The 125,809-nt window shown below is 31.5% G+C and overlaps 6 protein-coding genes and 2 pseudogenes across 13 annotated transcripts; 6 read left to right on the top strand and 2 right to left on the bottom strand.

Moving 5' to 3' along the window:
* The first annotated feature begins 4,900 nt into the window (after positions 1-4,900).
* LOC114380188 (probable glucuronoxylan glucuronosyltransferase IRX7) lies at positions 4,901-8,400 on the top strand. 5 transcript variants are annotated; one of them, XR_003659679.1, is made up of 5 exons: positions 4,901-5,389; positions 5,604-5,965; positions 6,206-6,456; positions 6,950-7,536; positions 8,058-8,400. XR_003659679.1 is itself a non-coding variant. In XM_028339146.1 (4 exons), exons 1-4 carry the CDS (start codon positions 5,098-5,100, stop codon positions 7,428-7,430), a joined length of 1,386 nt encoding a protein of 461 aa, XP_028194947.1. In that variant the 5' UTR covers positions 4,901-5,097; the 3' UTR covers positions 7,431-8,008. The 5 variants fall into 5 exon arrangements, 1 of the variants encoding a protein (XP_028194947.1); XR_003659676.1 differs by having other exon boundaries at positions 6,950-7,861; XR_003659678.1 differs by lacking the exon at positions 8,058-8,400 and adding an exon at positions 7,706-8,008.
* A 13,507-nt stretch (positions 8,401-21,907) lies between these two features.
* On the bottom strand, positions 21,908-24,645 carry LOC114378352 (xyloglucan endotransglucosylase/hydrolase protein 31-like). Its single transcript, XM_028336931.1, has 4 exons — positions 24,339-24,645; positions 24,012-24,112; positions 23,691-23,908; positions 21,908-22,722 (listed from the first exon to the last, which is right to left on the bottom strand). The coding sequence occupies exons 1-4, from the start codon at positions 24,565-24,567 to the stop codon at positions 22,362-22,364; spliced, it is 909 nt and encodes a 302-aa protein (XP_028192732.1). The 5' UTR covers positions 24,568-24,645; the 3' UTR covers positions 21,908-22,361.
* Positions 24,646-33,932: 9,287 nt separating this feature from the next.
* Positions 33,933-36,360, top strand: LOC114378441 (vacuolar protein sorting-associated protein 24 homolog 1-like). The gene is made up of 6 exons (XM_028337033.1): positions 33,933-34,258; positions 34,349-34,425; positions 34,928-35,030; positions 35,506-35,627; positions 35,747-35,938; positions 36,028-36,360. The coding sequence occupies exons 1-6, from the start codon at positions 34,147-34,149 to the stop codon at positions 36,106-36,108; spliced, it is 687 nt and encodes a 228-aa protein (XP_028192834.1). The 5' UTR covers positions 33,933-34,146; the 3' UTR covers positions 36,109-36,360.
* Positions 36,361-37,892: 1,532 nt separating this feature from the next.
* LOC114380313 lies at positions 37,893-74,480 on the top strand (annotated as a pseudogene).
* Positions 74,481-75,346: 866 nt separating this feature from the next.
* On the top strand, positions 75,347-80,071 carry LOC114378244 (protein N-lysine methyltransferase METTL21A-like). Of its 3 annotated transcripts, none has more exons than XM_028336802.1 (10): positions 75,347-75,476; positions 75,814-75,918; positions 76,780-76,846; positions 77,377-77,442; positions 77,927-78,020; positions 78,171-78,281; positions 78,459-78,559; positions 78,948-79,022; positions 79,126-79,218; positions 79,359-80,071. In XM_028336802.1, the coding sequence occupies exons 2-10, from the start codon at positions 75,905-75,907 to the stop codon at positions 79,650-79,652; spliced, it is 915 nt and encodes a 304-aa protein (XP_028192603.1). In that variant the 5' UTR covers positions 75,347-75,476; positions 75,814-75,904; the 3' UTR covers positions 79,653-80,071. The 3 variants fall into 3 exon arrangements, with proteins under 3 accessions (XP_028192603.1, XP_028192605.1, XP_028192604.1); XM_028336804.1 differs by having other exon boundaries at positions 78,958-79,022; positions 79,359-79,663; XM_028336803.1 differs by lacking the exon at positions 75,347-75,476 and adding an exon at positions 75,547-75,719.
* A 12,079-nt stretch (positions 80,072-92,150) lies between these two features.
* Positions 92,151-94,426, top strand: LOC114379140 (transcription factor RAX2-like). Its single transcript, XM_028337733.1, has 3 exons — positions 92,151-92,388; positions 92,523-92,652; positions 93,375-94,426. Exons 1-3 carry the CDS (start codon positions 92,253-92,255, stop codon positions 94,054-94,056), a joined length of 948 nt encoding a protein of 315 aa, XP_028193534.1. The 5' UTR covers positions 92,151-92,252; the 3' UTR covers positions 94,057-94,426.
* Positions 94,427-102,211: 7,785 nt separating this feature from the next.
* On the bottom strand, positions 102,212-107,193 carry LOC114380534 (lactoylglutathione lyase-like). Of its 2 annotated transcripts, none has more exons than XM_028339637.1 (9): positions 107,126-107,193; positions 106,753-106,884; positions 106,601-106,662; positions 106,095-106,155; positions 105,804-105,883; positions 105,666-105,736; positions 104,843-104,932; positions 103,637-103,757; positions 102,212-102,432 (listed from the first exon to the last, which is right to left on the bottom strand). In XM_028339637.1, exons 2-8 carry the CDS (start codon positions 106,843-106,845, stop codon positions 103,657-103,659), a joined length of 558 nt encoding a protein of 185 aa, XP_028195438.1. In that variant the 5' UTR covers positions 106,846-106,884; positions 107,126-107,193; the 3' UTR covers positions 102,212-102,432; positions 103,637-103,656. The 2 variants fall into 2 exon arrangements, with proteins under 2 accessions (XP_028195438.1, XP_028195437.1); XM_028339636.1 differs by having other exon boundaries at positions 106,960-107,142.
* Positions 107,194-110,739: 3,546 nt separating this feature from the next.
* LOC114380312 lies at positions 110,740-114,341 on the top strand (annotated as a pseudogene).
* The last annotated feature ends 11,468 nt before the right edge of the window (positions 114,342-125,809 follow it).

Raw genomic sequence — 125,809 nt, 5'->3', positions numbered from 1 at the left:
GTATATATAACAAAATTATTAAGAGAAATTAACACCTTAAATAAATTTTAATATCTGATAGTCCTTGAGTTTTGATTGAGAAATACCCTAAATTATAAAGAGAAAAAAAATATATTATGAAAGTGGAAAACGTTATCTCATAGCACAGCTTTGAGGCTTTTAATTTGAGATTCGCACCCACCCTCACCTAGCAAAGGGAATACAACAATCAGTAGTGTATTATAAGAGGAGTCATTTAGGTGTGTGCAGCCAAAGTGCATATGTAGGGAGACCCCATATCGATCCCTTCAATCATTACTAACACTTCTGTTTTATTTATCCACTTCGCCGCTTCATATATATATATATTGTGAGAAAAATATATTTATATAATTTCAATTTTGACATTTTGTAGATTCTTTTTTATATAAGAGAAAATGTACAAAAGTAAAATGAATGTTATGACGGAAAGATTAAAACAAAAAATATTATAACAATGTTGTATACATAATATAATTCATTTTACAATTTTAATGCCACCAAATAAAGAGAGGAGTAATTTAGATACGTACGTTTTCAAAATAATCTTTGATAGTTGAAACAAAATCGCCCGAAGACAAGGACATTTCGTCTTTGGTATTTATCTTTTATAATCATGTCATAGAATAATTGACAATTGTTCAGTGAGTCAATAAAACCTTGAGTGGTTCTATAGATATCCCTTGCCGATGAAAAATACTTTAATTTGGCTTAGCTTTTATGTGTGTTTTTTACGTGTAATATTGATCGTTGTTAGTTTCCTTAATCAGAGAGGGAAAAGGACTTGACTTGAAAAGCAGACAAGACAAAGAAAGGAAAGTAAAAAAAACTCGTACGAGTCAAGATCCTAAACAATAAAAAGGATTAAGAAGAGAAAGAAAGAAAGCCAACCACATTTATTTGAAGTTTAATTATAGGTTTAAGAATATCCTTAAATTTGGGTCAAGTTTATTTTTAATCCCTCCAATTTAAAAGTGTTTTTTTTTAAATAGGTCGGTTTTGATCATTATTATTTAAGGACTAAAATGATCACAAATTAAGAACCAAAAGTGGCAAATTACATACACTAAATATTTTTAAAAAAAATTTAAAGGACCAAAAATAAACAATCAAAATTTGAAGAAAAAAATATTGAAGCTTTAATTATATTTATATTTTCACGGATGGCTGCAACGCTTTTGTATTACTGTTGCATATATACCATCAATATAGAGCCATTAATATTTGGCAAGTGACAGTTGAAGCCAAAATCTTTGATGTCATCGATTGATTAAGAAATAATTATGGCAACGTAGGCTAGACGCATTTTTAGTTTTTTACTCTATGTTTGTGTCTGGCTGCTCAAACAAGTAATCCAAATGTATTTTGAATGCATATCTGACCAAAACTCTTAACAGAAAAATCCTCCAATGGTGTCATATTCCACACAGAATGTCTCTCTTTGGATTTCATTTTAGGTGACGCGTACCAATCCTATTGCCTTTGAGCCCAAGATACAAGAGCAAATAGCTTATTCTTTAATACTACCTTTAAATTACATTGACATACACCATCTTGGCCGGTGAATAAATTTGTGTTCCCATACGTCAACCAATGCTGCTTCTTTGATCAGTCAAGTCTAAACCATTTAATTTTAATTTTTTTAATGCTTTCACTATTTATGAGTTTCTTTTCCTGGCTTATGTGTGTTGCCATAACCATAATTATTAAAATCGGACCGGTCAATTGGTTGAACCCGGATCCGGATTAGTGTTTAGAACGATCTAATTAAGGTATAAGATTGAAAATGGAAGAAATCCAATTTGATCTGTTTGGATTTGATTTGGACTGAATTAGTATGATCAAAAATGTTTTTTTAATTCATATCACATGTTAAATTGTTGATAATTAATTATTAAATTATATATAATATGTTCTGATAATATTTATTTATTTTGATAACAATATATAATAATTAATTATTATCATATTAATCATGATCCGATATGATATTTATGTATTTTATATATTTTTTTAGATTTATTTATAATCTTTCAATAACTTTTATATTTCATCTTAAAAAATAAAAAAATTTCTTAATTATTTAATAATAATACTCATAAAACGATTTATAATTATATAATATTTATAATTTAATCATATTAAAAAATTTAATTTTAAAATACATTTTTTTAGACATATTATATATATATATATATATATATATTAATTTTTTAACATATATCAGATAAACCAAATCAATAAACAACCCATAAGTAATTAAATATCTGATCTAGTGATTCATATCTCGACTGCATGAGAATACCATATAGGTTTTCATAAAAACGGCTATAAGAGACTTATTCATTATGGAAATATCGTGTGCCATACTTGCCCTTTTCCTCTTTCCTCGATCAAGTATATCATCCTAGCTATCATATCATCAATTCATCACCTATGTATGTGTGGCCAGCTTCTGGCTAGGGCTAGGGAAAGTATAATTCTTAATAAGAAAAAATAAATAATGTTAAATAATTCTTTTTCAGCCACGTGATAGCATAAAATGTTTACATCTACTAAATACTAAATAATCTGCACATATTATGATATTAACACATTATGAAAATACTTAAACTTTGTCAATAATAGATAATAAAAAAATAAATGACATATAGATCTTCTCTAATAATAAAAAAAATTAAACGACGGAATTTTAAAATAAGTAACTAATGACAGAAATATTCTTACTAGATAGGCTACTTTCTCATATGATTATACCATTAAAATTTATTTTTCTTATTCTCATTGAAAGAACTTTCAAGATATAGACATTTTTTTTTAAAGAATAGGCATTCTTAATATAATGAACAAAATAATTGTTTAAGTTTAGTCTCTGTTAACAATAGTTCTTTTTTCATAATTGAAGTTATTGGAAAAATAATTCCTCTTATTTCAAAAGTATTAATTATCGACGAGTGAACTTTTTTTGTTAGGCTTAATTAATTTTTTAATTCCTATTATTTAGGGACCTTTTATTTTTGGTCATTTTTTATATTTGAAGGGTTTGATTACTTGAAGAGACTTTTTCAAAAATAAAAAACAGACAGACAGAAATAGGTAATCAAACATATCAGGCAACGAAAATGTGTTATTAATGGTTCAATTTTTATAAATACTTTTCACTTAAATAACTTTGTAATTCTTATATAAAATAATATTTTTTTCTTTAGTTCTCTTAAATTTTTTTTCTTATTTTAGTATATAAATTTATTTTCCTAGTTTAGTTCTTATAATTGTTTTTATTTAACGTCAGTATCAATTTCTGTTTGTAAACCAGGAAAAAGTTTATACCTAATTAGTGAGGGGGGAATTTAGGTACATAGATTTAATTTTATGAGTGGAGCAACCATTTTAGTAGGTGAATTTCGATTGGGATGGAGCTTGACACGGTGGTCATTCAATTCGCTTTGTATTTGTTAGGAATTTTCAATAACATATCAATATTTTTTTTCACCCTATTTTCAGTTTGAGCTTTGCATCATCCACATGATTGCTTTTTTTTTTTCTTTTTCTTTTTCTTCTAATTTCTAGCTTTGCATGGAACGCACATGGTTACAACCAATCTTAGATGTGTTGGCAACCTTTAAACTCATTATCCAAATTTCAATCCCAAATCTAATAATATTAAGGATCTTTTTTTTTTTACAAAATATTAACCAACATTAAGGATCTAATAATTATTTTAACTACTTAAAAATAAATATTTTTTTATAATATCTATACTATTTTATTTATTTCTTTTATAATATCTGTCTTCAATAATTGCATAGCATTGCATTTGCATCAAATATGATTCACTGTTCAATCGCTTGGACATTACCTCATTGGCTGTATGCACTTTCAAGAATGATCGCCAGACAGAGATTGTCACGTTGATCTTGATGTTATTACTTAATATGATATTTATATTGATTGTAAAACATGTTTAAGACAACCTTATCTTCTTTGTAAAGCCTCAAAAATTGGTTGTACCTACAATCACTCACACCAGCTCAATCCAAACAGTGCGCACATCAAATGGGAGTATATTATCGCGGTAGAATTTGCCATTATCGGAGATTGTATTAAACCAGCTTTAACGAGAAAAAGTTAATTAATTTAAATTTAAATTTAAAAACGTAAGTCTTAACTTGTTTAATCGAAGCTTATTTGAATTTGATTTATTTTTACCTTTCAATATTTTTAATATATAAATTTATCAAAATGTAAAAAAATGTATTATAATAAGACATAAATTAAATGTAAATTAATAAATTTAATGATAATTTTTAATTGATTGCTGGTATAAAAATTTTATTGTGCACAGTCATTAAATTTAAATATCATTTTAAAAATGTGTGTGAAAATTTAATTCAATTTGAATCCGATTAAGTTCAAAATTTGAATACACATATTCAATTTTGTTATTATTTTATATTATAATTTTTTGAATGTTTTCAATTTTAATTGGATTCTTTTAATCTTAATTTCCGATATGTTTAATAGGTAATTTCAAACAACAAAATTTAAAAGTACTGAGAAAGAGCCAAAGAATATCAAAAAGTTGCCTAATAACCGAGTTCGTAGCCAACCTCATTTCTGATCCATTTCTACCTTTGAGTCTTTTACCATGTGACCTTACAAGCAATCTCTGTCTCACACACATTTTTTTATTTTTCTTTATTAATTTGTTCCACCTTTCCTTCTTTTCGCTAATAATAATAAAAATAACCCTTCAATAATTAGGGAATAATCAAAATTTGGAACACACCACGACTCTCCAAGAAAATAACAAAGCCCATAATGTTTTTTTTTTCCCTTGATGAACGCAATAATTTGATCAAAGTATCAAACCCCCACTTTTTCCAAATAAAAAAAAAAATCGACAAACCCCGTTGTTTGTTTACTCTTGAGGCAAAAACGAAGTGCTAACAAAACTCCACCCTTTCTCCTCCTGTCACTGTTTCTTCGTCTCTACTTCTTCTCAAACCAGAACAGACAGCACCCTCCCAACCACCTTTGATCTAGGTTGTTATTTTTTTCTCTCTGAATTTAAATGAAATGGCTCAGAAAAGACCCCCAAATAGCAGGGGGTACTACGTTAAGATGAAACTCCTTCACAAACATGGCAGACCTCATCATCATCATCAGCAGCAGCAAGAAAAAAACTGCCTCTACAGATACTACAAATGGGTTCTCTGGCTTTCTCTTTCCCTCTATTTCTTCACCTCCTACCTCATCAGCAACAACAACAACAACAACAACCACTCCAAACAACCATCTCACGTCTCGAGAGCCCTCATGGAATCAAACCACACCACACCTCCTCAACAACAAGCTCTTAACTCTCTAGGTAGCCACAATCAATCTCATTTTATTTCATCCTTATTTAAATTTCTCATTTTTCTTTACTAAAAAAAGACAAGTATTTTTAACGTCATTAAAAAAACACCTGTAGTATTTATGATGGCTGCATAACCAAAAAAAACTTGAACTCGAGACGAATGTCAGTTGATTCATACTACCGGTGATGATATTTTATATTTTATTTTATTTATTGTTATTAGGGTCTTTGAAGAACTTGAAGGTGTTTGTATATGATCTTCCTCAGAAGTACAACACGGATTGGTTATCGAACGAGAGGTGCAGCAAACATTTGTTCGCGTCGGAGGTTGCAATTCACAGGGCTTTGTTGACCAGCGAGGTTCGCACGTTTGACCCATACGACGCTGACTTTTTCTTCGTCCCCGTTTATGTGTCTTGCAATTTCAGCACCGTCAACGGCTTCCCGGCGATTGGCCACGCGCGCTCCCTTATCGCGTCCGCTGTCAGCCTCGTCTCCTCGGAGTACCCCTTCTGGAACCGGAGCAGAGGCTCCGACCACGTCTTCGTCGCCTCGCACGATTTTGGCTCGTGTTTCCACACCCTGGTACGTGCGTTGAACGTGTTTTGTCGTTAGTAGATTCGATTATTATTCGCTGAAGGTCGGTTTGGTTGAGTGAAAAAAAATGAAAAGAAGGTGAAATTGAGATGTATGTTTTGAATTAAAGTTCAACGTAAAAATGTTGTATTACATCATTTTATTGTTGATTTCCACTCTTTTTGCAGTCTCTTTCTCTCCGAATGAACACATCTGAATGATTTTTTGTTTGTTTGTTTTTGGGTGAAGGAGGACGTGGCGATGGCTGATGGCGTGCCAGAGATTATGAGGAACTCGATCGTGTTGCAGACGTTTGGCGTAGTGTATGATCACCCGTGCCAGAGTGTCGAGCACGTGGTGATTCCGCCGTACGTTTCGCCGGAAAGTGTACGGGACACCATGGAGAATTTTCCGGTGAACGGACGGCGAGATATTTGGGCTTTCTTCCGAGGGAAAATGGAACTTCATCCTAAGAACGTTAGTGGACGATTTTACAGCAAGTAATACTTAGTTACCTTCATTTCATCTCTCTTACTTAAATGAGGAATTAACTAAGGATTTAATTTAACTTTGTACAAAATAGTCAAAACTTACATTTACATATAGCTTGATAATTGTCTCCTTTTCATCTGTCTAGTTAAATGAATAATTAACTAAGAATTTAATTTTGTACAAAATAGTCAAAACTTAGTTATTTATTTGATGGGTAATTTTGATATTAATTTTTAATTAAAAATAGTTTTATTTCAACGATGTTTATATAGATTAACTAGATGAAATTCTAATTAATGTAATTCAATCTAAGTTTTCTTCTTTAATTTTAATATATTGTAACTATAATTTTTTTACACTATAAAAAAAATCATTATTTCAATTCATAAAAATATGATTTATAGCAAATTTGTCGTATTTATGAAGAAAAAGATATTCTTTAATTACTTGTATTTTATTATTTATTTATTTTTACTGAATTTACTGTTTTAAACTTTGAAGGAAAGTGCGGACGGTGATATGGAGGAAGTTCAACGGTGATCGGCGGTTTTACCTGCAGAGGCAAAGGTTTGCCGGTTACCAGTCAGAGATTGCACGTTCGGTGTTTTGTTTATGTCCTCTGGGGTGGGCCCCATGGAGTCCGAGGCTGGTCGAGTCCGTTGCCTTGGGTTGCGTGCCAGTAATCATAGCGGACGGTATCCGGTTGCCGTTTATCTCCGCCGTGAAGTGGCCGGAGATATCAATCACGGTGGCGGAGAAAGACGTGGGGAGGCTGGCGGAGATACTCGAGCGCGTGGCGGCGACAAACCTCAGCACCATTCAGAGGAACCTGTGGGACCCAGTGACGAGGAGTGCCCTACTTTTCAACAGCCAGGTCCAGAAAGGGGATGCCACGTGGCAGGTCCTAAGGGCTTTAAGTGAAAAGCTTGATAGATCCTTCAGAAGCTCGAGGGTTTCTCGCCAATTGGATTTTGACACGTAAGCGGGTTTAAAGTTAAACTCGGCGCCCACTTGTGTTTACTTCTTCACTCACCGGTGGTAATGAAGATGACATTTCAAAAACACGCTGCATGGACGATAATAAATAGGTGCGTGGCTAATGGATAAAGAATTAAAATTAAAAAAATTTCATAAAAATTTATAATTTTATTATCTTAGTAAAAAAAAAAAATTAATTATCCAAGAGCACTTAATAACATTTACTTGATAAATAAAGAAATATTAACATCGAGTGGATGACAGCTGGAATTTCTTCAGACCTGGAATTTAATGACTCATGTTGGGGCCCAAGTAGCAGCAGATTAGGTTCAAGACTTTCTTCGAGTATTTAATGGTGACGTGGTTTATGGGGGTGATGACATGGCAAGAATTGATTCGTTGTTTTGCGGCTTGGACTGAGAAATATCTTTGGAGGTAAAGAAAAAAAAAATACAAGTACAAGTGTGACGGGAGCTAAATCATTTTTTGTAATATCATTTTTTCTTGTAAATAAAAATATAAAATTGTTATAAGAAGAATACACAATTTTCATTTTTTCAAATGTACATAGTGTTAGTAGTATTTTATTGTTGTGTTAACTGGGATTTGAGTAAGGGTTGTGTTGTGTCAGGTTGGTCATTGGTGACAAAAGGGTTCGGAAAACGAAGCTGGAAATGGGTGGTAAAGGTTGAAGAGATTTTTGGTATTTGTCAGTGAAATGATTAATGAGAATGGAGATGGACGGAGGAAGTGGAAGAAGAGGGTGTGGGGTGCGAGTGTGTCAGAAATGTCATAACTTTTATACTGGTAGTTTAATTTTTTACCAATTTTAAATTTTTGCAAGTTAATGGGGGTTGTGACTTGTCAGTGGTCACGGATGTGTTAAAGGGTTGTCAAAATCAACGCAAGCATGGAGAAAAACCAGAGAATCGATTGAGATGAAAGGGGCATCATTGGTGTCTTTGGTTTTTTCAGTGTCTTCTGTGAGATTGAAAAAAAAATGCAGATCATAGTAGTTTTTTAATTAAGCTAAAGAGTAAAATAAGAATAAAAAAATCAACTGTGTTTTTTTATAAGAAAAGAAACAGAGAGGGTAGGAAATTTTAAAATTTAACTTAAAAAGTCAAAAGAAAGGGATTTTTAAAATTGTTTTACTTTTTTATTATTAAAAAATACATTGTTTTTCATGAGTTTTCTTTTGTTGTTTTATCAATTCAAATAGGGTATCTGGAGACTGGCCATGGAGTGTATCACTGCAGATCAGTGACACTGATGGAGCGTCGACTATGTTTAATTAAAGGATACAGGCGCATAAAATAAAATAAAATAAAAAGTAATATCCACATATAGTCGTAATTTGTTAATTGTACTGGCCATATTATTTAGGTTAGGCCTGCTTAATATAGAGAAATGTGATGATGGCTATAAAATCGATGTCACGAGTAGTACCATCAGTTGACTCAGCAAGTCATTTACTTTTTTTTATATATATATAACAAAAATTAATGTTAACATATTACAGAATACAGATTAACTACAAATATCTCCAAAATAGTTTTTTCCAAGACTCTGGACAATAATTTCCCGGGTTTTAGTGGTTAAGTTAAATCTAGTTTATATTAACATGATATCAAGGAACTATTCAATCTTATTGCTGGAGCATATAGATACCCAGTCTTGCAAATTTTACGTTATAAATTTCGATTCACATGTGGGTTGTACTAGGTAGTCTCGTCAATTAGAAATATAAGTTGTTTCAAGTATATATCATTAAGTCTAATCTAATAGAATATAGTCAAGAGCAGACTTTAATGTCTATTTTTTTTTATTATTAGGCTGATCAATTAAGGAACAATCTTAAACTTTACTAACAGTTCATCAAGGATGTGTTCGGAAAACAGTTCAGTTAAATGTAACCTACGTTTTTTAATCTGACAATGTTGATGTTTTTTCCTTTTTTATTGGTGCAAAGGAATTCTAAAACAACAATTCAAACACACATTAAGTTATTTAACTTGCACTACATAGTTCTCTTCACGTTCAACATAGTGATCTCCATCACTTGCTCACGCTATACGTATTAGAAACTCTGAAATATTTAACAAATCTTTCTCTTAAGTTTTTTTAAAGATTGAGTTAGACGTGAATTATTTTTAATATATAGAGTGAGTCTATTCTATTTATTTAATGACATTTAAGGATTTTATTTGACGGTTTTATAAGGACATAATATAAATTTAATTAAAAAGACTGCATCATGATGATGATGATGATAATAATAATTTTCAAGTAAAATAAATGTCTCATGGTTTGAAATCTTGTCTTTAATTATAGGGTAAATAGCCACTTTTATTTCTGAAAGTGTAATTCGTTGATAAATGTGTTCTTAAAAGATCTAAATGCAAAATTTAGTCATCGAAAGTGTTAAAAGTACAACAAAAATATTCTATTGTCAACTTTCGTCCATCACCGTTAAAAAATGTTGCTTACCTTCTTGATTACACAATCCAAAATTGATTCTTCATTCCCAAAAGCTACGTTCTTGATTTTTTTACATCTCCCACACTTTTAGAAACTTCTACAAGACAAGTTCTTCATCTCCCACACTTCCACAGTCTCATTATGCTGGCAAATCTTCCAACCACAGTGACGCACGACGACACACGGCGACGCACACCCATACAATTGTTCCTGTCGACGATGACCACAACGACGCACACCCAGGTTTGGACTTTATCACATGCTGTGTCGTTTTTGTATGCTTTTTTATTTTTTTCTACGCATATGGCTTTTATTGGTTGGCCGTAATGGCACCGTCGTTGGCTAGTGTCTTCGTCGTCAACAGACAGTTGTTTTGGGGTTTCGACGATGACCATTATGACACCATCGCCATCGTGTTTTTCGTGGTGATCATCGTCCATCTAGCCTCTGTCGTCAAACCTCTTCTCTTGTGTTCTCTTCTTTATTCTCAAATTTCTTCTCTTCTCTTCTCTATTATGAAACTTTTTATGTTCTCTTTTTGTGAATATACAATTAATGTTTGTTATGTTTCTCTGTAGGATGTCTAATAAAATCAGACTTATTTTCCACCACAATGGTAAATTCATACAAAATGGAAATGGGGCACTAGAGTATGTCGATGGTGAATTTTGTGTTTGGGAAAAAGTTGAAACATATTTGGTTAATGTCTGGACACCCTAAGAATTGTGCAAAGCTTGCCGCAACTATATGAAGTTTGTTTCAGTATGTTATTTGGTGCATGGTATTGGTTTACAAAAGTTGGAGAATGATCATGATGTGTTGTCTATGTGCCAAATTGGGCTTGCTGATCCAAAAAAAAGAAGTGCATGTATACTTATAAAATGTCGATCCAGAGGGGGGACCTGTTAGTGACATTGGGCTAGTGATTGAAGTACATGCAATGCTTATAAATTGTAGTGCAGAAAATATGGTTGAGGCTGTTACTGAAGAGTCTACTTAGAATGTTATTGAAGATAAGGATGTTAATGGTGCTAAAGGTGGTTCACATGATGAAAATGAAGTACTTGGAACTGGTGTACAAGATACAAAAATTGAAGTTGTGGAAACAAAAGTTGAAACAAAACCTGAAGTTGTTGGAATTGAAACTGAATTGAACAATGATGCAGATGATGACGAAGTTAAAGAACATGATGGGGGTATTGAGTTTTCTGATCATTCTGAAAGTGACCCAGACTATGTATATGTGTCTCCAAAAGATGATGGGCAATCAAGTGACACATTGGCAGATAGTTACCAGTCTAAAGAATTTCAATCCCTTCCTAACAGTGATGATGAAGGTGACTCCAATTCTAAAATCATGTATCCTCAATACAATCCTACAAGTAGTTTTGGACAAGTGCATTTGAAGGCTGGGATGGAGTTTGATACTATCAAAATGTTTATTGAAGCAATAAGAGACTTTACTATTTTCCATGGCAGAGATCTGAAATGGGTAAAAGTTAACAACATTCGAGCTAGAGCACGCTGTAAAAAGTTGGATGTTCATGGGAAATTTATTGTTCATGGTTTGGAGTTACAAGAAGCTTTCAAATCAAGACTTTTTTGGAGGAGCACATATGTGTAAGGGTCTTCAAAAATAAACAAGCTACAATGAAATGGGTGGCAAAAAAGGTGGCTGATAAACTTAGGTTTCATCCAAACCTAAATCATGTGGAGACACATGAACATCACAGAGAACACTATGGTGTGCACATTGATGAAAGAAAGATGTTTAGGACTATCAAAGAGGCTCGATCACTGGTTGAGGTAAACATCCAATTGCAATATGCTAAACTTTGGGACTATTCACATGAGTTAACAAGAAGCAATGAAGGATCAACTGTGAAAATGAATTGCATTCCCATACCTAGATCTTCTCCACAATTCCACTGAATTTATATATGTTTAGATGCATGCAAGAAAGGATTCAAGGTTTGCTACAGACCTTTTATTGGTCTTGATGGTTGTTTCTTGAAAGGGTACTATGGCGGTCATTTGCTTGCAGCAGTGGGACAAGATGCAAACAATGTTTTTTCTTTTTGTGATTGCATATACAGTAGTAAACGCTAAAGATAAAGATAATTGGAAGCGGTTCCTCACTTTGTTACATGAAGACATAGGAGACTACAAGCAATATGGTTGGAATTTCATGTCATACATCCAAAAGGTGCAATTCAATATACAAAGTTGATTTCATGCATGCATATGTGATAGCAATATGATATACTGTATCGTGACATTTTTGTCAGTAAGTACAATAATTGAAGGATATAAATGTCAATAAGTTATAAACATCAGGGTTATTTTTGACTATGTAGTAATTTAGTCTGTGATTTCATTCAAATCATACTAGTGTGTCATGCTGGCAATATAATTTATTTTGTCTGTGTTTAATTTTCCCTGCATTTACCTGTTTTGATATTTAACTTGTAATGTTTATTTATATGTTATGTGTAGGGCTTACTTCCTGCAATGCAGGAAGTTATGCCAGGTGTAAAACATAGGTATTGTGTTATGCACTTATGGAGGAATTTCTCAAAGCAGTGGAAAGACAAAGAGTTAAGAGTTCTAGTCTGGAAGTATGCATGATCTACTGCTGAAGCAGAATTTAAGGTTAATATGAAAGTTGTAAAAAGGAAGAACAAAAATGGATGGGTATATTTAGACAAGTGGCCCCGTGAATCATGGACCAAAGCTTACTTTAGTGAAAATTGCAAAGTTGATAGCATAACCAAAAATGAGTCTTTTAATGCAAAGATTTTAAAGTTCAGAAATAAGCCAATTTTGAGTCTCTATGAGGATATAAAGACGTATATAATGCGCAAGATGACAAGTGCAAAACTAAAAATGGCTGCAAGATTAGGCCCATTGGTACCTATGCAACACTCAAGGCTAGAAAAAGAGAAACTTGAATCCAACAAGTGGACTGCAAACTAGGTGATCCTGATGGAACTAGATTTGAGGTCTGCCATCATGAAACAAGAATTGATGTCGATCTACAAAACCAGTCATGCACATGTAGGATGTGGCAACTTACAGGTATACTACTGCATGAATTAAATTTGTCAATTATGGATTTTATGTATTGCATCTCTATGAAAATTGTGTTTATGTACACAGGTCTACCTTGTAGGCATGCGATTGTTGCCATCAGATACAATAACCACAGACCGGAGGACTACAATGATGGCATGCTGACGATTGGATCTTACAATGCAACCTATGAAAATTACATACGCCATACCAGGAGTCAACAATATTGGGAAACTACAGTGTTTGATAGGCCAACACCACCCCATATTAAAAAGAGACATGGTCAACCCAAAAAATGTAGAAGAAAATATCAGAATGAGGGCCAAGTCAGTAACAGTAGACTAAAATTATCCTACAAAGAGGTTACATGTACTAGATGCGGTCTCAATAGTCATAATAGTAGAGGATGGATTAATGGTGGTGTTCCACCAAGACCAAAAAAGTGGAAACCTACTTTTGAAGAATGCAATAACTCAAATGCAACCACAACAACACCAGTAAGATATTTCTAAACATCTGATTAAGTTTTTTATTGTTCATGGGGCATGGTTGCAAGAGATTAAGCATTGGTTACTTGTTGTAAATCCACTTTTTTTGTGTATGTTGTGAATTGATCTATTGCTATTAATCCACTAACTATGCAAGTCTGCTATTGTTAAATGTTGTTTGTGTTGCATACTGCTTTAAAATTTTGTTAGCAAACATTTGTTCTTAAATGTAGTTTGTGTTGTATAAGAAGGGACTAATCATATATATATTGTTAGCAACCATTTGGCTACTCTGCTTTGTTTCAAAAGTTTACCTTTAAAGACTAAATTTTGATGATTACTCCTTTCGGAGGATATCATTGCATACACCATTTGTCTATTATAGTTACATTAAATTTGTGTTATCCACGTGAAATGTTAGTTGCTAATGATTACTTACTAATGTTAGTTCTCAATAATCTATTTATCTATAGTTATATTAAATTTGTGCAGAGACTAATGACTATTTTATATATATGTAGGAAAAGATTAACTGCTCTCAATCTACTCCACAAGTTTAACAACCTTCAACTAATTTGGAAATTACTTCAATTCCTAATGCTGAAAATGCTTCAACTCAAAATGTTCCAACTTCAAGTTATGTGAGTGATTTTTACATTTTATTGATTAATTATTGTTAAATAATGTCATGCATAACTAATAGGCCTCCAGCACCAATTCGAATTATAATGCGAGATGGAGTATCTCATAACAAGAACCAACCAGATTACATGAGTTTCATACCTACACCGGGAATGCCCAGCCGCCAAGATTCGAAGAACTAAAATATGGGTTAGATTAATCTTTTATTTATAGTAGATAGTGATTAATTATTATAATTTGGATAAATTTGTAATGATTGATACACTAATACAATGTTTATTTTGATATTTTAGTACAATATTTATTTTGGATAATTTATGTTGTGACAGAAAAATTATTATTCATAATCAATATTATTGATATTAGATTTGTTATAAATTATTTTTGCAAATTATTTTTTAAGTGATTATTGTGACGTTATGCTTGTAACGATAAAAAATATCGAAAATCTATTATAAAATTATATTTTACCCATAAAAAAATGAAATTACTGACATTGTCGAAAAATTGGTGACTATTTTCATCCAAATGACCAAAATATATCACAAAATTGACATTTTGTTCCAAAAAAAGACATTGACATTTAAGTCCAAATAAAATTACTAACAAATTCCTCCAACAAAAAATTATTGACAATTTGATCCATAAAATTTTTACTGACGTTTATGTCTAAAAATGATTTCTTACTGACATTTCCATCCAATCTAGTCAGCATGGTCACGTTGACAATTAATTTTGTGACAAATTTTTTCCTCTGCGCCACGTAGGCTACTTTTTTAACGGTAACGGAAGAAAGTTGATGATAGGATATTTTTGTCACACTTTTAATACTTTCGAGGACTAAATGTTGCATTTAAATCTTTCAAGGACACATTTGTCAACGAATTACACTTTTAGGAATAAAAATGACTATTTACCCTTAATTATAATCTTTTTTAAGAAATTCCCACCTATCTTATTTAATAAGCCATTTAAGTTTTATACGGGTTGTGCTATATGCCTTTAACGGTTTTTCTTACCTACATGGCTACTCCCATTCATACCCGAATGCATTGTGTAAACAGCAAACTAGCAAATCATGTTACGTGAAATTGGAAATATAGATCAGACACATTTGGTAATTTGAAGATGGAAACAATGTATTATGCACTACATAAACAGGATACAGCCTATGACTAAAAAAACAAAATTTAAAGATAATTGCTATTTCCACTTTGTTAATGCACTCCCTTTTTAAATTTGTTTACCCAAAATACCCTCTCACCAGGAAATGGATTCTGAAATTTTTTTACACTCCCCTCTTTCTGGAATCTAATTTCGGGAAGGCAATTTATGTTCAGATGTTTTAATTACTCCATCAAAAGCAAAGGGAGATGTTAGTGGCGGTGCATTGGGACTCAATATGATTGGACTAAATGAGTAAAATAGAGATGGGTTGTTAAAAAAAAAAATACATTAGAATTGTGATTTGCGGTGCATTGGGACTCAATATGGGTGTGAAATGAAGATTATATGGAATCTTGGAGTCAGATGCATTAATTTGTAAGAATGAAGGACAAATGGATTAATGTGGCAATAAAAATGTTATTGCATTATATAGGAGGAAAATGATTAAAAATGAGGCATAGAATTATGCTTTCAGGTTGTGTGTTTTCTAATTTGTATGTTGGGGATTTAAAGGCAGGTGGTCTGATGCGTTGGATTTTATATCGGAGGTGCAATTTCTAATCTGTATGATGGGGAATATAAAGCTAGGTGGTCTGATGAGTTGGGTTTTATGAATCACACTAGATGAGTATCAGGAACATGTATATATAGATTGTTGTTGGGGGTTGGTGCTATAAATTGGTATAGTATTTATAATTTCGGCTCTTGCACACCTTGTGCTTGAGTTTTTTCATCAATGAATTCTTTGCTTATAAAAAAAAATAAAAAAATAAGCATAAGATATTGCTACCACGGGTGTGTGAATGAGAAATGGAAAACAGATTGAGTGAGGTCCAATTCAAGCAAGCAGAACCTATCATTCTTTAGAGCATGTGGGGACTCCAACATGCTGCTAGCGTCTTCCTTTTCATGCTCTGTAACATAAGCCATTTGTGTTTGCTTTTGATGGGAGTAATTAGAACATAGAATTACCTTTCGGAAATTAGATTCTAGAAAAAGGAAAGTGTAAATAGATTTCATAATCTATTTTCTGATGTGAGGGTATTTTGGGTAAACAGATTTGAAAGGGGAGTGCATTAGAATAAAGGAAGGGTGGAAATAGCAATTGTTAATCTAAATTACGATAAATTCCCAATATAATGCGTTCAGAGTTTTGCATGGTTTGCACACTTTTTTTCTCCAGAGTCTTTCATACCCACTTCTCTTAGTACAAAGTCATAAAATATAATTTGAATATTTAAAATATTTATTTTTTATAAGATTTAATTATAATATATTTAAAATAGTTATAATATACATTTTAACTATATAAAATAAATATTTATCCTATATTATACACAAGTTAAAATACCATTTTTTAAATAAATTTAAATTAAACTGCAAGTTTTATTTTGATTATTTGAATTTTTTTATTTAAAAAAAACTTATTCAAACCAAACTTCAAACATCCTCTAATTAACGTATTTAGTTTTAGAGATAATATGTTTTTTTATGAAAAATTATTTTGTTTGGAGAGTAAAATTATTATGAACTGTAGAACTTTTCTATCGGTGCTTGGCACGGATTTCAAGTATGATTGTTTCATAAAAATATTATTTATGTCTAATGAATATATAATTTGGTTTAATATATTTTTCAAATTTTCAATTTAAATAAATTTTTGAATTTTATTGATAAATATTGAATTATGTTTGTGTTTGATGAAATTCTAAAATGCAAACAATTTTTAAACGAAAAATGTTTCAACATTTGGTTGATGAGATAATATGAATAAATATATATTTATTGTCATTGTTTGAAATGAAAAGATAAAATGAAGATATTATTGTTTTTGAAACAACAAATAGTAATAGCAGGAATAAAAGTGTAATAAACATTTTTTCATATTATCATGTAAAGTATTTCATCTTCTAATAATATTAAGATACAAAACCTCAGGATCGTCTATCCAAGTTAATCTTAGAATGTCTCCTTCGTTATGCAATTTTTTTCCTTCTTTTAGTTCCCATCAACATGCAATGAAACCTTGGTCCTTGTTCTAGTTGAACATATACATGTGCTTGGTCTAAACTGACAATATTCTAAATAAACCTTGCAAGAGTCATTTAAAACATAATTAATTTGTTAAAATAAAGCAAACGATGCTGATCTCAAAAATTTAAATAATGAAACTCATCGTTGGTTGGTGACCTGTAACCATTGATTTTGTAATGTGTCGTGTCCAAGGGCCATGGAGTTTGCAGCAAGTCGTCATTTATGGACAGAACTGAACTCTCAGTAATTTGGGTTACAAATTGTGATAGTTGAAGCTGACTTTCATCCTTACTAAAATTGTTTAAAATGTTTAACGATTAAAAATTACAAGATAATTAAATTATTACTATTTTTAAATACATGAAAAAAATTGTTTTACTTGTTCTTATATTCTTTCACAACTTCAAAGTCAAAGTCGAATTACCAATTTTGTCCCAAAAAAATAGAAATACCAATAACACATGCATACAAAATAATCCATTAAAAAGTAAAATAAGTTTAATGAGAAGTTCAATTAATCATCAATTTGAATTTAAAAAGAAATATGTACCACGCTATTTATTCAACTTGCAAAGCTGAATGATTAGTTAAATCATGCTTTTCAATTTCTTCTTTTATTTGGTCAGCAAATTCCCCCACAAAGTGTAGCGGATATTGTTATTCCTATTATTATTCAATGAGCATAATATGTATGGTATCAAATTAAATAGATACATTTTAATAAGTTAAATGAATTAAGACTGAAAATTGTTTAATAAATAATATTAGTCTAAATTTTGGAGAACAATGTCAATGAGTTTATGGTTGCTATCATTCTTGTCAATTTCCTTAATGTCATCCTTCTATGCTACATAACCAATAACATGTTCCAAACATAATAAAGTAAAAAAAAACAATTATTATATGGAAAATATCATGATTACATAATATAAATTATAAAATTAAATAAAGAATTTTAAGGCTGGAGTAAAAATAATTAACCAAGCAGTAAATGACAAGGACATAAAATCGAAATCTAACATATGGACATCTGTCTAGGGTGCAATTGGTGGTATCCATAAATATCATGTTGAAATTATGCTTTTGGATAATTTCCTTGTCACCAATAGGATTTCAAACAAATAAGTACATTGTTTTTGAAGTATAACTTGAAAGTCTTAAAATAAGAATTTTTAATAGTTGCGTGAATTTCCCCACCCTAAAAAATCATAGATGCAATTAGATGATCGTTAAAAAAATTATAATTTAATTAATTGTCGTCAAATTACCTTTTCATCAATTAGATAATCGTTAAAAAAATCTTAATTTTGAAAGCTCTATTTGATAGCAAAGCAAGAGAGTTTCTATGATGCCTCTAATATTTTGAGGGTTTTTGTTACTGATAATTTTTTAACCAATCAAATTACATGTTATCTTCTCATTAATTTTTTTTCTTCAAATTAGTCCTTGATTATTATATTTTAAAATTGTAACTTTTTTAAATTAGAAAATATAATTAAAGATAAGTTTAGAAATCTGAATCTTAAAATCTTGTTACTTAATTACTTTCAACACCTTTTTTTTTATAAAACTTATGCTTAAGAATCAATAATAAGAAATTTTTAAACCCTAAACCCGAAATATTTTTTTTATAAAAAGTATTGAAAGTAACTAAAAAGATTTTAGAATTCAAACTTCTAAAGTTATCTTTAATCATATTCTAATTTAAGAAATTTGTAATTTAAAATTTTTAAATATAATAATCAAGGACTAATTTGAAATAAAAAAATAATTAATGAAAAAATAATATATAATTTGATTGATTAAAACAATGTCAAAATCCCCCAAATTGTTGAGTGCACCATAAAAACTGTCAGCAAAAATTCAAATCATTAAAGCATATATTAATTTAATTTTATTTAGTATTTTAATTCAAATCATCAAAGCAACAATTCAAATCATTAAAGCATATATTAATTAAATTTTATTTAGTATTTTAATTCAAATCATCAAAGCAACAATCAATTTAATTTTATCCTGTTAAAAAAGCTTCATAATAATATATTAGCGTTCCAAGTTTAAATAAAATAAAATAAAATCAGCAAAACAATATTTTACTTGATTTAATGTGGGGAGATTTTTTTTGGAGAATTTCGTATTTTACACATCATTTAATTGGATTTAACGTGGAGAGATTTTCTCAGAAAAATTCCTAGTATTAGGATTTATTTTCGATCAACAAACATCTTAGTAAAGCAAGCAATTACATAAGCATGTAATTTTTGTTTGCTGAATGATAAGCATGTAATGTTTAGGAACACCTTTTCTCAATTTGCGATTTTCATCGTGACCAACAATTAACTTTATATATTTTTATTGATAATATTGAGATTTCCAAAGATAAAATGACGTTCTAAAGTAATATAAGAAAACAAATATTAGTGACACTAAAGTTAAAAAGAGAAAAACTACACCTCATAATCTTATTCACATAAAAGTGAATTAAAATAATGATAACATTAATCTATCATAAAAAGTATAAATTTTAAAAATAAAAAGAGATAATTATAATTTGAACATATATTTTTTAGAAGAATTCTATTTACGTCGTATTTTGAATTAATGATGATAAATTAGTTAAAGGAAATTTAAGGTACCTATTTAAAAAAAGGAGGTAACATTTTGAATTTTTTTTTCTCATAATAACATTTTTTTCTTTTAATCATTAATTAACAAAAAGGATGAAATGAACAAAATTTAAGGAGGAGGGGATGATGGGTGCCCCATTCCAAGGCAAAGAAATTACATAGGTTAAATGAATATTTTTAAAGGTTCTTACATTTATCTTGTTCTAAAAAGATGAGTGAGAATTCAAACTTATTACTTGTCTGATATGAAATTTTGTCTTATTTTATTTTGTAATATCATTTATTATTGACTTTTTGGTAGTTCTCACACTACGACATTTTATATTTACGCTTTATTTATTATCCTTGTTAGTCAGAATGGTAGTCATTTTTTAAATCTCGACAACAAACTCTAACATCGCTCCATTGCTCTCAAGATCATTAATTGTTCTTATCAACCAACACTAAATTTTTCACATTTTTTTAGGAAATTTCCCAAAAGGTTAATCATCTTATAACTACTCAAAGTAAAAAAACATTTAATTATGAAATTCTTATGTGATAAACTACTGTAAAATATACATCTTAATAAGATAATACAAATTAATTTCTTTAAGTTATCTTCAGCTATACAGCTTTATACCTATACATTATTTAGATCTCTTTTATTTTGATGTAATGTGATTTACACATAGTGTTACGAACTTTACCAAACCCCTTCTCTACCTTAAAAAAAATACGAAGTGGTTTGGTTATCATATCCTTAGCCGTTGGCACAAAATTCATCGATCAACACAAGTGTTCGGATATTGAATAATAGCATGGCCCATTTTGTTATCTTCATTGATGTTATACAAATTTATGATGAGCCCTTGGCATGGTTTAGAATTTGAACTTGTTTGCAAAAAATTCTGTATAAATTACTTATAGAAAAAATAAAAAATAAAAACTAAAAACTAAAATGTATGAGTTAGTTTGTAAAAACTCTTATATTTAAATTAAAAAAGAGTTAAATATACTTTTAGTCATTCAAATTTAAATAATTATTTTTTAGTTCTTCAAAAAAATTATCTTTATTAGTTCCTCAAAATTTTAAAAATTTATTTTTAATTCCTTTTACTTCTTTGTGCTAATGATGTCATAAATTGTGGTAGTTTCTCACGGTCAATTTTTTTAAAATAATTTGTGGTAGTTTAAATTTGTCTAAATATGTAAAATCGTCATAATTCAACATTTTATTTTTATTTTCCTTCTTTAAAATGGTCAAAACATATAAAAGGGCCACCAACCCATTGAGTCAAATATTTTGACGATTTAAAATCACCTGAAATTATTTTTAAAAAAATTGAATTAAAAATATTTTTTGACAATTAAAAACAGTCATAGTCATAAACTGTGAAACCATAAACATAATAAACAAAGAGAGACTAAAAATAGTTTTTCAAAAATTTGAGGGATTAATAAGGATATTTTATTTTTGAAGGACCAAAAAATAATTACCCAAAATTAAAGGATTAAAATATATTTAAGCCTTAAAAAAATATAAACGAGTAAAAAAAAATCTTATATTAAATTATTTAAAAACAAAATTTATGGGCAGATTAATTTTAACTTGTGAAAAAATGAATTTATTTTTCCTTTTTATTTGTTTTTTTTTATAAAGTTTAATTACTTATTTAATTCTTATAATTTTTAAACTTATCTCTTTTAATCCTTATAGTTAATAAGTATATTTTTTAGTCACTGAAGAACCTTTTAAAAATTAAAATATAAATTTTAAGAATTTAAAAATTTATTTATTAACTATAAGGATTAAAATGAATAAATTTAAAAATTATAAAAATTAAACTAGTAATTAAAATTTTTATAGATACCTCTAGAGAAATTTATCTAAACATATCCTACATCTAATCCAATGATATTGCAAAGACAAAATAATTATGATAAATATTATCAAGGTCCAATGTGAGTCACCAAAGTCCAGCATGAAGTTCTTTCAAAAGGTTTGCTTTTAAGGGAGCATGTCCTTTCTCTCAATGTCACTTTTCACACCCATACACGTATGAGGAAAGCATCCGAATCAATTTATTTGAACAGTAAGACAGGACCCAAACAATACTACAACACAATTACATAAACAACAAAAACATTCCAATCATTGGAGTGGCTTGGACGTTCAACTACTCTTGCAATTACCCTTAGCAAGTGGGACCATCACAAAAACCACCTCCACCTGAATAATCAAAACCATTTTACAATTCAAATATGCAAAGTGTATAGGGCAACTTAGAATTGAGGCACACCAACATCATAGCTTAATTGATTTCACGTTTCGGACGTGATTTTTGCACATCTGGAATGTGATCTTCAGAAGTTAATAATTATAGCTTTGATATCTTAGAGGCGATTTCTTTCTTCTGAAGGAGTTTTGAAACGAACTAGAGCTTAGCACTCTGGGATAAGAGTGTGGTCTCTCCTAGGGTCATGGCAATAATTGTAGACCATGTAGTTGTTTTGGACCCATTGCATGGCCCTAAACTGCTGAGGACTGAGGCTACCAAAGCCAGATGGGGAGAAAGAAGGTGGCTTGCACGAGGCAGAGCTTTCACTAGTGCAACCTTGTAGTTTGAAGTTTTTGTACCTACCAACGAAGGGTTGGTAATTATAATTAGCTTTGTATTTTCCATCCTCTGTTGCCCAAGAAGATGCATCCCATATTGACCCGTACACATACATTGACCTTGAGGGGTATGTTGCTTCACTTTTCCTAGGATACCTCCTTATGGGGACATCATCCACAAAAAATCTGCACGTATTGTTTCCATTATAAGACAACGTATTTAGCAACATACAATAACCAAATTCCAAAAGCAAGTTTATAATCATGCGAGTAGCCAGCGAGCGTGAAAATGCCTTGTCACCATTTCATTATGCCCTTATGAATGAAAAGTGTTATATCTATGATTTATCTCTATTGATATAATTTCACAAAAAAGTTAAAGGGCCTATTTGACAGGGGATCATATTGTAAAATAAAATAATATTTTCAGCTTAATAATTGGGAGGAAACGTAAGCAATTCTGACTAGATAGTAGTTGAGCCACATACATAAAATCATAATTCACACAAATCTTGAAATAAGGCTTTAGAGTATAGTTTTTTTTTTTTTTTACCCTATTGGCGAATTAAAATTTATCCTACTTTTAAAGTGGCTATCAAGAAAGTCAACCTTTTTGCTCTAGGAGACAATTCATAGTTAGACACTTTTTTATGTTAGATTGTTAAGGATCTCTAATCAGAATTTTTTAAATGAATTTTTTAATTTTTTTTTTGGTTTCCATATTATTTTTGTGGTCCCCCAAAATATTATGTTATGGTAAGCAATCCATACATAATTTCGTTCTAATGATAATAACTTCTAAAAAATCTCAATAAATTTATATTTTTATATTTTTTTTACTTAATTATGATATTGTTATGTGTAATATAAATATTATTTTATTATTAAGAAATAATTTTTTTACAAAAGATACATTTCTTATTTTTAAGAAACTTTCCTTGCCAAGTAGATTTGTTCCAATAAGAAAGAAATTGTATTAAACAGTTTTTTTATTTAAGAAATTCTTCAATAAATCCCATTGGAGATACTCTCTTGAGTTCAAATTTCATGTGTGTCACAGTATAGGCATGGTTATGCACGTGTGGACAAATAAAATTCACAAGGAAGTTGAAAATTGGTCAAGTTATGAGCATGAGAGTGCATGAAAACATTACATTATCTCACTGGGTTTCCATAGAATGCCATAGTTGTGAAAATCCTGTGTTGGGTCAAACCAAAGATGAAATTTCATCTCTCTTCCAATAATATTCCCATCTCCACTTCCTCTGATGTATACATTTGTTTGCAAGACATATGGCTTATCAGGTGTGGTGCCAAGGAACTCAATGTCAATTTCATCATGGTTTCCGGGGTGGTCTTGGTTGTTTGAAAGCTGCAATTCACAAAAAAAATTCAGAAAAAAGGTGATCAAAATTTGAACTTGAAAGAAGAGATTCAATTTTTAACATTATCTGAAGTTGTAGACTAATTCTCACATATAATGATGTAATGACTCCTGCAGTGTAACCAGGTTGAAGCTTAATGGCAGCACCGAAGTAACCAGATCGATAAGAGTGAAGTGACTTGAATCCACTTCCTGTGTTACAAAAAAAATGTCTTAGCAAGAGTATGGTCTAAGGAAGTAACAGTGAAGAATGGAGTGTTAACAAATGACTAAGTGCATGTTTGGATGCCAATTGAGAGAGCTCAGAAGTACTTTAACTTCTAAAGCGGTAAATTTTTCTTTCTGAAAAAGTATTTTCCCAACTTTTATCCAAACATAGCCTAAGAATCTTAAGTGAATTTAAGGAAAATTGGAATACCTGAGTTAGAGTCAAGCCAGATTGTCAATGAGCCTTGGTCTAGCCTCTGATGCTGAGGTCCCCATAGGTTTCTAAACCCTTGATAAAAACTAACAGGACTAATTTTGGAACTGGGGTAGTAGCCAGGTGAAGGTGGTCCCTGAGCACTACTAGAACAAATCACACATGAGAGTACAAGAAGGGAGAGAATAGGAACCATATGGAGGAAAGAGGATAGTGATGATGGCATTGTAGTGAAAAGAATCACTCTGCTGAAATGCAGGGTGGGGCAGAAGATTTTACGTTAGTTGATGCTTATGAAAGAGTATGGCTAAAGAGTTTGATATATATAAAGGGGTTTCAAGGCCCTACTGTACCAAAAAGGTGATAAGTTAGTTGATAGGGGAGTTGCACATGAGGACAAAAAATTGTCACTTTTGTGGTAAACAATAGGGGGAAAAATGTTCTAGTTGTGGTCTGGGCTTTTTTCCTTGTAATTTCTTCAAGGGAGGGAACTTCCTTTTCAAGTGAATAACCTTTTTGATATAAACTTGTAAATTGTGATGCATCACTTAGGATAGGACATGGTAACATGGAGGAGGAATGATTTTGCTATAATTTTCCTTAATGACATTGACATTGATTTAGTTACCTCCGAGGAGGTCACATAGAGGGCAGGGATAACTTTAGATATGTATGGTTCACCTTACTACCAAATCACAAAACATCACCATTGAACACTAGGACAAGGTATATATTGAATTGAAAAACATGGGCAACTAGTCTTTCACCATGTTCTCTTTGGGAAATGTGATGGGAAAGGATAACTTAGTAATGAATGATAACTCTATTATGGTACTTCCTCATTATTTCAGTCAATTTCTTCTTGCTACTATGCAATCAAGGTTGTTAACTTGTTATTATAATGATATTATACGTAATTTAGAAAATGAGATTCAGTTTTGAATGTCGGTTGTAGAAGTATTTTTACATGCTCCTTATGCATTATGCAACTTAGTGCCACAATTAGCGGTCAGCGATAGTAATTTAAGATTACAAGACTTCCAAAGTACCCAAAAAGCAAGTAAAACATTTAGATTTTAGAAACTAATTCTCCTCGCATGACTTGAATTTGTCATAATTCTATAGAGGGTTTATAATCTAAATGGGTCAACATAGTCTGTGATATGCTATAGAGTGCCACAATTAGCGGTCAGTGATAGTAATTTAGTAGCATTATAAGACTTTCAAGATAACCCAATCAGCAAAGTAAAGCATTTAGATTTTAGAAACTAATTCTCCTTGCATGACTTGAATTTGTCACATACTACAAAGTATAGAGGGGTTTATAATTAATGGGTCAACATTGTGCAACTTAAAGTGGAACTTATAACCACCAAAACCGATTTTCCAATTTGCATGTTTTGACTATTTTTGAGCCAGAGAATATCAAGCTGAAGCACGTTCACTTCATGATCACATTTTAATACAGCAACTTCATTGTTGTGTCTGCAATATCAGTGACCTAAGAAGTTTCTATCTAATTCTAACCAACCATGCTATATTATATATATATATATATATATATATATATATATATATTTAACTGCCCTAGGTCTTCTGCTGATCTAAAAAAGAAACCATGAAATCTCAACAACTAGATATAGAATTTGTATAACTTGTGGTTACGGTCGTTACTTCAAAGAAAACCTGCCTCAAAGTAGTTATCAAAGTATGAAGTTTATGTGAATACATAATTGATAACGACCAGTGTTATAGCTAAAGTGCGTTGACAAACTGCCATATAGTGCCATTTTTTTAATCCTAGTCTGTCTTCTCAAGGCTGAAATTTTTCACCAAATTTCAGCTCATAAATTGAGGAAGACTGCTTTATCGCAGAAGCACATCCTTATTTTAAAGTACATAATTTTTAGGTACAATTTCAAGTACATAAGTTGAATGAACAAATAGATTGTTCACATTTTTCAAGAATAGCACATAGGCAGATGGCTATACAATTGTGTCTAAACTCTCAAGCCTTTTAGGACTGAGCAACATCTGAAAAATTAGGGGTAAATGACTATTTTTTGTATTTTGGATCCTCAATAGGTAAATAAATGATAATTTAGTTTTTTTTAAAATAAAAATGAAAATTTTAATTTAATATCTAAATCTGTAAAAAATTAGACAATTACATCTTACCGTATAATTTATTGATAAATCGACCTCTCTGAATTTTATATAATAATATTAAATTATTCTTAAATATTATAACTTAATAAAAAAATGATGAACGAAAATTTAATGATAATTGTCACAGTTTTTACTAAATAAAAAAATTTATTTATTAAATTTTCATTGATTTATACATTCAAAATCAAAATAATTATTTAACAAAAAAAAATTATTAAACCATAGAGTATAACATCCAAGTTGTTAGCTTTTATATTAGCCTAATGAATGCAAATTAACTTATAGCTATGAGTTTACGGATGCATGTAGTTCTTTTTATTTTGAAGAAAAGAGAACAATTCAGCCACCCAAGTTCTTGTCCATATTATCATCTACAAGTAAATGCGTCTGCCATATGTTTCGCTGCACTGTTTCCATGATTTATGATTATGGTGCAAATAATTGTCAATCCTTCCCCTGCATGGAAACATATTCCAATTATGAAAAAACTCATCGCTCTAATATGATTATATGAAGATGCTATATCTAATTTAAAAGAAAGCTAATTACATTGGTTCAACTAACTCTGATATTAATTTTTTATTTTGTTACATAATTTAGATATTAATTTTGCCGGCAGTGACTTCTAGAAATAATTTTTTTGCTTAGGTAGCCCCTTTTGTAGACTCTGCAAAAGAGATGAGACAAACGTGTTTATTGGATCATTGTTAGGAGCCCGTGGCGTGCACACTACGAATTTAGAGCAAAATTCTTATGGTCATAAAACTAGCAGCCCTCTGCAAATTTTCCTTCCACGTTCTTTTGTCTCATAAAAAAAATAAAAAAGCAAATAGTCTACTACTGCTAAACATGTGGGAGCATTTATAATTATAGAACATGTGTAAATAATTTTAAGGACCACGGCTTGTGTCAGAAATCTCAATTACAATAGAGTTTGATATAGTCACTCCCATGTTAAAATCTTGTGCAAATTATGAGTTGGAAAAGTTTTTTCTTCTTAAATAGGGTTACATTTTCACTCTATTGGATTGGTTAGTCAAAATCAAAACTCTCAAACTGAAAAAAAAATACCTAGTACAAATTGTTGAAATTATGTAGAATCTAGAATGAACTCCTTCCTGGGCTTTCTAGGTATAGTTTAGTTAATTATCATAAAAGAGTAGTACTTTCTGTTAATTTATGTCTTAATCTTCCGTAACTGAAATATAATAGCTGCTAAAATTCAAGGACATAGGGACCCAAATAATTAAATTTGATCTACATCTGCCACCGTCCTTCCATTGTGAATAAAGTACTCATTCTGAAAGCTTTCAACACCACAACTCTTTGGACTTTGGTGGAGTCTTGTCTTACAAATACTTTATTTTCAATTCAGGGTATCTCGTGATAATCATTAACCAATGTGTGCTTCAACTGGGGATTATAATATTAGGATGAACAATTAAATATTCTACTAACCCATGTGAGGTTTTCTTGCAACTAAAATGTATAAAAAAAATTGTTACGTTTTTCTGCAAACATTTTTGTATTTAAAATGTAAGAAAGTTAGACAAAAAGTAAACTCATTTATTAATTGTTTACTATTTTGAAATTGTAATACTATGATAACAATGTAATATTTATTTTTCATAGGCTTTTGTTTTTCTTTCTTTGATGACTATATATGATATCAAAGAGGCGACACGATAAGGAGTGTTGTATCTGCAAAAATCTTTATTTTGTCTGTCATCATATTTATACAGGACAGAAACAAAGAAGGGGAAACATGATTAGGTTCATAGGCAGGCGAATTGCGATTGAGTTTTCATTCTCAATTTGCCCTGGAATTAAAGGGGGAGTAAAAAAGAAAGAAAAGATTCTTTTGACTTTGAGTTAAACTTTTGGTGAAGCAATTGCATTTTTGACCTTTTAATATTCTTTTTCTTAGAAGAACTTTTTATATATGACATTAAATTATTAACATAAATCTCGGATACAGAAAAGATTCTTTTGACTTTGAGTTAAACTTTTGGTGAAGCAATTGTATTTCTGACCTTTTAATATTCTTTTTCTTAGAAGAACTTTTTATACATGACATTAAATTATTAACATAAGTCTCCGATACATGTTAAATGCTTGAAAGAAAAATTTATTGTTTATAATGATTTTATCTTCAAACATAATTATCTCTAATAAAAAATATAAATTAATATTAAATTCTAATATATAACTCTTTTTGTGCAACCTCATAATTGACAAATTGCTAATATAGAAATGGTTATATATATACATATATAATGAATTAATATTAAATGTCAAATTCACTAAATGGCTTAATAACTTTCTTGTTTAGAAATATTAAAATTTTGCTAACCTAGTCGTTCTAATTATATATATATATATATATATATAATGTTTAAATAATGTTAAATATCACATATAGACTTATATTTACATCTCATGGAAGGAGGTAGAAATTTAGCTTTTCCAAGTTAAAATGTTTTTACTACACTAAAACTACCACATTACTTTTTTATTAAATTATTTAATATGATAAATAATTAAAATTTTGGTAAAAATATCATTTACTATTTGATTCTTATAACATTTATATAAGTATTTCTTTTATGCGCAAACAAATATATTTTAGCCATTTTCAGATATGAAAAAACTTTTTTATATATACCAAACACCCCCAAAGATTTTTTAATGACAATCATTTTTTGAGGTATAGAGATTCATTTAATAGATTAACATTTATATATATATATATATATATATATATATATATATGAAAACCAAACCGTTAATAATATATTTAAAGGGCATGCCAACCATATCAAACCTACTAAAGTCGACGGATGGCTGAGGTATGAAATAGATGTATGATCACTTATGATTGATTTTCATTCCCCTCATTATGCATAAAAAAAATGCGTCAATATGTTAATTATTTCTTTCAATTTTATATAAAAAAAATTATATTATTATATATAATATTTTTTACAAATTATCATTTTTTTTCATATTTCTATGTAATATTAATTATTTTATCAAAATTTTTTTGAACATGTTACGTACATATGTCTGACGTGGATTTTGACTAAGCTTCGTGATGAGAACTTCATGTTTTTCACTTTTCATTTCAACTACAGTGGAAATCAATGGAGAGTAAACTAGGATATTTGCAAAGACATTCTTCTTCTTTTTTTTTTACAGAGTTTGTAAAGACATTGTAATGTTTAAATCGGTGTGGATTTGAGGTAAATGTCATAAATATATATGGTACTTCGAATGACCTAGGCCGGTTAGAATATTTTAATGTGAGTTAAGGTAGATTACATAGCCCAAGACTCTTCTTGGTAAGTCTTTACTTGTTTGAGAGTTTATGCTATTAATTTACTCCTCACTAAAGTATGATTTTTTTATTCCAAAGTATGTTGAATTTGCCTTACAACTGGATCATCACCTATTATAGGCTTCTCAATTTCTCTCATGAGCCTTTAGGTTTACGTGTATTCCTGGCCAAAATATACCAACTCTTATGAATTAGGCTTGCATTTATCCAATCTATAACATCTTTCTTTTCTCTTATTATTGTGCAACTTTTTGTAAAAAAATTTATATAATTACAATTTTTCTGTACAAACGGACTCTTCTCTCATTTTCTTAGTTTCCTTTTAACTCAAACATACTCATATACTAGCAACATTATGCTTCACATGAAAGCCTTTTAGGCTCGAAACATTAATTTTTGACATAACAGGAAGAGCATGATACAAAAGTATATAAAACAGATTATAGATAGGATAATAAGAGAGTAACCCAACAAACGATACATGGTGCACTCGCTAAACACCATAGTCGTGTACATCATCACGTTAAGTGGAACTTTTGTATCAACATAACAAAATTAGTTACGCTCCCTAATGCATTATAATTCTGCTTAAGTTTAGAGGTTTCGCGATGGTGTTATGAGCCAAAGAATAATAATAACAATTATTGCAGAAATAGATTAAATAAATGTAGGGCCTTTGATTATCATGGTCCCATGCTATTATTCAAATTTTAAACCATAGAGATCGGGTACGAATTAATTATGCAAATAAAATACATCTTTGCTTCCTACCTAAAGTAATATCCCGCCACTTGAATATATATCATTGTGGAGTTTCCATTGGACTTTTCAGAATTTCGCTTGTCAAATTATTACATTGCTTTCACCTAATCTTTTGTTGAGATTTGTGACTACAATCAACGACATGATAATATGATATGAATCGATGAACGCTAATATGTTCAGAATAATATATTGATTAATATACTTCAGGTTGCATCACCAATAATGATGCAACTTAAACAATAAACAGTGTACTTCTAATATGCTATGGAGATGAATTATGAATAGCATAGCATTCATCAAAACCTTAGGCAAATTGTCAACATAGAGTGATCAAATTCCAAACGCTTTGTGTCATGCATGTAGAATTTCTTGTTTTTTGCTATGGACAATTGATAACGCCCCTTTGTCTCATACACATCGTAAGCTATTCTACCGACAGTGTTGATTGTGCCATTGCACCCAATGCAAGACTAGCTACCCTTTGGCTTATATGAGGTTTTGTTAATTATATCCCTTTCTCATCCAAATCTCATTTTGAATTGGAAGAGTTTTGTCCTGTTTTCATTAGGCACTCATAATAAATGAGTGGAGATTTTTTTTCTTTTCATTTTTATTATTATAGTGGTAAGGTCCCCCCCCCCCCCCCCCCCTTTATTTATTTATTTATTATTCTGCTGATGCAACAAGAATCTCTGAAAGCTTTAGAGTTTGATTACACGCAAAGGACAAGAACGTACACAATGGATTAGTGGAATCAATGCTTGAGAATTTAAGTCCTTCACTTCAAAATGTTCGTGATCATTAATTAACCGACGTGTTTGGTACACACAAACTCATATATCTGCAGATCAAATAATCAATGAGTAAATGACTTAATGACTACAACCAAATGATAAAAATTATACATTTCTCATCTAAGGTACTACGTGGTCATGAACTTAATTGCATATGCAAATGTTTGAGTTAGTACCATTACTTAAGTGTAAAAATAACTTAAGATACGATGTTGGAGTTACTAACCCGATTTCCCTTACTGGAAAAAAAATCCCCATCTTTAGTTGAGTAAAATATTATGCTTTCATAATACAATCCATGTGTATATATATACATAGATAACAACCAATGTTATTTGTCCTAAGCCTATCAAAATGCAATAAAATAATACATTCGACATTTAAATTTGATATCTTATCCTTCCTACAACACAGCATATTCTTATCTAAACCAACAACTCTAGATAGAATCCTTCACTCCCCCTTAAGTTTTTCTTTTTGTCAACAATCCCCCCCCCCCCCCCCCCCCTTAATTAAGCTGATGTCTGAAGATTTACAATACCCAACTTATCAAATAAATAAATAAATTCAAGTCTACTACCCACATTTGAGCGAACACACTATTTACAACTCCTTCATGATGCGTTTGCTTTAATAATGCTGATTTTTGGCATTGTCGATGCTATACAAAGTAGGGCTCAAACAACAAAATTTGGAAGAATTGACACCATTAAGACTACACTAAGCCTAAACTACAACGGAGCAATAAAAGAGCATAAAATTTATATGAATTTTAGTACGTACAACAATACACTAAATCTATTCCTACATCAGACAAGTAAAGTGTCTTTCATGACACTTACAACTAACCTAACCTAGCAAGAGTGTAAAAATAGTTGAGTCTAACAAATTGGCTCTATGCATGAAAAAATATATATCAATTAGGTATATATCTTAGTTTGTCTCAATTTCATTAAAATAAATACGATTTGATCAAATTTTTAGGGGTAAGAAGGAGGATGAGTTTTCTCGATATATAAATCATGTTGGCAATTTGAAGATGTAGATACTCTTCAGCGCGCTAGGGACATTTGGGATCGGATTAATTTAGTTTTGAGGATAAAAAAAATTCTATCAAATTCTTATCATTTTTTAATTTATTGATTCTAAATTATAATTTGATTTAGACCGATCTTTTTTTTTTATTGTAATTAGACCGATTCTTAGTTCTTATTTGTTTAGTTAGATGATGATAAGGAAATCTTATTTTTATATTTTTAAATATATCTCATTTTTAATAAAGAAATCTTGTTTCGGTTAGACCTGATTTGTTTGTTTGAAGGAAAAAAGTTTGTGATTATACAAGAAAAAAAGCAAAGTTGAAACTAGGTATCAAATTTTTCATCCATGCTTGAAATGAAGGTGGATTTGAGAACGTAAAGTATGGGTAGAAAAGGGCTCGGCCCACTCATGTTCACTTACTACCTCCTTACTTAGTCCCGAAAGCCATTACTATTGGCACCCTAAGTTATTATTTAAATCCTTTCCATCAAAGTGAAAACATAAAAAATATATTTTTGGTGTATACTTAAAAATATCTTTGACTAAAACATGTTTCCTTTAATTAAAATTTATATAAAATTATATAAATTTAAGGACAAAATTAGACATCATTTTATAATATGTTCAGTTTTAATTCTCTACTCTGGAATTTAACGTCAATTATTAGTACTGATTTTTTTAATATCAATTTTTATTACACAAATTATCAATATAAAAATCATATTTTAATTATAAAATCATATACAATAATGTAGAATACAACACCAATATTTTAAATTAAATTTAATAAAGGCTATTGGCATCTATTTGTAAAAAAAGTATTTTTAGTACACTATAATAACGATTAAGTATGTATTTAGAGAAACAGTTAAATATAAGGTACTAAAGAAATTTGATTCAGTTGATTTAACAAAAATGTACATTATTGTTTTTTTATCCTTACATTAAAAAAAGTTAAAAATAACGTAAATGCATATTATTTATCATTTGTTTAGGAGGAAAAAAAAGAGGAGAAAGATAAATTATTGTCATGAGATTCATTGAAGAAAATACTTTTCTCTCAAATTGCTATAACATGAGAGGGAAATGATTTTTCTCTTTTTTTTTCATTTTTAATTATCAAAAATAAAAAATAAATTGAAGAATATATTTTTTAATAAAAAATACATTATAAAAACAGAGTAATTTTTTAAAGTTAATATAAAAATATATTATTTATTTATTTACACACTCTTTTCCACTCACTCAAAAAAATAAATAAAATTTATTTTATTTCTTATTTCTATCCATTCAAATTCTAAAAAACATATTTTCCATTCTAGTTTTTTTTTTTTTTTATCTTTCTCCTCTTTATTTTACTTCTTATCTAAACAAAATATAAAAGAAGTCTTGCTTGCTTCAAAATTAAATAAAAAGATTAACCATATTGTGTTAAAACCTTTTCCTTTTCTTTTTTTTTAAAAAATAAATCTAACTAACAATAACATATTTTTTTGGAATACGCGTGAATGCGTGTTAGTGTGTTACCCAGAATCGAATAATCGTCTTTGATCAGTTCATGAACCGAATTCTTCAGTAGGATCCAATTTTCATAGATTTTGCTGAAAAGATCAAATTTTGAAGCAATTGTTTTTGTGGGCGACGTTCATTCTTTCCGATCCCTCGAAAAATCAATTTTCGGTTTTGGGATCAATCGGAAATGGAGAAGGTGAAGAACATTCTGAAGCCGAAGCCAAATCCGCAGCAACTATTGAGGGATTGGCAGCGCAGGCTTCGCCAAGGGTGTCGCAACATTGAGCGCCAAATTCGCGGTACTCCTCTCTCTCAAAACCCTAATTAATTCCCCTTTTTTGTGTTTAGTTTTGGTTATGCTTGATTTTGTGTTTATGTGTTTCTGTTAGATATACAGAGAGAAGAAAAAAATGTGCAGAAGGCGATTAGAGAAGCAGCAAAGAGGAATGACATGGGCTCTGCAAAGGTTTGCTTTTTAGCTTTTTTCCTTTTTCTTTTTTGTTTGTGACTTTTAATTTGTTTATTTGCTATTGATTTACTATTGTTAGTGCCAGTGCTATTTTTTTTTTTTTTTGGGTAGTGTCATGATTGAGAAATGTGTGTCTAGGTGATCACCATTTAAAATGTGTTAGTTGGAATACTTTAGTTGTGAGCAGAGTTGGTCCTAAAATGTCAGGAAGAAGATTTAATGGTGTCTTCATGTGTATGAAATACGTTTTCATCTCGTTTCTTGCATCTAGGTTTGTAAGATATTATTTGCCTTTTTATGGGACATTTTGCTGTAAGTAGGACTTGTTAGGACTAGTCACAACATTCAGTAAACTAAAAATGAGACTGTTTTTGGTTTGTGCTAGTGTATGACCTTTTAGGCGGTGATTTGTTTTATCTGTTGAGATTTCAAGGTTAAAAGCATAAGGTCAGTATTTTGAGAAACATTTCTTCTTAATGTGATATTGTGCAATTTGTAGGCACTTGCTAAGGAACTTGTGAGATCTAGGAAAACGGTGAACCGTCTTTATGAAAATAAAGCACAAATGAATTCAATATCAATGCACCTTGGAGAGAGTGTTGGTAGGTTTTTCCATGCCTTAAGATAATTTTGCCTTGTAACAAATAAGGACTCTCTAAGTTAGTTACCTGTACTTGATACCAGGTTTTAGATAATTATTCCTTAACCAAAGAACTTTAGTTTTCTTTAGTCCCTCTTACTAACTGAATGATGTGGGTAAGTTTGTCAACATAATTGAATTTGTTGATGATCGATATTTTGGTTGAGGAAAATGAACACTTGGCTATCGGATGCTTCTGTCTTTAGTTTTTTGGTTAAAGAGGATAGAATTACTGGGATGTCAATCTGGTGTGCAACATTTACATATATGTGATATTCTCGCTGTACCTGTTCTGTTTATTACAAATAGTTAAATACAATATTTAGATTAACTAGTTGTCTTAGTTGTGAACTCTTTTGCTAAATTAGTTATCAAGTCAGATTTGTGTTATTAGAATTTCGTTCTTTGAAAATTAATGACTTTGGCTATTTTTGCAGCTATTGCTCGCACGGTGGGGCATCTATCAAAGAGTGCTGAGGTTATGAAGCTTGTCAATAACCTCATAAAGGCTCCTGAAATGGCTGTGACAATGCAAGAGTTCAGCAAAGAAATGACAAAGGTATGCCTGCAATCCTTTTAATGAAGCATAAGAATACCACTTTTTCAATCTTGTCTCCCCTCTCTGTGGTTAGAGAAGATAGTTTCATTGGTAGTTATGAGGAATGCTGTCTCTTTCAGGCAGGAGTTATTGAGGAGATAGTAAATGATGCTGTTGACACAGCACTAGATTCCGAGGACATAGAAGATGAGATAGAAGAAGAAGTCGATAAAGTCTTGACCGCAATAGCTGGTGAGACAGCCGCACAACTTCCTGAAGCTGCGAGGAAAGAAAGGGTGAAGCAACCTGCTCAAAGTGTTGGAGCCGCAGAGGTATGCGTAGTTTGTTCATTTTCCTTATAAACATGGCTCTTTCTTGCCTCACACTTAACACCAATTATGGAATGCATTATTATTTGCAGGAAGAGGCTATAGCTGAGGGTGTTGATGATGAGGAAGAAATGGAAGAAATAAGGGCCCGACTTGCTAAAGTTAGATCGTAAACAAGTTTCTAATCTCGCAGCCTCTAGCTTGTACCTTGGTAATGTTATAAGAGAGAGATGTTGACAGGTTTGTCACCTATTTGTCATATCTATATTGAAAATGACAACTGATAATATAATACTAATGGGAAAGATAATATTGGAATGGGCAGTTTGTATGTAAATTACACGAAGTTCTTGAAAGTGTGTCAAGCTATTGTTTCTCTTTTTAATTTTGTTAATAAGATGATAAGAGCAAAGTAACTCCATCCATGGTTGAGGATTTATTGCATAACATCTGGTTCTATGCGAGCTTTTTCAATCCAGATCTTAATAGATCCACGTGTATAAGATTTCCAGCTGATAAATTAACAAGCAACTTATGAAACATCAAACATGTGCTTTTGAAGAATTCTTTATATTCTTGAGGACTTGGATATGGCCTACAAATGACTTGATTCCTACCGAGGATTTTTGAATTTCTTTTTACAACTGGATTTTTTAATTCTTGAAATTCTTAATCAGCACATTTTTTCACCGTAGTTTTATTTATTTTTTTAATTCAAAGTCTTGCGTAAAAGGGTTGTTGTCAAATACTAGTAGCATACTAATACTAGATCTTAACCCATTCGGTTGTTAGGGGACAGATTTAAATGAATCTAGAGCGTAATTTGAAGTTGACAAAATAATCCTAAAGAAACACAACAATTTAATGTACATGATGAAAAAATAGGAAAAAAGAAACGTAAAAGATAAATCTAGGTTTGTGAATGTGAGTTATTAGTTTTTGTTAATAGAAAAATTTGAATTCACAATCTCTTCCCTTTCCTTTTCTTTTTACCGTCAAATCAATCTTATAATTTCTATTAGCATATCTAACTATTCAAATCAACACACATAGCATGATTACACAGACACACTTATTTGTTCATCCAACTGTATTTCCAATAGTAATGTGATTTTGTTTTTGTCCAAGTGGTAATGTGATTGAATTAGGTGATAACCAACATTATGAGACGCACGTGTGATTGAATTTGGGTAACAACATAATTTCATCTCATTATTTTCCTCTAAAAATATGAACACAATTCTCTAGTACCATGGACTACTTCCTTTTTTTAATTGAAAAATAAAATGTCTACTGTCATTTGCAAGGAAGATCACATGGGCAACTTATAGCATACACATGCATGAAAGTAAAAAGTACCATACACAACGATATTTGAACCATTAGGAAGTGAAAAGAAGGAAAGAAATACCGGTATAAAATGATATAAATAAATTTTCTTAATAAAAATTGAGATGTAATATAGATAAGGATATCTGTGTTTTTTACTTAAAAATATGATAGTCTTTTCCTTTTCTTTTCAATTTGAAAAGAAATAATTTTTAGTGCGGGACCTAGATTCTTCCTTCCATATTTTAAGCGTACCAAATAATTGAAAGATTATGAAAAGAGATGTTTTCTTTTCTTTTATAATCTTTCCTCTCATTTTCATCTATATGAAATATAGGGTGAATATTTTTCATTATTTATTTAGCACATTTTTTACTTATGTAATATAACACATGATTCTGAGAAAGAACTCGTAAGATAATTCTTGGTATTGTTACTTGTTAATTTAAACAATATTCCTTGTATTTTCATTTTTCCCACTTCCCCCCTTTTGTTGGCATGTTGATTGTGAATCGATAAGTTTATGACATTCTTGGTTCGAAAGTGTCACATTCTTAAAGAGAGACAAGTTTACCTGTTACTCCTTTTCCAAGCAATAGAAAAATGAAACCAGAGAATGAAAGTCGCCATGCAAGTCAGTCTCATAGTTCATATATTTTATAGACAACTAATTCTTGCTTGATTCGAAGTGTAACTAATTCTTTTTTATTCTTGTATAAGAGGTTACATTGCAACGCACATTTGGAATCGACACTACAATTCCTTTCTAGTTGAATTAATTCTTATTAGTAAATTAAAAAGACGTATCTAACAAAATAACAAAAAGAAGAAGAAGCATATAACTACTTAAAAAGAAGGTACGCACAAAAATTATTTTTCTTTAAAGTTTGAGTGCTGGAATTTGTTATATAAGAATTAAACAACATCATTGTAAGATAGTAATTTTGTCATAATATTTTTTTAATTAATTACACAATATATGATGCATAATTGAGTTTTAGTAATTTTTATAGATAATATATCAAAACTATATTAAATTCATTATATATTCAACAACATAAAAGAAACCGCTAAATTCAATTGATTTTATATTACTGAATTCTTGTTATCTCTTTATAGAATAATTTGAATGGATTAAATATATATTTAATTAATTTCAATATTTTAAAATATTTTTTTAATTAAAATATACATTAAAACATTTTTAATTAGTCACCTTCATTTACTCAATGTCAAAAAATTACTTATTGTCTATGCATAAAAACTGTTTCTCTTGACAAATAAATGATTTAAAAGTTGCAAAATATCTAACTAAATTTGTTGGAGGGTTGGATGTTTTTGTATCGAGATCAAACTTAATGCGTATGACCAAATTATAAAGATAATTACCATGTGAACTGAGGATTCTAATTTGTAGGTAATAGTATATAAAAGATTATATGTTTAATGAAGAAAGAATTCATGATAAAAAATCAAATAGTTTAGTAATATATATTTTTGTAAACATGCATAAATATATTAATAAATATTATTATTTTTTCTCAACCCCCAATTGTGTAAATCAACTAACATTTGTTTCAATTTAATTAGTAATCTTAAATTTAAATCTTAGATATATTGTTGCATTAAATATTTAAATGAAAATTTTTATTACACCTAGTAGTAATAATTCTTTGAACGTAAGTTAACAAAACTGTAAAAAATAAAATAAAGTGTCATATATATACATTAATTTTATAGAGTATATATTTTAAATTGAAAATAAGAGAGCAACGTAACTATCCATATCCATATATCTAAACAAAGAGGAGTATCTGATAAAAGAAAAGCAAAGAGGAGTATCTGATGAAAGAAAAGCAAAGAGGAGTATAATTTACCCGAATTTTAAAAATATCTGGAATTTAGTTTTTTCTTCTTATTATATATATCTGAAACTTGAAGTTAATAAAAGAACTAAAATACATACAAAAGAAGAATTAATAACAAAATGCAACAACAGAGATATAGGACTTGAATCAAATAAACTTGAATATAATTTGAGAGTGGATTTGACAATTGATTTGTTAAACTTGATTCATGAATCAAAGAAGATAAATTTAAGTTAAAAATTGAGCTCGTTAAATTAATTAATGAGCTAAACTTGAACTATATATAACTCAATTTGATTAGTTTATGAATCTAATTAATCTATCTATTTGGATATTAAATATTTTTATATTATTAAATTCATCTCAAAATTTGCATGAAATAAATAAATAAAACATGTAAATAATTATAAATTTAACACATATACACATATATATTAATTAATATATTTTATATTATTAAATTGATATAATTAATTTCATATTATTTTTTTTCTGAATAAAATAAATAAATAAAAATACGTAAAATATATAATAATTTTAAATCACTTCAAGCTAACGAGTTGAACTGAATTGTTTATGAGGTTAAATCGAGTTGAATTTGAGTTGAAAATAAAGGTCTATCTCAAACTTGAGTCAAACTTCAAGCTGAATCAATCCTTATCGAATCGATTCTAGTTGAATGAATAAAGTCTGATCTAACTCAACTCATTTTCAGTCGTGATCAAAGAATAAGAAAAGAGTTATTATACCACCAAAAAGAGAAAAATAATACTTTTTCTGTCTCATTATAATTGTCGACCTAGGTGATTATATGATTCAAGAAATAAGTAAAAAAATTAATATTATAAAAAATATAAATAAAAATTTTATAAAATTAATCTTATCATCATTAATTTATTTTTAGTTTTTGTTGTCTATATGATTAATATTATAGAAGATATAAGTAAAAAAAATATAATTAATGTTCGTTACAAAAATTAAAATGATAATTATTTTTAAATAATTTTTTTACACAACAATTATTATAGGATGGGGAAGTACAATTAAGGTGGTGGAAGTGTAAAGTGCGGCTTTGGATCGCTGAGTGCTATAAATTCACAGCATTTAGCACTCCTCTTGCCACAAACGCAAAACATGGGCATCATCACCATCCATCTCCAAAGTCTCTTTGTCTCTTGTTTTGCTTGTCTTCGTGTCAGTTTCTTCTTCTTATGCAACTCCTCGTTTCACCCATGGCCGTACCTACACACCACAATCACAAGCAGAAAAGCTCATACGAAGCCTTAACCTATTCCCAAAGGACTCGGTTAACATTATAAAAGGTGACCTTGATAGTTTTGTCCCAGGAAAGATCGTGGAGTCGAAGTTCTCATTTTTTGGTGATTCTGGGAATTCTATTCAAGACCTTCGTCACCATGCTGGCTACTATTCACTTCCTCATTCCAAAGCTGCAAGGTAATTAATTAAATATCATATCCTTCTCGTAGTAATATCACCATTATATTTTCCTCGTGTGATATCATTATGTTGTTAGAAAAAAATATTAAATAACATGATAATATCACTCATGTGAATTAAGGATCTAAAGTTGATTTAATAAAATAAAGGAACTTATTGACAAATATGAGAAATTAAAATTTCTAATATCTAACTTGATGAAAGTTTGTTATAAAAGGCAAAGGGTTCTATATCTGACCTAAAAGAATTTTTCTTCTAATTATCCATTAAGAATGTGAGAGAAAAATAAAAAAAAAGAAAGAGATAAATTGAGACAAAGAAGTTGAAGAATTTATGCCTTTTATGGATCAAGATAAATTCCATTTACTTTCAAACTGTATGAGGAAATCATAGATTCTAAGATTTTTATCATATATAATAGATTCATTGAATATAAATATATGGAATCAATAACTAACCTATGTGACTTCTTCATGCCAATGATAAGTTTGGAATGACAAAGTGCTTTGCAACAAAAAAAAAAACTCTTTCTTCGTAATGATTAATTAAGGTCATCAACCACATGTTGCACCCTTTATTTCATTTTCCAAGTAGCTACTAATATTATATGTATTGGTTTACTCACCATGCACGCATGATTTTTTGGGTATTTTCATTCGAAGTGAGATATATTCAAAGCCCGAGTACAGAACTTAGGGAATCATAAATTGTCCTACAAGCATCAAGCAATATGGTTGTCGATACAGTATAATTTAATTTCTTCATATACGTAAATATCATTATATTTTACTAATTGATATTATTTTATAAGGTTTTATTATTGTATTTATCTCTGAATTTATATAATTCTGAGTTTAATTATGCTCACACATCCATTATGGGTTTAAACTAGTTAATTAATTCAAGTTCTTTATTTTCATTTTAATTTATTAATTAATTTGAAATATATCCTTTAATTTTAATTGCTCGCCAATATATATGACCCTGTATTGAATAGCCATTTTTTTCTGTGACATGCAGAATGTTCTACTTTTTCTTTGAATCACGGAAGAGCAAGGATGATCCTGTTGTAATATGGTTGACTGGAGGACCAGGGTGTGGAAGTGAATTAGCTTTGTTTTATGAGAATGGTCCTTTTCATATTTCCAATTAGTTGTCTCTTATATGGAATGATTACGGCTGGGACCAGGTAAAAATCAATTTTCGTATGTTTCCTTCATGGAAAATGTTACACCAAAATTGCTTTCTTATTCTTAATAACAAGTTGCTTTTCTCATTTTGCAGGCATCAAATATTTTATTTGTTGACCAACTTACGGGTACAGGTTTTAGTTACTCTTCTGATGATACTGACATTCGGCATGATGAAGCAGGCGTTAGCAACGACTTATATGACTTCTTGCAGGTAACATTTATAAACTTCCTTCCGATCAATTTCATACCATTTATCCAAATACAAGATAATTAATATTTTTGTTAAGACAATATCTATCTGGATTTATAATAACTTACACACCTTACTTAATTTATTGAAAAATAATTAATATCTTATTTTTTATAATGGCAGGAGTTTTTCAAGGCGCATCCTTAGTTTGTCAAGAATGATTTTTATATTACTGGAGAATCATATGCTGGAAATTAACTATGTTCTGGCGCTTGCCTCCCGGGTTAACCAAGGCAATAAAAGAAAACAAGGAATCCACATAAACCTCAAGGTCTTACACTATTTATATAATGACACATTATGGTTGATTAATTAATCTGTTTTTTTTCTTGCTTTTACTTGTATTGATTCATATGATATAACACAGGGTTTTGCTGTTGGTAACAGGTTAACAAATCCTGCAATTCAATAACCAGCATACCCAGACTTTGCATTAGACAACGGATTAATTAAAAAGGCTGATTACGATGATATCATCAAGTCAATCCCAAACTGTGAAGAAGTCACTAAAACTTGCGGTACAAGTTCTTTTTTTCTTTGTCACTCACCCACATCCCTTTTTACTTGTATATTGTTTCACTTTGTGATGTTGTTTGCATTTGATTTTTCAGAAACTAAAGGTGGACAAAGTTGCGAGACTGCATTAAATGTTTGTGAAGGCATATTCTTTAGTATATTGTCTATAGCTAGAGATATTAATATGAATTATGAAATAACAGTATCTATATCTTCTGTTTTTGCTACTCAGTTCAGTTTGCTTACTGCATTCATTCTCCTGATTGCAGTACTTTGAAGTGGGGATTCCTTCTCTCCTTGAGAATGGAATCACGATGCTTGTGTATGCCGGGGATAAAGATCTCATATGCAATTGGCTTGGTGAACCTACAAATTTATTTATTTAATTGAAACAAAATTACATTTGTGTGAGAAAACTAAGTATATGTTTGATTGAGTTGTTATCTGGTTTACATTTGTTGCATCGTGGATAACTAAGACATAGTATCATTGGATGAAACAATGCTTAAATTCAAATTAGAATATAAATTAAAGTGGTTGTTGTTAGAATGGATTCACAAGTGCACTAATTTGTTCAAGTAGTAATTAAAACGATAAGACCTAGTATCGTGTCCACAGAAAATTTATTATACTTCAATGACACATGTTCAGTTTGTAAACAATTTGATTGCGATGAAATAAAATGAAATAACTTATTTACGTTTTCCAAAGATTGTAGTAATTTTTCTAAACTTAAGAACGAATAATAAGAGCAAACGCAGAATTATAAAATGGAACAAATACCAAGGTGAATGTGATGAGGAGTATATTCTAGTGAACTTTCTCTTGACGAAATTAAAGAAGTTTTTTTCTATTTAACATTATCCTAATGTTCCTTAAACCATTAAATTACTCTAGTTGTAATTCCTCACACGAAAGAGCCTAGTTCTCCTAGTTTTGTTCTTGATTCCTCGACAAACTCATTCTAAGCGAGCCGCATTACGCAAAAGATGCAGTATTTACTAGATTACTTCACGTTATTCCTAGAAATGAAGCTCTCTAGATGCCACTACTACAAAAAGCAGATTCTACATCGGTCAAACTAAGCTATCTACGTCGGGCCTCCCACCGTCTTTGTTACAGATGTCGTTGTAAGTCGACAACAACGACATCGGTCAGCCTAACCACCGTCTTTGTAATGTCAGAAGACGACGTCAATGCGCAATTAACAATAGTCGTTATATAACATAAGTCAACGACGGATTTTCAGCAGCACCGTTGTTGTTCGGATCGATTTCAACGTCAGGTGTGATTTGGGCCCGACGTTGTTTCAGAAATCTATAAAGACGGGTGGAGGTTGCACCCGTTGTTGCTTTTAAAAATTTCAACATCGGGCTTACGCACACCCGTCATTGTTGAAGGAAGGTATAAAGACGGGTCTTGGAACGACCGTCGTTGTTGGAGAACGCTATAAAGACGAGTCGACTAACGACCGTCGTTGTTTTATAAGGCTATAAAGACGGGTCGACTAACGACCGTCGTTGTTTTAGTTGCCCTGCTTACAAAACTGGGTTATACCATTCACGCAGAAAGTATAATTATATTAGGAAATAAACTAAAATAAACATAAAGTGTAATTTGGGTTATACCAAGTTATCCATCAGTTGCAAGATCAGCTTATTTTTACATGAAATTCACTGAAAATCACAAAATCCAGGAAGCAAAACACCCAACAGAACATGTTATAAAATTTCATACCTGATGAGAGAGCATTATATCAACAATCTTCAATAGATCTTCAATATATCAACAAGCACATCAGCCTAGACATCAAGGGAAAGGGACATGAATGTTGTAGAAAAGTAAAAGATAAAGAAAACATGTTTTATATTAAAAGAGCTACTTAGTTCCTGATTTAGATTTTGTTGCATCATAAGCCAATCATTTGTACATTGGAATGAACAGGCAAAAAAAGAAAAGTAAAATGTGTTGATCAGTTTTTATATACACCACCCCAAGACAATAAACAAATCATTTGTTTTAGAGAAAGAAAAAATATATAATGATCTATCATAATGTTGTAAAAACTAAAAATAGTAATGCAGAAGCCTGTTTGACATAAGGAAAATATTTTCTATTTCTATTTTCACTAATAACTACAAACACCATTCCTAAACAGAGAAATGGTAGCAACACTGTCTCTAACACATTCTCTTGAACACTCTTTTTTGTTGGCTCAAATTTCTTAAAAATCACAAATTTTACAGGTCCAACTACTCATATGATGAGTCATTATTCTGATTTTATAATTCTCAATAAATTGAGGACCAACAGTGGAGAGTGTGTTAAAACTCTAATAAGCTTTATATATAAAAGTCTATATATATAGTGCCTCTTCTTAATAATTATACCTAACACGTAGGAAATCTTATTAGTTTATAACATGTACCTCTACCAGGCAACCATCCAATGACTGTGGACACTTCATTTGTTCAGTTAACTGCTGTAGTGCCAAGCTTGGTGGTACTATAGCTGCACTTAATTGTTGCTGTGGTAATCAAATGCAGATGCAATGCAGTAGAAGGGGGTAAAGACAATATATTACTACAATTATATGAACAGAAAACCATTGCACGCAATCACCATTATAGGATTTGTGATTCATTATGAATCACAGTAGCATGACCGAAAATAAAATAGCCGCTGTGTAAAATAACATAACAATTGTCTCAAATACAGGAAAAAAGAAATACTCCTATGCCATCATTAGCCGTTTTTACTTATTGCCATCTTTAAAAAAAATGTTGCCCATTTTTTTCGAATTGTGGTGATCATGTCGATGTCCAACAGTGTGTCATTAGCAAACCACTGCAAGTATTCATAATTGTAAGTTAGTACTGCAAATATAAAAATTCAGTTCCAATTGCACTGAAGTTTATGCATACCATGGACCAGTCACTCTTTATGTCGCTGGCTATGATGTTCCAGATCCAATGCATTACATAATATCCACATTCATAACAGCCGGTTTGAACGTGACTCTACATATGGAAAACATTTGAACATCGTATACATTACATAATTTCATGACTTACCTAGACAACAATAACGCATGGTACATAGCTGACTAACCTTTACTTCAATCCACTTAGGTGCAACTGCCTTAGTTTCAGGAGACAAGGTCGTCTTCAATTTCGTCATTACACTGCTTTTAAAAAACCACATCAACACATATACAACATGTCAATCAATAATGCCCATTAAAGAAGGCTTGTAAAAATTTATATGGTATGAGATAACCTATTAATTGTAGCTTTGATATGCATATCAGGTTTCCTATGCAAGGAACAGAACCAAACAACAACATGTTGCCTAGGACACAAAACTACGAGTTGCCAATGTGCCCTGCATGTGATGCACATTAGATACGTATACACCCAAACATCATTTGAAGTATGTTTGTTAAATAACACTTACTGATGGAAGTAAGGTCCAATGTACACCTCTCGGTCAGATTCCTTAAGCCATCTTAGAAGATATTGTTCGCATTCGCTGCGTCTTTCCTTTGAACAAACCAACGACTGTGGCTCAAGGAATGCATACATGAAACCTTGACTGAATATCTGACTCCACTCATGAATATACCTATTCACATGATTTGAAAGTATTGTAGTGGATCATGATATAGAATGAATGACGAATAAATAAATGAAGGATTTGACTTACATTAACCATAATTGTATGACAGATATGTTCAGACTTTTGTCTCCTGCTATTATTTCACTAACATCTGAATATGTAATGAATATCGATGCAGATGCATCTACAATTCCAAGAAAGCTCCCATCAAAGTTGATTTCAAGTGGGTTGTCGTAAATATCGAAACTATACTTTATCAATCCACGCAATGGATCATCTGCGTCCACATTAGTCGGCTTCGGCACATGTGCATCCTCGTTGTGTGGAATACTTTGTGGAACCTACATGGTTAATGAAAGTGGGTGAGTATTTGTACTGTAATGTCTCAATGTTTTACTTTATGTATGTCAAATCAAACATGTTACCTCATCTAATACAGCTTTCACAAGGTGTGTGGGCCAAGCTACAAATGTATCGACGGCCTGCTTCACATATTGTATTTCTGACGTGGCATAGGGGACCTCAGCCTCAGGATCAATAACTGTTTCTACACTTACCCTGACAACATCATCTGCATATGCCACTGTGTGTATGACTGAATCCCCCTCCATTATTTTCCCCATGGCCACCAACCTTAAATGAACCATAAACAAAGCAAAAATTAATGCATATAAAACAGAAACTAAACGATGAACAAAACACAAACCAAACCCAACAATTACAGCTGCAAGAAAAAACAAAAGTCCGATTAAATTGTAAGTAAGGTAATATTTCTACAAACCTTGTTGTACCATCCTTAAGCTGCACATACAGTCCCATCAATGGTATGGCATCAGCATGATGTTCTTGTGAAGCCTGGACATTGGTAACAACATTACTTCCCTGTGTGCTGACACGCGCAGCTACTTGTTGTATGTCCGGCTGAATTTGGAGTAGCTCTGGGGATCCTTTATTTGACAACTCTTTTTTAATAGCCTCTTTCAATGCATTGGTCATTATTTCCAAGCTCCTCTTATTTTCCTCTTCTAGCTGAGTCCTCAATTCTTCCTTAATTTGAGTCCTCAATTCTTCCCTAATCTGCCCAGTCATGTCTTCCCTAAGCCTTGCAACAACTTCATCTAGTTGTTGTTGGCTGATGGATGTGGATGAGCTGTTGCATGTCCTTGATGCCCTTCCGTAGTACTGAGTAATAGTGACACCTGAGCCTGCTGCCCGAACGCGACCCCCATGCTCAGGTCGGCCAATCGCAGTGTTCAGAATGTCTTGCCGACCATGGGGTACAAACGAGCCCTGCGTTACCTGCTCTTCTAAGGAGTCCTACACAAAACAAGTGACACAAAAATACACCACGTGCAGTCATTGTTCTACTCAAAATACTTAAACATATGAACATTGCAACATATTGGTGAACCTACTATTTTATCTGCAATTTCCTGTGCGGACTCAGATGTCATATTGCCAACAGCCCTGGTCCGAGCAACCTTCCACTTAACATGTCTTTTTATTGGAGATGGGGGTTCATCAAGGCTTGCTGCATTTTCACTCAACAATGCTTCCTCTTGTATCCTTTTTCGTTTCTGGTCTAACAATTTCTTCTCCAGCAAATCATATCCCCCACGTGAAAGTACGTGGGGGCAGTCATTGTGTTTTTGAATTGATTGTGCTCGTTTCCTAATACCCTGTAATGTGACATACATAATTGCGGAGATTTTTTCCAAATTTAAATAATCAAATTGGTAAACAAATATTCATTTTAAGTTACCATAAACAGATTCAACTAACCTCCCAGTTAGGTGTGAGCCGGGTTTCTTCAAATTGTTTCCATGCTTCAGGATCTAGTCCATATTTTGTCACAACATCCTGTGTTTGTTGACCTTCACTCTTAGCAAACACAAATTTGCTAGTCAATGTGGACTTAAATTGCCGCCATCTCGTCGCTACTGTTGACATAACCTTCGTCTTCACCTTCGTAGCTTCTCCGATATCAAACTTTGCCTACATAAATACATTAGTCAAAATAAAGGGTTAAAGGCAGCCAGATTAACAAGTAGTCAATGATAATGTTCTGCGACAATACACCCAGTAAAGCAAAAGCATGCAATCAGCATATAATGTAAGTTTAGCATGCAATGACAGCCTTCAAATTTAACATCCAAATTGAAGAAATAATAAATGTAATAAAAAATTTTGTTAAACTGATAACAGTTATTGCCTTAAAGTATGAATTCCTATCAAAACTTGTTTTCATGGTTTGTTAAGAACATGGTTCAGCCTTCGCAGAAATTGTCAAAACTTTAGCCAATATGATATATGACAAATGACTAGGAAGAAAATTTATCTTTTTTAATGTCTGATTTACAAGCGATTAGCACGGCAAGACCGACGAACATCAAGGGATTTTATACCTACATTCATATCTAACTTTCCCATTTGAAGATCGTGCTTTTTAAAACAAGTCCGCTTATTAGGCAGCGAAACAAAAATATCATTCAAGTCATACACCATATACTCAAATAGCAAGTAAATAGATGATTCAACAACATATTGTCCAACACTTTAACTCTATATGATATAAATGTATGAAGCTGTAATAAATGAAAATATCATTTGCAAGGGATGAAAGAATGTTGACAAGAGTAAGAGCCAAAAGAAATAACAAAATTTTTCAAAGCTTAATCGTAAAAGTCAAAGCTAAACAAGATTCAACCAATTTAGACTCCAATTAACTCTTATTTCTATTAATTTGAACATAAATTGAACAAGTAATGGTATATGTAAACTGAAATTGTCATAACAGAATTTGTCTTTTGTCATTTCAGACTATCAGCAACTCGTTATTGTTGTTCCCTAATTACTACCACCAAATCCTTGCAGCATTTCCATTTCATTGACACGAGTGCAGGGCTTCAGAACTTCAAACCAAGTCTTTTAGGTACGTGGGACTGACAATCCTCTTTTTAGTTTTACTCACTAATTGCACCTCTTTGTTTGGTTGGTGTACCCCTGTTGTTGATACTGTAGCATCTTCTTGTTGACTTGCTATGTTATCCCCTGTATTTCATGAGCAGTCACTTGCCATATTCTATAGTTAGTTTTAATGATTGACTGCATTATAAAAAACTAGAAAGCAACTGTGTGTCTTTGAAAAGGAGATGAATTAATGAATACATTGTGATCTTGTTTCAATTCTTTTGTGGACATATTGCAGTAGAGGTGTTCAATAGTCTACTAATATTGCACAAACTGGTTTAAGTCAGCATGCTTAAATTTGCCCTGGGGTTTGTATGTGGTGTGGTGGATCGGCTGGTTTTATGTATTCAATTGGTGGGTCCTAGGCTTTTTTGCTTACTCTGAGTTTCATTTACCAAATTAGTGCATTGCATATAGTTTGATCCATATGTAGCTTTTCTAAAGTGGCTAAATAAATCTAATTTTATCTTTGATTCTGTTGTAATGTGTGTTAATTTGGTATTTCCAGCTGATGGTGGCATAATATTGTTTCAGCATATTAAATAATTGTAGACAGAAATTATTGAAAGATATGAATGAATTGGGATATGTTGCCCTTGGGGCAAATGATTTGAAAAGGAAACTTTACAAACTACTATACTAATGGAAAATAAAAAATTTGAACCATAACAGGGCATAACAGGGTATCTAACAATACACCCAAGCACATCGGGGCTGTACTTAAATTTGCTTCAAACCCACCCAACTTCAGAATTATTAAAATCCATACAATATAAAGCGCTTTACAGTTATTCCTATTTATATGCAGTTGCTGGTCTACAATTCATAACCAAAACCCATCCTTAATGGGCTTAATTAGTTGCAGGTGCAGTCTCCTTCTTTTCCTACATGACGAACTAATGCCACTAAGTAACTAACTATTCCACTATGGGTTATCTAACAGAATATCACTATGGTCTGTATCTAAACAAATCTCTACTAATGTGTGCACTGCCAAACTAATTGCATTACATTTCTGTCTATCTAGAATAGCATCCTAGATATGAAAATAGATAATACTAGACATAGCACTGGCAGAACATAAAAAAAAAACAGATATATTGAATAATATCACAATAAAGCACCCATATATATGTTGATATCCTCTACAATAATATCACTGCAGCCCAGGTCTAATTCTTAATTATGCATTAATGATTGTATGTTCATACACATAAATACATATCACGGTATTATATAACTGCAGGCACATGTTAAAAAATTGTCTTATTATAAATTTATTAATATTTATAAAAGTAAGTTTTTTTTTTTTTTTTGAAATGCAAAGATAATTTATATTACTAAAAAAGTACCAGAGGTACTACAACATAAAAAGTAAGGGATCCTGTACAAGCAGGAACAAAAACAAACAAAAAACAACAAGCCCCCACCCTGCCCTACATTGAAAACATTAATTAAATACTAGACGCATTGCTGAAGACCACCACTGGAAAGGAACCTTGAAGTCCCTTTCCCAACCCCACAGCCAAGTCCACATGAGAAAAAGAGTTGAATCAGCCAGCTTAGAGATATCGAAGGGTTGATTATGAAAAATCAACTCATTTCTGAACTTCCAGATTGTATTTGTAACTGCTATCCACCACATCTTCCATCTTCTATTAGACCTCTTTGATCCTGCTAAAGGATGATGCTGGAGGAAGTTATCGATGGGCCTACAATGGATGACCCTATCTTCCTTCACCCAAGAAAAGAAATCCCACCAGAGAGGCAGAACCTTAGCACATGAGAAGAACAAATGAGAAGCGGATTCAGGTTGGCTATGCCAGAAGGGACAAAGGCCATTGTCAATGAGGATTTGTCTCTTAATTAAATTGTCCTTAGTAGGGAGTCTATCCCATAACAATCTCCAAGCAAAAGTTAAGGCTTTAGGAGGAGTTTTAATCTCCCAAAGTTGCTGAAAACCCAGGTGCTGGCCTTCATAAAATTGCTCAGATTTGATAACTTGATATGCAGTTTTAGTAGATAAATTCCCATTAGGTTCAGCTCTCCATGTCCATGTGTCCTGCAGATTGATGTTAAGCTTAATTGCTGATATTTGATCAATAAATTTTGAAGCTGTCTCCATCTCATTATGAAATAGATGTCTTCTCCAAGAAAGGTTCCAGACCCACTCATTTTCAGAGCAAAACCCCACGTCTCCCAGCCTACAAAGTCTTTGGGAAGAAATTCTGAAAAGTTCAGGGAATTGGTCTTTTAAGGGAGTCCCCTCATCAGCCCAAGGATCTTCCCAAAAGAGGAACTGATCTCCCCTACCCACCTTCCAGCAAATTTGGTTAAGAGGAGGATTCATACTCTGGTGTTGGATGATGGCTCTTAGGTCATCCCACCAAGTAGAAAAATAGTGCTTTTTAGGCCCTTGATCTAATCCCCTCCAACCATGGTATTTGGAGACCAAAATCCTGTTCCAAAGCTGATGATGCTGGTGGAACAACATCCATTTCCATTTGAATAAGAGAGACTTGTTTAGTTGTTATTCGTTATGGTTCGAGTAATAATAACGATAACAATTCAGCCTGAATTGTTTGATATTGATTTTCTTTCTTGCAGAAAACAAAGAGGGGAACGAGCAACAATTTGAAGGTTGTACATTCAGGAACTAAAGAATTCAAAATAGCTAGTAATAAGAGGGATTTGTTTTTGGGATTTTCTGAGCACCAAGAGGGGCTACGCAAGAAGCTTGCACTTGAGGAGGGAAACATATTTGCAGCTAATGAACAACTTTCTTAACTATTTGTCATGCAGATTTGACTGTTTATTTTGCTAATATGTAAATATAAATAGTATAAGGCTATGGCTTATGGACATGGTCTTTTTTACCCCTAACAATCTTAGAAGTAAATATAGACCATGTTTTACGCCATAGCCTTATACTATTGTGATTTACATATTAACAAAAAGAAACAGCAAAAGTCTGAAAGGACAAATAGTTAACAAAGTTGTTCATTAGCTGCAAATTTCCTTCCCTCCTCAAGTGCAAGCTTCTTGCGTAGCCCCTCTTAATGCTCAGAAAATCCCAAAAACAAATCCCTCTTATTACTAGCTATTTTGAATTCTTTAGTTCGTGAATGTACAACCTTCAAATTGTTGCTCGTTCTCCTCTTTGTTTTGTGCAAAAAATCAAATCAAAATCAAACAGGTTTTTCCAGCAGAGATTTCCAGAACCTATGCAGTGCAGGCCACAGCTGAATGGGATATCCTTCAGTAACATTGGCCAGCAGCAAAATCAGATGTTGGTGTCTAATTTTTATGAGCAGGAAATAAGGGCTTTCAACAAGGAACTACTTGGAAAATGGAGGTGGGATATGCTTCAGCAAAGTAACAAGTTATGGTCCAAGATACTGCATTCCAAGTATGGTGGATGGAGATCATTGGTGGAAGGCAGTAGAAGGAATAATGAGTCAGGTTGGTGGAAAGACTTAATGGAGGTTACACATGACCAACAGATGAATTCTATCCTCCAAGATGGCACTACTTGGAGGGTGGGATGCGGGGATAAAATAAAATTCTGGGAGGACTCATGGGCTGGACACAGAAAGGCTCAAAAGATAAAATAAAATTCTGGGAGATCAAAAAATTTTGGGATATCATGAGCCCAGAGTTTAGAAGATTTGTAGATGAGTTCTATGTCAATGGCAGCTTTCCTAATGGAAGTAATGCTTCCTTTGTGGCATTGATTCCTAAAATGAATCATCCTCAGTCCTTCAATGATTATAGGCCTATATCCTTGATAGGTTGTATGTATAAAATTATAGCCAAGTTGCTGTCTAATAGATTGAGGTCTGTTATGGATGGGTTAATTGATGAAAGGCAGTTTGCCTTCATTAAAGGAAGACATATCCTCCATGGTATCTTGATACTCAATGAGGTGGTTGAGGAGGCAAGGAGAAACAAGAAACCAGTGATGATATTTAAGGTGGATTTTGAAAAGGCCTATGATTCAGTGTCTTGGTCTTTTTTGGACTACATGCTGTTTAGATTGGGGTTCTGCCCAAAATGGAGATCATGGATATCAGCTTGCCTCCACTCAGCTTCTATATCAGTTTTGATTAATGGTAGCCCCTCTAAGGAATTTACACCTACAAGGGGTTTGAGACAAGGGGACCCTCTAGCTCCCTTGCTCTTTAATATTGTAGGAGAAGGCATTACCGGTATGATGAGACAAGCAGTCCACAAAAATTTCTATAGAAGCTTCTTGGTTGGAAAGACGAAGGAACCTATCAACATTTTACAGTATGCTGATGATACTGTTTTTGTTGGAGAGGCTGTGTGGGACAACATTCTTGTTATTAAGGCCTTATTAAGAGGATATGAACTAGTTTCTGGTTTAAAGATTAATTTTGCTAAAAGTCAGTTTGGGATTATTGGTGGTGGTGTCAATTGGGCTTTGGAAGCAGCTAACACCCTGCACTGCCGGCAGCTGGAGTATCCTTTCCTCTATCTTGGCATACCCATTGGGGATAATCCCTCAAGTCAGCTGGTGTGGGATCCTATTGTTATGAAAGATTATGAAAGCAGCCCCTTGGGATATCCCTCAAGTGTGATATCCCTTCAAAGGAATTTTCTGTGGGGTGGAGACATTGATCATAAAAAAATCCCTTGGGTGAAATGGGATGATATTTGTTTGCCTAAGTCTGATGGGGGACTGGGGATAAAGGATATCTCCAAATTCAACTTAGCTTTGTTGGGTAGATGGTTATGGGCTTTTGCATCTGATCAGCATCAGCTATGGGTTAGAGTTTTAACCTCTAAATATGGTGGCTGGTCAGAATTTCAATATAATAGAGACAGAAGGGCCTATTCTCATTGGTGGAGAGACATTAGAAGCTTGTATCATCAGTTGGACTGCAGTATTTTTAAAGAGAACTTGTCTTGGAAGGTTGGGTGTGGGGAAAATATCAAATTCTGGTCTGACAATTGGCTAGGGGAACAATACACCCTACAGCAGAAGTACAACCAGCTTTTCCTCATAAGTAGACAACAAAAGGCTCTCATGTCACAAATGGGCCATTTTAACAATAATAGCTAGTGCTGGGACTTGAGGTGGAGGAGGAACCTATTTGATCATGAAAGTCAGATGGCTGTTCAGTTTTTGGAGGAGATCAGCAATGTGCCTATTCAAAGCCAGGTCAAGGATAATATGATATGGTTGCCTGAACCTAATGGACAGTACACCACTAGGTCAGCTTATAGTTTATGTATGAATACCAGCTCAGTCATGGACTATGCTATTTATCTAGCTTGGTCTTGGATAAAGGCTAAGGATAAAGATTTTAGTACTAGTTTCAACCATTGGTCCTCTAATATATCCACTTTGGTTGCTTAGTGGGGGTGGATCTGGTTGCTGGTTGGCTGTTTGTTGTTGTTTTTTGGAGGGTAGCACCTTGGTGCTTTGTAATCTCTTTTTCTGGTACCACTGGTACTGGTCATCTTATTAATAATATATATATATTTTCAGCCTTCCAAAAAAAAAAAGAGTTAATTGACAAGCTTTGTTCTGTCCCTTCCCCTCACTTGCAATTGTAGCTTTTTTTTGGATGTTGCAGGTTTTGAACTAAAGACTTGAGGCTTGTGACATTTAATTAAACAACGAAATAACTAAAGACTTGCAAGTGTAATATAAATCTTCATCTATTTTATGTTAAAGTTGTTGACAATGTGCATGCCACAATAAACAAGGAAATAACTTCTGCCTGCTGGTACAAACCTTAACAATATTTTGGTTTTTTATTTCCTATTTTCCTAAATAATTATCATCTTCTGTACAGTTTATTTGTGACCTTCAAAGATTTGTATAAAAAACCGTGAAAACAACCAAGTTCATGTCACATTTTAATATTTCTTTGCGAAAACACAGAGTGAAAGCAGGAAATCTGGTAGGAAATATTTAACGTTTAACGTTGCCTTGAAATTGAAATATGGCAAAAGAGTAAAAGGTAAGAAGTGATACCTTAAATTTGACACTATTGCATAATGTCAAGGATTGTACCAGTGATTGAGGATTGATGTGGGGCAAAAATGCCTTTAGAGATTAGCATTAGAAGGTGCTATTCTTCCTTCCCAGACTTATCTCAACATGTTCCACCGCTAGTAGTGGATGTTTGGACCACTATAAAACACACACAAGTACACCCATTTTACTATCCACTTATTTCCCAATTCAACCATTTGTCACTCTTTATCTTTTTCATTTCATGAATCAATTCCTACATTACTCAATCAATACTGATCCATCTTCCACGTATAAAGAACACTTTACAGAAACATTTACCTTATTCAAATAAAATTACTTGCGTAAATTCTGCTTATATAAACAAAATTAGTTAATAATAGACTGTCTACTACTACTGTTCAAGAAAGCAAATCAAAGTTGCTGATATTTTAGCAAAACAGTGTCTACTACTACTGTTTTAGAATTTTTGACATTGTTCCTTATTTCATTGGTATTACATAATTAGCATATACACGTTTCATCCACGTGGTTTAGTTATCAATTTAAATTTGTGAATTTATTATACACATGATTTGTTATGTTCTGTATCTTTGATCTGCCAATATTTGTTCTCTACCTCATCTAAGTAACTAATATTCATATTTAAAATAAAAACTGCCCTTGTGTCGTTCTTTACAAATATGGGAGTCTACGATATCAAATCAACTATTCAAATAAAGGACAAGTCATTTAAAATAAAGGGCAGCAAACACGTGTAGAGATTATAAAGGACAAATATTTGATATATGCACAAATATGTTTTTAACAGAAAAATTGATGGGTAATTCAAATATACTATTTGGTATGAAGGACTTACTAGAATGTCATTCCACACTATGTCTTTTAGCGTTTCAGGTACGTCTTTCCAATTATTGTGGATAATGGGAACCTTTTCTCGCGCCACTACGCCTAGGTAGCTGTGGAACTTTTCACGCATCGGTCCCGATGCTCTCCCGGTAGCGGGATCCACATAAACTGCCGGTCTGGGCTGATCCACGGTTCTTAATGTCAATGTTCTCAACCGTGTCGTTGTTCTACTCCTCTTGGAAGTCGCCTCTGATTGACCATCGGACTGCGGGGGAGACGTCGGATCTGTGGCCATGATCCTGTAAAAAAAATACACAATTAATATTAATCTTCAGATTTACAAATTAACCACAGCAAAGGCGTACTAGTAAAATAATCATTATATTTACACATTAAACAAAGCAAAGGCGTACTAGTAAAATAATCATTATATTTACACATTAAACAAAGCATTACTTTCGCACTCAGCCTGTAGGAATGTTTTCCCATAGACCTTCATCATGATCTACACGATTTGCATGTCCATCATCCACTTCATCAGCTTCATTCATTGAAGGCAATTGTTTCGAAAAACCAGACATTTGAGCAATGTCAAGGGTTGACTCATCGTTATGGTAATTCATTCCACTTGGTCTTCCTTGCAGAACCACACACAATCTTGAATTACATGGATCTTGTACATAGAAAACTTGTCTGGCTTGTGCTGCCATAATGAAAGGTTCCTCCATATATGCCACCTTACTAAGGTCTACCAAAGTAAATCCCAATGGATCTTGAAACACACCCGTTGTCCCGTTGACCCACTGACACTTAAAAACAGGCACTCTAAATGCTGTATAATCAACCTCCCAAATTTCTTGAATGACACCAAAGTAAGACATGGATGCTCGAATGGGGTTGTTGTCCGATGTACTGCAAAAGTGATCCGAATCAGCATCAACACAGACCCCGCTGTTTTGTACCGAACTTTTATCATCTTGGGACTTTGTGTAGAATGAATAATTGTTAATGTCATACCCCTTCCATGTAGGGACATTCAGATTTGGGCCAATGGCTAACAATGTCAGTCTTCTGGAAACAGTTTTATCAGCAACTATTGTTTGTCTAAACCAATTTATGAAAGTTTTGTTGTGCTCTTGCAATACCCTCATCATGTTCATTTTGGGGTGACTATCTCTAACATGTTTTTTGTGAGCCTCAATGTACGGAAACACCTCTGTTGTGTTGTTTAATATATACAAATGTGCTTGTGACACGTCATGTCTAGTCATTGTCACAACATTGTATCCACGAGTACCCTTTCCGGCTTTTGGCTGCTCATGCCGGGATGCAGGAACACCAACAGGTTTCAATGAGTCAATGTACTGTGAGGCAAACTCAATGCATTCTTCAGCAACGTATCTTTCCACTATTGAGGCCTCTGGTCGATGTCGATTCTTCGTATAACCCTTTAAGACCTTCATGTACCGCTCAACTGGATACATCCATCTAAAATACACAGGACCACAAGACCTTATTTCCCTTACCAGATGAACAACTAAGTGTACCATAATGTCAAAAAATGAAGGAGGGAAAAACATCTCCATTTGACAAAGGACAATGGAAACCTCATCTTCCAAAGCATCCAACTGTTTAGGGTCAATGACCTTCGCACATATAGCATTAAAAATGAAACATAAGCGACTGATTGCAACACGGACCTTCTCAGGCAATGTTCCGCGGATTGCAACAGGCAAAAGTTGTTGCATTAACACATGACAATCATGCGATTTCAAGCCAACCAACTTAAGCTCATTCACAGACACAAGACTCTTGATGTTTGAAGAGTAGCCTTGTGGGACTTTCATATTACGCAAGCATTCACAAAAACTTCTCTTTTCAGCTGTTGACATTGTATAACAGGCTGGGGGCAGATATGTCCTGGTACCTTTTGAGATAGGATGCAAAACCTGACGTATACCCATGTCAACCAAGTCTTGACGACACTTGAAACCATCCTTTGTCTTGCCTTTCATGTTTAGGAGGGTCCCAATTAAAGAATCACAAACATTTTTCTCGACATGCATCACGTCTATACAATGCCTAACATGATGATCGGACCAGTACGCAAGATCAAAGAAAATAGACTTCTTTTTCCACATGTTTGAAGTGGATGATGGTTTTTTTGGGGACTTGCCGAACATATTTTCGACATCCTTGACCCGCTGATATACTTCATCACCAGTTAATGGAATTGGCGCGGTTTCATGTTCTTGAGTTCCATCGAATGCCTTCTTCAATCGTCGATACGGATGAAACTGTTTGAGAAATCTTCGGTGCCTAGTATAGACAGTCTTCTTTCCATGTTTAAGTTGGCGGAAACTTGTATTTTGCTCACATATAGGACATGCGTGATGTCCTTTGACACTATATCCACTTAAATTTCCGTAGGCTGGAAAGTCATTTATGGTACAAAAAACCATTGCACGCAACTTGAAAGCATGCTGCAAATTTGCGTCCCATACATCAACCCCTTCATCCCACAATTTCCGCAAATCGTCAATTAAAGGTCTTAGATATACGTCGATATCATTACCTGGTTGTCTTGGACCAGCTATCATCATACTCAGCATAACATACTTTCGCTTCATGCACAACCACGGAGGGAGATTATAAATGAACAGCAAAACGGGCCATGAGCTATGGTTAGTAGTTAATGTTCCAAATGGGTTCATTCCGTCTGTTGCAAGACCAAGCCTTAAATTTCTAGGCTCGGCCCCAAAGTCAGGATATAGACGATCAATTTCCTTCCATTGCGGGCTATCTGCAGGATGTCGCATCAATCCATCTGATTTTTTGGTATTTGCATGCCACATAAGGTTTTTTGCATCTTCCCCATTAGCAAACAACCGCTTAAACCTTCGTATTATTGGGAGATACCAACACACCTTCGCTGGACGGCGGTTGGCGGCAGATACTAGTACAGTAGAATCTCCGTTGCTCGTTTTGTACCTTGAAACCCCGCACACAGGGCAGTCATGTAGTTCAGCAAATTCACCTCTGTACAAAATGCAGTCATTACAACATGCATGAATTTTTTCGTACTGCATCCCAACTGGACATAAAATCTTCTTTGCTTCGTAGTGATTCTTTGGCAACACGTTATCAGCAGGAAGAATTGTTTTCAACAACATCAGCAACTCACTAAAACTCTTGTCACTCCACCCAAATTGGGCCTTCAAGTTAACTAGAGCTAACACAGCAGACAACTTTGTGAAAGATGTGCAGCCGGAATACAAAGGCATTTTTGAATCAACTTCTATGTTGTCATACAACGCTGCATGTGCCTCTTCAAACCCCTCTTGCCCAAGATCGCGAATCATTTCTTCTATAGGATTTCCACTGGCTGCAGTAACATCGTCAGGCTGTGACATGTCAGCTGTATCGAGGGATTCCCCATGCCATATCCACTTTGTGTAGCTACGAATTATTCCCTCACAAATAAGATGAGTTCTTATGTCATCAATTGTTTGGCGTCTCCCATTTGCACACTTCACACATGGACAAAAAAATTTCCCCCACATAGGTTCCGCTTTACTTTGAGCAAACTGCAAAAACTCTTCAACACCATTCTCGTACTCTTCAGTGATACGTGATGCGTTCATCCAACTTCGATCCATGTTACGCCTTCTATGTAAAACGTTAGTGGCTTAGGGATTACTTGACATGCATCACAAGCATAGAGCACCAATTGCAGTAGAAAACACAGCAGCACTGCACCGTTTGTACAAAACGCTGCATTACAAAACACAATAGCAAGTGCAGTTAGTTGGACCAACAATGCTAACAAGTCAAATGGTGCATGGCTGTTTCAAGGGATTTGGCATTTTTCAACAAAAACTGCAGAAACGACAGCATCGAAATTGAATGACGAAAGTGGTGCAATTCAAATTCAGCTTCATTTTTCAGCTTGGTCTTGGCTAAAAGCTAGGGAGAAAGGATTCAACACTAGCTTTAATCACTGGTCCTCTAATATAAAGGATCACTTTGGTTAATCTATGTGGTTTTGAACTTTTTGGTGAGTTCTTTGGGTTTTATATTTGGGAGGCAGCACCATTAGCCATCTTCCAGCGGTCAATGACATGCTCCGCATGCAAGGGGACTGGAGAAATTTGAACAGCTTGCAATACATGTTATGGGGATGGTCGGGTAAGGAAATAAAAAGGCGGAGATGAAGAGATTTATTGTAGCCTACTTCAGTACACCTAGTACTGAATTTTATACATAATATATTTGATTTTTCCCGGGAAAAATAAACAACAAAGGAAGGGTAAATGTTGAGACCTCTTCCAAGAGGTGCAGCATACATGTACTTAAGTTATGGGCTGTAGCTGGTCCACAATACCATCCTCTAATTTCATCTTTTGAACCACAATTGTGTTTAAACTATACTTGTACCTATAGTACCTGTGGTACTCTGGTAATTGTATGACATAATAAACATCATACTAGACAGCTCAAAAGAACAATTACACCGCATGAATATCAAGGCATTAAACGCATACATGTTTTCAGGCATCATACATGTTTCTCATTTGTGAAATTTAAAAAACATATTTTAAACTATTACTACAAACAATAAACACACCTGCAAATAATTAAAAGAGTTCTTTGGTGATTCTTTGGTGCCTGATTCAGCCTGAAAAATAATAAGACTTTCGTCAATCAACCGCATATATGACAAACATTTGTGTAATATGTAGAAAATAATTTGCGGCAATCAACTTCATATTATAAAGAATTAAATTGCAAGTGGCTGACTAATGTTTGCTTCTATAATTTCTTCTCAATTGTAAGGTTCTTCCCCAGTTTTAATAACCTTGAATTCAGCACATGGTTGACTTCAAATTTCAGAGGTCTATTTTTGCATGTTTCATATCAGGCCTTGCTGTATATGTATAATTTTTTTTAACAATAAACCTATCCACCACATTTAATGATATGATAAATTGGGAAATACGTAGGGGCACACATGGTTTTCGTAAAATGAAGGACCCCATGATGGCATACTTACTTGAAAAGGAATATGTGTTTGTCTACTTGACAAATATAGATACACTGATAGACCCGCTGAGATATGTTCTAAAGTTAGACTAATGACTTGAATATATGAAAGGACTAATAAAGAATAAACTGAACCAATACCAAAAAAACTGCAAATATAAACTGTAACTACTAAAAACTAGTCAGAGAGGTTTTGATTTTTGTAAATAAAAAGAATTTACTCAGACAACGCCATTTTACAATACTATTTCAAGCGGCTAAATAACACTGTTGTAAATAATGTCATGTGTGAACTTAATTTTGAACGTAATAATAATGGTACAAACTTGTGAATGGAATGTCTATTACTGATAGTGTGTAATGTTATTATATAATTTGAGTATAAGTGAATATCACTTTACTAGTTCAACTACTAATTGTGTAACTTTTATAATTTTTTAGCATATAATGTAATATAAATTACTTAATTTATATCTATAAATTTCATAATAGTGGTTATTCCACTATCTACTATCCTACTATACCAGTTATGGGGTCAAATGCTCTGCATCAGTATTGAGGGTGGTTTTTCATGCCATCATCAATTTACAAGAATATTAATTGATTTAATTGGAGTCTTTGTACATAATTACCTAATACTTATTTACTGATAAGCATCTTTCTCTTTTTGCAGAAAAAAGACTATGACATTGCCCTTGTTGGGGCCTTTAGAAGGGAAAAGGACAAAGACATGGAATTACAGGCACTAAGAGATGAAATTCAAGCGTCCATGAAGCTGGTATCTTTGAAAAGCCATATATTTCTTATTGTTTTGTTATCAGTTTTGAATGATTGATTAATGAGGGAGAGAATAAACAAGTTTTGACCTATAAGTAGTTTTTTATAATTATATATGAGAAACACCTATCAATTTAGTTTGTTGTCATAGAGCTCCATTCTAGTATTTTCAATGTTTTAATTTATAATCACTGTTTTTTGTTGATTTATCAATAATGATAATTCTTGATGTTTTTGTGATGAATTAAATGATTGAAAATATGGGATGATTTTAGGTGAGACAAAGAGAAGATGACATACAAAGTTTGAAGATGAGACTACGTTTTCGAGAAGCTGGAATAAAAAGATTACAAACAGATGCTTCTGAGAAGATCTCAGCTGAGACACACTTGCTAAAAGAAAAAGAGGAGCACTTGAAGGAAATTGAGGTCTTGCGGGCCCAGGTGGATCGGAATAATGAAGCAACTACATTTGCTATGGAAAATTTGCAGCTAAAAGAAGAAATTAGAAGGCATGTTTTATTGATACAGCTAAAATACTTTTTTGTTGCTTTTTTTTTATTCATGTGCATGCAAAAGTAACTCACTTTGATTTCATGATTAAAGTAAAGGTTGGGAAGTGGCATAGTTACTCTATGACCAAAAATCAATCTTCCAGTACGAACAATATATACATTGCCTATTATATCCACAAATATGAAAAAATGTAAATCAGTTGAGGCAAGAACACAGCCTTATGGTATTGTCAAACTCAAAAGAAACTAGTCAACCAACCAGTCCAAGTTCTCCAACAAATTGGTGCTAGCTAGATTACCAGTGACTTTTTTGTCATATACATGTTTTCCATAATGTCATGTTGCTAATGCTTATGTATCTTCAAAACAGGTTAAAGTCATTTTGTATGGAAGGTGAACGAGAACGGATGAGTGAACAAATCATGGTATTGGAAAACAAGGTATGAATGGATGCTTTTGTACTTTGTAAAATTTTCAGTCAATCCCTCTCATGTTGATTTTTATTTTTTCCTTTCACTTGTATGTGTAGTTGTTGGAAGCACTAGATTGGAAATTTATGCATGAAACAGATCTGGTAAGGGTTCAGGTTTTCACTTTTTTTAGTGTAATAATTTTTTCTTGTGTCTAGAATAAAAGGCACTGCAAACTCCTATCTTGACCTCTTTGTCTTTTGCGAATGTTAGAAAAAAAATTCTGATTTGATGATCGAAGATGTACATAATGATGTAATCTCATCTCCAAACAGGTAAGAATGATATATATTTGATCATATTCATTTGAACATAATGTCAATAGTTACTTAACATAGATGTAGCTAATAGAATTGATTTTTTGTTTTTTTTTAGATTCATATTTTATGTTATTTTATTTTTTTTTTTCAACATTTTCAGTTTGTTTTCATTTGCTATTAGCTTTATATATATTGTATATATTGAATCTCATGAAATGGAAAACAGCCATTCATTAGTGTTTTAAATCTAACATGAAAATATGCTCAAGAATAGTAGTAGTGGTAGACATGGAATGCAGTTTAGACTATACATTTTGTTTTTCATGTTCTTCATTTACACTTTTAGAAATGTCAGGTGGAACTCTAATCATCTATTTTCTTCATTTACCACTATTATACATTGTGATATTCTAGAAGCTCAGTCATATGTCAATCATTGTCATATGGCCAGTCATTGAATAAGGAGGCCCTAGTAATTATTTAGATATCCAATGTGTAAAAAGATAGAATGTCTTTCTGCTTAATTATCTTACATTTATAGTTGTTTGTAATTTTTTGTGCTTGCATTTTAAATTTTCTGTGAATATGACTTATTCAACTATTTAATTCTTATTAATATTTGTCTTTAGGAGTCAAGTTGAAAATCACGATGGCAGTCTTTGGTTAGGGAGGAAAATGAGTTTCTCAATATTCAGGTCTAGATCACACTTGATGCTGGTGATATAATGAGAGACCAAGGGGCCTTGGAAGAAGAACCTTTAGTCAACAGACCTGATGAATTTCCAATGGTCAATAAGGTTTCAAACTTGCTGGGCATGGATGATAGGGACGTTGTATCGCATTCCCAATGTGAGAAGAAGGATGTAGATATTCGGAAGATGGGCCTGGTAAAGACAAGCCCAGTTAAAAAAGAGAGCAACTCCACTTCTGCCTTAAAAGTTTATAGCAGAAGAAAAACATGTCATATAGCAAAATCCATGGCCCATTTAAATCTTGGCCCAATTTTAAATGAAATTGGAACAGAAGGGGATACAAGGGTGATGGTAGCAGGTAATTCCTTCGAATATAATAAGGAAGGGGTTGACCTTTGTGACTCTCAATCTGGTCCTTTGACCCCTAAGCAGGATCACCAACCCCATAGTCCTATTCCCCCAAGTAGCTTTAATAATGATTTCAATGGAGTGGAAGGTGATCAGCATTGGGAGATAGCTCGTCAATTGGGTATATCTTTTGATGAAATTTTAAAAACAGGGGTAAGGAGTTTTTGGATGAGGCTAGTACAAGTCATTCAGCTGCAGCAACAACAGAGATGGGAAACAACACAATTGCTCCATGAATATTCTCTCTCTCAACTCTAGAGGTTTGGGTAGTGGAGTCAAGAGGTCAGCTATTCGAAAATTATCTCTGGCCAACAAGATTGATGTTCTATGCATTCAAGAAACTAAGAAAGACTCCATTGATAAGAAGCTATGTCAATACCTGTGGGGGGATAGTAATGCTACTTGGGAATGTCTCCCTTCTACTAATTCTGCTGGTGGCCTGTTATGCATTTGGAACAATGATTCCTTTGTGGTGAATAGGAAGTCAGTGGGGAGTGGTTTTATTTTGCTGGAAGGATTGTGGGTAAAGGAAAACAAGAAAGTCATCATTATTAATGTTTATGCGCCTTGTGATATACAAGGGAAGAGAAATCAATGGGAAGAGATTCTGCTTTTGAAGTCCTCCTATCAAAATGAATTGTGGTGTATCTTAGGAGATTTCAATTCGATAAGAAATCATAATGAGAGATTGAGTTCATCTCAGAATCTGGCTAATGCATCCAGTATTGAGGAATTCAATTCCTGGATTTCTCTTATGGCTGTAGAAGAGGTTAGATCTATAGGTAGAAAATATACCTGGATCAGACCTAATGGAAGTGTTATGAGCAAGTTGGATAGGTTCTTCATTTCTGATAATTGGTTGACTCTTTGGCCTGATACAACACAGTTTGTACTAGACAGAGATTTTTCAGATCATTGCCCTATCCTTCTAAGATCCAAAAGTGTTGATTGGGGTCCTAAGCCTTTCAAGGTCATGGATTGGTGGCTGCAGGACAAGGGATTTCAGGAAATGGTGACCCTTAAATGGAGCAATTATCACCCTAATGGATGGGGAGGATACGCACTCAAGCAAAAATTGAAGTTCATTAAAGCCTGCATTAGACAGTGGAGTTCATCCAATGGAGTTATTAATGCTAAGAAAATTCAGGTTTTAAAGAAGGAGTTGAATGCTTTGGAGGCTGGTATATCTAACAGAATTATGAATCAATCTGAAAGGGAGCTCAAGAAGTCTCTTCAGGAGCAATTATGGCAAGCTGCTAATGCCTATGAATCTATGTTGAGGCAAAAGGCTAGAGTGAAATGGTTAAAGGAAGGGGACAGAAATTCAGCTTACTTCCACAAGCTGATAAATCATAGAAGAAGACATAATGCTATTCAAGGATTGATCATTGATGGGGAATGGGTTCAGGACCCTAGTAGGGTTAAATTTGAGGCTTTCAATCATTTTAAAGAAAGATTTTCTGAGCAGAATTTCAATAGACCAACCATGGATGGTGTGCAGCTACCTTCCATTGGTCAAAGTGAGAATGAAGCCCTTGTGTCTAGATTTTCTGATGCTGAAATAACCTCAGCTGTGTGGGACTGTGATGGTGATAAAAGTCCGGGCCTGGACGGGCTTAATTTCAATTTTATCAAGAAGTTTTGGAAGACTTTGAAGCCTGACTTTATGCGTTTCATGGATGAGTTTTATTATAATGCTTCTTTCCCAAAAGGAAGCAATGCCTCATTCATAGCTCTTATTCCCAAGATCAAGGATCCCCAAGCTTTTAACGATTATAGGCCAATTTCTCTTATAGGCTGTGTCTACAAAGTTGTATCCAAGGTCTTGGCTAATAGATTAGCCCTTATTCTACCTCAGCTGATTGATGAAAGGCAAACAGCCTTTATGAAAGGAAGGCATATTTTGCATGGAGTGTTGATAGCTAATGAGGTTATAGCTGAAGCTAAATCAAAAAATAAACCTTGCATGTTCTTCAAGGTTGATTTTGAAAAAGCTTACGACTCGGTCTCTTGGGGCTTTCTTAATTACATGATGTTAAGGATGGGTTTTTGTGAAAGGTGGAGAAAGTGGATCCATGGTTGCCTTGCTACTGCATCAGTTTCCATTTTAATTAATGGAAGTCCCACCTCGGAGTTTGCACCCAAGAGAGGTTTAAGGCAGGGTGACCCCCTTGCCCCCCTCCTTTTTAATTTGGTGGCAGAAGGGCTTACAGGTTTAATGAGGACAGCTATATCCAAAAATCTGTACAGCAGTTATCAAGTTGGAAGTTTGAAGGAAGATATAAATATTCTGCAATATGCAGATGACACTCTATTCTTTGGTAATGCTCTTTCAGCCAATGTCAGAGTTCTAAAGTCTATCCTATCATGTTTTGAGTTGGCTTCTGGACTCAAGATTAATTATTCAAAAAGTCAATTTGGATGCTTTGGAAAATCTGAGGAGTGGTGTAGAGATGCGGCTCTTTTTCTCAACTGCAGGCAGATGGATATTCCTTTCTTATATCTAGGAATTCCAGTGGGGTCTAGTCCAAAAAGTGGGAGTGTTTGGCAGCCTATCATCAACAAATTTCAGACCAAGCTGGCATCTTGGAAGCACAGATGCCTTTCTATGGGGGGCAGCATTACCATTATCAACTCTGTTTTGACAGCAATGCCTATTTATTTGTTGTCTTTCTACAGAATTCCCAAAAAAGTTGCTCAAAAAATAGTAGCTATCCAAAGAAACTTCCTTTGGGGCGGCGACAATGACACTTCTAAGATCCCTTGGGTTAAATGGGATACAGTCTGTTTATCAAAAGCCAGAGGCGGATTGGGTATTAAAGATTTGAACAAGTTCAATGAAGCCTTACTAGGCAAATGGGGTTGGCAGGTGGCAAATAATCCCCATCAGCTTTGGGCAAGAACTTTAGTGTCTATATATGGGGGATGGCAAGCCTTATTACATGGTAGAGGTAGTGTTGACAATTCTCCTTGGTGGAAGGATTTAAAATCGATCTTCCAGCAGCAACATCAGAATAGTTTGGCCAATAACTTGAGGTGGAAGGTGGGCAATGGGACCAGAATCCAGTTTTGGAAAGACAAATGGAGGGAAGATGATATAACCCTTAAAGACAAATACCCTGTTTTATATCAGGTGAGTCAGCAACAGGACCTCACTATCAATTTAATGGGTCAGAATATTGACAATGGGTGGGATTGGAAGTTTCAATGGAGGAGAAATTTCTTCGATCATGAAATTGATACGGTGGCAGCTTTCATGGATGAGATTGATGGGGCTCAGATTCACTCTTCTAGAATGGATTATCTCACTTGGAGGGCTGAACCTAGTGGATCCTATTCCACAAAGTCAGCATACAATTTCCTCATGGAAGACGGCGGATCAGATTATGAAGATAATGCTTCCAGGTTTATGTGGAATTTGAAAATTCCTCCAAGAGCAGCCGCTTTCTCTTGGAGAATCTTTAAAGATAGACTGCCTACTAAGGCTAATTTAAGAAGGAGGCAGGTGTGCCTTCCATCATATTCCTGTCCTTTATGTGATGGAGAGGAGGAAACTATTGGTCATGTCATGTTTGATTGCACAAGAACTAGATGCCTTTGGTGGGAGATTTTGAGATGGGCTGACAGAGTGGGTCCCTTCACCATTGATCCTAAAGATCACTTCACCCAATTCTCAAGATGGAGTAGCAAAAGATGTATAGACAATAGATGGGCAGTGCTTTGGATAGCTCTATCCATGACTATTTGGAAACATAGAAATTCAATGGTTTTTAATAACCAGAATTTCAACTCCGAAAAAGTCATGGATGAAGCTTTATTCCATTCTTGGGCCTGGTTAAAATGTATGGACAAAGATTTCCATATCCATTTTAATCAATGGTCCACTAGTTTGAGGGAGGAGCTGTCTTAGGGATTGATTTTTTGTTTCAGATAACGTTATCTTGTATTTTTCAGATGGGTTAGGCAATTTTGCCTTGTACTCTTTTTCCTGTATGCAGTACTCCTAGTACTACAATATATATAAAATTATATATAGATTTTTGCTGTGCAAAAAAAAAAAGAAACTTAATGACAGAAATGACAGTTAACAGTTACAAAGTAGGAAACATATCATAACAGGGGAGTTCATGTCCACCTCAAATGCAATAAACAATGAAACTATAACTGATAGAACGAACGCAGGCAGAAGGTACCTTAGATTGAACAACACACGATGCTGGCCTCTGTGTTCTGCTGGCAGGAATGACGACCTGCGATTAAATTAGGGGTCTTTGGTCTGGTCATTTGACAGATAGTATAGATTAGGGTTATATATATATATATATATATATATATATATATATATATATATATATATATATATATATATAACTATTAATTTAATCAAGGGACGAAATTAAGGTTTAAGGATGAGAACCTGCAGAAAATCACGGTGCTGCGTGTGACTTAGCGAGTTAGGGTGTTGCAACTGGAGGATAAAAAGCACAAATTGAGGACCAGAGAGAGCTCAGAGCTGTTCCAATGTTGTTGAAGACAAGATGTTTAGAAATTTTTTTGTTTTAATTTAGATCATTAAAATTCAAAAAGGGGTAAAAAATAATAGAAAAAACATTGTGGCAAATTATAGCCGCCAATAAATGCTAAGACCAAATAAACCACAACTGTATGCTTTGTGACGTTTATAGCCAATCAGTATTTTAATTTTTAAACCGCCGCAATGTATATATTGTGTTGGGATAAAACACAACAATCCATTTTATCCCACAAAATAATGGCCATACCATAAAAAAAACAGAAAGAACTATTTATCACTTTATCTTTATCATGAAAATTTAATTGATTTTTTTCACCATCAATCTAATCCAAACACACTAGTAAGTTGAATTCCAAAGAATTCCTATGGGGGGGAAAACCAGATAGTAGGAAGATTGCTTGGATTTCTTGGAGCCAGTGCTGCTCTCCTAAGCATATGGGAGGGTTGGGGATTAGAGATCTTCCAAGTCTTAACAAGGCTCTGTTGTTCAAATGGAAGTGGCTGATGTTCCACCAACCAGACCAGCTTTGGACCAGAATTCTGATCTCTATGTACAATGGCTGGAGGGGATTGGAGTATGGTCCTCGAAAGCAGTATTTCTCTACTTGGTGGGCTGATTTAAGGGCCATCTTTCAACAGCAAAATGTGGTCAGTGCTGATAATCAAATCAGGTGGAAGCTGGGGAGAGGTGACAAATTCCTCTTTTGGGAAGATCCTTGGGGTGATGAAGGAGTTCCTCTAAAGGATCAATTCCATGAGTTATTCAGTATTTCTTCCCAAAGAGATTTAAGGGTGGCAGAGGTGGGATCCTGGACAGAGAATGGATGGGTCTGGAATATGGTTTGGAGAAGACACTTGTTTGATAATGAGGTGCAGCTAGCCTCTATTTTCATTGATCACATCCACCAAATCAGAGTTAACAACAATCTCAATGATACCTGGGTTTGGGGAGCTGAATCCTCTGGGATTTTGTCAACTAAATTTGGTTATCAAGTTATTAAATCTGAGATGGTACATTCAAGGTCTGTACCTGGGATTCAAGAAACTTTGGGAGATCAAACTTCCTCCTAAAGCCCTTTCTTTTGTTTGGAGGTTATTATGGGACAGACTTCCCACGAAGGACAACTTGATCAAGAGGCAGATTCAGGTAGATAATGATTTATGTCCCTTCTGTCACAATCAACCCGAATCCGCATCCCATCTATTTTTCACCTGTGGCAAAACTATGGCTATATGGTGGGAATACCTTTCTTGGGTAAAGGAAGACAAGGTGTTTCACTGTAGGCCTTTGGATAATTTTATCCAGCACTACTCCTCAGCAACTTCAAAGGTTTCTAACACAAGAAGGACAATGTGGTGGATAGCAGCTACAGTATAAATTTGGAGGCTCAGAAATGCTATCATTTTTCAGAATCAAACTTTTGATCTCAATAGGCTGACAGATAGCACTTTATGCTAACTAGGATTCTAAATTTTGGGAAACTATTCAAGATTACGAATTTTATGTTATTCCTGGAGTGGATATTACTGTCCTACTTTTCTCTATTTAAGACAACAACCTTATTTCTTAAGGATTGAATTTTGATTTGACTTTAAATGCAGGACCTATCAAACTTTTACAATGGGTTTGGTATACATGAATGAAAATGGATGAAAGTGTGAGGAATGAAAAGAGATGAAAGAGAGTAATGTATACTATTCTCTGAGTGGCTGTCATTTGTTTCTAAAAGGAAACAGCATACTGACTCAATAATTATAATATAAACACAAAAAACAAAAAAAAACATTTGCATTTGGATATACTTATTAGTATAAATATGATAATCTGCTCCTAAATACACCATAATGATCTGATATCCTACTGTGGGTCGTGTTGAAACATTCAAATAGGATCTAAGTCAAAATGATTTTACAAAAAGAATCCCTTTGCAGAGGGAGCCACAAATTGTAACGCAGCAACTACAGAATCTACAGAAACACCAAAGATACACCAACTTACCAACCAATAACACCCCATAAGAATTTTTTTTTTAATCATTTGTAAACGCACAATCAAAATTAATAATCAAAAAGTACCTTGTGCCAGCAATAGATGCAGAAGGTGGTTCAGTCCTTATGGTCTTCAATTTAACCTTGTTGAGTAAGTCTTCCAATTGATCTAAGTTCCTCTGAAAAATGTAACAAAAATAATTCAAACCCAAAGTACACAACGCAAATAATTATCCAACTCGAATACCAGTTATTGGACTCTTAGTTTGAGTTGTGTGCTTAATTACTCCAATTTGCTGACTATGTAAATGAGTGAAAAACCTGTATACATTGTTGATCCGATAACCAAGTAACACATGTTTCCACAAAGAAAATAAAAGCGAAGCTAACTTTTTCTGACTAAGTAGAGAAATGCCAAAACAACACATAAAAAATGGAAATACTTATAAAATCAATGATTTTAAACTGCATTAACTGCACTTTTACACGTAAACAAGAAAAAGAAAAAGAAAAAACACATGGTCAACAAAAAAAAAAACAAAAAACAGGTTAGGATGTTACCTCTTATAATCTAACCACGTTCGGATGCTTCAGCAGCTTCAAGGTGGATATTTCCCTCTTTATCTGCTATGAAAAAATGAAGATGAGAAAACTGATCTTATGTATTAATTTGAATCATAAATTATAAGCAAAGAGAGGTAAAGAAACAAACAAACATAAATTTTGCACAAAAATTGCCAAACAAAACCCAATTACACTGTAAGAGTTTTTAACACCCAAATTTCCAGAACATTTTGGCACATTTGATTCATGCTTCTCATTTGATTCATGCTTCGCATATGTAATAATGGAAGAAAATAATCGAAACCACAATTGCATATGTAATAAATCCAACAACCTATGCTCGAAGTGCACCAATCCAGATAACAAAAACGCGAAACCAAAACAACCAACAACATCAACTTCGTTAGTACTCTGACTTAACTAAACCCTTTGGCCTTCAAATCCTTTTCGCATATTCAACGATGACATTGTTAGGGCAACTCAAGAAGTCGATAATCACATTTTAAAAGTCTTATATTATGAAACAAGAACTAAAAAACTTATATTATGAAACAAGAACTCAAAAACTTCGACATGCTTACCTTCACACAAGCAAGGTCACGACACCACTCCAAAGGGCACGAGATCGGATATGTGGTGGTGGTCAGAACAATGGCTAGGGTTTTTGTTCTTGGTGGTCGAAAAGGCAATGTGACGGTGGGCACGACGGAGTCGTCGCTGGGATGACTTCAGGCAACAGAGCGCTCAGGTATTAGGGTTTTGGTATAGCTTTTTCGAGGACGCGAGAGTGTTGAATCATCGTGAAACAAGGAGTATTTAAAGAACAAAATTAAAGATGGTGCACACGTAACACCGTCTTTGTCTCTGACCACAACTACGACGGTGTCTTCAAACACACCGTCTTAGATTAGTTCCACCAAAGCTACAAACGCGGCGTTTAAGTGAAACGTCGTCGTATACGAAAGGCGCCGTATATAAAACTTATATATTTACGGAAATGCCACCGTGTGCATTACTACGTCGGGTAATGTATGACCGACGTAGAATGTGCGTCGTAAAATACAATATTTCTAGTAGTGTGCTCTACCAAGTTCTAAGGACTAGAAACATTTTTCAATACTTAAATTCTAACAAAACATATAATTGGGTGATCAAGCCACAAATACAGAAAATTAACCCATATAGAAGTAGAGAACACTAGTAATAATATTAAATAGACAGTTAGAGTTTTTACATCAAAAGTGTTCAATAAAAAAACACTCCAACAATGAGATTATGTGATGCGAAAATGAGAATAATTTTCTTGTAATGTTGTACTAAAGAAAAACTTCCCAACAATGAAAAACTCTCCAACTATTCTCTTGTAATGTTGTACCTGTATTATTCTGCTTCTTATTTTTGCATTTAAGTCACATAAATTTTGGTAATAAAAATCCGATTTCCAATATGTATACACCTTATCTTTTGGCTTCAATGAAATAAGCAAAAATAAGAAATCCATATAAACCTCGAGGTCTTACACTATTTCTAGTATATAATTTATATAATGAATTATTTTTTCTTGCTTTTGCCTGTATTGATTCATATGATATAACACCAGGGTTTTGCTATTGGTAATGGGTTAACAAATCCTGCAATTCAATACCCAGCATACCCAGATTTTGCGTTAGACAACGGAATAATTACAAAGGCTGCGTACGACAATATCAGCAAGTTAATCCCAGGGTGTGAACAAGCCGCAAAAACTTGCGGTACAAGTTCTTTTTCCCTTTATCACTCACACATCCCTTTTTTACTAATGTATATTGTTTCACTGTGTGATGTTGTTTGTGTTTTATTTTATAGAAAATCAAGGTGGACAAAGTTGCGCGACTGCGTTAGTTATTTGTCAAAACATACTTAGTAAGTAATAATGAAAAAAAATGCCTTTTTGTTCCTACTTAAGTGTTGGATAGGATAAAATGGTGAAGTCCAGTTTACTTATTGCATTGTGCTGATCTATGAAGTACGGACACTTCAGCTCTTTGTCGTGTCCGGTGTCCGACACGCGTCCGTGTCAGTGTCCGACACCGACACGACACCCGTATTACGTTCTATATTTTGAACATTACAGGTGTCCACGTGTCCGTATCCGTGTCGTGTCCGGTGTCCGTGTCTGTGTCCGTGTCGGTGCTTCATAGGTGCTGATACACAAAGTGCAATACTATGACATAAAGAAGTGTGAGGGAGAATTGTGCTATGACTTTAGTAACGTGGAGACGTTGTTAAACCAGCAGAAAGTGAAGAGTGCTTTAGGTGTGAGGGATGACTTGCAGTATGTTTTATGCAGTACAACAATGCACAATGCTCTGCTGCAAGATTGGATGACAAACCTTGAAGTGGGGATTCCTGCTCTTCTTGAGGATGGAATCAAGTTGCTTGTGTATGTAGGGGATCGAAGAAGATCTCATGGAATTGGCTTGGTGAGCCTACTACTTGATTCATTTGGAGATTGGAGCATAATTGTTTTTGAGTTGAAAAAACTATATAGTAATTTCTCGGTCTCTAATTACAAGATTTTTTCAGAAATTTTTTTTAAGATCATTTTTTTAATTTTTAACTACATTAATTATTATTTTTCTTATATATTTTTCTTTAAATATTTTTTCTTTAAATATTAATAAAAAATAATTAAGTAAATATAAAGATAAAAAAAATTAATAATTTTATAATAATTGATAAATTTGATATAATTAATTATTTTCTTATAGAATATGAATTAATTGAAAGGGTATCAGGGAACGACAAAGTATATGTTAGATTCAATTTTTGATGTGATTTTCGTTTGGCAGGGAATTCAAGGTGGGTTCATGGCATGGAGTGGTCAGGCCAAAAGGCATTTGGAAAATCTCCTACAGCGAAATTTGTGGTTGATGGTGTAGAAGCAGGATCTCTTAATAGCTATGGACCTCTCTCTTTTCCCAAGGTTTGTGTAATTGTGTTCAGGGTTGTACTCTTGAGTGTCATAGTATGAAACTGTTAATTTTACTTTTGGAAACACTGTTAATTTTTGTGCTACAACAGGTGCATGGGGCTGGGGCACTTGGTCCCTACGGATCAACCAAAAGTTGCACTTCAGATGTTGAAAAGCTGGATGGGAGGGAAATTGGATATGCATGTTGTTAATTTTGTAAAATTATTTTTTATTAAATTATAATATTTGGGGATTAATTTTGATATTAAACAAAAAATAATCTTGTATATTAAACTTAAATATAAAAAATTTTAATTAATTTTTTTATTTACTTTTTTAATTATAATTTTATTTTCAATAAGTCTTTTTGATCTATGATCAAGTTCCAATGAAAAATATTTTAGAAATAATTTTATTTTTTATTTGAAATAAATAAAATTAAATAATGTTAATTAATTTTCTTAATTAATGTGAAATTAATTATTTTTATTTATATATGAGTCATAAAAAATACTATTGGAGAATAACTTGACATTAAATTATAAAATATATATTTATTAAGTTGTATGCAGGATATAATTTTCTTATTTTGTATACACTCAGGGATTAAATAAAAAATAAATAACTAAATTATCATAGTAATACACTTTCAAAAATTAAAATGATAATTTATCCAAAAAGTAACAAAGAAACGAACTTGTGACGTTCCACGCAATAAAAAAATCATTGTTAATTTAATCTAGTTGATTGACAATGATGTGTACATGGGAAGTGCCATATATATGTAAAATGTGTCATGTATGCAAACATGTTAAGTTTAATCGAAACAATTTACTGCATGTTTGAATATCAGTTTGAAAGTTACTTAAGAGAGAATATCTGTTATCTGCAGTGAAACGATTTTGCAAACACAACTTTAACAATGTTTGAGAATCGTTAGGAACTCCGTTGTATGTTTTCCAAAGCATATTCTCACTTTCCTTAGCAGCAAACGTAACAGAAAAAAAAATTGTTGCTTTTCCGTTCAAATATAGCCTTAACCATGGGAGGAAATTGATAGACATTTTTTCACTTCTCTATACCATTTTTATAATTTTGTTATTTTTAGGAATTAAATTGACACCGTCTAATTTTTTTAAAATAAATAATATAAAAATACACATTGCTGATCCGAAGTTGAAGTTACACTCCACCTAGGTTTCTGCTGTGTGCTGTTACTGTAGCTGCAAACCATATAGCTCCGATTGAATCACTCTGAGTTCAATCTTCCTGTTTCATGGTTCACTCTCCCATCTCAATCTCATTTTTCGTTATATGCTTTCTGGTCACTTTCACTTCAATTTTTTCTCCATGAAAAGATAAACTATATTATTGTAAATATTTTAAATTGGATAGGAATGACTGAAAATAATGCAATTCAACTTCTATCAATGATTTGAACAGGCTAGGGTTTTGGTTAGGAAAAACACTCTGATACCTAAAAAATTATTCGGAGTTAAATTCTTTGTCATTACCATATTGCGTGAGTGTTATTGTTGCCCCCCTTCAAGCGTGTTCGTTTCTCTACGTAGTTAATAAATTTTTAATAATTTTTTTTCCCCTGTTTACTTTACCAGTGGTTTAGCTTAGCGCATGACCTTAGGTGGGAGATAAGTCTGCTAGATTCATCTTTCTTATTAAGGAATTTTCTTTGAAGGCTGTGATCTTATGGAGCCTGACAGGTATGTATTCCTTCTTAATCTGTTATGTATTTGTCCTTTCTCTGTTTTTCTGTTGGAAAGAAAATGGATCTTTCCAGGCAACATTAGTATATGTGCATTAGTAGTTTTTATTGTTGTTGTTGGTATTGCAATGCTATTTTGTGTGCAGTAATATATCATTGGCAATTGCTAACACGTGCTAGGGTATTGATTAAGAAACTAAAAGAAGAAATTTTTTTATTGGGATGTACAAAATTGCATTGTCCTTAACTTGTTTTACACTCTCTTATGATTTTCACAATAAATACTTTCTCTTTTTAGTTCTTTAACCAATGTCCTAAGGATACTGGTTAGCAAGACCCGATATCATTAGGTATGAAGTTATAACCTGTTTGCTTTTCTTCAACTTGTCATTCAAGAATAAATTGCAATGTTCATGGAACCATGGATTTCTTTTCAAATGTAATAAGGCTTTAAGAGATGTGTGGTAGCATTTATTGATTGAAAGATTAACTTGGTAGTCCTTTTCTGAATAAAGACTTGAAGCTATCCTGCTATTTGGTTGTTGCTCTTCCACCCCTTTCATTGAATTGAGATGTGCTGCTTTGACTTTCACTTGTTATGAATTGGTGGAAATTATACCCAGTGACCACATAAGATTAGGTATTCCCTGCCTTTTGTCACGCCCCCATCATGTTATTAAGTCGATAATTGGATACAACAATCTCAACAACACAATTAAAAACACATTTTTTTCTGTTTAGAAAAAAATATTGTACATGCAGAACCTACAACAGTTAAGACAATTGAATGATTCCATTTAAGCGTGGTTTGTTTCATACTATAAATACTTGTTTCAGTATACTCATGATTGTTTACCAGGTTAAATTCCCCAACCACATTTGAGATGCCATTGGAGGTTATGGGCCATGAGTTACAGTTTTCTCAGGTATTATACTGTTTTTAAAACGTGTTTGGAGGGTGCTTTGAGGAGGGTGTTCTTTTCTGCAATAGGTCAATTGAACTTTAGTTTTGTTATCTTTTTGCACATCCAGAAAACTGTCTCCTTTTAGAAAATTCTAGGTACATAAGCATCACAAAGAATGATGATAGTTCACTGGTGCACCAAGGACATTCAATGTGCATTACAGACTTTAACTTTCTGTTTTATTAGCAAGTATTCCCTAAATATTTGGGAGAAAGAAGAACCAGTCAGATAGAGGGCAATACAATGGCAATAAGCAGTAGAGATGATGAACTGCATTGGAAACTTTTGAAATCATGACTGACCAATGTACCATGTGCCTACAAATTATTATATGTTGACTGAGATCTTTTCTTATTGCTCAGCTTCTAGACATTGACTTGACTATGGTTTATTGAAGATTGATACTTTCTGATATTTCTATGTTTGCTGTTTTTTCTTTCTTACAAATGTTTATATCAAATCTCTGACAATTCAATCTTTGTTTTCTATAGGATCCCAATTCCAAGCACTTAGGGACTACAGTATGGGATGCATCACTTGTGTTTGTCAAGTTTCTTGTAAGCTGTGTGCTCCTCACAATCACATGCTCTGGAATGTCCTGTTACTCTTTTCATGAATGCGAAAGTTTATTAGACCCTAAGTGTATTTTTACGTAACTGTAGAATTTAACGGATTTATTCAATTATTCCTTAGATTCTCATTTATTAAAGCATAGATGATGCGTACCTTGTAATTTTGCAGTGTCCATGAAAAACTAGATGTCCAGACAGATAAACCTTGGACTTGAACTTACTCTTGAAACTTTGCATGAACAAAATTTGACATGAATGCATATAAATCACCTTTATTGCCATAGGTCTTTGCTTTCAGAAAGTAATGGGAAAAGAAAACTTAAATGACATGAATGAAAACAAGTCACATTTTCTCTTCGTTAGGGATATGATCTTAAGTTAAGAGATCCTTTTGAAGATGAACTAGGTCATGTAATATTCTAAATTCCCATTATCTTGATTTCTTAGGGTGCATCTTACATTGTTTCAGGAACGGAATTGCAGAAAGGGAAAGTTTTCCCCAGCTAAACTTAAAGGAAAACGTGTAATTGAACTAGGAGCTGGCTGTGGTGTTTCTGGTATTGGTGAGTTATAAAACTATTGTTAAACATTTGTTTATTGAATCAATTTACTTTTCCTATATGCACTTCTTGTTGAAATTGGTCTATCTTTACCCTACTTTCAGTACTTAGGTTGGTGGGTGATGCCTAGTCTGATTTGCAGTTCCTTTGCAGGCATGGCTTTGTTGGGGTATGATGTTATTGTGACAGACCAAAAGGAGGTTTTGCCATTGTTACAGAGAAATGTTGAGCGTAATATTTCAAGGATCATGCAAAAGAATCCTGGTTTGATTTGAAATTTTTTAGCCATCCTCATTGACATTTGTGTTATATATTTTTATTTATTTATTTATTTTAAATTCTTTCTATATTTTTTAATTGTCATTGTACTTATCTTTGGTGATTCTGTCTGGATGTGAATGATAGTAAATAGTATCATACTTGGAAATCAATTTTTTTTAGAGTCATTTGGTTCGATCAAGGTGGCTGAGCTTCAGTGGGGAGATGAGAGTCACATTAAGGCTGTTGGTCCTCCATTTGACTACATTATTGGCACTGATGTTGTAAGTGTAGAACAGGCCTTTCTGCAAACAATGTGAAGTGAATGCTACTTACAAAAATGTGATTTTAATTGCTGAAATTATCAAAAATTGGTTATTTTAGCCCTTAGTCAATTTAATCCTTTAAATTCAAAAAAATATCATTTTGGTTTTAAAATTACTAAACAACTGTCATTTTAGTACTTATTGTAATTGCAGGGACCAAAATGATCACTATTTGGTAATTTTAATTTTTAAGTACTGAAATGATTTTTTTGTAATTTTGAGGACTAAATTGACTAGTGCCCGTACCTTTCTAGGGACTATTTTGGTATATTACTCACAAATTGATTGTCATTCTACCCTCAGTGGAACATTATGTAACTATTTGTTTTGCTGTATTTCTTTGAATGTTTATGTAGAGCATCTATTGGAGCCTCTATTACAGACAATACTTGCTTTATCTGGACCAAGGACTACAATTATGGTACCTTGTTCAACTTTTCGATTAAACTATGCACTGATTTCTCATAGCAATAAAGTTGGATTATTCACTTATTTCCTATTTTATTTTGAATTTGTAAATGAAGTTGGGCTATGAGATCCGCTCTACGAGCGTCCATGAGAAGATGCTTCAGAAGTGGAAAAGAAACTTTGATGTCAAGACTGTCGCGAAGTCCAAGGTAAGCTATTCTAATGTGTTGTGGCTATCGCTAATATAAGTCTTGGATTAGCATTTAGCAATATTATTTTCAGTTATGTTAAAAAATAGGTGAGTTTGGTTAACTAGTTGGAATCACGCTGAAGGCCTCACTTTGTGCAGATGGATGAAACATTTCAACATCCAAGTATTCAACTCTTCATTATGGGATTCAAACAATCTGCAGAGTGCACAGAGAACCCAGGTCAGGCAACTGTTGAAAAAGTTGATGTGGAAACTGTTGTGGAGGATAAAAGCAGGGAGGGAAATGTTGTAGTAGAAGGATCTGGTCTCGTTGAAGAAAATGTTGAGGATCACAGTAAGCCAATCTCACAAAATGCAAAGCTTAGTGAGTGGGAAGCCAGAAGGTATGGAGCAATGGCTGCAAGGATTTTAAAAGATGTAAAAATATCCTGATTTTGAGAGTTGTTGGTCTGGGGGATATATTGTCATAGCAAATACATCATGATAGTCATATGCATATGCTTCAAGTATGTTCGGTTCGGTTTAATTTACCGAAACTAGAAATTGTTTTTTGTTACATTCTGAAAAGTAACACCCCCCACAAAAAATACTAAACATGCACTTTCACCTTTACATGACCCACTTTTCTTTATGACTTGCTGGATTCCAATCTCTGTTTAAGTGTAGGTGTATCAATGCTGAAGCATTGACCTTAAGTTTGCCCGAACTAGAAAACATTTGCATGATGCCTGGATGCTGCACCATGTAATATGGTTATTCTTATTATGCATGATACAAGAGATCTTCAGAACATTTGTCAAGGGTTCTGCCTCCTTGAAATAGAGTAACCATCTTCTTTTTGCTTTGGATGACATCTTCGGTGGTCTTAAAATAAACTGAATTTTGAGCAACGTTGATGTCACGTGTTTGTTGTCTTTTACTATTTTTCTTTAGTCGAAGAGAAATATTAGTCACTTGTTTTTTTACGTATTGGTTGACTGGTTGTAACACAATCTTTAAAGAGAGTTATACATAGGTTACACTTTAGTGAGCTTTTAATGAGTGTTAACCTTTTTCATGATCAAAATTTCTTGAGCATGGATTTCAGAACCCCTGGACAGATAAGAGTTAGATGCAACACTGGAACAAAGTTAGAATCATATCATCGGTTACAATAAATCTTTCTGCATCAAATGGCACATCTTAAGTCCATTTGCTTGTGGTAGATTATTTTTTTATATATTAATATGAAGTATTTACTAGTTTTGTTAATAATTAATCTTTACCAATGAAATAATTTAACATCTTATAATAGAAAACCTGAAAAAAGAATAAAAAGTAGATCATATATGATCTAGAGCAACTTTATTAGTTAAAATAATATAAATGGTCATCGGTTCACACATTCACAAATCAAATGATCATTTATTGTTGGTATATGTGAAATCCTCCTATGCAAATTTGTTTTACCTATTATTTAATTATTTATTTAGTTTTTATAATTTTTAAATTTATCATTTATAGTCTTTATAATTAATAAGTGAATTTTTTATTGCCTGAAGTTTACATTTTAATACTCAAAAGATTATTGTTGTTAAAAAATTTTAATTAACGATAGAAATAGATTAAAAAATTCACTTATTAAATTTTAGAGACTAAAAAACTCATATATTAACTATAAAAATTAAAATGGATAAGTTTAAAAATTATAATGACTAAATGATTAGTTAAACTTTAATAAAATAATGAATCATATTTTTTAATAAATGTTGAACCTATTTATTTTAAAATATATATATAACACTTTTCAAAAAACAAATTATTCCGAAGACACTTATGCAATAATTAATTTTTCAGTGAAGTTTTCAAAACACCTTGTTTTCAATAAATAGTCAGACTTAGGCAATTTGAATCAATGAAACTGATTCTTCTGACAGAAAATAAGGCCTAAAAAGACAGATAGGTGATCATGAATTGCAGTGCATTTGTCAATAGCTAGTGAAGAGGGTCCTATCATAAATTAACGTGATAGACCGGACAACAGATATATAAGTGGTAACTTATCAATCAAGGCAAAAGGAAGAAGAAGTGCAGGACCATGAAGAAATTGCTGTCATAATAAGTGTCAACAGCACCAAATCATTACCCTTTTGCTTTGACTCTTGCATTTTTTGTTAGCGATGCCTTGTCTTTTTTATACCACTCCATTGGCCACCTAGTTTCAAAATTTTCAAAGTAGGAAACCAATCTCATCAAACAAATGGAAAATTTGTAATCCAATGGTAAATAATAAATGTAGCTAATTTCATTGTTTAATCTGTCACATGTAAGAGAAACAAAATAAAGGTCAACGTTTATAATGAACATGGAAATTAAAACTTGCTAGCTAGCAGTTTTCAATTTGTTATCTACTTGAAGTGACTGATTCAGAATTGGTTACTGTTAATGGAGCGTGCATGCACGTGTGAGTGAGTCTGACCCTTGTCCCTAGAACCTCATCCACGGACTAAGAAAAAACAAAAGTTGTAATGTTGATGAAAATGAGAGAATGTTAATTATAAGGGTAGATTACAAATAATGTGTAATATTAAGTAGTAACAATAAAAAATTAAATTATTGACACTAATAATACAAAATTTAGTTAAGATATTGGGATATCTTTGTCCTCATTCAATCGACAAGGATATCTTTGTCCATGGTATCTCAGTGTAGTTAGGACCTCTTTGACTTTTCTCTGCTATCCTTTTCTTTCTATTTCACTTTCACAAAACCTCATCTTCATTTTCTTTTACAGTGCACTTCACCCCACAGGCTTTAGACAAACCAGCTTTTAAGTTTTCATGTTGCTATAATGTAAGTTTAATTGACTAATTAAGTACATATTTGATTTGTAATTGAAATTGTTATGACATATGATTCCAATTCAAATCTAACAAATAAAAATAAAAACAAAAAATTCTAATGCTTTGGCAATTACTGCCACTCATAATTAAAGATCAAACTGCTCAACATAAAACCGCGGCTAAACCAAGCTGTGTAATTGAAATTGTTTTTTACGAAGACTATTCAAACAGAGTCGTGTATTTTGAAGGAATTGATGGAATATTAGAACTTTCCGTCATTATAATATACACGCATCTACTCACTATATACGTACAATACATTTGTAAAAAAAATTGTATGAGATATAAGAATAAGTGTGTAAAATAAATCATATGATGAAAATAAAAAAAAAATATTATATAACAATATATGTAATTTTTTAAGATTATTATCATATATTTAATTTTTATTTTATCTTATTTTTTCTCTTTTTTCTTATTTATCACTTTCTTTCTTTCTTTATTTTATTTTCCCATGTATACCCAAAAATAAAATAGAGCATATATATACACGTAACATTTTTCAAATTTGTGTGTTGTACATGGATCTGAGCACAGAGCAGGAAGAGGGCTTCCAAGTCCAGACACTAAATAGAAGATATAAAAATAAATAAATAAAAAATCATTGTCACATCATACATCATAATCATATACCAACCAAACTTGGTGAAGTGGTGAACTAAAACCTTGCCTACCTCCGTGGGTCCTTCTATAATTTGATTACTTGATTCTTCCAAATATTCATCCTACAAAGTTCAACCCAAAATGACCAGGGCGATGCATCGTACGTCTTTGTACTGAATAATTGTTGGTTAAGTATGATCTATATTATCATAAGCATATGCGTGTATTTATGATAGTCATAGATTGTTTGTTTAACACATGTTAAATAATAATTGACTGCTATATATAAAAATGATAATAGATAGTTCCTGATCAAGAAACATTTATTTTGTTTTATACTCTGCATTTAATGAATTTCTTTCAACAGAAAAGAAAACTAATTAAACACACCAAACAAATATTTGGTTCGAATGATATTATATTCTATCATTTTAAGTAAATGGTTAGTTTTGAGTTTGTGGATGAAAAAAAATGTATTTGTGAGAAAAGAATCTATTAAAAGTAGTTTATCAGATTCTTCAACGAAAATTAATCATGGATAAAAATCAATAAATATTCCGTATCAATAAATAATAAACATTTTAAGTGTTTATTATAACTTCATATAATTAATATTATCAATTACTTTATTTTTTTTTAGTTTATATAATAGGCTTAAATGTAATTTTAGTTTATTTATTTTACTCAATCTGTAATTTTGATCCCTCCATTTTTAAATTGAGATATTTAGTTCTCATATTTAAAAAAAAAATCATAATTTTGGTCTTCTATTTCAATATACAAACATTTGATCCCTATATTTTAGAAAATTCGTATTATGATCCCTATATTTTAGAAAATCCATAATTTTGGTTTAATATTTAATTTTGTCTATGTTTTATTTCTTTTATTTTTTTTACTTTGTAATTAATTAAATCATTTCTTAAAAATATCTTAAATGAATATGTTAAGTGTTAACAATTTGGCAAGTGCACCAAATGTTCAAGTAGTAAAACTCGAAAGACCGAGTGTCGAATTTCATAGGGATTTTGTGTACTTTTTATTGTATACTTTTCAATTTATAAGTGAAGAAATAATTAAAGAGAGGGGTAGAAGAAAGAATAGGAACAATCACGGGTGATAATAAATAGTAGAAAGCAAAAGAATTAAGAGCAAAGAATTGAATAGGGAATTCAATGGAATGCTAATGTTAGGACCTAGCATGCCTCATTTGCCTAGGATGTATGATTTTAGGGTTTTTCTTTATCAATTCAAGTGATTTTATCCTACCCACATCTATTTATTTACTTGTCCATGATGTCTCACGATGACAAACCTATTTTATTTATCTATTCCTCAAATTCCTTTGAAAAGATTCAACAAATAAAATACATGAAGTTTGAATTCTAGATGTTTGCTTAAATGCATGGACATATCATCCTATGTCTAGTAATGATTTCCTTATGATATATTTTCTTTTTGTTCTATTAGCAGTTATCATTAAATTTAATATTCAATTAGACCAAAACAAAATGAATAAAACGTAGACGCATTTAAGAATTTGATGAAAATTAAAAATTTTTTAAAAGGACTTATTGTGTCTATTTTAAAATGGTAGGACCAAAATCATTAATTTTTTAAAATAGAATCATCATATACCTCAATTTTAAAATCGAGAAATCAAAAATTATACTCATAAAATAAAATAAGAAAATCATAATTATATTTATTTAAGCCTAAATTATTATATTATCGATCAGCACCGAGCAGGAGGAGATTTTAAAATTAGTCCAAGGGTACAAACAAGTGCAAATGAAAAGGTATAAAATTAATAAAGCTAAAGTGCTTGATTTCATTTTCACTTTAGTCAACTTAATGAATGAATATATATGTCTCTTACACTCATGCGAGACGATTACAACATACACAAAAATTTCCAGCTCACTTTGCCAGCAACGTTGAAAAAGGGGAAGTATCATTTGCTGTTTTAGAGTCAATTATGCAAGACTGAGACTTGTTCTTTCAATTTGATTATGAATATAAAATGTGTTCCATTGACTTCAATATATGTGTATAAAGTTCACTCAAATAATTGAGAAAACAATCTGAAACCGATTGGTGTCGTTTTAAATTTTATATTTAAAACTATTGAGATTAAATAAAGTTGCCTAACAAATACTACACCCAATTTTATATAAAAGATTTTTTACATTATTTCACAAGAATCACGAAATTTAATGTTTTTTTTACACGATCAAGAAATTTAGTTAATAATATTAAATTTATCAATAAATTATAAAGTTTTTTAACAGTAAATTGTTTTCTAGAGATATTATCCTACATTGACAATCTTATTTGATGCATGGTCAGATGCTAAATATGAGTACCTCTACTGTTCAATCCTGTTGGTCTAGAATTACCTTTAAAACTATTAAAATTTTATCCTTATTTATGTATAATAACCACAATGAAATTTAAATATATGATCTCACACATACTACTTCAACCTCAATCACTAGGTCGATCCTAGATTAAAATTCTATTTTATTTGGCTCTGTTTGTTAGCAACAATGGAGTTGTTTTTGCAAAGATGGAAATGAGGGATGCTTTTTTGATAGAGTGCATTCGCGTGAGAAATAAATTGAATAAGGTGAGTTCCATGAAGTTTTTAGACATCACATGGACGGGATAGAAAAGAAGGGAAGCTAAGTTGGTGTGTAAAAATCAATTTTACCTTTTGTTGTTTTCTTATCCGTGACCTACAAACCATTGTCTCAGATATTAGTGTCATCTTTCAACTATATTAAATTCTATCTATTCATACTAAACAATTTTATAATATTATTTGTATTTTATTTTTTACCTATTTCTTGTAAACTAAACAACTCAACATTCTATTTTATTTCTATTATATTTCTCTTTTTCAAATTACCTCTTCTATTTATATCTACTCTACTTATCTCAATGTAACCAAACATAGCCATCTCTTTTCGCTTGATTAATTAACGTGTCTCTATTTAAGGATATTTTTATAAGAAAAACAACTAAGCAATAAATAATTTGGAAGAAGCCTTGTAAAAACTAAAATATTTTTTTAAAAAGATTATCATAAAAAGAACCACGGGTAATATATAAATTACACCTAATAATCGAAGCAAACAACGTGACACTTTCCACGTGATGAATGGTTAATTACTCTTTGGATAAACAATTCATATGTCTATCCATAATTGAATTATGAGATGATCATATGGCCCATCAATATTAAAAAAATTCACGCGGGAGTTAGAAAGACAAAGGAAAGAGATTTTGCTTGACGGGAACAGTAGGAAATATGAGCAAAATAATCCTCATATTTTTCTGTCAAATTATACTCCTTACTAATTAAATGTTTGTTAGCGTGAAAAACAGGGAGAAAAAAAAAGATTTAAGATCCATAATTTTGTTTATCAACAAATATTAATTATTAATTTTTATTAACAAAAAATAAAAATTTACAATTTTTTTTCTTTTTTTCTTCTTTCACCGTCAAGTTAATTTTATATTTTCTAGTCAGGGTCGATCGTAACATACTTGTGTTTGTACAATAATATTTTGGAGTGTATACATTACAACATTTATTTATTTATTTTAGGAAACAATAAAAAAAATGTGATCAGAGCTTAAAAAAAACTGAATACTAAAGTTTAAATCACGAATTGAGCATGATTTTTCAAGTGCCTTTTAAGTAGTTGTAGCTTATTCTAATGCACCCCAATTTTTTTACTATTATGACTAAAATAATGAAGAAAACCAGTATATTTTTAAGATTTTTAAGTGTTGTTATATATTTTAGACCATAAATTAATTTTTTTCATTGTGGACAAACAGAATGGGAAACGATTGTTGTGATTACGAAATAGTAATATAACCATTGCCTGAAAAACGTTAAAGTTGTGATTTTTTAGATGTTATCAAACGAGTTATGTATATGCTTAAACCATGGATATAAAAGTGCGACCATATTATTAGATTATATGACAGGATCACTGAAACATTTTCGGATGCAGAAGCAAGAGACTAATTAGTCAAGTTCATAGTCGAGATGCTTTATGATCTACTAAATAACGGGTCAAAATCACTAAGTAAACTGAGACCAAAAAATTTTCAGGTGGAAAAGCCAGGAGAAAATTGAGTACGTTTATCAGTGATTGATTGATTGACTTTATGCAGGGCTGCAGGTTCATTATGATCTGGGGATGATCGTATTTAGAAGGTGAAAAGTTTCGTTACTATTGATATTAAGACAATGATTGCCTTCTAATTGTTACATATAAGTCAACGATTTTTATTACTGTGTAGAAGCACCATATAAAGTAGTAATATATATAGCTAGAAGTGAGAATAAAATGCAGGCATTATATTTAGAATAAAATGCCAGCATATATATCTTCCTAAATCCCTGTCTGCCAACACAGATTATTGTGTTGCTTTAAATTATTTAATATTTTACTTTATGGCAGCCACTAAGACACTTTCCTCTTGTCTACATGCAATGATTCAAGTAAAATCAATTGACAAAAAGCAGTCATGCAACCTACCAACAATATTTTGACAAAAAGTATAGTATATCTACGTTTAAATAATTAATTACAGATAATCTTCTTTTCAAAATATGAAGAAAATTTCATTATGAATTTGATAAATTATTATTTTAATACCCGGATTGAATGTGTTAGTCAATCACAATTTAGTCTCTTAGAAGAATAAATTTTAATTTAATCCTTAAATACGTAATAAATGTCATAATTACGTTCACTAAGTTTCATAAAATTATTTTATTATTAAATTATAATAATTAATTATTAAATTATAATTTTTAAGACTAACTTATCATTAAACTATGCAACAAAATATAATTGTTCTACTTTTTGTTATAAAGATTTTCATAACTGGTCATCCGAAAAAACACTAATTCAAGAATCAATAATTCGATCGGAGTTAAATTGATTTTAATAAAATAATTTTTTGAATATTTTAATATAATATCCCAGTAATATTAAATAAAATATAACATAATGTACATAAATTGATAATAATAAAAAATAAATTTACTTAAAAGTATCATAAATTATAATATTTTTTCTTTAAAATATCAAAATAATATTGTTTTGAATTTTTTTTATTAAAAAATAATTTTAAATTTATTTGTTTTTTATCGGTTCAAAAATTTTGGAGCAGTTTAAGAACGCACCAGTTTTTAGGAAGCATCAAAGTTCCCATCGAATTGGGTGAACTGGTCCAGTTTCAAAAACACGTTTTTTATACATTTAAGAGTAAATAAGAATTTTTTTTGTTTTTTAGAAATTAAGTTATTTAATCAAAATAGTTATTTATCCTTATGGATTTTTTAACTGACTTTGTTAAGCTTCACAAAACGATGAGAAATACAAATATCTTCAACACGAATTTATTGTGCAAAAATTAATTACCAAGAAAACAGGGCAAATGGCTACTTTCAAATTAGCATTTAGGTGGGTCATACACAAACACACACACACATTTAATCGTGTCAAAAATACATGAATCTTGGTGGGTTGGAGTGGTTTTATGGTTTTAGATGTTGGACTGTGTAAGAAATCAATTTTTCAAAGCTTGAAATTGTCGTTCAAAAAGAATAAACTTGACGTAGAATGTAAAATTAGATTAAATAAAAATCTAAAGAATTAAATTGAAACCTAAATTAAAGTTTTTAATTGGAAAAAATATTTTATTAATAAAAAAGGAAGCTTCTTGACACAAGATATGTCAAGAAAACTAAATTAAAGTTAGAGAATGAAAATTTTAATTTTGCCACCAACACAATATAAAATAATCCGAATTCATTTAAATTAATATGTACTATAAACTGAAGTTTCTTTTTTTTTTCATTTAAAGACGGATGAAACATTATGTGTTTTAATAAAATTATAATTAAATTTTATTTACTGTGGTTTTAAATCTCAAGTCATAGCTGAAAAAAAAAGAATATTTTTTATTAAGTCAATTAAATAATTCATTTTAATATTATAAATTCGACTCTTCATTCTTGAATGGGGGAATATTTTTTTTGAAAGGAATGGAAGAGTATCCTTAATAATTAATTTTTTTATTAAGTCATGTGACTTCTCAAACAATGAATATTTAATTTTATTTTTTATTTACATTTTTGTATTTTTAAATACTTTATTTACTATAATTTGATTTAAATTTTAAATCTTGATGTATTATATCAAATTAAATATATTTATATTTTTAGAAATACTAATTTTTAAAATTATTAAAATTGTAATTAATCATAATTTAAATTTTTAAAATGTGACACATTATATCATTAAATATGATATTTTTTCATAATTTTTAAGAATCTAATTGCTTTAATTTATTATAATGAGTTACTTATTATTAATAATAAAATATTATCGTTCTTTTGATTTTATTTTAATTTTAAGTTTTATTTAAATTAAAAAGTATCAGTATAATACAGAAAAACTTGATAATGATTAACTATCCCAAAATGGCATGGGAATTATGACATAAAGTGCATTTGCTATTCGATTCTAATTTCTAATGGATGTGGTGCAGGAAAACATACGTATCTGATATATCCATATGGATCGTGCATATTTGATATGCATGAGCATAACAAATTTCAAAATTATTAATTAAAATTCAAGGACATGCAAGGAAATCAATGATTGGGCAAATAAATTAAAAAAAAAACATAAAGCGGAAAGCTTTTATATCATTTTAATAATGTGACTTCTAGAATCTTTAAGGGTATCGAAGTAATTACATTTCATTAAAATTAAATGAAAAAACACTACTATATTCATGAAACTTTCTTCGAGCAAGTTTAGATCATATTATTAACTTTTCATGTTAAATAAAATTTCGAGGGTATTAATTATAAATTATAAATTACAAATTTATTTAGATTTTAATTTTGAGACACAATGTTAATGTGGATGATATGTTTTAGCAATTTACTTTTATAATTTTTCGCTCAATTTAAAATCTTATAACTTTAATTTATTTCTATATAATATAACAAAATGAAAATAACAATAATAATTATTATTATACACTATTGTTTAATTTATTATTTTTTATAAATTTTATTTAAATAAATTTGCTAATTTATTGAAATTCAAAAATATTATTTAAAAAACAATTAAACATATTTATTAATTAATATTAAATACTTGTTGACTGCTATATCTTTAAATGCACTCTTTCATTTAATCTCTATTGGAGTTGACTTGATAATAGGAGATATAAAGATTTAGGTTTAATCTTTACTGTCGTCATTGTACAACAAAAAATTTGTTTGATATGAAAAAGAAAATGAAAAATATGAAACAAAAAGTTTTATTAAAAAAGTATGAAAATTTAAGTAAATTAATTAACAAAAAATAATGTGTGTTAATTCATCACTACACTAGGAATGTAGGGTGGTGAATATGAAGCATCTCTGAGGGTCTACGAAGTCCATGTGTTAGGGTCTTACCTCGGTGTCCTTAGGTCTCTATTCCTATGTGAGGCTCCCTAGTGGGAATGATACAATGTGGCAGGGCGTATCTGAGAGAATTGTTTTGCCTAATTTTCACAATATAGGCTAGCTAGGTATCAATGTGAATGAATGTATCATTGCTAAAAAAAAATGGTGTTCAAGCTACCATTGTGTTGATTAGTCAATCCCAAACACCTGATCAAATAAATCTAACGGCAAAGAATCTGATTCGTACATGGATCATGCAATAGTACACCATGTTAGATGCTCAACAGTTAACAGTGCTTGCTTCTCCAACACCAATTGATATGATTAATTAAGACAGAGTCTGAGCAGATACAGTTATTTATATTTTAGTAAAATTATTAATGTCAAATTGCCGTGCACAATTTTTTTTTTTTCCAATTGCATAGGGAAATTTTCTTGTATATACACAAAGCATTGGTTGTAGGAAATTATTTGTAATATGTCTTCTTAAAATATATTATTATAAAATATTATTTATTTAACTTATTTTGATTAAGATTTCATATTTTAAAATGTTAATTGGCATTTGGGTTAGGATTTTACATTTAATTAAGATTTATTTATTATTTTTATTATATTTGAAATCATAAATACTCTTTATAACCTTTTGTCTCAACTTAGAGTATATGAAATCCTAGTTAATTAGAGGAATACTCTTCTAAAAAAAGTACGTATTAATTAATTGTCCTAGATAGTTAATAAAGTACTCTATCATAGAAATATTTTAAGTTTATTGTTTACCAACCATACACACAAGCATCTCTTGAAGTGTAGGAATTGAGGGTATTAAAGATGCCATAAACGAAAAACTCACTCCCTAATTCCAAATTTTAAAATTTAAACATAAGAAGTGTAAATTGAGATGGTGGGATATATTTTCTATGCAGTATTTTTAGTATATCCTTCCATGGGTTTGTATCCTTTCCAACACCTTTTTCATTCATTCCTCTCCATATTCTTCTCTCTCTCTCTTAACTTTAATCGCACAATTTCTATTTATTTTCTTTTTCTCTTTTTTTTGTCTTCTACACAAGTGGGAGCGAGAGAGAAATCCAATTTGATCCTTCCATGCACTCAATAGTCTAGAGGCCAATTTTTCATAACTCATACAGTTAGACACTAAAAGTGAGAATTCTTTTTATTAATTTTTTTTGTATACACATAAATCTTAAAATCAAACCCCAACATTGTGTTTTAAAGGGTCCAAATTCCTTTTATTCAATAGACTCATGTTGATAATATTCAAACCCATTAATTTTATGAATATTCAGGTACGCCCTTTTATCCAACCCATCCTTCAGTTAGAAATGGATTTGGTGAATGAGGCTTGCTACTTTAATTAATTGATTTCAATTTCTTTGCAGGTCTAATTAGTTATATACACTCTTTTTTTTTTAGTCTAGCTAAATGCACCTGACCTTTTACTTTTTGCTAAGTGTCAATGCATAACATGCATTTGTTACCAAATAATAATAATTAATTGAATAATAAAAGAAGAAGAAAACTAGGCCAATCGTGATATATTGGCCCTAGTGTTTGGAAAGAGTCACAATTCTGGTAGCTGTACCCATCAATTCATTAGTCCTGTTGTGTGTTGTGTTTCTTTTCTGTATTGCATACATTGGATGCTTTCTCTTAAGAGAAGAGAAAGAAGAGAATGAGTGAGTCTTCAACGTTGAAGATTAGAAAGCTCTCTCTGACTCTCAGTACCCTTCTTAAATACTTAATTATTAACAGTGCGTGGAAATGTAAACAAAATATTGTACTATATATATTTTAATTTAATTTTCTGTCCATATGCTTTCATTTGACTTGTGTACATGGCTCTCTCTCTCTCTCTCTTAAAATGATAAAATAATATTTTTTTTAACTGTCCAAAAACCGGGGTCCTTATTTATAAGGCTCACACTACACACCAAAACTTCATTCAGATTAGAAAGTGAGAGTTTGGATTCTCAAAGACAGATATTGAGATTTTGCACAGAGAGAGAGAGAGAGAGAGAGAGAGAGATGGGAAGAGCTCCATGTTGTGACAAGGCAAGTGTTAAGAGAGGGCCATGGTCCCCAGAAGAAGACACAAAGCTGAAGGAGTACATAGAGAAGCATGGAACTGGAGGGAATTGGATTGCTCTTCCTCAGAAAGCTGGTAAATTAATAAGCTAATGTTGTGATTTTATGACGAAAAATAAAAAGGCTTAAATGTGTTTTTGTGAGATCTCATATTTATGTGTACACCCTCTCTCTAATAAGTTCTATTTGGTTGCTAATGTTTATGATCAGGACTTAAGAGATGTGGAAAAAGTTGTAGATTGAGATGGCTCAACTATCTCAGGCCCAACATTAAGCATGGAGATTTCTCAGATGAGGAAGACAGAATAATTTGCAGCCTTTATGTTAATATTGGAAGCAGGTATAATAGTTACTAACATTTAATGCAACAACACTGATAGTATATATAGTGCAAAACAAATTACTTTTAGCACTTTCTCATCAATCTAAGCTGAAATCAATTATCTATATCCAGAATATTTCTCTGACATCTTTTTCCCCTCTTCTTTTTTTCCCTTTAATCGCCATCAACCACTTGCTCCGGAGAAACACTGATAAAGTTTCTATTAGTGTGTAAAGAGGTAAAACAATAAGAAATGAGAGAAAAAGGGCAACATAAACTAGTCCTTTTTTTAAAGGAAGAAAATTCCCTTTTTTCAAAAAATTAAACCTTTATTGTTGTTCAGAATCTGCCTATATAGCACTTCCTCATGCATGCCAAGTTGATCCAAGTCCAACACCAGCATCCACTATGTCTAATTAAGATATTGAGTAAATAATATTTTGTTAATTGAAAACTTAATTAGCTTAACTTGTTAGAGTCGGCCTAGTGGTGAGAAGCATGAATAATAATACACACTTTTGACTCTAACAAGTTAAGAGTGTGTATTATTTAGATTGTCGTGTTTTATTTCTTATTTTACAATTTCTATTCAATTGTCGACCTAGTCGTGAGAAATCTAAATAACACCCACTCTAAACTTATTATAGTCGGACTAGTAGTGAGAAGTCTTTAATTTATGAGGTCTTAATTCAAACCATTTACAGAAAAAACTGAACTAACTTTCATGTATTTATTAACAGGTGGTCAATTATAGCTGCTCAGTTACCAGGAAGGACAGACAATGATATTAAGAACTACTGGAACACCAAGTTGAAGAAAAAGCTCATGGGTTTGCTTCCTCTTTCTCATCACAGAAAACAACCTTCATTTCCATCCTCTACCCTTCAAAACTCTCCACCCTCTCCTTCATCTGACCAACTTTACGGAGAGTACTGCACCTACACCCCCTTAACAACCACATCTTTCACAAGTAATATTGAACCCTTTTCCCTCCCTTCAAGTAACTACGCAAGCACAAGTACAACCTCAGTTTCTCACTCCTTTTACCAGAACCAAGACTCCATGCAACAATGCTATCACCCTACGAGAGACAACAACATGCTCATGTTTGGAAGCGAAGGAAGTTGCAGTACTTCCTCTGACGGAAGCTGCACTCAAGGCAGAGAAATTATCAAGCAAGAAGAAATTGGTTACCACAGCTACAATAATGATTATAACTTTATGCTTAATCACAGCAACAATATTAATGATGGAGAAAAGTCATGTTTTGGTGAGTGGTTTAGCCAAACACTACTAACACCGTTGGATTATGATCTTGAGGATATTAAGCAATTGATTAGTAGCAGCAGTAGCACTGCTAGCTTCAATAATGTTGATGAAAACAAGACAGAAGAGAAGGCCATGTACTACTACTACTACTAGTGCCTGCAAACTGATGATGATGACTGAATCTGACTACTGGTAAAAGATATGATGATGGAGAAAGGGTATGTTAAGTTGGTGTGGCAAAGATTCAGAAAAAAAAAAATTGATGAGATCTTCTGGGGTTCTGCGTTCTCTGATGAAACATTTCTTGTTTTGACAGTACATGGTAAAAGCTTCTCTTATATTTTGTGCATATCTTCTCGGAATGGGTGATGATGATGAGCACAACGATAAAGAAGAAAAAGAAGATGTTGTTAGATTTTTTTTTTGTTAAGTATTCTCTCCTAATCAGATATTAATGTTGTGAAAAAACACTCAATGATCAATTCAAATTATTTTATATCAGAGATTATAATTATATATATAACATAGTTTAGTGTGTTAAGTACTACTACGCATTGTTATAAGTTGATCTTTATCTTCTCGATATGTATTATGTAATAGATATGAGAATTTGTGATTTTGTTATCTGTCAGATCGAGACTGCATATTTGAATTGAGCACTCCGTTGAAGAATCTTCTGCAAAAAAGAGAGAGATGAAGATGGCTACGTTTAGAAAGAAAACCTCAATTATCTTAGCACTAATAATAAACGGAAAGCTATGATATATGGCAAACAAAAGAAAGAGACTATGAGTCATGCTAGGGAAATTTTGTTGTCTTATGTGGAAGTCTGGGTGCTCAAGCTGTAACGCTAACTTGAAATTATGGAATAAATTATTAGCCGTTTTGAACAAGTTTCTTTCTTTTGATTAGTGTGACGACAACAAAGGCGGCAAAAACCATGAAACTTATTTCCTATTGTTCCTGCGAAACAGAAGCCATTGTTGACAATTTTACCCTGATTTTTAACTTTTGTTTATCTAAAAATTAAAAAAAAAAAAGAGGAAAAAATGTATATGCATTTAGAGTATACAATAGTCATATACTGCCATTTAGTTTCAGCACACCATATCTAATAAATTGGTTGAATTTTATAATAATTAATTAAAAAATAATATTAGCATCAATATATAACCATTAAATTCTAAAAACAAATGCTAAGTATTCTTTCTTTTTCTTTTAAAAAAGTAAAGCCAACATGTATTCACAATATAAACAACTTTCACATCATCAATTAATCATATATCATCATGATAAATTTGTTGTCTTTTAAATTAACTAATTTAAAAGTTATATCCAACATGATTTTTTATTAATTGAAAGTATAATGTAAAAAAAACCTACAAATAATACATGGAAAATAAACTTTTTAAAATTAGTTCAGCGTATTTCTCATAAAATTTTGAATATTTTTATCTATATTTTAAAATTTTACTTGAATTTCATGGTTATACTGTACTTTTAATCTTTACACCTGATATTCAGCTTTAATTTAGTTCTTATATAAAAGATGGTTAATTAGCTAGGTTTAATTTATAATTATTTTAAATTAACTCACTATCATGTATTATATATATAAAATTGTTTGTTTACCAAGATTACAATGGTTCAAAGTAGAATTATATTTGGATTCCTTAAATAAAATTTTAATTTGAGTCTTATAAATTAAAAAATATATATAATAGGAGAAGAGATCGGTGGTCAAATAGATTTTCCAATAGAAAATAATTATTAGCAAAGTCAGTAAATGTTTTGCATATTAAACAAAAAAAATGTTTATTTAGCGTTTAATACATTAAAGCATATGGATCACATAAAAAATGTGTAACATACATTAAAGATTAGAAACAATGTAATTTTGGTCCCCATTATAAAACTCAACAAATAATAATAAAAAATTGCGAGAGGCATATATATATATAGTACTGTAATATGTATATCTTTTTTCATTTTATTTTGCCAATGAGATTTATCTAGTCAAGCGAGTGAATGATTTCACTATTCTATAATATATTTAATCAGGATCACCTCCAGAGTCATGGTCTAACTATTGAGAACATTTAGATCGCATATAGTACTGGAACATAAAATAACGCATTAAATCTAAATGGACCCCATATACATGAACCCTCCCCTAGCTGGTGCTATTCCTTTGCTTTAATAAACGAAAGAAATGCAAGATTATCAAATAACAAAATCAAACTCCACAAAAAGTACTTATATACAAATAGCACCAAATACTAATAAACAAAGGTCTTCTATAGCTGTCAATATATATAGTATGATATTTTTTATTATCACGTTATTAGCATCAAATATTTATTGATTTTATCAATGATTATTATTGGTAGAAGAATTAATCATTTTTTTGGAATTTTTACCTTTCAACCTAATAACGGTGAAATATAAACTAATTGATAATCAATTTGGATTAATAAGTGGGTGTAATTTCTTTACTTTATTATTGTTTTTAATGAAATAACGAAGAAATTAACATTTTTGTTATTTTCTATTAACAAAATTTAAAAGAAGAAGATTTCAAATCATTTAGAGAAAAAATTGATGCAAAAACTGGAAGAAAAAAACCTTGAAAAAAATTGGAAGAATTGGAAAATTCGCTTGGCGCGCAAGACAGGTCCAGCCCACGCTCTCGCTCAACATGCAACAAATGCTTAACGTGAACAAAGCACACAAAGAAGCCTAAAGGCGCGCTTAGCGCGAAAAAGGAGCCTAGCAGCCAAGCGCCCTTGTAATGTAACTGTTCTTCTTATCTATTAATACAATTTCAATTTCTATTGTTCTTTTTTGCTTTTCAGTGTTATTGTGTGGTTTGATCATTCATGCATCTGTTTTACGAATTATTTATTGGGAAGTGGTAATGTCTAAAAGAATTGGGAAAGAACATCTTAATATTGCATTGTTAGGGATATATAGCGTGACATTGTTGTGCCTCTAAATAACATCTTTTTACTTAAAATGTTGTTTATTAGTTGGGATTTGGGAGAGATAATATATAAATTAGACTCTTGAGTGAGGAATCCGGGTTGAGCATATTAGTAGGTGTGGGTGAAAATTGGGAAACATTCAATAGAGAACATTATTAAAATTACATCAAGGATAGTTATGCATGTTAAGACCTAACATTATATTATTCTGAAATGATCTTTGACATAAAAGCTATTGTTTAATTTTCTAATTGTCTATTTCTTTATCCTTTTTATTCACAAATTTCACATTTACAATTTATTGTCTCGGTCTTCTTCTTCTTCTTTTCTATTGCTTCTATTGCTTACAAATTGGATATTTACTAACGTAATTACAAACAAAGTCCTTGACACTCGAATTTCTATTTTAATCTTTACTACTTATGATAAAATTGATACACTTACCAATTATTTAACACAACCACGTTTTAATACACAATATTCAAATGTAACATCTTACTTAAGAAAATTGGGTTAAATGGAATGATTCTCAACAATATTGCTGTGCAAATGACATTAATTAGAAACAAATAATACAAGTACAACATTACAAGAGATGAAGTTAAATATACTAATCTAATTCATACTATTTGTGTATACTATATTAACATAATGCGGTTGTAGTTTCATTTAAGAAAAGTAATGAAATGAGCATGAAGCGTGCCATTTGCCAAATCATGTACAGGAACAGGATTGACGATAGGAATTCGGGAAAAAGTTTAACGTACATTCTAAATTCCTATATAACACCTAAAAAGAGAAAAATAAAATATATAAGTATAACAGAATTCATCACATAATAAGAAAAAAAAATAGAAAAAAATAAAAATATTAATAAAATGTTTAAAATAATAATATATTTATGTATGATAAACACTTGACGATAATATGTTGGCTTGTTCCGAAGGCATTGGGGATTGGGAACATATATAGTACAGAACAGGAACAGCATAAGTTTGTAGAAGCCACAAAAGAAGAGGATGCAAGTCGTTTTTATATTAACGTAACGGGTTGTGTGGTGTGGTGTGGCGTGGAATCCCCATTGGGAACCTAATCAACAAAAAGGTTCCAAAAACATATGATCGCCAAGATTTCTGTCAGAGTTTGCACTTGCTCAATTTTCAAATCAGATACACAGTATTCAGACTAATACAGTTTTAATTAAATCGATCATGCAGCTCTCTCATCACCATTATTCATTTTCAAATTTCTGTTTTTTCTTCTTCTTTTTCTCACTTTTTATGACCTATCACAGTATCACTTTATCTAAAGTTTGTGAAATGTGTAAACATAAATGATAATATTTAATTCAAATGTATTTTTATAGTATCAACTAAATGTTCATATATTATCTTTATTGTTTTTTATAATAATTATTTTAAAAACTATATTTTAGATTATTTCAAATTAGTTTATTGTTTTAAAATCTTTAATAGTGTATGAAAACTAAACTATAAATAGTATTGGGATGGACATTCACAACATAAATAACCCAATTTTATATAACTCATGATTCATGTTTTGAGATTTTAAATGATGATCTTGACTACACTATTTTTATTTTTTTGAGTTTTTAACGTAGGCAAAATGAGCAATTTTGAGAAGATTCAAAATTTAGATTTTAAAACATTTAGACATTTAGTTCACTTTTTGTTTGGGTTTTTTTTAACTTGGATTTCAGTAATGTGATTGAGGTTATGTCGGTGTATACGAAAAACTCAAACAAATATTTACACTTTTTATACAGCTACAATCATATTCGGCATAGATGAATTTAGGCTTATCCTAACATAGGTGCAATGATATGAGTATATATCGAGTTGTAAAAATCGAAATGACATGAGATTAGTGTTAAAATTTTAAGGATAGATTTATCTAAAGCTTTCATGAGAACACCTAAAGTCAATGTCAATTAGGGCAACATGCCCCAACAGACTTGAAAGCTTGTCCAACATAGCACAACTTGCAAGCCGCAACACACAAGGTGGCCATCATGCAAGAATAGTGATCAAATATGTATTAAGTATAGGCTAAGCTAGGCTCTTTAATTTGTGGCATGAAAAGAATCGTGTCAATTTGGTCAGTCCAATAGGCCAATGAATTGCAGGATTGAAAATTATTTAGTCTATTTGGTCAAAATATTTTTTTTAATAAAATACATATAAATTAATGCAAAAACAAAAAATAGGTCAATTTGTTCTAACCTAACCGGTCAGCTAGCAAATTAGTGATAATTCATTTAGGCTGGCTTGCTAATTAGCAAATTGAGCGAGCTTGGTACAATTCACTTTTCATGCTTTGATCATTTAGGCTGGCTTGATAATTTTGACAGTTCTATATAAATTAAAACACCAATATAATTAAAAACATTAATAGTACTTACTTCTTAACATCATTATCCCCCGAACAATTGAGTGTCTCTGAATGCCTTATATATTTTTAAAATAAGATCTTCACTTCTTTTTGTCTTTCTTTTTTTTTTTTCTTCTTAAACTTGACAGTTAAATGTGTTGATGAAAATTCTTTACTATACCTCGTAAGATATATATATAATTTAAGTAATATGTATTTTTAAAATATATAAAAATAATATCTATTTGAGTTATATACTTATAATTGTTTTTTATATAAAACTTGACCCAAAAAAACAAAGATAATGTATGGATATAATTTAATAGTTGAAATAGATTAATTTGATATAATGGTATTAAAAATATAATAGTAATGTAATTTGATTTCTCTTCTATCTATATATATATATATTAAATTAAAGAAAAAAAATTCTTAGAAATTTATATAGTTTCCCTTAAAATGTAACGTCAAATATATGACCAAGCAATCAAGGATGGACCCAGGAGTGTATCAAAGGAAGGAATAATATTTTTTTTACACAATCATTTAAATAGTTAACTTTTAATAACTAATAAATTTTTAAAATATTTATTATTAATTTTATATGTAAAACTAGATATATTATCTACTACTAGATAAAAGATTAAGCATATATCAACTCAAAAATCCATTTTTCCTATATATTTTTCTTTATTAGTTTTTTTTATTTCTTTTTTCTTTTTTTTCTTATATATACATAAAGAATCCTAAAAGAGGGGGCCTTGGATCCGTCACTGCAAGTAATAATCTACCCTATAGTAGCTATGTATATATTAGGAGTGCTTGTATGACAAGTTAAAATAAGTTTACTTGTGTTCTTATTCATCCCAAAATTATGATAGAGTCAATTTTTGAACCTTAATTCCGATCAATGTTAATATAAATATAACATTATATTGGACAAAAAAATATTAAGAAGTTATATTATTAATGTATAGTCATTTAAAAATTAAAATATGTGATATTAGATCAAATTAAGATAATATAAATATAACTTAAACCTATTATTTAAGTGTATCAAATTTAATTTCTTAAACTCAAATTCGTCAAAATTATGTACACACATTGATGTGTCCAATATAAGGATTAAGATACTCTCTATTTTCTGAAAAACATGGCAATGGAAGAAATGAAGAGAAAAAATGAGAGGATATTTTTCCATTTAGAAGAAGTATAAAAGTTTGGAAAACGATTTTATATTTTCAAAAAAGTTACATATAAGATTTTTTTTTACCGGTACATATAAGATTATATTAGACGTTAATTTGTTTTTTATGTTTAAATGATACTACTGTAAACTTTTCCTTTTTGAATCTGTAAATTAGTTCATTAAAGAGGTTTAATTATTATTACTTTTTCTCATAGATCGACCACACTGACCTTCTATTTTGTGTTATATGGGAACGCAAGCAAAATCTGATGCTTCTGAAAGGATCAGAGAAGAGTCACAACACCAACACCAAAACTCAAATTCTACATGTGAACCGTAAATTCAACGCCGATATATAATGAGTAATTAACTTATTCCATTTTAAATTCAATCAATTAATTAATAGTAATGAATTATTAAGAAGTTATTAGTTGTCAACAAACGAAAAGGATTTGCATAACAGAATAGCCGTTTTAGGTCTTAACCATCCAGCTGGTGGACTCTGATTGACTATTGTCTGCGACCTATATTGAAGAACAGTCACCACAATCACATCATGTGAGTTATTTTATTTTATTCATTGGACATATATATTTTTCACTTTCATTGTTTCAACCTGGTCTTGGAATATTTGCCATAAACAATACTTTGAATAAGGAACAAAGTGGAAAATAATGTAAAGCCATAGACTCTGTAATGTAAACAAAGACATTTTGAGGATTCTTATTCAAATGTAATCACGTATGTTCATACGTATTGGTTAAAAAGCAAACCAAACACAGTTTGACTAATTAATTGTTTTATATTTCTGTGACGATCTACGACTTTCTCGAAGTCTAGAATGTTAAATGAGTTCTCTCGTTGAATATTGGAAATGGACAGACACTATATTACTTGCATTCTTTCTTCACTACAGCTGGGATTTAATATTATTATGGTTAACTCAAAAAAAAAATATTCTTATGTTAATGCGAAAAGAACTAGGAATTTTAAATATTAAAATCACATTACTAGACGTCAAGTTAAGGGCAACTATTTTGGACCCAACTCAAGAGATCTAGGCCCAAAGGTAGCCCAACACGCGCAAAGGGCCCAATTCCAGAGTATCCCCAACAAACCAAACAGGGGCCATGGTCACGCAGTTATGCTAGTTTGACTATTGTTAAAGCCTTAGCATAACAAGGATTCTGGTTTGACTACAAATTTTTCATTCTTCACGGGCAGCTTGAAAAATAAATAATAAAATAATATATATAGTTTTATAGCATGTTTAGAAAGGACATGGATTTCTGCATCTAAATAAATGCTATTTTTTTATTAGTACAAATAAAATTTATGTGTGACTGATTTACAATAACCCACATACTGGTTAATAATCTAAATATACGCTAGTAATTGTAGTTTTTGGAATTTTTATGTATGGAACATGAATTTGAGTTTCCAAAACATGTCTAAACACGTGGATCGTTAGATCTTCTAACATTATAAAGTTACGTCCATACCCTATATCAATTAGTTTTATGTTTCTTTTAATTAGTTAAAAAATTTGTTTGACTTTATAAATAATATATTGAAAATCACGAAAGAACTAAAAAAAAAAGGTCATGAATGAGACAATTTAATGCAACTCAACTTTAAAACTTTCCTCTTTTACCATAGAAAGTGAGGACACTGGTTAGGATTCTCCTCTCACATATTACTGCTGTAAAGTTTTTAGAAGTACTCATTCGTATCACACATCCAATGGAAGAGTAGAATCAAGTCACTAGTTCCAATATTGGCTAGGTTTTTTAAATTAAAAGAACAAAAATGTATAAGATTCACAACACAATCCTTCTTATTCGTTCTGGTTTGACTACAAATTATGCATTCAAGGGGAATCTCGAAAAAACCTACACACTCCATGTACGAGCAAAGACCCAATTAAATCAGAGGAGATCAGAACGTATCACAGAAGAGCCGGACCTGCAACAAAAAAAAAACAGAAGATTTCATAGCAAAAAGCATACGGAAACACTATAGAACAGCCATGTAGCAGAATACCAAGAGGGAAGACAAAAACCAAATTGTATTCCATGAAATGTAGCAGTGAAGAGACCCTTTTGATTATGAATATGCTAGCATTCTGCTCCAACCAACTTTACCAAAGAGTTGCAAACAAGTGTTTGCATGGGAAAGGATTCCTCTACAGTGAGCTTGGTTCTAAAGTAAGTAAATGTGCATTATTTCATCCACTGTTAATAAAGTGCAACACAATCTTAATCCACTAAGGCCGTGTTTGGGAGTTGGATTTTGAAGGGAAAGAGAGGTAAAAGAATCATTTATAATAATTCACTCATTTAATAATTTTTAAAATAAAATAAATAAAATAATAAATTAACATAAACTTCATACCCCATTGCCCAGAGGTTCTTCGCTATGCGAAGGTATGGGGGAGGGATATTGTACGCAGCCTTACCCTTGCATATGCAAAGAGGCTGATTCCGGATTCGAACCCATGACCAACAAGTCACCAAGGCACAACTTTACCGCTGCACCAGGGCTCGCCCTCAAAATAATAAATTAACATAATGTGATAATTTATCTATTTATTTTTATAAACACTAAATGGTCTAAGGGGGCATACACGAGAGTGGATCCTCGGCAGTGAACAAAAAACAGGATCCTCTGCAGAGTTACAATCTCAATTGTTTTTTTAAAACATTTTATAATATAAATTATTATATGAATGAAATTTAGTGAAAGTTTAGGATCAACTACAATGGTGGTAATGTCACTGCAGACAATCCATTGCCCCGGGCATACACCTTACTCGCTTATAAGATAAGCTCACTTAAAAGAAACTTTTTCCATTTACATCCTCGGTTTTACCAAAAGGAGTGACACGCCCATTACTCCCTTAAAATATCATAGAGATTGTTCCAAAGAATAGCCAACCATACAAAATTGAGTCGTTTATTGTTTCTGAATTAGATATGCAGATACCACACAAATTTGGAGAACGAGCAATATGACAAGGACATACACAATGCAGCATGTTGAAGCAATTTTGATATCCATGAAACATGGTTCTTATATCAGACAGAATATTTTGTGAGAAAATTAGATTCAGGAGGTAAAACATATAAAAACAAATAAAGGCAAACGAATAGAAAATCATAGTGTCTACCTGAAGGTGTTATCTTAAGCCTAAGCAGGAGCTTGTGTTACATTTCCTATTGTTTTTCGATCAAAGATTTCAATCCAGTATCCATCAGGATCTTTAATAAATGCTATACCTTTCATTTTCCCTGCAGAAAATTATTCAAAAATAAAGAAAAGTTGAAAGAAATGTTTGAAGCAGTAATGCTGGGAAGAATCTGTGATGGAATCAGCAACACTCAGACATTTACCAATTCCGTTAACATTCCACATTTGTGCATCACAAGTTACACGAAAATTGCAGCCAACAATTAGAGTCCAGCAGCCAGATAGCTGTGCAACTAAAATATGCTCAATTTTCTTTAATGATTATACTACCACAAACATCAGATGACAATAGCACCAGCATCCATACAGAAGTTAAGTTTTGGTGTAATGTGGTTCCAATTGTTACACCGAATTATACCTACATTACATTAATTAGACAGCCTACAAGAATTACTGTGTCTATGACCATACCCCATCTCTAGCACTTCATAGTTAAATATACAAGATGAGAAGGCCTAAATAGAACAAGGCAAATAACACCTAGCCTATATAATTCCAACGCCTGCTTTTAAGATTAGATTTCACCCCCAATTTTCTAACTAGTTTAATATTTCACAGTCAAGTTATCCCTTAACATCTCTATACTTAATTCCAGTTGCAGAGGGAGAAGCACTTGGATTGTTGAAAGCCTTGAAGTGGTCGATAGAAACAGGCTATTCTCAGGTCATTTTTGAATTGCAAGGTGGTTGTAGATAAAGTTAATAGTGCTGGCAGAGACATTTCAGAATTAGGTTCTATCATTTTTCAATGTAAATACTTTCTCTCCCAGTATCCAAACTATAGAGTACAGTTTGTTAAGAGGCAAGTGAATGTTGCAGCTCACTGTCTAGCTAGGGTGGCAACAGGTTTTGCTAGGCTCAAAAGGTTTTGTTAAGAGGTAACACAGTTTATGTCAAAAAAAAAAACACAGATGCCTACATGCACACAAATAATGCAAACCCAAACAAAAAATACAATAATAAATTGCCATGTAGAGAACAAAAACAATTCGCATAGTTATCTATTGTACAACAGACCTAAAACACAAACAATTCATAGCTGTAAAAAAATACAATGATATATTCACAACCGTATATGGGCAGTGGGCACCACTAGAATGAATTGAAAACTAAAGAAAAATTGTTACCATCATCTGGCTTCTTAACAAACTCAACTCCCAGATTCTGAAATCTTTCACATGCCTTGTATGTGTCATCAACAGTTATACCAATGTGTCCTGTATACAGGAAGACAACTTAGTATTAGAATTCAATCTCCTATTTATCCAATAAGTCAAAGAATACTATAAATAAATCTAGTAAATGGCCATGGAAGTAAATAATTGATTACAGCCATGTTAATGAAATGAAAACTAGATAAAATAAAGCCAGTAAATAGCAGTAAAAAAATTACAGGCATGCCAGTGACATGAAAACTAGGTCACTGGAGTGACCAGGAAAAATTAACTTTTTCAACTTACAGTCCATCTGCATTCTTCAGTTACTGCACAGAAACTTAAAAGGAATGCAAACTGGCTATCCGAAAACAAGGAAATGCAGAAAATAATCCCAAAGGGTAATCTAAGGTGTGCTCAAGATAAAACTGTTTTGGATATTTTCACATGATCTAACATTGTTTAGTTACTCCAAACATTTCAAAAATTACGGCCTACTAAGTTCATCATTTAATGAAATCAATGCCTCTCTTGACATTTCCTGTTTAAAGGAAGCAAACACACAACTGTGCCATGGTGTACAAGAGAAAATTTTAATAAAAGGTGTTTACAACTAAAGGTAATCATGAAACATGTTAACTCAAAGCATCAAATAAGGACCTAAACATTGAAACAATATACGGAGGCAAGAATAATGGTCAGTGATTCAGCATATATTTAGGATAACAAACTCAAACTGTAATCAAGTTTAGAGTCAAAACCTGTACCAAATTAAATGAAATGAAATATCACATACCAAAGCCACGAGGTTCAGAATTGCCATTGTGGTAGCCTTTGAACTCAGGATCACTTTCAGTACCCCAATTACTGTACATTATCTTATTGTTAGAAAAGAGACTCGGATAAAGAAATATAACGTATTTATATTCCATACTGTGTCAGTTCAATTGTAGCCTTCTGAGAAAAGGTCCAAACCACTTTATCAATTGGATTACTTGGAGCTTCTGTTGTATCCTAAACAACAACAAAAAAAAAATGTAAGAAAAAGATCAAAGGCATACACATGAAAATTAGAAAAACTCTGTATATGAACTTTCAGATAGTTGATATTTAGGAATTATTTAGAAAAGATTAAATATTGCCATCACAGCATATGTATAATCCATCCACATACAGTAATCCATTCACAAAACTAAATTTTCACCAGCAAATATATTGATCATACCTCATAGCCCATGAAGTACAGGCTGAACTTCATCTCCGGAAAATCCAATCTCTTAAGCAAACTAAACCAACCAACAAACTGCCATCAGCATTCATGGCATTGACAGCTGAGGAAGAAATTCAAAAATAAAAAAGAATTTGTAGCTAGGAAACCAGACCAATGCAATGTGTTGCACTTGACAGAACAGAATATATTAGTTCAATTTTAATTTTAATATACTGCCACTGCCACTGTAGAGATTTTAACATACTATTCCAGGTATGACTTTTAAAATACTTATTATAAAGTGAAAAACTTTTAAAATGACTATTATATTATATAGTAGTACAAGTTAAAGACTTACTATAGATGTCAATCCTAGATGGGATGATAGGGTTCATTCTAATTAAATTTCACTACTTTTGTAGAAGGTAAAGTCCATTTTCATGCACTAACAAATAAACAAATAAATAACCAACACAAAAAATGTTGTATCGTGTCTAAAAGAAGAAGAAAAAAAAACTTACGACATGCCCAAGACGCGAGAATAAAAATCAAGGCTCACTTTGGGGTCCTTGATTCTGAACATCTGCAATTGAAATAACATTAAAAAAATCAAACTCCTGAAATACACAAGAACAATAATATAATACTACTAAATTAGAAAAAGCTAGCCCACAGTTTGTTGCATGATGTAACCCTTGGTGGCTTCGTCAGGGGTAGTGTGAAGACCGGGGTTGTTGGAAGGCGATTCCTTGGGTTCCGCAGCCATTGAGAGGAATCGGAATCGGAATCGGAATCGATTCGGTTTCTGCGAAGAAAAAAAGAGAGCATTGACAACAAAAGAATATACAAATTAGAATGAAAGAAAGCATGAAATTGGAACCTTGGTTTTGGGGGTGAGAGAAAAATGGGATGGTATTGAATGAGGAGATAGGAAAGGTTGGGGTTTGGCGATGAATCGAAGACGAGAAAGACGGTGTAAGGAAGCGGTGGCTGCCATTAGTGGATTTGGTATTTATCAGTGATTGAAAAACAGAGAGACAACGTACCTTTACTTTTAGATGAGACTGAGGGAGAGTCCAGACAGACGTAGATCATGAATATTCCTGTCTTATTCTTATTTTTTTAATTATTAGTAAATTCATCTTAATTTTTAATATAAATATTAATTTTGGTTCATTATATTTATAAAAAATTTATTTCGATCTTTTTTTTTTAATTTTTGTTCACAAATGTTAATATGTTATTAACTTTAAATTTTGAAAGAATTAATTTAAGATAGTAATAACTACAAAATATCTTCAATTATTTAATTTCCTAGCATTTATTATCCTCTTGGTAAATTTCATAACCACCCAATATTAATAATGCAATTACTCCACTCAATGTAGAAACTCCTCAACCCTAATTATCATCAACAAATAAATCGACTCTACAATAGTCATCCCTTAGACAATATGATTGTATCATCCCATAATTACATCACGATTCAATACCAATAAAAATTAGAGAGGTTGGATCCTAATAATAATGAGAAGTTTAGATTTAATGTGGCACTAATGATTCTAGGTCTTGTTTGAATTTTTAGTCAAATTATTTTAAATTAAATTAGTTATTTTAAAATTAATAAAATATAAACATTTGCTAATGAAAATAAAAAAAAATCTAAATAAAACTTTAAAAAGTATAAATGATTAAAATAAAATATTTTAAATTTAATGTATCAAAATAAAATTATTGAAAATATAAAAAATCAAAATAATTTTTTTACAAGATTAATGTATAAAAAAAATTAAATCATAATAATATTATTCAATCTAATTTTTAATTAAAAAAAACAAATGTGATTATGGAAAAAAGTCATTTTAATTTCAACAAAAAATTCATTTTTAAATTACGAAAATGGTTTTAAAATTAAAGTATTTTGTGAATCAAATTGGTCGTTTCAACTTAATTAGTATTATAATTTTGATAATTGCTAAATAATAGTGAATTAATAGTGGAAAATCGATCTAAAATTAACTTAGAATTAATTATTTAACAGTTATTTATGCTTTAATTTGGAAAGATTTAATTAATTTTGAATTTTGATTGCAGATGTGAAAAAGGAAGGTACAACAAGCAAAAAGGAGTAGAAATAAAAGAAAAAAGAAGAAAATCAGAAGAAGCTCAAGCCCAGCAAGGCGCTAAGCGCAGGACGCGCACAGCGCGCAAGAAGGCAAGACGCTAAGCGCACGACACGCGCTGAGGGCGACGTGGCGCTGAGCGCGAGGCTTTGCTCCCAGCGAGACTACGAAAAGCCCAAACTCAAGTTTGCACCTATAAATAAGAAGGTCAGCCTAGGAAAACGAACACACTTCCTGAGAGCTCAGTTTTCAAACCTCTGGCACTAAGTTCTCTCTTTTTCCTTCCCTTTTCTTATATTCTTATTATCTTTCTTTGACCCCTTTCTCATTGTAAAGCCCTCATGACTATGAGTGGCTAATCCCTAGCTAGGAATTCCCTCAAAGTTCTTTTATTTATTTACCGTTCTTTCTTTTTACAACCTGTATCTCGAAACTTGCTTTCTGTTAGGGTTTAGTCCACTCGGGAGAGGGTAACGCCTAATTAGGGGTAAGGAATGAATACTTGAATCTGTTTTAAGGGTTAGGTCACTCGGGAGAGGGTAATGCTTAAGAGAACACTAAAAGGAAGAAATTATCGGGTTATCTTTTAGAGGGTTTTCCTTCCATGTTCTTTTATCTGCTTTTCTTTCTTATTTATTCTGCATTTCAAACTTTATTTTCTGTTAGTCTTTAGGCCACTCGGGAGAGGGTAAAGCCTAACTAGGGATAAGGAATGAATGCGTGAATCGGTTTTAAGGGTTAGGCCACTCGGGAGAGGGTAACGCTTAATAGAACAATAAAAGAAAGAAATCATTGGGTTAGCATGACTTAATGCCCCAATGCCCATGCTTTAGCAAACATCTAGAATGTAATCTTAATGCGTAGATGGATAGATGTGGGGTAGAATTAGTTCGCTGGTATTAATAACAGACAAATCCAGAATCCATATATCTAGGCTAATTAGACTTGTCAGGTTTTAGCGATTTTAATATATAGATTTTATTCTCTATTTTTTATGGTTGGTTTTTCTTAGAAGTAATTATTCCTTATTTTACTGTTGGGTTTTAGGGGTAAGTATTTAGGCTTAGTAGATTTAGATTTTATTTATTTGAATTTCGTAGAAGTAGTTATCTTTATCGCAATTTAAATATTTTATCTTTTAATCTTATCTTTAAATCTTTTATCTTATCTTATCTATTATCTTTATTTTTTATTTTAAATTTCTTATCCTTTGCTAGATTTAGATTATATTTATTTTTATATACTAAATTTATAATTTACAAACTGAAAAGTATTTCACATAAGTGCAACAAAATCCCTGTGGTACGACACTCGGCTTACCAAGAGATTATTACTACGAGCCATTTGGTACACTTGCCAAAGAGCTAACAAATTTATACCAAAAATATATATTTTATGAAGATTAAATTTTTTATTTTAAAATTTTTAGTTTATTCTAAACTGTTTGTGATTTTAATAAATAAATTTCTTTAACAGTTTCAATAAATTTATTTCAGCATATGGAGCATTAACAAGAATAATAATATTATTCAATAATTTGTACGCGCATTAAAAAAATAAGTAAATATCTTTAAATAACTCATATTATAAAACTTAATTTTGGTTCAATTGATAAAACATCTCTAATAACTTTTAATACTTCAAATAAATTTTACCATCAAAATTATAAGAATTATCATTTTTATATAAGTTTTAAATTTTATTGTTTTCTTTAATATTCCCAGCTTATCTCTTTATATTTTGCAATACAGCCATCCTTACATCCTTACATTGTAAGATTGACTTTTGTCTTTTCGCGCAATTGTGCATTAAGTTGTCTAGTGGGACAACAAGGAGATCAGAGGGAATGAGAGAAAGTGCATCCATGACCTTGTTTACTTAATTAAGTTAATGTTGATAGAAATGAAAGAAAATAATATATTATAATATATTTTTTATATTCAAATTCGTCAATAATTATTTTTATTTATTTATTAAAAATTATTGATACAAATTATTTGAAATTTAAGTTTTTTAATTAAGATTTGAATTTAATTGGGTATGAAATTGCAACTAGAAGTATAACTTTATTTGAAGAGGGACCGATATAATGAGAGATGATTAATTAGGTATGAAATAAAAAGTTTGAAATACCTTATCAAAATATTGTTTCTCTAAAAGAATTACTAGTAATTATTTTTGTTTTTATAGCAATTAAAATCATATGAACTCTATCGTGTTTGTCTGTTTATTACTTTTCATGCAATTAGTGAATGCAGTGCAATAAACAAACCACAGATCACCGTCCCTGAATCATGGGACAAAGCCAAGAAACTCAACCTCCCCTCCGTAATTATCGATTCCACAAATTCACAGAACCAACTCAACTTATAAGTTCACTAATAAATAGAATATATATTTAATGCCCATGTAGTTATATTATTAAACAGACTGATATTAATTTTGAAAAAGTGTTGCATATAACTCTTGTTTAAAATGATAAAATCACAGTAATTCGTTATAGGTCTCACTCATCGTTTGTTTGGTCCTACAAATGTTGTAGCGTCGAGAATAACGAGTCTCCACGCGGTAATGGAGATGGCGGGGCCGGTGACGCAGGGGGACACGGCGGCGCTACTATACTCCTCGGGAACGACCGGATTGAGCAAGGGAGTGGTGCTGACGCACCGGAACTTCATCGCGGCGTCGGTGATGATCGGCATGGACGACGACATCGCCGGGGAGCAAAACGACGTGTACCTGTGCGTTCTGCCGATGTTTCACGCGTTCGGGCTGGCAGTGGTGACGTACGCGGCGCTGCAGCGAGGGAGCGCGGTGGTGGTTATGGGGAGATTCGAGCTGAAGGCGCTTCTGAGGGCGGTTGAGAAGCACTGGGTGACGAAGCTGTGGCTCGTGCCTCCGATCCTGCTAGCTCTGGCGAAACAGAGCGTGGTAATGTGATGTTTATGTATGATTGTTGTATGTATTATCTCATTAACTCAAGGTTATATTTAAAGTGTATTTATACTTATAAGTACTTTGTATAAAATTAAATTTTATTTTTGTGAAAATAAAGTATATATCCATGTCTGTTTAAAAAACTTTTACATTGTTGTACATGTACTATTTCTTATTATATTGTTTAACAAACTTATATATTTATAGATGTATTTGCTCCCATTAGTCATAAAAAATAAGTACGTATATTTATATATTTACTTTCTCTTTAATTTCCTTTTCTACTCATCTTTTTATGTATTTTTTATCACATCATTTATCTCTCTTGTGTACACTCACATACTTCAAAATATGCAATATAGGTTCATCATTTACCAAAAGAAACTGTGACGTATTTAATTTTTTTCATATTTTAATCATAGAACTATATAATGCTAGTTAATTCATTAATTACCACTGGGTAAGGGTCATGCATGACTCATGATAACAAGGACAAAATAAAAAAATAAAAAGATTGTAACCTTGTGATAGTTACGTAAAATAATTAAGAATGTTATCCAACCCAACAACGTATCAAGTCTAAAGTTCGGTAATATATTGTAAAATGTAATGTAATTGTAATTCGGAAGAAGAAAAATTGTACTGTAACTGTCATTTCGACAAATAAAAATGTAATGCAATTGCCAACTTTCTTAACACACCTTTAGCTCTCCAATCTTAAGACTGATGCTGACCGAATAAACTCTTAACAATTCGAGTAAATTTTTTTTAAAAAAATACTAATATTTATGTAGTATTTTTCTTGTGTTGTCAGGGTTATGGTATGACAGAAACTTGTGGCATTGTTTCTTTGGAGAATCCAAGAGTAGGGGTTCGTCATACTGGCTCAACGGGAACGCTAGGTTCAGGAGTCGAAGCTCAAATAGTGAGTGTGGATACACAGAAGCCTCTCCCTCCTAGACAGTTGGGAGAGATATGGGTGCGGGGACCTAACATGATGCAAGGTAGAGTGCATGCCAGCATTTATGTTTATGCATAAAATTCTCAATCTCTAATATCTAGTATTGAGAAATGCTACTAACACGCTCCTTAACATTCTTTTGAACACAAATTTTGTTGGGCCAATAGTAGATTGTGTGTTATAAATAATTTGTTAGATAGCCTATTGCTAGCTAGCATTTCTTGTTGCAATTTAGTCAATGGGGGGATGTTTTTGCTTTATATGGAGTCACATAACCTTTTACTGGCTGAAATATGACAAAGATCAGCACTCAGCACCATGGTGTCGCATTTTATTGGACTTGGATCTTAAAGACTTAGTGCATGTTTGGGTATCAAAATGAAGTTTTTAAAAGCATCCTCACTCTTCCTTTTGCATCTAGTTTGCAGTGGATCAATGGATTTTGTCTCAGAATTCGTGCATAACAAGTTGGACCGGAAATTGCAGTTGTAAAATTATGTTTGAGGCAAAAGTAATTTTATCAATGGACCATGACTCTTGCTTTTGTAGGACTTACATTGGAATGCGTGCTATAATACTGTAAATCAAGCATGCACTAAAACCATTAGCCATGGTAAGTTGGTAGCTGAAATTTCCTAGTCCAGACAGGCTAAACACACCACTGTCTACTGTATGATAGTTAATTTGGTCTGAACCTGCCAGTTCTGTTCACTTTCTACCTGACACAGTTTGACCATGTCTAGTCTCAGTTCATACAATTGGACACTTATCTTCTCCCTGCTCCCCTTTTGTTCTTTCTGGTTTAGAAAAAAAACAAAAGATGCGTCACAAATGCATTTCTTAAACAAAAGACGTGGTCGGGTTAGATGCTTTTAGGCATATGGTAAGAACGGGACTTGTTATTAGAGCATAAACTGTCTGATGCCCCCTCTCTAATTTGTAAAGGGCATTATAAACTGCGATGACTTGGATTATATTCTGGTACATGTCTACAAGTTTTCACTTGTCTGATTATCTAATTGGAGACAATGACTCAGATACTTCTTTCACTCAATGTTTTCTGATGGAATGTGGGGGATTAACATGGTTTTACTTTATATGGAGTTTGGCATTAATTTGTTCTGTAGGCTTTTCCTATATAAAACTTAGTGCAAATATTACAAAAATTTCAGGCTATCACAACTATCCATAGGCCACGAGATTGACTATAGATGAAAAGGGGTGGGTACATACAGGAGATCTTGGATATTTTGATGAAGATGGACAACTTTATGTGGTTGACCGTATCAAAGAACTGATCAAGTACAAAGGTTTTCAGGTATGTAGTGCAAATACCATGTCAATAATGAAAGTGAATTTTTCAGCTATGCAGTACACTGCATGATAATATATCTGAAATCTTAACCAAATCTTTGTCATTCTCGGTTTACTTGATTATCAGAAAGATAATAGGGTGTTGGAGTACGTTAATTAAACAAATGCTCCATGTCCCAAATTACAAATGTGTCAATTGTAGTAATTTCAGTTCATAATAATGCATGTGCTGCTCTGTTTGGGTAATTACATGTTTATATTATAACCCTTCTGGTTTTCCGGGACAATAAATATTTAAGATCATTAGAGTAATCTTACTGAATTATGAGTTTTTTGCCTCCTTGTAACTAGGTTGCACCAGCAGAACTTGAAGGGCTTCTCGTTTCTCACCCTGAAATACTAGAGGCTGTTGTTGTCCCGTAAGTATCACATAAATGATCTGAAGTTTAACTTTACACGTCTTATGCTATCTATTATTAGGAATTCACACTTGAGTTACTTCCTTTGCAATAGATATCCTGATGATGAGGCTGGTGAGGTTCCAATTGCCTATGTTGTTCGCTCACCCAATAGTTCGCTGACTGAAGAAGAAATTCAGAAGTTTATTGCTAAGCAGGTAAGATAAAGATAAAGATTAAAGAATGAGCTTGATCTTTGAGCGCATCTGCATGATTAGTCTATTTGCATTTTTCGGTAGTTACTCATTTTATACTTGTTTATAGGTTGCACCTTTCAAAAAATTGCAAAGGGTAACATTCATCAACAGTGTTCCTAAGACAGCTTCAGGAAAAATTCTCAGAAGAGAGCTTACTGCAAAAGCACGATCCAAAATATAATATATTACAATCTTTTTGGGCCGTCAATTTCTGAGATAGAGTGAAAATTAGGAGTGCATCCTGCAAGATTGATCATTATACCCAATCAAGTTTAAAATGAAAACCACGCAACAATCCCTCCATAGTCCAGATTATACTAGCATTTTTTTTTTATGATATATATACTAGCATTCCTTTGCACATGAATGTTGTGAATTTTATAGTAAACACAAGTAAACTCTCAATTATTTACTCTAGTTAACAAAAGGAAAGCAAGAAAGAAACAATTTACATGTCTAATTTCTATACACCATCGGTCTATCACAATGAGTATAATTTTTAAGGTAATTTTTGTAATAGTCAACAAACATAACATATATATATCAACTTGTGAATGGGTAGTAATGTAAAAAATAAAATAAAAATTACATTATCAGCATGTACTATTTTCTTAAAATTTATTCATCACTAGTTTGAATTAAGGTTTTTTATAAGCATAATTTACTAGTTTATATAAAATCAATAGCTAACAAATATTTGGAAAAAAAATGAGTATCATACTTGTTCTAAACCTGGTCTAGTCCAAGTTCAGTGAGGCCTAATAGACTCATTTGATAATAAGTGAATAGTCAAAGGGAATTGTTATTGTCACTACATGCTTTTGCTATTGGCACTATCCACATGGGTGTTTTTTCGTGATATCCCGAAATTACATCAGAATGGGGGTGAAAAAAAATTTAATAATGGAATTTTGTTGTTTCTGTTGTTAAATTTTTTTCACCCTAGATGCACAACAGAAACTTTTGTTGTTAGATTTTTTATCTGATGCACTTCACAAAATGAAAACATGTTTTTGTTGTATACCTGCACAACAAAAACATGTTTTCATTTTGTAATTTTTATATATAAAAAAAACAACAACAGCAACATGTTTTCATTTCATAATTTTTTTGTTGCAAAAAAACAATGATAAAATTGTTATGTTTTGTCTATTAGGCATTATTCACTTGTTAAGGACCTCATTAAATGACTTGCAACACAATATGCATGGCTTACAATAATTAGCAAAATTTATATTCCACACTAACTGAATAAAAACATTGGTTAGAGTTTTATAGAATGGTCAACGAATAAACATAACAGTACTTAATACAAGAGGAGTTAACTAAAACAATTAATCCACAATAATGTTTACTACATTTTGAGATCTTACGATTAAATGAAACATTAATGAGTTAAATTCTTGTATGTGGTATCTTTTACATGAACGAACTTCACGTGTGTAATATATACTCCATTGTGGTGCAATAAGAAACACGTGACAATCATGGCTATGTTGTTTATCAATTTTGACACAAAACAAAATTATTATTCTGTTGTGTTCTGAAGAAAAAATAAAATCATGTTTCCACTTAATAACAAAGCATAGTAGAAATATGATTCTATTGTGTAAAAAAATTACAACTTTGGGTGGTCTGAAGGAGATGAAAGAGAAGAGAAGAGTTGGAGAAATAAGAAGTGAGAGAGGAAGGGAGAAGGGTCGGATGTCCTATGAAAGAAGAAGGGGAAAGTGAGAGAGAAAAGGATAAGGGAGGAGGATAGAATGACAATTGTTATGACTTGTAGTACAAATAACAATTTAGGTGGTGGAAATATTTCCATAGTCTAACTTTAATTTGATAGGTCCATTTTTAAGCCATCAACACTATAAACCTTAATAATTAGCAATAAAGATCAAACACTTCTGTTGTTCGAAATATCATTTTATCTTTATACATGTTGATATTTACATATCCCAATACTTGTTTGATATTTCTTATGTATCTAATTTAATACTTATTACTTCCTACTTTTTGTAAAATTCAAATATCAAACTTATTATGTTTTCATCCTCAGACGGGATAAGAAGTCAAGAACCACTGTCTTTTATAAAATTCAGGATCAAATTAATGAAAGTTGCACCTTTTGAAGATTAAAAGCAAGTTTTCCCCGAAATACAAGAACTATAAAACACATGCCAGTAATTATTCTGCCATCTTATCTTATAAAAAGAGGAGCCTATCAAAGGTAATCGAACTCCAAATCCCACTATCTTCTATATTGTAACCTCCTATACCTCTAAACTTTGACTTGAGTATATTAGAGTCCTTGCAGATGATCTCTCCATGTGCTCTTTCCAGTAGGATTCACCCTATCTGAGCATTCAACTAAGTTCCAGCTTTCCATCAAGGTTTAGTTTGAAGGCACGCGGAGCATGTACAGGCAAGTCAAGTATTTAGATAGTATATTAAACACTGTACCCAAAAAAAATTGTATTAACGACTATGCATTGTTTTTTTCAAATTTGAATGTCAACGTTTACATGCCTATTATCTAAATTAAGAAAATCAGATGTCAAATTTACTTATTTTAATATACCTACAAAATTGAAAAGGGGGAATAAAATTAATTTAATTTGTATCTATTTGATTCTTAAATATAACGGATAGGATATATTTAAAATTTATATATATATATATATATATATATATATATATATATATACATACACAGAGAGAGAGAGAGAATTTTTTACTTTGATTGTTTTTTAGTTCTATCATTTTTTCTCTTCATTTTTGTACTCTATTGAAGACTTGAAATGATTTCTTAAAGTTGATAACAAAATTTTTGTTATATCTCAAATCTGATAATTGATGCCAAATTATTGGAATAGACTAATCAAATATTAATAATGTTGCAAGATAGATCGGATGAATAAGTCGTCTTATTTATTTTTTGAGAGTCAAATATTTAAATTGCTTAATTATAAAACTTTGATACTTAATTTCACATCTCAAAATGTTAGAAGATTATAATATGATTAAATTTCTATAAAAGTTTTGTCTTAGGCCCTAAAACCTCTACTATAACAAGTCCTTCATGTTTGGGCTAATAGAAGTAACAAGCTTTTATGATTTTAAACCTAGGATGTTTGAAATTGCTATGAAGGAGAAGAGAGGTAGAAGATGAAGAAGGGTTTCAAAAACTAGGATTAAACTTAAAAATAAAATTTAAATTAAGATTTTAAATAAAAATGAATAAATAAAATTAGAAGTGCAAATGAATTAAGTTATTTGTCACGCACGCACGACAAAAAGTTACCTGTTAAGCTTATTCTACTATCAGCCGATACTTATCTTTAGATATAATATTGATAAAATTAAAAAATTATTTGATTAAAATTTCATAAAACAAAATAATTAAGTTATAAATAAGTTAAACAAATCAATTTTAAGTTTAATATTTTAAAATTTAAGCTTTTTACTAAGCTCGATTAAATAAATGAGACAAACTTAAACTATTAATTTTTTTTCATGAGCTAAACCCAAACTTCAAGATTTGTTTTACATCCTTATATAAAAGAAACATTAATTAGTGGATAAAATATGTAACAACTCGCATGACCCAATTTCATGCATTTGAGCCCATATCTTTAACTTATTTAAAAATTCTAAGCAGAACTTATTTATGTATACACTTGAAAGTAAGTAAAACCGAGTAACATAAGATATCAATATTCTATAAAAACATGAAATTCAATGTCTTCTTTTCTTTTTTTCCTGGAACAAAATTCAATGTTTAGAGAATCAAAGAGAGAAACATATATAGATAGATATAATAAGTGATATGGTGCGATAAAAATAATAATAAATAAGTTTTGATTTCTACAATTTTTCACTTCACTTTTGATTTCAACAACAGATGTATATTGGTAATAAAAAATTATATATATATATATATATATATATATATATATATATATATAAAAGAGATCAAATTAGACCATATAACTTTAATAATTATTACATCATTTTATAACTTTAACTTGATAATATTTTTTTAAAATTTATTATTGGATTAAAATTTCATTTCACATAAATTATTTATTATCTTGTTGATATAAATTAAAATCAATGTAATATAAATATTTTAAAATATATTAAAATATGGATAACTTGATTACCATCTTATTATTATTCAATTTTGACAAAATTTAACATAAATGCTCTTGATAATATATAGATATAATTTAATGATTGGATAAATAAAAATCACTTCATATCAAGTTATAATAATTATTAAAATTATACTGTCTACTTTTATTATATATGTAAGCGTTGCTATTTTGAACGAAAAAAATTGCACCAAATATAAAATTTACGGTTGATTGTTTTTAGACAGAATTTAAGGTATATAAGTTGAAAAAAAGATAGGATGTGATTTGATCAAATCACGATTCGTTTTGACGATTTTTTTTTCCGCAACATTTATCATTTCCACACACATGCATATATATATTATTAGTAAAACTTGTTTACAACTTTCTTTGAAATGATTTTTAATTACAATAATGCTTCTAAATAAACAAAAGGGAAAGATAGTTGTCTCCTTTCAACTTTCAAAATTAGAACGTACTTGTCAAACATTTTAGTCATGATTTATTCTGGTAGTTACATATCATTGCCAATGAATAATATATGCAATGTATTATAGAAGTTTATTATCAAGGATCCTTATAAATTATTTTTTAAAAAAGTATTTAATATGTCAAAAATCAACTAAAAAAATCAGTACTTCTTTTCTTCGCAATACCTTTATGTTCCTTTGACTCCCCGTGGTTCAAGCTCCATGTTTGAAAACATGAAACTGTGTTTAACTAAACCGAAGCATCTCACTCGGTCACTTATTCAGGTTTGAGATTATTTTATTTCAGCTAACCTTTTTTTCGCGTCAAATTACAAATAGAAAAGAGAGGGGGGAGTAAAAAAGATATTCTTTTAAATTTGTCAATCTCTCTCTCTTTTTTACATTTTATTTTTTTATATTATATTTACTATCATATTTATCATTTTTCTCTTTTTTCTTTCTGCTCTCTTTCAATATGTGCACTCTAAAGTTATGTGTATTATATTTTTTTAATATGCACAAAAGTGACTGAAAAAAAGTGATATTCAAGATGTTTACACAATACCCAAAACCCATGTGCAGTGCGTTTGGCGTTCTTCGATCGTCAATATTACAATTAGAATTAGTCATGAATATCATTGTGTTTGTGTGTTAGTTGTTCCGCAGATTAGCAAATGAAAATGAGATTATAATACAATATCAGTCTATAAATTGGATCACAGGCTAGGGCATAGTTATCATGCTTAATTTCTAGCTAATATATTCTTTCGATATGATGTCAATATATATTCACAAATATGAGCCGGAAGAACTTGATCATGTTAATAGTCCAGAGGTCCATTGCAAAAACTATCGGCTAAGAAGCAATTTGGTTTCACCACATCGTTTCTTCATAAGTGTTGCTTTCATTATATGAGCCCCATAGAATCATGGATCGAAAGGAAAGACAAAACAAAAGCAAAGAAAAATACTTAACTCTCATCTATCTCTTTCTCAAGATGAATTCTAGAGTATCAATCAACTAGAAAGGGAAGACTCATGGGCATTTTAGTATCAACGTTTTCATCATGAAAACAAGGCTAAAATTCATTAAGAACCATGTGGATAGTTTCATACCCTCAGACTAAATTAACCAAATTCCTAATGCATATACACCATCTCTGGTCAGATTTTGATAATTAAGCTCTTCAAAACTATTCATTGTTTCAAAAGGGTGGCTAGAATTTATAGGTCATGTCCTCAAATTGAACCTTTTTTAAAACAAAATTTTGACATAAATAAAAATAGAGAGAACTTCACTCCCATATTCAGATCTGGATCTGCACAAGTACGTACGGTAATTAAGTAACAACATATTAAGATCTATTTTAAGAGACCGATAAGATATCTTTAACAAATATTAATTTTTTCATACACACAAACCTAAAAATCAAACCTTTACTATACTTACTTAAGAAACATAGTTATTGGTCAACCATTCTATATCATGTCAATATTTCTTACCCTTCTTGCTCAGGAGCAACCCACACAAAACTAAAGTTGGTGAATTGTTGATATATTTAGCCAAGATGTCATTCACCTGCAGATGCACCTGCACCTCGTGCTTGGTTTCTCGTCCATTAATTCCCACACATATTATGTAATCTCTTTCCTTCTTCATTGACATGCTTTTGTGGCAACTAAGACGTACGTCTAAGTTGTTGAACAGAGAAAACCAAGTAAAGTGCAGGTGCAAATGCAGGCAAAGGCAGCATATTGGAACGAAAATAATGGCCTTCTTATATTCTTTCTACATGGGGTTGAGAATTTTAGTACGCGTAGCCAAATCATTTTATGATAAGGATTTAAAGGGAGAGGGAGAGTAAATTTAGGAGCGTTTCAACGGTAGAAAAAATCCATATTTTGGGACCAAATTTGACAAGACATGATGCATCCTAATTACGCTAAGGGAGATAATATTTCAACACTTTATTATTTTAAATACTTTCTCAATATTTTTATTTTTATTTTATTATTTTTCCGTCAGATCTAAAGACTTATGCCATTGAAAAGAGTGATTATTCGTTTGATTATAAAGGGATAAGGATTTGATGAAGATCTCCATTATATGTTTTTGTTTTGATGTCCAAAGTAAGAAAGAGCCGTGCACCCGCATGTCTGCCACACAACAAGCTGGTCTTTCATCACGTGAACTAAACCATGACACCCACGTGGGATTTTGATTCCTCACCAATGTTACACTGCCACCTCAGCAATGGACTCACACTCCATTCAATTGTATCATGGTTTAGTTTGTTAGAAGATATAAGAATTAATCCATTGATAATCGGAAAAAAATGAAAAAAGAAATAAAATCTTCTCAATTAATATTTTTAATAAATATAATAAACTAATATTTCTCAATATGGTTACTTTGCTCAAGGTAATGTAAAAGAGGAAATAATGAAAAAACATATGAAAATGAAGTGATAATAGTGTAAAAAATTATCATAGGAATAATAAAGTCTATTTACGAAAGTAGGAAGTGGAGGTGACTAGGGCACACCAGATGCGTGTCAAAAGGCAGGGATTGGTCATTTTCATCTCTAACGACTGGTGATTCGGGAACGTGTAAATTTGAAAGTTGGTTCACTCTCCAGTCCAGTATACCTACTTAATGAATCCTAAATATCTGTTTGGTTTAAAATAATAAAAAAATGTAAAAGTAATTCATATGAAAAAAATGAAATATTTACATTGAAGTATAAAAATATAAGATTCACACTTATTTTTGAAACTTTTATCTCAAATGCATTCAAATATGATTAAACCAAACATGAAACTTTTATCTCAAATGCATTCAAATATGATTAAACCAAACATAGCCTAAATCCTTCGATTTCAAAGTATGGTACATAATTTAACCAATTATGTCAAGCATAATTATTTGACAACTAATTTTTTTTTTAAGTATATTGTAGGGTTTCATTATCTAATCCTATGTATAAAAAAATGTGCTGTGAGTGACAAAATTTACTTTGGTGTCTAAAAAAAAATAGTTTTCTTTTTTATCATTGGGAAAATATAGAACACAAGCAAGAAAGTTAAAATCTCAAACAAAGAAATCTTAAAAACATAAGGTGATAACAACTTTAAAGCAACGAAACACAAAAAGACAAACTGGTCATAGGATCTGTTGAAGATGAACCATTCTTAGAAAGTCAATCTACACATTGACTGGCTCCCCTGTAAAATAAATAAAAAATTAATCTTCAACTATTAGTTGAGATATATCATCCCTATAAAAAGTGTTTGGTTGAAAAAATAAAAAATAAATGAGAATAAATGAAAAATAGAATGAAGATAATTAGTGGGTTCCATTCTTAGTTCCACTTTATATCTATAATACTAAATAACAAACATTATTTCTATCACCCTTATTTTCACTTTCAATAATTGTTTTTAAATTTATTTGATTGAAGCAAACATGATACTAAATAACAAACATGATATTTTTAATTTCTATCACCCTTATTTATTAGTGTCTTTGTTTTAAAATTTAATTACAATTAAATTTTTTTTCTCAAGAATGTATTTTTTAAAAATTGAACATATTTTTTTTCCTACAAACATAACATATGTCAAATCAACTACACCCATTAGATTATAAAGATGATTTAAACGTGTTCCTAAGTCACTCATATTTTGGTCCAGCTGTAATCGAGCTGGCTTAAATATGTAGGGTCTACGTGAATTTCTTCCCCTAAATGGCATAAAGTGAAGAAGGAGTTACGTACGTCCATCTTCTCGATGCGAGGCCCAAAGGCATGAAGCGAAGGAGCGCACTACCTCTCGGAGATGAAATTCATATGCATGGTGCAATGATAATAAGATTTGTTATGATTGATATATGTGATTAGAGATCAATTGTTTTTAAATTTGTATTATATATGTATACGTGTATTTAGATTTTTTGTGTTATGTTATGCGTAGATATGAAGAAGAAAAAACATGAAAAGATCAGCTTCTCAAAACAGATCTTATTTTTTTAAAGAGATTAATTTTTATTTTTATTTAAATATTTAACGTTATTGTGTAATCTGACTTAGATTTTAAATTATTAGTTCAACTAAAAATAACTTTATATCAGTTTGCTCAATTACGGTGTATCATAGCTTCTTTGAGGAAGACTTTTACCAACAATTATGGAAGTTGAAGATGCTTAAAAGATTAAAGATTTCATTTGGAGGGTGTCTCATGATAGGATACAAATCATGGAAAACTTGTTGAAGAGGAGGAATATACAAATGAACTCTAACATAAATTGTGAGTTTTGCAATGAATGTGTAGAATCTTCACAACATCTATCATTTGTTTGAATGTAGATTTGCCCATTAAATTTGGTTATCAAGCTATCAATGGTTTGGGGACACTAGAGGGTTACCATCATCATGCATAACCTACTTTTGGCAACATAGTGGGATGATCAAAGAACATAAAGAAAATCAGTTTGGTGGGAGGTTTAGGCATCCCTTGTGTGGAGTATTTGGCTATACCAAAATGATTTGACGTTTCTTGCAATGGTTGTGTTAACTTGTTAGTAAGTATATCAATTTGTTTAAGTAATAAAGTACTTGGAAGTTCGAGTGTCAAATGTACAAAGACTTTTGTCTGTATTTAGATTAATACAAACTCAAATTAAAACCAATAAATAAGAAATTTAAATAAAAGGTAATGAAAGATATGAGATAAGATAAAGATTAAAAAATAAATAAAAGATAACAAAGATAAAAGATTTGAATTATAGGATGATAAAGATAAAAAATAAAAGATAAGAAAAATAAAATATTAAAATGAAGATAAAGAAAGATAAATTCAAAATGTGATAATGTTGAGATCTAATCTGTTTTATTTGCCTACAAGGTATTACTTTAGATTTTTTTTCTATCAATTTGGTGAATTTTTTTTCTACCCACATTTGTTAGAGTACTTATCCCTAATGTCTCACGTTGACAAACATATCTTACCTATCTATCTCCCAAATGTCTTTGCAAAGACTCAATAGATAAAATACATAAAGTTCTAATTCTATATGTTTGCTTTGATGCATGAAATTAAAATAAGAAAGAATAATAAGAAAGAAAACACTTGTTTGCATTGATAAATATGAAGCGTACAATACATCTTTTGGCTTAGGCCTGTTAGGCTCTAACTAAGGATTTAGTCTTTCATAGTCATAAAAGGTCTTACACTTAAAAAGGGGTTTAGAAACTAATGAAGGAGAAGGGATGGAAAAATGACATAAAAAGAAGGATTTTTCTTATTTGAGATACTCAAGTTTAGAATGTATTCATTAGAGAACTTTGAGTCTCCGAAGTGGTGTATTTTTCTCGTTGACTTGATTCCCTTTTTATAACTGTTGGAGTGGACTTGATTTTGATGCAAAAAATCTTCCTTATTTATATTTTTGACATTTTCTGGATTTTTTTTCTTTTAATCCTCTTTTTCATATCTGCAAGCCATAAATAAGAAAAATATCAATTTCTAATATCTAAGCAAAAAATAACTACTAAATAAATATTTTTAAAGATATTTTCAATATATTTTTTTATAAAAAAATAACTCATATTTAAAAGTTATCAAATTGAAAGATTGATTAATGTAGAAATAGGTCATTAGATGCGAAATACATTTTGAGGTTAATACCATTAATTTCTATTATTGCAGGGCACTTATTGTAGCTTCGTTAATGGTGTTTTGTTTCTTAAACTTTTTGCACATGTATTTCTGGTAGTGTTGGCACTCTTGTGACAATGCTCACTTTATTAATAATATAAGATGTTTGTTTTGAAAAAGAAAAAAAAAATGGTGATCATTAGTTCTACTTGTGTTTGATTGAAAGAACGATGATCACCCTTAAACTTTTTAAATGAAAAAAATGTGATTGAAAGAAAAAATCTCACTAAAAATAATAAGTTAGATTTTTCAATAGAAATTAATCATAAGTAAAATGGGTGGATACTCCACGATAATGTCATGAGAAAACTATGATTTACAAGAACCTAAGCCACTTGATTTTTTTTTTCTCTCTCAAGCCAAGAGAAAATTGACCAATGCTTTTGGAAGAGACTAAAGCAGTTAACTACATGTCTAATTCTCAACAAAACATATCCTATGCAACACGAGAGCTTATACTCACTATTTATTTTGATTGTTATTTTTTTTAGGGAAAATAATTAAAATTGGTTTAGAGACCAGACTATAAGTTCAGCCTTATCAAAGTAGTAGAGAGGGGAGGGGCCCAAGCCCCGAAACGCATTTATAAAAAGTGAGGGGAAACCCCTGCATAGGTCTTTAGTACAGTAATACAATGGGATAATGTAATTGGGCTAACAACTCTACACCAACCAACAAGCACTGGTCCAAGATAATCAACTTAAATAGTATCTCTGTATTTCCACGTACGGCCAATGAAAACAATTTAAATATTATATAATGCACATGAATGAAAATGAAAAATCATGTTTATGGAAGAAAAAAGATAAATTGTTTCTTGTTGAAAATTAGATTAATTATTTCTGCTTTTGAAAAATAATTTTATTTCGATATGTGTTATTCTATAATATTTAGAAGAAAAAAATTTGGTACAAATACTATTTAAAAAGATTAGTGTGTTCATCACATGGAATGAAAATTGTAGATGAAAACATATCAATTCAATATTTAAAATTTTATATGAAAACAAAAAATTTAAATAATATATATTAAAAAGTAATAAAATTTATTTATTTTTTACTTTAAGATTTATATGACATTCATTGAACTTGTTATTTATATTGAATTTTTTAAATATTTATAACACTTTTATGATGATCATTTTATATTATACTATATTATATATCCCATACATCTATCATATAACGAAAATCTATGCTCTAGCGTAATCAAAAGGGATCTAATTTGTTTCTTGTTATTAAATATGATGCACACCCTTACAAGTAAAGCCCCGAGTAGCTAAGGAAAGTAGGTCTAATATTAATAAGAATATGACTCGTATTTCATAAGTACTTCTTTGGTTATTGCTGATGTGAAGTTTTCGTCGAGATATAATCTATGAATATTTCTGTAAGTATTTTTTAAATCATAATAAATATT

The sequence above is a fragment of the Glycine soja genome, chromosome 12 (genome assembly GCF_004193775.1).
Source record: "Glycine soja cultivar W05 chromosome 12, ASM419377v2, whole genome shotgun sequence".
Lineage (NCBI taxonomy): Eukaryota > Viridiplantae > Streptophyta > Magnoliopsida > Fabales > Fabaceae > Glycine > Glycine soja.
Note: the sequence above shows the minus strand (reverse complement) of the source record. Positions and strands in the feature narration are given on the sequence as shown.

Excerpts from the sequence above, each read along its gene's own strand:
- LOC114378352 (XM_028336931.1), bottom strand. The coding sequence starts at position 24,567 with ATGCCATCATCACTATCCTCTTTCCTCCATATGGTTCCTATTCTCTCC. Across the intron at positions 24,113-24,338 it reads CTGGCTTGACTCTAACTCAG|GAAGTGGATTCAAGTCACTT; the intron begins GTATTCCAATTT and ends TTTGTAACACAG. Across the intron at positions 23,909-24,011 it reads GAGTCATTACATCATTATAT|CTTTCAAACAACCAAGACCA; the intron begins GTGAGAATTAGT and ends TGTGAATTGCAG.
- LOC114379140 (XM_028337733.1), top strand. The coding sequence starts at position 92,253 with ATGGGAAGAGCTCCATGTTGTGACAAGGCAAGTGTTAAGAGAGGGCCA. Across the intron at positions 92,389-92,522 it reads TGCTCTTCCTCAGAAAGCTG|GACTTAAGAGATGTGGAAAA; the intron begins GTAAATTAATAA and ends GTTTATGATCAG. Across the intron at positions 92,653-93,374 it reads TATGTTAATATTGGAAGCAG|GTGGTCAATTATAGCTGCTC; the intron begins GTATAATAGTTA and ends ATTTATTAACAG.
- LOC114380188 (XM_028339146.1), top strand. The coding sequence starts at position 5,098 with ATGGCTCAGAAAAGACCCCCAAATAGCAGGGGGTACTACGTTAAGATG. Across the intron at positions 5,390-5,603 it reads ACAAGCTCTTAACTCTCTAG|GGTCTTTGAAGAACTTGAAG; the intron begins GTAGCCACAATC and ends TATTGTTATTAG. Across the intron at positions 5,966-6,205 it reads GCTCGTGTTTCCACACCCTG|GAGGACGTGGCGATGGCTGA; the intron begins GTACGTGCGTTG and ends TTTTGGGTGAAG.
- LOC114380534 (XM_028339636.1), bottom strand. The coding sequence starts at position 107,076 with ATGGCAGCCACCGCTTCCTTACACCGTCTTTCTCGTCTTCGATTCATC. Across the intron at positions 105,737-105,803 it reads GCTACAATTGAACTGACACA|TAATTGGGGTACTGAAAGTG; the intron begins GTATGGAATATA and ends GATAATGTACAG. Across the intron at positions 103,758-104,842 it reads TGTTAAGAAGCCAGATGATG|GGAAAATGAAAGGTATAGCA; the intron begins GTAACAATTTTT and ends AATTTTCTGCAG.
- LOC114378441 (XM_028337033.1), top strand. The coding sequence starts at position 34,147 with ATGGAGAAGGTGAAGAACATTCTGAAGCCGAAGCCAAATCCGCAGCAA. Across the intron at positions 34,426-34,927 it reads ATGACATGGGCTCTGCAAAG|GCACTTGCTAAGGAACTTGT; the intron begins GTTTGCTTTTTA and ends TGCAATTTGTAG. Across the intron at positions 35,939-36,027 it reads AAAGTGTTGGAGCCGCAGAG|GAAGAGGCTATAGCTGAGGG; the intron begins GTATGCGTAGTT and ends TATTATTTGCAG.
- LOC114378244 (XM_028336802.1), top strand. Across the intron at positions 78,282-78,458 it reads GATCATGCAAAAGAATCCTG|AGTCATTTGGTTCGATCAAG; the intron begins GTTTGATTTGAA and ends AATTTTTTTTAG. Across the intron at positions 79,219-79,358 it reads AGACTGTCGCGAAGTCCAAG|ATGGATGAAACATTTCAACA; the intron begins GTAAGCTATTCT and ends CACTTTGTGCAG.